Consider the following 128,122-nt stretch of genomic DNA (forward strand, 5'->3'; position numbering starts at 1 on the left):
TTACCCTTTCCCCTGCTCTAGCTGCTGCCGAGTCATGTATGATGACTCACCCTGTGCTGATCCCAACTGTATACTATTCTTCAATAAGCACCGTGCCAGTGCCTGAGCTGTGGCAGCGATTGGCAGATCCAGCAAAAGTGCTTTGTTAAGAAAGATCAGCAGGTGTAGCTTTCAACCTTCAGCGCAAGGCTGCAGTGACAGGGGGCAGTCCTTCCTCGAAAAGCTAAAAGCAGGTGGGGAGGTTAGAGTGAGGGAGGGCTGATGTGTTAGAATGTAAAAGGTCCAATATCACACCATCTGTCATCTGTACATCATGCAAAATAGCGGAGTGAGCTGGTGGGATTTGAGAAAGATCATAACGCAGGGAAATACCACCATCCTTCATGTTCTCAGTGATGCTGGATGCTACCAGTTCTATCACGGCCAGCCCCATGGTGTGGGGCTGCCAAATCTGCCAGGAGGCTCAGCTGACGCACACGTGCTTGTCCCCTTCCGGATCCAGCCTGCTTCCTCCTGCTCTGGGCACTCGTCCTTCAAGGGAGGAGGAAGAATATCAGTGATTGTGTTGCAATGTGATTGATTGTTGTGGGGTTGATTTGTGTTCTGGGATCGGCACCCCAACGGCAGGACCGTTTCTGGGTCTGACTCCGCATCACGCTGGTGCCTGAGTTCTGCCGTGACCTTTGACCAGTTGCCCAATTAGAGGCCAGGGGATGGATTCATCGGGCAATTAATGAAATGAAATGAAATGAAAATCGCTTATTGTCACAAGTAGGCTTCAAATGAAGTTACTGTGAATGGCCCCTAGTCGCCACATTCCGGCGCCTGTTCGGGGAGGCTGGTACGGACCTGGTAAGGACCAATTGGTTCGGGTCTGAGGCCAGTAGGAGACCCTCCAGTAATGACAGATTAGCATTCCCACCATCAGGGTTGGAAGCTGCTGATGTAGATAGCAGAGAAGGAGGGCATCTCAAGATGGACGTCATTTCTAAAGACTTTCTGAAAAAAATATAACTCATTAAAGCTGCCAATTGATTTTGTGTAGAGTCAGTCAAATCTGATCCAGCCAATTACCGTCTCATCTATCTGAAATGAAATGAAATGAAATGAAAATTGCTTATGGTCACGAGTAGACTTCAATGAAGTTACTGTGAAAAGCCCCTAGTCGCCACATTCCGGCGCCTGTTCGGGGAAGCTGGTACGGGAATTGAACCGTGCTGCTGGCCTACTTTCAATCATCAACAAAGTGATAGAAGTTACCGTGGAAAGAGGCCTCAAGTGGCACTTACATGATGATAACCTGCTGACTGAATCTCAATTTGGGTTCTGCCAGGGCCACTTAGCTCCTGACTTCATTGCAACCTTGGTTCAAACATAGACAAAAAGCCAAATTCCAGAGGTGAAGTGAGAGTAACTGCCTTGGCATCAAGGCAGCATTTGACCAAGTATGGCATCAAGGAGCCCGAGCAAAACTGAAATGATTGGGAATCAGGTTGGAAACTCTCCACCAATTGGAGTCAAATCTAGCACAAGGAAAGATGGTTGTGGTTCTTGAAGGCAACCATCTTGGTACCATGACATCACTGCAGGAGCTCCTCAGAGTAGTGTCTTAGGCTCAACTACCATCAGCTGCTTCCCTCCATCATAAGTGAGAAGTGGGGATGTTTGACGATGATTGCAAAACGTTCAGCACCATTTACAATACGTCAGATACTGAAGTAGTCCGAATCCATAGGTACCAAGTCTTATGGCTTGGGCTGATAAGTAGCAAGTGATATTTGCACCATAAAGGGGCAGATGCTAATGATCAAGAGGCAATCTTATCAACTCCCTTGATGTTCAATGACATGACCATCACTGAAACCCCACTATCCACTATGAACATCTTGTGGGTTACCATTGACCAGAAGTTGAACTGGACCAACCATATAAATATTGAGGTCACAAGGGCAGATCAGGGGCTGAGAATTCTGCAGTGGGTAACTCATCTCCTGTCTCCCCTTTTGTCAAGGTGAGTTTGGGTGGGTAATAAATGCTGGCTTTGCCATTAATGCTCGCATGACATGAACACTTTTTAAAAAAGAACATGGTTGTTACCAAGTTCAAAAAAGCTCAAAAGCATCACGTATAAACTGGGTGGTTTATATAACAATTTGATGTCTGCATAATGCTGCTTTTGGACAGAACCATTAAACCTATATGTAACCTACTTTAAACTCAGTGCTCTCAGCTATGAGAGTTTGTCTTATTAGCAGACCTATTTACCATAAATCAGTTCTGAGTTACATGTTAAGGGATTTGGCTCTCTGGCATGCAAATTCTTCATAACTATGGTCCTAATTTCCATTTCATTAACCTAAGTTTCCCCATTGAGGCGGTTCCTATTAGTTCAGTGGCAATTACTAAATGAGTAAATGTGGAGGGATTTAGCCCGAGCTAAACAGGACGCGATGTGCCTCCCTTCAATAATTAATTCTGCCTTGCAGTTAAAAAAAATAATCTCCATTGGCTTCTCTTGAATTAATTTTTCTTTGCTTCTGTCAGCTGTCACAGTGAGGCTCTTGAGGACCATCGCGAAACTCAGGGTGAAAGATTAGATTAGATTTTTATAATAACATAACTCAGGATCACGTAGGCAGGTTCCAGTCAAAGGGGCCACCAGGGACTGTTAAAAAAAAAACTGGACCACTTTTCTGCTGCAGCCGAGAAAGATCAGTATAACACACAACTGAGAATGAGGCCAAGTGTCCTACAGGCATGAATTTTATACTGCCTGTTAATAGAATCAACTAGTTTCAGGAACACAGACACAATGGATGAATATAGAACATGAAAACAGTCAGTGGGTTTTCTTTCACATCTCACCACCATGGTCAGGACGAGCGACTTCGGAGAATGGCCAAACGATTGATCTTTGATGCCCTCCATTGATGGGACTGGGAAAACCCATCAAATATCTTTCTCAATCTTAATATGACACCCCCCCCCCCCCTCCCCATCAATATGGCAAACCATTAAGCCCCTTCAGTGCAGAGCCCTGAAGGAACATCAGCACAAAAATAGCGATTGTGTATTCTGCTGGAAGCACCTCCTCAGAAGAGGAGGAGAGGGCCACAAGAGACCGGAGGCCAGTTTCATGCCGGTAGCATTCCAGAGCGGGACCCATGGACATGGAGGCACAGTGAGAAGGGGTGCGGATCCAACAGAAGCACAGAAAGGAATGATCTGGAGAAGGCACCATTAGGCAGCAGGCAGAGACTACAGGCAGTGCTCCTGATGTCTGAGGTTCAGTGCCACAGAAGGCTCCGCCTCTCCAGGGAGACTGTCACTTTCATAAGCCAGATGATTGGTTCAGTGATCACCTCCGTCAGTGTAGGCAAACCACTCTTTGGCTTGTAAGATGACAGTTGCCCCAAACCTTTACACCTCAGGGTTCTTTCCAGGGATCTGTAGGAGACCAATGTGGTGTCACCCAATTGGCTGCCCACAGCTGTACCAAGCTGGTAACTGACACTCTGGTCTGAAGAATCAGTATCTTCACAGAGCTCTAGACATAGGTTTAGCTGTATTTGCAGGATTTCCCCACATCCAAGATCCAAGGAGCTATCAATTGCGTGCATGTGCCCATAAAAAAACCAGCAGGGGAGCTGGGTGCCTTTGGCAACAGAAAGGGCTTCCATTCCCTCACTGCGCAGATGGTGCATGACTACAATTGTCAGATTGTGCAGGTTTGTGCCAGATATCCTGGCAGCTACCATGATGCCCACATCCTCCGTCACTTCCAGGTGCCATGGCTGTTCATTGTTCCGGCTCACTTGGATGGCTGGCACCTGAAGGACAAATACTGAAAAAGTGGCTGATGACCCCACTGAGAAGCTGAGGAGAGCCTTAGTCACAGTCATGCCTCCACACAGTCAGGAATTGAGAGGACTGTTGGCCTTCTCAAGATGGGTTTTTGTTACCTGGACCGCTCAGGGGGATAACTTCAATATCCTCCCGAGGGTGTTTCCCTTATTGTTGCTGTCTGTTGCATACTGCACAATCTGGCTCTGTCAAAAGGGACCCATTAGAGGACGGGGACAGCGATCCTGCTCCACAAGCCGCTGAGGATGATTCAGGTGTTGGGTCTGAGGAGCAGCTGGAGGAGCCCCTGTGTGAGGAAGCGGAGGCCGGTGTGAGGATTGCTGTGGGAAGCGGGGAGACCTCAAGACAGAGAACTTTCAGCTTTGGCATCCAATTCGAGGAATGAAGCGTTGATTACCTGATGAGGTAATCCTGTCACCCTTACGTCAAGATCTGGCCTCTGAAATAAAGTTTGCATCCCTTCCTCATTGTCACACGTGACTCCCAGCCCTAATCACTTTCCTAAACGTGAAGTGCACCAACACTATTGCACATAATGAGACATTTTTAGAGTGAAGCCACATGTACAAATGAACCAGTGCACATGTGCCAAGGGAACAAAAACCACCCATGACAGTCGCTTCTTTAATACCGGCTTAAAGTTTTATCTGCAAGTGGTGCATCTTCGTGCCCCCCCCCCCCACCCAACAGCCCCCCCCCCCCAACCCCCCGACCCCCCCTCCGCACCCCCCATCGCTGGCAGCTGGATTGGAAGAAGGCTGCTGACTCTGATACGCCATTGGTTTTGATGATTTTGCCGGACATCCTCTGACTGGCAGAGCCTGTGCAGGCCCCGTCTGAGTGGGAGAGTCCGCCAGCATGGCTGGGCACTTCTCAGTCGTCGCGGTCCCATTAGGTGCGGTGGCCACTGTCCAAGGGGCAGAGAAGCTGCTGCCAATATCCAGAGCTCCCTGAGAGGAGATTGCAGATGCTGGCTACATCTCATCCACCAACATGAGGTTGGTTTGAACCTCCCTGCTCACCATCGATGCATGGGCAGATGACAGTTACTAGGTACCCTGTCCATCTCTAGCATTAGCAGTGACCTTCTAAGGTCAATGCCAGTGTGTGGGCTTGCAGGTCTGAATGCAACCAACCCCAGAAAATCTTCAGTGAGTTCCTGGAGATGCCTCTCCAAGACAGTCACCACTCTCCCTATGGAGGAAGCTGTGCTTCAGAGCTCTGGGCCAACCAAGTACTCACATATCTGCATGGCTATCTCTCCAACACTGCGACCATGACATGCAGTCCCTCAGAGATCTCTGCCGGATCTCCCCACACATCTTGCTGGGCTCATGGTATCTGCTGCCTCATGGACCAGTCCAGAGACTCATCATCTGCCTCGAACTCAGCATCAATTCGCCAGCTGACAACGTACTCTGGATTCTCTACCTGCAGCAGCTGCTCGGGTGAATGTGATGTTCCCTTACCACTGTGCAGCACCAGCTGTTCCAATACATTAATGCCCACTGGGGTGCTCCCTGTCCACTTTTACTCCCCATCACCCCCGCCCCTCCCACTAATCTCCTGGAACTGTATTGGACCCGGTGTCAACCCTGATCCCCCTCACCCACTGGCATCACTGAGCCAGTCTCAGTGCATTGCGTGGTGGCCAGCTGTTAATTGCCCAGCCAGTGTGAAATTGGGTCAGGAGCTGTTCGCGTGGGGAAACAGATATCATCCACTTCCGAGTCCGGCAATTTCACACCTGCATAAAGGGTAAAGTCCAGGCCATTAGGTCAGATGAAGGAAAGCTTGGTCATAGAAGTGGAAAGATGCTGGGAGAGAAGTCAAGAACCTGTGTCCTTGGCAGCAGAGGGTCAGCCCCGAATGGGGGAGCAATTAAAATGGAGGAGGCTCAAGAGGCCGGAATTGGAGCAATCCCATTCAGATCACTTTTTTTTTAGACTAACATAGGAACATAGGAGTAGGCCATTCTGCCCATCAACCCTTCTCCACCATTCAACAAGATCTTGGCTGATCATCGCCTCAACTCCATGTTCCCGCACTATCCCCATATCCCCTGATGCCATTAACATCTATAAATCTATCAATCTCTATCTTGAACATGCTCAATGAATGGAGTTCCTTAATCTCTGAGGTAGAGAATTTAAAAGGTTCACCACCCTTTGAGCGATGAAACTCCTCCTCTTCTCATCCTAGAAGGATTGCTCCACATTTTGGGGCTTCGTTCTCTGGTTTTAGACCCCCCAATCAGGGGAAACATCATTTTTGCTTCTACCTGTCACACCTTACAAAAATGTTGTAACTTTCAATGAGATCACCTTTCATTCTTCTAAACTGGAGAGAAAACAGGTCCCGTCTCCTCAATCTCTCCTCATAAGACAATCCCACCAGTCCAGGAATGAGTCTGGTGAACCTCCACACACTTCCACTGTTGCAGACTAATCTTTCTTAATGTAGGGGGATCAAAGCTGTACACAATGCTCCATGTGCAGCCTAACTTTAAAAAAAAAAATTTAGAGTACCCAATTAATTTTTTCCAATAAAGGGGCAATGTAGCATGGCCAATCCACCTAGCCTGCACATCTTTGAGTTGTGGGGGCGAAACCTACGCAAACACAGGGAGAATGTGCAAACTCCACACGGACAGTGACCCAGAGCCAGGATTGAACCTGGGACCTCAGCACCGTGAGGCAGCAGGGCTAACCCATTACGCCACCGTGCTGCCCTATGTGCAGCCTAACTAAGGTCCCATGCAATTGAAGCAAGATATCTTTACTCCTGCACTCAGATCCTCTTGCACTAAAGGCCAACATACTACTTGCCTTCTAAATTGCTTGCTATATCTCCCTGCTACCTTTCACTGACTTATGAACAAGGACACCCTGATTCCTTTGGATAACAACTGTAGTCATGTAAAATGGCCACCTGCAAAGGACCATGGAAATTGTAGTCAATTTGGGACACAGATAGGTACACAGCCTCTGTGTATTGTGCAAAGAAACCAGACTTGGCTGAAACTTGTATCCATTAAGAGTCGATCACCATTTCCCCCAGGACAATAGAGTTTGAATGAAGGAGTTACAACAGTAGCAGACTAACCGGCGCCACCCCCCCTTATTTGGAAAGGCCTACATGCCTGGGACAATGATAGCTGGGACCCACCCAGCTATCGAGGTATCCGCCCCCTAATTGGCTGAGATCAATGAGGGTGATTGAAAACCCTATCGATCCATTGGACCTGAAGTAAGGACCTCCCAAAAGGGCGTGAAAGAGACGAAGGATTAAAAAGCCCTGCGCACTAGAGATCGGTCTCTTTTGGCACCGGTCTGTGCGCGACCAACTGCAGCAGAACAACCAAGTTCAAGGACCCACGACCATTCCTGAAGGATGAGCCCAGCTGAGACAAACCCAACCACTCCGAAACCGACCACGTGGACCCGGATAAAGGCCTCATCTCGCACAGTGCCAGTAACTCAAAGTTAAGTAACGGTCATCTTAGTCGTTAGGTGTAGTTTAGTATGGAACCGCGTGTATTATTGCATAGAGATACAAGTCTTGTGTTATTAATAAACTGTGTTTTTGAGCTAACATACTGGTTGTGTGGTCAGTTGGTCAATATAAGGAACAACTTGTGGTTCACATAAAGGGTAAGAAAAGGCAACAGACCTCCCGATCTCTCGCCATTTATAAAATACTCTGCACCTCTGCTCCTCCTACCAAAGTGGATAACCTCACACGTGTCTACATTATATTCCATCTGCCACGTGCGTGCCCATTCACTAAGCCTGTCCAAGTCTGTTTGAAGCCTGTTTGGATCTTCCTCACAACACACATTCCCATTTAATTTTGGATGAGCAGTAAATTTGGAGATGTGACATTTAGTCCCTGCATCCAAATCATTGACATGGATTGCAAATAGCTGTGGCCCAAGAACTGATCTTTATGGTGCCCCACTAGTCGCAACCCGCCAACCTGAGAATGAACCATTTATTCCTACTCTGTGTTGTCTGTCCGTTGACCAGCTCTCAATCCTGACAGTATACCACCCCCATCCCATGTGCTCAAATTTTGTTCACTAATCTCTTGTGCGGGACCTTATCAAAAGCTTTCTGAAAATCCAAATACACCACACCCACTGAACAAAGAACAAAGAACAATGAAAAGTACAGCACAGGAACAGGCCCTTCGGCCTTCCAAGCCTGCGCTGACCATGCTGCCCGTCTAAACAAAATCATCTACGCTTCCGGGGTCCGTATCCCTCTATTCCCAGCCTGGTTCACTCTTAGCTATTCTACTGCTAACATTGTCAAAACATCCAACAGGTTTGTCAAGCATGATTTCCCTTCCATGTTGTATGATTAGCATCTGCAGCAATCACCAAGCAAGACACTTTCTCTGTGGTTAAATGGAACTCTCTGAGCCCTGCGCTGAATTTTGTCAGGGGGCAGTCTTTAATGAGGCGAGTCATTGATTGGGGAGCACTGCAGCTGCAGTCCAGGCTTCCTGCAAAGGCCCCTCTTGTGCCAATTTGCCACACAAAGGCCTTGGCCAGTGCCGAAATGGTTGAGGAGTGCCCAATGTTGGTGAGGCAGGCTGAAGCTGGGTGGGCGGACCTTGGGGTCTGTGATGAGGAAGTGTTTTTTAATGATGGCGTGCTGGTTCCATTCTTGCTGCCATAGGGCCTCTGCTGTTATTCCTTGGCACAGTGGTTTTAACCATTTAGGCTGGTGTGATTGGACAGGTTGGCGAGCAGCAGGTGGATTGGTAAGGTGCATGTGTAGCGGCAGGCTTTTCCAGGAACTTACTTGTTGCAATCTCCCTCCTTAAGTGAAGGAGTGGGATGTTGCTCAGGTCTGGGAGCCAGGGGAGTCGAGTTGATCGGAGGGTACCTGAGATGATACACATTGTTGTATTGAGCTGTGTATTTACAAGACTGGTGTTTGATGAGTTTCACCATTCTGGTGCACAGTACTCTGCAGTCGACTAGGCGATGGCAAGAACAGAGGTCCTTAAGGTTTGAGAACCTGCATCCACAGAGAGCCAGCAAGTTTCCTGAGGAGGTTGTTTCATGTTTTAACATTTGCTGTTGGCTTACTCAGATGTTTTTTGTATGTCGGAGTTCAATCAAGGGGAACACCAAGATAAATGGGATGGTGTTTGCAATTCAGTCTCTTGCCATTCAAGGAGACGTTGAGATCCCTCTTGGCGTTGGCATTGTGGAGGTGGAATATACTCGAGACAGCTTTGTTGCTGATGGACTGAAGGTGCCATATCTTATCTTAAATCCAAGTTGACTGCCCAATCAGATAATTATTTTCTAATATTTATTATAGATTCTCGTGTTTCCCCTGTTACTGACGTCAGGCTAACAGGTCTTTTGTTCCTCATTTTCTTTCTCACTCTTTCTGAAATGGTGGGGTTACATTTGTCATCTTCCGATCTGCCGGCATCATTCCAGAACCTATGGAATTTTGAAAGACAATCACCAATGCACCCACTATCTCTACAACCACCTCCACCAGCTTGTTTGGAAATATAGGAGGCAATATATTTTGGGAATATAACAACTAGGTTGGCAATGCAGATCTACTAGACGGAATACTTTCAGCTTTAGATTATTTAAATGTGGGCACTTACATGCTTATTTTATCTTATTCATATAACATGATACTTAATTGTTACATTCAGGAGTTCAGAGTTAAACAGCAAGGCAGTTGCGCCTCCCCCTTTCTTTCACCACATTATTATTGGTCATAAGTTAGCCGCCCTACATTATGGAATTCCATCCTTAAACCTCACCTTCTCTCCAACTCTTAACCATCCTTTGGGACCTTCCATAAATCACACCCACCCCACCACATTGACTAAGCTTTTGGTCACCCCCACTTCATACTTTTTCTGCTTTAGCTCGATGCCTGTTTCTCTTTAATTATCCTTCTGTGTCGAACCTCGGGACGAATTCTAAATAAATACACGGTATTATTGTTGAGAGATAAAAAATATAATGGTGAATTTTTCACAGAACAAAAATGTTCTGCATGCCGACAGATTAGAACAAATTGTGAAAAGTGTGGAAGAGATTCGAGAATTAACAACAATGTTGTCCTGATGTTAGATTTGTAAGCCAATGAGAAGACCGGAATGAGTTAAAGCAGAGACGTCTAGTACTTACTGCCACAGAGATAGTGACTTCAATTTCTTCCTACTGCTATTATTGGAAGTACTCCTGGGCATACTCATGTAGATTGATTTGGTGCAGTTTTGAAACAACATCACAGCGGAGCATCTCATAAGGATATAAGAATGATTACGGACAAATACAGGCCATTTTACCCATTGAAGCTCATCCTTCTTCAACATTAACTCTCATAGTCTCGCAGTTTGCTTTGAATTGCCTCTATTCCCTTAGTAGATAATTCCAAATTACGTTTCGTCGATTATTCCAAACATTCATCACTCTCTGAGCAAAGGAGTTTTTGCTTGTACTGCATTCATTCCTAATTCCTAATTTATTTTTCACCAAGTTCCATTTATAGTTCCCTTGGCCCTACTGTCCAGAATTAATCTGACCTTCATTATTCTATAACCTGCAATTAGCTCTTCCCTTTACCACCTTCTTCCCAGAGTTTAAACCTTAACGGCTAAGAATTGGATAGACTGGTTGGGCGCGAGTAGTCGCGATTCACCACCTGCCCATGCTGGTTCAGAATAAGGTGGCCAGCATGTAAACTCACCACGTCTCCATGATTGTATTAATGCCACAAGTAGCTCCCGTGCAGAACCGGTCTCTGTGTCACTACTGGCTCTTCGTACCACAGAGAGACAGAGGGTGTTCTCAACACAGCACGTACACCGAGTAGCCTTCCATTTACAAAGGCACAATCCCTGTAATACAGCAGCAGGAGTCCTGCCGGTCAGACATATCATAGAATCATAGAAGCCTTAGAATGCTTAAAGAGGCCATTTGGCTCATCAAGTCTGCACCAACCCTCTGAAAGAGCACTACACCCAAACCCACTTTGCCTCCCATACCAGTAACCCTTTATCCTAACCAACACATTCGTGGACACTAAGGGGCAAATTAGCATGGTCAATCCACCTAACCTACACATCTTTGGACACCTAAGGGGCAAGTTAGCATGGCCCATCCACCTAACCTGCACATCAAGGTAGTCAAAAAAGCATACAAACTGCTTACCTTCATTGGGGGGGGCATCGAGTATGAAAACTGGCAAGTCATGCTACAGTTGTATAGAACCTTGGTAAGGCCGCACAATTCTAGTCGTCACACTACCAGAAGGATGTGGAGGCTTTGGATAGGGTGCAGAGGAGGTTTACCAGGATGGTGCCTGGTCTGGAGGGTGTTAGCTATGCGGAGAGACTGAATAGACACGGACTGTTTTCATTGGAACGATGGAGGTTGAGGGGTGACCTGATAGAGGTCTCCAAGATGATGATAGTGTGAATGGGCAGGCACTCTTTCCAGGGTGGAGGGCTCAGTCGCCATGGGCATAGGTTTAAGGTCCATGGGGCAAAGTTTAGAAGAGATGTGCGAGGCAGGTTTTTTACACAGAGGGTGGTGAGTGCCTGGAACGCATTGCCAGGGGTGGTTGTGGAAGCAGATACATTAATGGCGTTCAAAAGGCACCTCGACAAACACATGGATAGGCTGGGTATAGAGAGACAGGCTTGGAAGGCCGAAGGGCCTGTTCCTGTGCTGTATTTTTCTTTGTTCTTTGGATTGTGGGATGGAACTGGAGCACCCGGAGAAAACCCATGCAGACACAGGGAGAAAGTACAAACTCCACACAGTCACCCAAGGCTGGAATTGAACCCGGATCCCTGGCGCTGTGAGGCAGCAGTGCTAAACACTGTGCCACAGTGTCGCTCCAATCTACATATATATACGTGGCTTCCCAGTTAACATTGTCTGTGTAATGTTTTGCCTTCAAATAAAGAATCCACATTATTTATTGTTTTACCAATCCTTGTATCATTTGAATGTTGGCAACAATTAGAAGAAAGCAACTTGCATTCTTTCTCCACAGATAACGTCAGACCAGCTGAAGTTGTGTGGCGTTTTCTGTTTTTTTTCAGATTCTAGCATCCGCAGTCATTTGCTTTCATCTTAGTGGGTTTTGAAAATTCGACTGAGAAGTATACAAGCCTCAACCATTTCACACGCAGCAGAAGAGCTGGTGTGGAAGTAAAATGACTGTGAAGTACTCACAGTATGTGAGTGATTCTACATTACTGTAGGAATCCTACACAGTACCTTCATTCAGAGACACTGCACCTCTCTCCAGCCAGCAGCCAGCGGGTCCTGGTAAGGTTGTTCAAATTCAGGAGAGCTTGAGTATAGAAGCATAGAATCCTTACAGCGGAGAAGGAGGCTATTTAGCTCATTGAGTTTGCACCCATCCACTGAAAGAGCATTCTACCTAGTCCCACTCCCCTACCCCATCCCCTTTCCCCGTGGATTGATCATGGTCAATCCACTTTACCTGCACATCTTTGGATTGTGGGAGGAAACCGGAGCACCCGGATGAAAACCAGTCACCCAAGGCTGGAATTGAACACAGGTCCCTGGTGTTGTGAGGCAGCAATGCTAACCACTGTGCCATCGTGCTGGCTTATATCTAAGCCTACCTGCCATGATGTTTATGCAGGAACAGCCATTTAATAGCTGACTCAGTGGTGGGGTGTGGGCGGGGAAAACTATGGGACCAGCAGAACTCCAGAGACAGTTTATGACCTCAGGAGGTCTGGATTGGGCAGTAAACACTTGAGGCCAAGGAAAGGAAGAAGAAAGAAAAGTTGAAGAAGGTTGAAGAGCGGGGAGGAGGGGGGGGGGGGGGGCGGCAGTGGTTGCATTAAACACTTAATTGTAAGAAGTCTTACAACACCAAGTTAAAAACTAACAGGTTTATTTGGAATCACTAGCTTTCGGAGCGTAGTTCCTTCATGACTCACCTGGATTTTTGGATTTGGATTTGGATTTTGTTGTCACGTGTACCAAGGTCCAGTGAAAAATATTTTTCTGTGAGCGTCTCAACAGCTCATTAAGTACATGAAAAGGAAATTTTAAAAAATACGTAAGAGGGCAACACAAGGTACACAATGCAACTACATAACAGCGGCATCGGGTGAAACATACGGGGGTGTATAGTTAATGAGGTCAGTCCATAAGAGGGTCGCTACTCTCTGAAAGCTAGTGATTCCAAATAAACCTGTTGTACTTTAACCTGGTGTTGTAAGACTTCTCACTGCCCACTCCAGTCCAATGGCAGCATTTTCACACCACACTAAATTGTGACATTGAACAAGGAAAGAAAGAAGACTCAATTCAGTCAAAGCCCCTATAGGCTCCCGAACAGCTTGAACATGGCTGTAAACATTTCTCTTTCATTGTTTAATTTATCTTTCAAGGCCTGGAGTCCATTTGCCTGTCAAAATCACTGCCTCGTGGGCAGAGCTTCCTGCAAACCTGAGAAGCAGCAATAGCTCAACAGCGCCACCATTGCAGCAGTGGCCAGTAAAGGTACTGCAAGTCAGGGGACAACGACACCAAAATCCTGCAGAACTGTAAGAAACCTGAATCTAGATAGTCCTTATAATCCTTCTAAAGCCACAGTATAACCACAACATTTCCAACACTCAATTGGAAAGCAGCGGATCTCCTATTTGAGTTTACTTTGTTCTGACAACACGCGGAGCTATGGGGTGGGATTCGCCGACCCCCCGGCGGGTCGGAGAATTGCCCGGGGTGGGCGTAAATCCCGCCCGGCCGCCCTGCGATATTCTTCGGCCCGCCCAAAATCCCGTCGACATGAATCGTGCCGTGAGCCCCGGAGAATATTGAGGACCGGCGCGATGCAACGGGCCCCGGGGCCGCCCCAATTCTCCTGGCAGCAGGAGCATTCTCAAAAGACTTTTTGGACCAATCTGAAGGTAACAGCATCGAGGCACTCCTACAAAGCAGAAAAAAGTAAGAAACCAGTCTACAGGCTATGCATAATTCATCCACCAAAGACACAATAGCCAACACAAGCAAACATTGTAAGTAGTGAAGGTAGTGTAGCCTCATACATGCACCCAGGCATTGTCAAAGGCATGTGACACCAGGGGAAACTGGAAACGCCGATTCCAAAAGCAAAGGCTGGGTTTGACATCACGAGAAGGCACAACGAAACATCAGACAGGCAGGGCCAGAGAAAAAAACTGTGGGATCTGCTGTGAGATTCTCCATTGGCAGGATCCTCTGCCCTGCCAGCAGCGCACCCACGTTCGTGCATTTCCCGACGGCGTGGGTTGGCACACAATGGGAAACGCCACTGGCTGGCTGTGCGAAGGGAGAATGTCACTGCTGGCAGGGGCGTGCCATGCCCAAAAATGGGGCTGGCAGGATGGAGAATCCTACCCTTGGTGCTTCTCCCATTTCCCGGCTCCTTACCTCATCCCCCCTCCCCTCTCTCCCCCCCACCCCACCACAAACCTCCTCCAATCTCCTCAATGCTCGAAAAATCTGCTTCAAATATACTTTGGATAATACTGATGTGGAGATGCTGGCGTTGGACTGGGGTGGGCACAGTAAGACATCTTAAAACACCAGGTTAAAGTCCAACAGGTTTGTTTCGAATCACTCACCTGATGAATGAGCTATACTCCGAAAGCTCGAGATTCCAAGTAATCCTGTTGGACTTTAACCTGGTGTTGTAAGACTTCTTACTTGGGTAATAATGGCAAGAAAAACAGGGTAACTTACTGTTCCACACAAAGCTTGCACCAATATTTTATACTCAGGTGAGTGGAAAGTTTATTGGTGATGACGTTCCTCAGTAACTTCTTCTATCATCATATTTTTTTAAGAATTTCCACCCCTGCCGGCTGCCACCTCCTACCCACCTCTCGGCCCACCCCCTCGGTCACATGACTTGATTTTAAAAATGTACTTCTACTTCATTATTTACAATCTTTGCTGCAGAAAATTGACGGCAAGGCTGACAAAAGAGTGAGAATTCTTAAGCAAGCCCACTGTGTTCATCAGATCTGCTCTACAATGATGGACTAAGTCAGAGCCAATAAGCTATGAGGAAAGATTAAAAAGACTTGTGCTTTACAGTTGAGAATGAAGAGATTAAACGTAATGCCTCATTGAAGTATATAAAATATTCATCAGAGATAAGATGTAACCAGATTGCCACTGCAAGGCATGCTAAGAAAGAAGAAATAGAGGACATAAAATAGAAATTAACTAAAATTAAATCTGAAAAAAACACGAGTTATGTTTTTTTAAGAGTGATAAATGGAACAATCTGTCAAAAATGTTAATATAGATGAAAAAATTTGTGCTTTTTGAAGTAGTGTTAGATTTTCTGATGAGAGAGACAATATACTAGGGGAATGGTAGCTAAAATTAACTATTCTGTCTTGATTTACCTTGGTAGATAAAAACTAGCTAATTGAAAGCCAGGTCCTCGGCCTAATTTAGTACAAATGTGTTAGCATTGTTTTGGTTGCCTTCAAGGGCACAGGCCTGAGGGAAACGCCAAGTCACGTTAAAATAAAACCATGGGAGGGATTTACCGACCACTCCGCCGCACAGAGGAGTGTTTTTCGGCAGGGAAAGCAGCCCTCCATTGTCAACGGGATTTTGCGTTGACAGCACCGCTTCCCACCAGGAAACCCGTGTGCCAGTGTCATAGTCCTCTCGTGTGGACCCCCAGTTTATGATATCATCGACATAAACATGGACACCTGGTAACCCCTCAACTATGTGCTCCATGGGACTTCCGGGTGCGGTGATGACCAGCTAAGCCGCACGTTTCGGCAGCTCCCATTGGAACGGACTTTTGGGCTCTTGATAAGAGCTCCAACGGCAATTTTAAACGGCCAAAATCACTGTGCGGTGAAATAGAAGGGAATCCCCCCGGACGTTGATGGACAAAGGAGAGGATAGCGGCAGGATTGCAGTGGATCCTTCGAAGCAGCGGCAAGGAAGGGAAGCTCGAAGCAAGATGGCGTCAGAAGGTGGCAGTTCGATATGGGGCCCGGAGCAACAAGAGTTCCTGCGGCGCTGTGTGGAAGAGCTGAAGAAGGAGGTGTTGGCCCCGATGCTACAGGCGATTGAAGGGCTAAAGGAGGCGCAGAGGACCCAGGAGCTGGAGCTTCGGGTCGTGAAGGCAAAGGCTGCTGAAAATGAGGATGAAATTCAGGGCCTGGTGGTGAAGACAGAGATGCATGAGGCGCAGCACAAGAGGTGCGTGGAGAGGTTGGAAGCCCTGGAGAATAATTCGAAGAGGAAGAATCTAAGAGTCTTAGGTCTTCCCGAGGGCGCAGAGGGGGCGGACGTCGGGGCATATGTGAGCACGACACATATGTCGTGAGGGGGAAGTATGAGTAACTGTGGGCGCCGGTGGGTAGGAAAGCGGGGCTGAGTGGGAAATGCGGGCCTCGTTCCCGCGCTATGGTAAGTAAGGCGGGAACAGGGACGCAGGAAGGTGGGGGCCTCGCACAGTGAGAGGCCGAGGGCAAACGGGGAAGCCGAGGTCAGCCAGAGTTCGCTGACTTCTGGGAGCAACATGGGGGGTGTAATTACGCTAGAGGGGGATCTAGTGGAGGGGGGGGGGGAGGGAGCTAACTGGGTTGCTGCTGCTAAGGGGAAGGGGGAGCTGTTATGGGGCGGGGTGGTCGAGGCGGGAGGGCACCGTCAGTGGGATATACGGGTACGTGGGAACCGGGTGAGGAGCTGGGGTAAAAAAGGGGATGGCTAGTCGACAAGGGGGAGGGGTAAAGAGCCCCCCAACCCGGTTGATCACGTGGAACGTGAGAGGGCTGAATGGGCCGATTAAAAGGGCGCGGGTACTCGCACACCTAAAGAAATTAAAGGCAGATGTGGTTATGTTGCAGGAGACGCAGCTGAAATTGACAGATCAGGTCAGACTACGTAAAGGATGGGTGGGACAGGTGTTTCATTCGGGTTTGGATGCGAAGAATAGGGGGGTGGCTATTTTAGTGGGGAAATGGGTACTGTTTGAGGCAAAGACCATAGCGGCGGACAGTGGGGGTAGATACGTGATGGTGAGTGGCAGACTGCAAGGGGAGGCGGTGGTCCTGGTGAACGTATACGCCCCGAACTGTGATGATGCAAACTTCATGAGGCGTATGTTGGGGCGTATCCCGGACCTGGAGGCGGGAAAGTTGGTAATGGGGGGAGATTTCAATACAGTGCTTGATCCAGGGCTGGACCGGTCGAGGTCCAGGACCGGGAGGAGGCCGGCAGCAGCCAAGTTGCTTAAGGACTTCGTGGAGCAGATGGGAGGAGTAGATCCTTGGAGATTTATCAGACCGAGGAGTAAGGAGTTCTCATTCTTCTCCCATGTTCACAAGGTATATTCACGGACAGACTTTTTTGTCCTGGGAAGGGCACTGATTCCGAAGGTGACAGGGACAGAGTACACGGCCATAGCCATCTCGGACCACGCTCCACACTGGGTAGATCTGGAGGTAGGAGAGGAAAAGGAACAGCACCCACTCTGGAGAATGGATATGGGCCTGTTGGCGGATGAGGGGATATGTCTAAGGGTGAGGGGATGTATCGAAAGGTACTTGGAGCTTAATGACAATGGAGAGGTTCAGGTGGGAGTGGTCTGGGAGGCGTTGAAGGTGGTGGTCAGAGGGGAACTGATATCCATAAAGGCACATAAAGGGAAGCAAGAGAGTAAAGAAAGGGAGTGATTGCTGAGAGAACTTCTGAGGGTGGACAGGCAATATGCAGAGGCACCGGAGGAGGGACTGTACAGGGAAAGACAAAGGTTACATGTGGAATTTGACCTGCTGACCACAGGTAAGGCAGAGGCACAGTGGAGGAGGGCACAGGGAGTGCAGTATGAGTATGGAGAGAAGGCGAGTCGGTTACTGGCCCAACAATTGAGGAAGAGAGGAGTGGCGAGGGAGATAGGTGGGGTGAGGGATGAGGAGGGAGAGATGGAACGGGGAGCGGAGAGAGTGAATGGGATGTTTAAGACATTCTATGAGAGGTTGTATAAGGCTCAGCCCCCAGAAGGGAAGGAGGGAATGATGCATTTCCTGGATCAGCTGGAATTCCCAAAGGTGGAGGAACAGGAGAGGGCGGGACTGGGAGCACAGATGGATGTGGAGGAGGTGGTAAAGGGGATTGGGAGCATGCAGGCGGGGAAGGCCCCGGGACCGGATGGGTTCCCGGTGGAATTTTATAGGAAATATATAGACCTACTGGCCCCGCTCTTGACGAGAACCTTTAATGAGGCCAGGGAAAGGGGGAAGTTGCCCCCGACTATGTCGGAGGCGACAATATCATTACTTTTGGATAAGGATAAAGACCCGCTGCAGTGTGGGTCCTACAGGCCCATTTACCTTTTGAATGTAGATGCTAAGCTCCTGGCCAAGGTAATGGCGACGAGGATAGAGGATTGTGTCCCGGGGGTGGTCCAGGAGGATCAAACTGGGTTCGTTAAGGGGAGACAGCTGAACACGAACATGCGGAGGCTGCTAGGGGGTGATGATGATGCCCCCACCAGAGGGGGAGGCGGAGACAGTGGTGGCGATGGATGCCGAGAAAGCATTTGACAGGGTGGAGTGGGACTACCTGTGGGAAGTGTTGTGGAGATTTGGTTTTGGTGAAGGGTTCATTGGATGGGTACAGCTGCTATATAGGGCCCCGGTGGCAAGTGTGATCACGAACAGGCAGAGGTCTGACTACTTCCGCCTTTATAGAGGGACGAGGCAGGGGTGTCCCCTGTCTCCGTTATTGTTTGCATTGGTAATTGAGCCCCTGGCCATAGCACTGAGGGGCTCCAGGAAGTGGAGGGGAGTACTCAGGGGAGGAGAAGAACACCGGGTATCATTGTATGCTGATGATTTACTGTTGTATGTTGCGGACCCGGTGGAGGGGATGCCTGAGATAATGCAGACGCTCGGGGAGTTTGGGGAATTCTCGGGGTACAAATTGAACATGGGGAAGAGTGAGTTGTTTGTGGTACATCCGGGGGAGCAGAGCAGGGGAATAGAGGATTTACCGCTGAGGAGGGTAACAAGGGATTTCCGGTACTTGGGGATCCAGATAGCCAGGAGTTGGGGAACCTTACAAAGGCCTAATTTAACACGATTGGTGGAACAGATGGAAGAGGATTTTAAGAGATGGGACATGGTGCCCCTGTCACTGGTGGGGAGGGTGCAGGCGGTCAAAATGGTAGTCCTCCCGACATTCCTTTTTGTGTTTCAGTGCCTCCCGGTGATGGTTACGAAGGCTTTTTTCAAGAAGATCGAGAAAAGCGTCATGAGTTTTGTGTGGGCTGGGAAGACCCCGAGAGTGAGGAGGGGGTTCTTGCAGCGTAGCAGGGAGAGGGGGGGACTGGCACTACCGAGCTTAAGTGAGTACTATTGGGCCGCCAATATTTCAATGGTGTGCAAGTGGATGGGAGAAGGGGAAGGAGTGGCGTGGAAGAAATTGGAGATGGCGTCCTGCAAAGGAACCAGCCTATAAGCACTGGTGACGGCACCGTTGCCGTTCTCCCCGAAGAAATACACCACAAGTCCAGTGGTGGTGGCAACACTGAAAATTTGGGGGCAGTGGAGACGGCATAGGGGAATGACGGGAGCCTCGGTGCGGTCCCCGATAAGAAATAATCATAGGTTTGTCCCGGGGAGAATAGATGGGGGATTTGGTGCATGGCAGAGAGCTGGGATTGTGCAACTGAGGGATCTGTTCCTGGACGGGACGTTTGCGAGTCTGGGAGCGCTGACGGAAAAATATGGGGTGCCCCAAGGGAATGAATTTCGATACATGCAACTGAGGGCTTTTGCGAGGCACAGGTGAGGGAATTCCCGCAGCTCCTGACGCAGGAGATTCAGGATAGAGTGATCTCAGGGACATGGGTGGGGGATGGTAGGGTGTCAGATATATACAGGGAAATGAGAGATGAGGGAGAGAACATGGTGGATGAACTGAAGGGAAAATGGAAGGAAGAGCTGGGGGAAGAGATTGAAGAGGGGCTGTGGGCAGATGCCCTACGTAGGGTAAACTCTTCGTCCTCGTGCACCAGGCTTAGCCTGATACAATTTAAGATTTTGCACAGGGCACATATGACCGGAGCAAGGCTCAGTAAATTTTTCGGAGTAGAGGATAGGTGTGGGAGATGCTCGAGAAGCCCAGCAAACCACACCCACATGTTTTGGTCATGCCCGGCACTGCAGGGGTTCTGGGTGGGGGTGGCGAAGGTGCTTTCAAAGGTGGTGGGGGTCCGGGTCGAGCCAGGCTGGGGGCTGGCTATATTCGGGGTTGCAGAAGAGCCGGGAGTGCAGGAGGCGAGAGAGGCTGATGTTTTGGCCTTTGCGTCCCTAGTAGCCCGGCGAAGGACACTGCTTATGTGGAAGGAAGCCAAGCCTCCGGGCGTGGAGACCTGGATAAACAACATGGCAGGGTTTATAAAACTGGAACGGATAAAGTTTGCACTAAGGGGTTCGGCTCAGGGGTTCACCAGGCGGTGGCAACCGTTCATTAACTACCTCGCAGAACGATAAAGGAAATGGGAAGGTAACAGCAGCAACCCAGGGGGGAAGGGGGGGGGGGGGGCGGGGAGGGCCCAGGTGGGTCCTCAGGGGTGTTTTTGTAAAGATATTGGTACTTGGTTATGTATATTGAATTGCTGATTTTATTATTTGGGAGAGCTATTATTTTTGTTATGGCAGTTGCCATTTAGTTTATATATTATTTATTTATTTGTTAAAATATGGTCACGGTTATTTATATTGCTTTGCTGTTGTAAAAAGGGGAAAAACCTTTGTACTGTTTTGTTTGGCCAAAAAAGTTGAATAAAATATATTATTAAAAAAAACTATGTGCTCCATGGCACGATGGAAGTTTTCAGTTGCTGACATATGCCGAACAGCATTCTCAGGAAGCAGTAGCGCCCAAAGGGTGAGTTAAACGTGCACAGCCTTGTGCTCTCTCTGTCCAGCTTTAGCTGCCAGAAGCCTCGTGTCCAACTTGCTGAAACACGTCGCTCCACCCATCTCGCACGCTATTTTTACCCTCTTCAGAATTGGGTCGTGCCCCCTTTTCATGTTAAGGTTCAGGTCTTTGGGGTCCATGTATATCCTCAGATCACCGCTCCTCTTTTTAACACACACCATGGGGTTTACCCAATCGGTGGGTTCCTCTATGCACCTGATGACTCCTAGAGCCGTCATTCTGTATAGCTCTGCCTTCAGTTTGTCCTTCAGCGGAGAAGGTACCCGTCTCAGCAAGTGCACGACTGGCTTCGCAATTTCCTTCAACTGCATGCGATACAAAAAAGGCAGAGTGCCAAAGTCTTGAAATACCTCCAAAAAGTCCAGTATGATGGATTCTACGGATGCATGTTGGCGAGGTGCCACGCTTTCTGTAGTGCACACTCTCTTAACAAGCCCAAGCTTTTCACACACTTCCACTCCTATGAACGATTCGTGCTCTGCCTCCACTATGGAAAATGTGATCATGTAAGTTCTGTCCTTGATGGTTACTGCAAGCTCACATGCTCCTAATGCTGTGATTTGTTGACCATTACAGTCCTTCAGTAGCACTGTTCTTGGGAAATTTTCTGTTTGATTTTCAGTCGTTTCAACGCTGCCAAAGCGATCAGATTGGCCCTTACTCCCGTGTCGAGCTTGCATCTGATTAGCGTGCCATTAACCATCAATGGAATCATCCATTGGTCTTCGCATCTGCATCACTGTGGCTGCAAAGGGTGAGGAAAAATTTGCCACTTTGGCTGATTGGACTATTCGTGTTATCTGTCAAAATCATGTTCACAGCATGTTTCATTATCCACGCTAATTGGCCCTGTTTGGTCAACTGTTGGATGTGAGGGACATAGCCTGGCAAAGTGACCCGTTCTACCACACTTGTAACAGATCTTTATGAGTGCGGGACATCGTCGTGGCCAATGTCAATTGCCGCATTGCTGGCACAAAATGACGAATCCGGCCAGCCGCTCAAAAGGGCCGCCCACACTGAGACCAACATGGTTCTTTTTCGACTGCATCACAGTGCGCTCAAAATGGATGCTCACGCGTTTTTGTTTTGACCGCGTCATAGTGCTTATAGCGTTGCCGTCTTCTGCCCAATTGGCGGCAAAATGTTGGAGGTTGAGCATACTAATCTGCTGTGCAGTTAGCTCACTTGCATGGAAGACTTTTATAGCATTTCAGAATTTGAGGTCCTCTTCCCTAAATAATCTCTTACGTACTTTGTCATTCGATACACCGAACACTATCTGGTCGCGGATCATCGAAGAGTTTAAAGTAATAAAATTGCATGTCTGTGCCTTCAACCACAAGTCAACAACAAAACAATCAGCAGGTTTGGCTGCTTTTTGGGTATGGGTACGAAATAGACAACGTTCAAATGTTTCATTTTTCTTCGGAGAGCAATGCTGATCAAAGTACTGTATTATTGCATCAAAGCTTTTGCTTTCATCTCCACTGTCGAAGGCGAAGGTATTGAATATTTCTAGTGCTTGAGGACCTGCTACAGTGAGCAGCAATGCAATCTGCCTCTCGTCAGGCTGTGCCTGCAGGCCAAGGGCTGTAACATAGAGTCTGAATTGTTGCTTGAAAACACGGCAGTTTTCATCTACGTTACCCGAGACTTGAAGCTGGTGGGGTGCCTTCAAACCTTCCAACTCTAACTTCACAGTCTTTTGTCACATTGAGTTGCAGATGGCCATAGTTCATCAGGTCGGCAGAAGAATCTTCTCGTTTTGTTCTTCAGCCTATTTTGCTCCGCCTTCTCCGTTGTTATCGTAAAGTGTTCTTCACTCCTGGTACCATGCTATGTTCTGTGACATAACGGTTGTAATGATGTACACAGAATATATAGTTGTTTAACTGTAAAGATGATTTATTAACAAGCACGTGAAAAAGATAACTAATTAACTATAATAATATAAACGATGGCTACTGCATGAATTCAGTGAATTCTCCTGGTGCTACTCTAAGTGCAACTACCTTCTTGTGCGACTTACTACCAACTGGCGGGTGTCTCGAGTCATGTGCTAGATCTCTGATGCCACCTGCTGATCGGAGGTCATACCGATAATTATGTGCTCTGATAGACAACTATATACATTGAGGTGTACATGCATATCACCACAGTTACCATTGTATTAATTGGGACACGTTCATTCAGCATTTTGGAAGTTGCAAGGAAAGCCCATGGCACTTGTTGGGGTTCATAAGGAGGATTCTGAAAAGGGAATGAAAGTGGGGAATACTATTGGGCAGACTGTGGCTCTAGCTGTTGGGGGCAGGTGTGAGGAATGAGGTAGATGGGAGATATGCAGGGCTTTTGTCTAAGAGAAAACCTAAACAATATCATGACACCCTGGGCTAGTGTGCAGTCAATTCCAGCCCCACTTGACCTGGAGGCAAATCACAGGTGAAATTAGATTTTATTTAAAATTTCCGAGGTGATTGGTTAAGCCCAATAAACTACAGTCACCAGGTTTGTAACTTTAAAACGCAAGGAACACTTTATTTTGTGCAGTATTATAATTGAATGCGCAGAAAATTTACCTTACCATCTCCTACCCTTTTCCCAGTCCCACGCTTTCCCTAACTCGCTCCAATCTCTGCAACTGATGTTCCAGATACTCACTGCTTTCAGAATAATAGAGCAGTTATTTTACTTCAGTAAGCTGGATAGAGAGAGAGTGTGTTTCTCTCACTTTCAAGGTGTAAATTCTTCTGCTAAGTCCTTTCAGAAAGCATCACACAGGAAACAATCACTGACCATTGTCAGGCAGAACACTGTCCCTGTCCAATTCACCAGTTGCCAGTCATCAATCAAGCTGACTCCTTCCAAAACCAGTTCCTGGGATCTACCTAGTGCCAAAGAGTCTGGCCTCTTCTCTCCAAACACAAAACCTGGGAACACAGCGTCCTGACAAGCCTTCTTCTGCTTAAAGGCACATCCAGATTATGGGTCCATGGATCAAAATAATAAAATAAAAGAACTGGGAACAAAGGAAATAAACAGGAAGGCCTCTTACAAAATGCATATGGAGATTACGAGATCACTGGTTGCTCCAGAGACCCTGGATTATGGGCGGAATCAAAGTGTCAACCTCCGACTGAAAACTGGTCTTTCGTTGTCCAGCTACGCAAACCAGTTTTCACTACAAATCTTGAGCCACTTGAAAGAAAAAAAATGGGTGGATGTGGTTTACGCCGTCACGTTGGTGGGATCGAGGAGCCATCTTAAAAGGACGACCCGATCAGAATTGAAACTGATTGGCCCCCAGCCCCACCATGGAAGTATCAGGGGCGTCCCCCCACCGGACAAAGATCAGGCACCCCTCGGCGACAATAATCAGGATCCCCCCCCCCCCCACCCACCATCCCCCACCACCATCATCGCAGAAGTATCACCAGCATTCCTGCCCCTCAGTGGCAGCTTGCCCCTCATCTGAACCTGAGGGGCACAAATATCCTGGGGGGGAGATTTGTTAGTGCTCTTTGGGGGGGTTTAAACTAATGCAGCAGGGGCATGGGAACCTGGATTGTAGTTTTAGGGTACGGGAGAATGAGAGTATAAAGGTCAGGAGCACAGATTTGACGTCGCAGGAGGGGGCCAGTGTTCAGGTAGGTGGTTTGAAGTGTGTCTACTTCAATGCCAGGAGTATACGAACTAAGGTAGGGGAACTGGCAGCATGGGTTGGTACCTGGGACTTCGATGTTGTGGCCATTTCGGAGACATGGATAGAGCAGGGACAGGAATGGATGTTGCAGGTTCCGGGGTTTAGGTGTTTTAGTAAGCTCAGAGAAGGAGGCAAAAGAGGGGGAGGTGTGGCGCTGCTAGTCAAGAGCAGTATTACGTTGGCGGAGAGGTTGCTAGATGGGGACTCATCTTCCGAGGTAGTATGGGCTGAGGTTAGAAACAGGAAAGGAGCGGTCACCCTGTTGGGAGTTTTCTATAGGCCTCCAAATAGTTCTAGGGATGTAGAGGAAAGGATGGCGAGGATGATCCGGGATAAGAGCGAAAGTAACAGGGTAGTTATTATGGGAGACTTTAACTTTCCAAATATTGACTGGAAAAGATATAGTTCGAGGACATTAGATGGGTCGTTTTTTGTACAGTGTGTGCAGGAGGGTTTCCTGACACAATATGTTGACAGGCCAACAAGAGGCGAGGCCACGTTGGATTTGGTTTTGGGTAATGAACCAGGCCAGGTGTTGGATTTGGAGGTAGGAGAGCACTTTGGGGACAGTGACCACAATTCGGTGTCGTTTACGTTAATGATGGAAAGGGATAAGTATACACCGCAGGGCAAGAGTTATAGCTGGGGGAAGGGCAATTATGATGCCATTAGACGTGACTTGGGGGGGATAGGTTGGAGAAGTAGGCTGCAAGTGTTGGCCACACTGGATAAGTGGAGCTTGTTCAAGGATCAGCTACTGCGTGTTCTTGATAAGTATGTACCGGTCAGGCAGGGAGGAAGGCGTAGAGCGAGGGAACCGTGGTTTACCAAAGAAGTGGAATCTCTTGTTAAGAGGAAGAAGGAGGCCTATGTGAAGATGAGGTGTGAAGTTTCAGTTGGGGCGATGGATAGTTACAAGGTAGCGAGGAAGGATCTAAAGAGAGAGCTAAGACGAGCAAGGAGGGGACATGAGAAATATTTGGCAGGTAGGATCAAGGAAAACCCAAAAGCTTTCTATAGGTATGTCAGGAATAAGCGAATGACTAGGGTAAGAGTAGGACCAGTCAAGGACAGGGATGGGAAGTTGTGTGTGGAGTCTGAAGAGATAGGCGAGATACTAAAGGAATATGTTTCGTCAGTATTCACTGAGGAAAAAGATAATGTTGTGGAGGAGGCTGCTGAGACCCAGGCTATTAGAATAGATGGCATTGAGGTACGTAGGGAAGAGGTGTTGGCAATTCTGGACAGGCTGAAAATAGATAAGTCCCCGGGGCCTGATGGGATTTATCTTAGGATTCTCTGGGAGGCCAGGGAAGAGATTGCTGGACCTTTGGCTTTGATTTTTATGTCATCATTGGCTACAGGAATAGTGCCAGAGGACTGGAGGATAGCAAATGTGGTCCCTTTGTTCAAAAAGGGGAGCAGAGACAACCCCGGCAACTGTGAGCCTCACGTCTGTAGTGGGTAAAGTCTTGGAGGGGATTATAAGAGACAAGATTTATAATCATCTAGATAGGAATAATATGATCAGGGATAGTCAGTATGGCTTTTGTGAAGGTTAGGTCATGCCTCACAAACCTTATCGAGTTCTTTGAGAAGGTGACTGAACAGGTAGACGAGGGTAGAGCAGTTGATGTGGTGTATATGGATTTTAGTAAAGCGTTTGATAAGGTTCCCCACGGTAGGCTATTGCAGAAAATGCGGAGGCTGGGGATTGAGGGTGATTTAGAGATGTGGATCAAAAATTGGCTAGCTGAAAGAAGACAGAGGGTGGTGGTTGATGGGAAATGTTCAGAATGGAGTTCAGTTACAAGTGGCGTACCACAAGGATCTGTTCTGGGGCCGTTGCTGTTTGTCATTTCTATCAATGACCTAGAGGAAGGCGCAGAAGGGTGGGTGAGTAAATTTGCAGACGACACTAAAGTCAGTGGTGTTGTCGATAGTGTGGAAGGATGTAGCAGGTTACAAAGGGACATAGATAAGCTGCAGAGCTGGGCTGAGAGGTGGCAAATGGAGTTTAATGTAGAGAAGTGTGAGGTGATTCACTTTGGAAGGAATAACAGGAATGCGGAATATTTGGCTAATGGTAAAGTTCTTTGGAAGTGTGGATGAGCAGAGGGATCTAGGTGTCCATGTACATAGATCCCTGAAAGTTGCCATCCAGATTGATAGGGTTGTGAAGAAGGCCTATGGAATGTTGGCCTTTATTGGTAGAGGGATTGAGTTCCGGAGTCAGGAGGTCATGTTGCAGCTGTACAAAACTCTGGTACGGCCGCATTTGGAGTATTGCGTACAGTTCTGGTCACCGCATTATAGGAAGGACGTGGAGGCTTTGGAGCGGGTGCAGAGGAGATTTACCAGGATGTTGCCTGGTATGGAGGGAAAATCTTATGAGGAAAGGCTGATGGACTTGAGGCTGTTTTCGTTGGAGAGAAGAAGGTTAAGAGGAGACTTAATAGAGGCATACAAAATGATCAGAGGGTTAGATAGGGTGGACAGTGAGAGCCTTCTCCCGCAGATGGAAATGGCTGGCACGAGGGGACATAGCTTTAAACTGAGGGGGTAATAGATATAGGACAGAGGTCAGAGGTAGGTTCTTTATGCAAAGAGTAGTGAGGCCGTGGAATGCCCTACCTGCTACAGTAGTGAACTCGCCAACATTGAGGGCATTTAAAAGTTTATTGGATAAGCATATGGATGATAATGGCATATTGTAGGTTAGATGGCTTTTGTTTTGGTGCAACATCGTGGGCCGAAGGGCCTGTACTGCGCTGTATCGTTCTGTGTTCTATGTTCTATGTTCTAGTTCTTCCCTCACTGCCCACTCTTCCCCACATAAATAGAAACCCCCTACCCCTGGGACTCCCAAAAGGGCCCGCTCTTGAATTTGCTGAGTGAAGGTATTTGCTGTTGATATTTGTTGATGATGTTGGCCAAGGAGCCTTTGTGATTGGGAGTCTAAAATGGATGTGCTGTTAGTGACAGGTTCATCCGTATTGGGGCCTGGAAGTCCATATGAATTAAAGTGAGGCCTCGCAATGCAACACGGCGTTGCCTGCCACATCTTTTGATGAAGTTGCTATTCTGACTTTGCATCAATCTGTTTGGATCACTGGCCTCATGGTACCACACAGTCAATGTCTTCAGGCATAGAGGTTCACCAGACTGTGCCATTCCACTTCACTGATGGCACGTGGGTGGCAATGGAAGTGGGCAGAGGCATGATCAGCACATGGAAAACTCAGTGGGCCTTTGTGACGCACTGCAAGTGATGCTACAGCAACTAAGGTTTGCGCACTAAATATCCTTATTATTTGCCCCTTAAAGGACAATTTACACATGGGATCAATCGTCTTGTACTTTTTCAGCCTCCCTTTGAGTTACCCATGTCCTTTTGTCTTCTTTATGTTAACAGCCCATTATCACAGCTTAATTATTTGCCCATGCAAGGTCACTGGGTGGCAATGGGCAATTCTGTGTCATATGTCCTTCCACATATTCGAGGAGCACAAAATGTCCCTTTGTGTTCTAAATCTAATCTAATGAGTGCATTGTAAACTTTATCATGACTTTTGTAATGAATAATCTTCACTTTATCCTCTGTATCCAAACATTGTACTGATCTTTAAACATCGGCTGAACATAAAAATTGATTTCGCTATTGGTTCAGGTTGTCAGTCTTCCTGTACAAATTCAGTCTCATTCATCAGGTAATGCTTTTCTGACCTTTATGCAATACTTTCCATTTGCCAGTGTTAAATGTAAGCTGCTAGATTTCTTCCCAATGGAAACAGAAATTAAAAAAAGAAAGAACTTGCATTTATGTAGCAACTTACCCAACCTCTGGATCTACCAAATTGTTGTTCAACTGGTGAAGCACTTCTTAAGTTGTAGTCCTTGGTGTAGCATAAAGAACTGTGGCAGGCCACTGTGCACAGCAAGCTCTCACATTGAAAATATGAGCAGCTAATTATTTTCCTGTTTGTGGTTGAAATATACTCTTTGGAAGAAATAGCTCCCACATTCCTCTTTGAATGGTGCTGTGGCACCTCTTCTGTCAACCTGAGCGGGCTGCCAGGGCGTTGACTTACCGTTTCAACAAAAATATGGCACCTTTCTTGCTGTAATATGCCTTTAAGGGACAGCAGCATGGCATCAGTAGAAAGGAAGTGTGTCATGGGATTCAGTCTTGTTTCACTTTTGATTTTGAGCAGAGCACATGCGCAGAGCTCTGCTGCCGATGTCTTCTATTTACGTATAAATGTTCTCATGTGCCCAATCTAAATAAATGAACCTTGAATGTAATTTGCCCAATCACTTATGATTCATTGGTGCCTTTATATCATTATTAAAACACAACACGTGACAATGAAGCACTCCCTCAGCACTGCATTGAAATTTTAAACTTTGATTACATGATTCAGTCTAAGGGACTTGAACCCAATCTTCTGTATCAGGGGTGGGAGGGTTATCAACTGAACCAAGAATAACTGATCAAAAATATTTTGGCAAACCTTTTGCTGCGTCCTCAGACTCTACTATTCGGTAGCACAATGGTGAGCACTGCTGCCTCGCAGCGCCAGGGACCTGGGTTCGATTCCAGTCTTGGGTCACTGCTGTGGGGAGTTTGCACATTCTCAAACTGTCTGCATGGGTTTCCTCTGGTTTCCTTCCACAGTCCAAAGATGTGCAGGTTAGGTGGAGGGGCCATGTTAAATTGTCCCTAAATGACCCAAGATGTGCAGGCTAGGTGGGGTTATGGGAATAGGGTGGGCCTGGGTGGGGAGCTCTTCAGAGGGTCAGTGCAGACTCAATGGACGATATGTCTTCCTTCTGCACTGTCGGGTTTCTGTAAATTCCAAGTCTTCGGCCCATCCTTTGTATAGTTCTGGTACCCAGATCATGCATGTAGACAAGTAAAAAAGAGAGGTCGAAGTACTGTGTTTTTTAGCACCCGACTCAACATTTCCTTTCAGGCCTTAACTACAATATTGAGCGGAGGGCTGCTGATTCTGCTAATCCCACGCGTGGTCTACATCTGGGGCGGGATTCTCCCCTACCCGGCGGGGCAGGGGGGTTCCGGAGTAATGGAGTGGCGGGAACCACTCCGGCGTCGGGCCGCCCCAAAGGTGTGGAAGTCTCCGCACCTGTAGGGGCCTAGGCCTCACCTTGAGGGGCTAGGCCCGCGCCAGAGCGGTTTCCGCTCTACCGGCCGGCGGGAAAGGCCTTTGGCGCCACACCAGCCGGGGAAGAAAGGTCTTCGCCGGGAAACACGGGTCGGCGCATGAGCTGGAGCGTCAGCAGCTGCTGACGTCTTCCCCGCGCGTGTGCAGGGGAGGGGGTCTCTTCGGCCTCTGCTATAGTGAAGACCATGGCGAAGGCGGAAGAAAAAGAGTGCCCCCATGGCACAGGCCTGCCCGCGGATCGGTGGGCCCCGATCGCGGGCCAGGCCACTGTGGGGGCACCCCCGGGGCCAGATCGCCCCGCGCCCCTCCCCAGGACCCTGGAGCCTGCCCGCGCCGCCTTGTTCCGCCTTTCAAAAGGTGGTTTAATCCACGCTGGCGGGACAGGCATTCCAGCAGCGGGACTTCGGCCCATCGCCAGCCGGAGAATCGGCGGGGGTGGGCCCGCCGACCGGCGCGGTGCGATTCCCGCCCCCGCCAAATCTCTGGTGGCGGAGACTTCGGGACACGGATGGCGGGGTTCATGCCAGCCCCCGGCAATTCTCCGACCCGGCGGGGGATCGGAGGATCCCACCCTTGTAAGATGCACTGTGGGGGGGATTTTCCTCACCGCCTCTGTGGGTATTGGCTGGCGATGGGATCTTCGGGTCCCGTTACTGTCAATGTAATTTCCCACTGAATCCACTACCGCCATCAGAAACCTGTTGCAGACATTCACCATCAGCGGGACCAGAAGATCCCGCTGGCCAGAATGGCCGGAAAATCCCTCCAATGTTAAACCATTTGAAAAATATTTCCATTTGGGGCCTTATGGCAGAACGTTAGCAGATTACTACATTTCAATAGTGTGGTGGCTCGAGTCAAGACAAACACTGGAGGGTCCAATAGTTACAAAAAGGGTGTTTGATGAAAGGCAAAGGTAGATAAGTATCAGGCACAGAACACAATGCAACAGGTATCAACACTTCATCTACCTGCTCCCAGGGCCCACATAAACTCCATATTGGCCGGGGTCCACACGTTTGCGTGCAATTGGTCCTGAGCTGGTCACATGTTCCATGGACCCCGTCCCTTAAAAGGGTCATGATATCACATCCCTCCCCGCATAAGTCCCTTCTAACAACTACCCCAAAAAAGAATTTACAAACGTTATAAGAGACAACAGGGGAAAGAGAATCCATCAAAAAGTCAAGCGGTCCAGAGACCTCCGGGTCCTCCCGGACCGCCGCAGCCCAGGCACCAGCTCAGCACCCTTCTCGGCAATTGAGTTGTCAACAATCGGTGTCACCTCAGGAGGCACCACCTCAACGACAGGCGAACTGGCCTCACCGACCGTGACAGGTGCAGCTGGTTGAGCAGAACCAGGACTCCCTGGCTCCCCTTGGCCGGACAGAGTAACAAGAGTGTGCACGATGCTGGGGGGATTTGTTGACTCCAAGATGGGGGTCGCCACCTCTCGACTCCTCAAGTCATCAACATATTGTCTGATGGTCATCCCATTACTATTGACCACATAAGACACTGGTGACGAATGGGCCACAGCCCATCCAAGGCCAACCTGAAGCGAAATTATGGATCAATACCGGGTCTCCCACACAGAATGACCTGTCGTCCCTCAGCTCTGACCACTGACTCTTCTGGGAGGTCTCACGTGCCTCGACCATCCCTGGCAAATTTGGAAACTCAAATCTAACCTTGTTCTCACCGAGGGGAAGCCCATGAATGACAAACACTCGGCGCAAGGCATCCACTGTGGCTGTTCAGATAGTGGCCCCCATCTCTTGAACCACGAGCCACTTAGAGTGGCCACCAGCACTAAAAACATAAAAAGGGCCCGCATAGTCAACCAGGACTGCATCCACGGGCAACCGGGCCATTCCCAAGGATTGCTGCATTTAGCAAGGGTGGGACTATTGTATCAGTTTTTCAATGGCTTTGACTCTGCCTGGCCACCAGACGTAGCAGTGTGCCAGAAAATTCATCTTTGTCTGCCCTGGGTAGTCACCATATAGCTCTTGAAGGAGGGGCCCCCTGGCCAGAGGCGGGATGACCACTCATGATGACCACAGAATCACGCCATTTTCACATGTCAACTTGTCCTGATGAGGGAAGTAGGACCTCGCTGTTCAGACTTCTCATAACTCCAACCAGCCTGTATCATTCCCTTAACTTTCAAAAGAATAGCAATAAAATTGCTCGATGTTTATTATAGACCTCCAAATAGCCAGCAGGAAATTGAGGGGAGCAAATATGTGTGCAATTCATGGAGGTGTGTAAAAACTGTCATAATATACACCAGTATATCATGGTGCAGACACACACTGATGGACACACAGTGGGACCAATCAACATACACTACACCACAGCCAATCACCAGTGAGAGTACATGCACTATAAAGACAGGGGGCATCAGAGTTCCCACTCATTCGAGTCACAGCTAGCTGGGAGCACAGAGCTCAAAGCCTGCAACACAGACATTCACCATGTGCTGAGTGCATCAACTGGTTAGGACAAGGCAAAGGTCTTTAGTTAAAGCTAGTATCGTATTTACCCATAGTTCAAGTATGTTTAAATAGTTAACCTTTTAATAAAATAGTGTTGCACTACTTCAAGTGTTGGTGACCTGTATGTGATCCAGAACACCCAACACATCAAAAACAATAACAATAGGGTAATTATATTAGGTAAGTCCAACTTTTCCAACATTAATTGGAATAGTCATAGTATTAAGGGCTCAGATGGAGTGGAGATCTTAAAATGTATACAGGAGAACTTTTCAGGTTAATACATAGAGGGTTCAACAAGGGACGGTGCAGTGCGGGACCTAATTCTGGAGAATGAAGCCGGACAGGTGGTTCAGGTGTCGGTGGGGAAGCAATTTAGTGTTTGCGACCACAACATGGTACAATTTAAGCTTGTTATGGACAAAGAAATAGACAAGTTGCAAAAAGAGGTTTTGGATTGGAATAGAAAGGATTTTAATAAAATAAGGCAGGATCTGGCCAAGGTAGACTTGGAAGAGTTACTTGTGGGGAAATCTACAGAAGAGCAGTGGGGGACATTCAAAAAGGAAATGGGGAGGGTACAGGCCCAACATGTTCCATCTCGGGTGATGGGAAGAAGTAACAAGCCCAGAGAACCATGGATGACCAGAGACATTCAGGGTACGATGAGAAGGAAAACAGAGGCTTTTAGAAAGTACAGGGGGAGCAAATCAACAGAGGCATTAGTGGAGTACAGAAAGTACAGGATGGAGCTTAAGAAAGCAATAAGGAGAGTAAAGAGGGGATATGAGAAAGCTCTGGCTGATAAAAGTAGTGAAAATCCCAATATATTCTATGAATATATCAATGGTAAGAGGATAACCTTGGCAAGAGTAGGGCCCATTAGGGACCAAGGGGGCAATCTGTGGGTGGAGCCAGAAAACATTGGTAGGGTGTTGAACAAATGCTTCACATCTGTCTTCACCCAAGAGAATGATGTAGTTACGGGTCTCAGGGAAAGATACTGGGAGGTTCTTGAGCAAATTGACACAGGGAATGACAAGGTATTGGCAGGCTTAAAAGTGGACAAATCTCCAGCTCTGGATGAATTGTGTCCCAGATTGCTGTGGGAGGCAAGGAAGGTGGTTACAGGGGCTCTGACCCAAATTTTTAATTCCTCTCTGGCCACAGGGGAGATGCCAGAGGGCTGGAGAACAGCGAATGTGGTTCCACTATTTAAGAAGCATTGTAGAGATACGTCAGGGAACTACAGACCAGTGAGTCTCGTGTCAGTGGTAGGGAAAGTATTGGAGAAAATTCTGAAGGAGAGAATCTATCTCCATTTAGAGAGGCAGGGCTAGTGAGCATGGCTTTGTCAGAGGGAGGTCATGCCTAACAAATCTGATTGATTGTTGAGGTGACAGTTGTGTAGATGAGGGTAGTGCAGCTGATGTAGTTTACATGGATTTCAGCAAAGCCTTTGACAAGGTCCCACACAGGAGACTTATAAAGAAGGCAAACACACATGGGTTCAGGGTAATTTGATCAGCTGAATTCAAAATTAGCTTAATTGTAGGAGACAGAGGATGATGACTGTGGTGATATGCCTGTGCACAGTTCTGTATATAGTTAGCAATGCGACCTCCAACCAGCTGGTGGCGATAGAGATCTATTACGTGACTCAAGACACCCACCAACTGGTAGTAAGTTGTACCAGAAAATAGTCGCAATTAGAGTAGCTCCAGGAGAATTTACTGAATTCATTTAGTAGCCATCGTCTGTACTATAGTTCATTAGTTATCTTTCCATGTGTTTGTTAATAACTCATCTTTATAGTTAAACAACTATATGTTCTGTGTACATCATTGCAACCGTTATACCACAGAACAGAACAATGACAGACAATTACTTTAGTGATTAGAAGCCAGTGTCCCGTGGCGTACCACAGGGATCCCTTCTGGGTCCCTTATTATTCATCATTTATGGAAACAACATAGATGACTATGTGGGGGGTCGGATATATAAGTTTGATGTTGAGACTATGTTGGGCAGGTGGTTAACAGTGAGGTTGAGTTTCTTGGTTACACGGAGATATTGACAGCATAGTCAAAGGGGCAGATAAGTGGCAGATGGAATTTAACCCTGACAAGTGTGAGGTGATACATTTTGGAAGGAGTAATTTGACAAGGAAGTATTCAATGAACGGCATGATACTGGGGAGTTCCTACGAGTGTTTATCCATTGATCTCTGAAGGCAGGAGGGCAGGTCAATAGAGTGGTGAAAAAGGCATATGGGACACTTGCCTTTATCAATCGAGGCAGAGATGTCCTCACCTGTGATCTTGTTCATGGTAAAATATAACAGAAGCATTATTTGTACTGACTCAAATCCTCAACCCCTTGGTCAAATGGGTCTAGTTTACCAATGATGAGCATTTCCACTCACGCTTTGAATGATTCTGACTCTTGCTGGAGCTTCTCTACTTTATCAACTGCTTCTTCCATCCCCTCTTAATTGACAATGGCTGTCGGGTGTTATCGAAAACTTTTACCAATGTGATGGCGATCTGCTCCGGGAATTACCAGCAATGGCAACAGATGAAAGTCTGCCCGAGTGTACCACTAAGTGTGGGAAAAGAATTGGAATGGAATGGAATGCTGTATCTAACCATTCAATTGGGTTGATCCCTGCTGACTGTTATTAAGGGGCTGGTTTAGCTCACTGGGCTAAATCGCTGGCTTTTAAAGCAGACCAAGGCAGGCCAGCAGCACGGTTCGATTCCCGTACCAGCCTCCCCGAACAGGTGCCGGAATGTGGCAACTAGGGGCTTTTTACAGTAACCTCATTGAAGCCTACTCGTGACAATAAGCAATTTTCATTTCATTTGTGCGCAATGGTGCTTATATCTGTGATATCACAGTAAAACAGGCAAAGGGTTACAGATTGGACTGGATTCAGTCACCAACACTTGTTTGTATCAAAGACTATACTCGACAGTAAAAAAAATGGTGCAGATTTGACGTTGTTATAAAAATAGTTCAAAATCTCACAACAGGAGCTCTGGGTCCAAGGGTTGGATTTGTATCACTAAGCTGATAACTGGTAGAAACTGTCAGGAACCGAAGGATACAGCTTTAAAATAATTGGCAAAGCAAGCCACAGAGAGAGGAAGTGATTTTTTTTTTAAGCTCGATATGGTTTTATGATCTGTACAGCAGGATAGTCGAAGTAGACGCGGTAATAACTTTAAAAATGAACTTTAATTGCAACACGAAAAAAACATATTTATAGGGCTATGGGAAAGAATGGAATGGGGGAGGGGGTGCGATGGTACTGGTAGCTCTTTCTTCGAGCTGCACAGGCAATATGTGTCAAATAGCCTCCTCCTGTGCTGTAAGACTCTATGGTTCTATCACCAACATAGCTTCTGGCCAAGAACTCTGGATCCATCCGTATTTGCATGCAGAATTGGCATCTGCCCATCATTCTTAATGCACAATGTGATGAGACACGTTGGTGCTGCACAGCAGATCCCTGTGGCTGCGATGCGCAGCATCAGGCCCTCTCTACTTCCCATCTGCGATGCCCCACTGTGATCTGCTCCACACTGGGCAGCTCCAGAATCTGGCAGCACCCTGCAACAGCAGAAAAAGATTAATCCAAGTTCTGTGAATTTACATCCTTCACGTTACCAATGAAGAATAAAATTTAAAAATAAGCCTGTCGGGCTCCGCTGGAGAGATACTTACTTGCTGGCATGAAATGTGGAATAAAGCTCTGAAAAGCTGCAGATAAAAGCAATGTTACTACTGTTGTGTTATGTAATTTGGAATAACACAAGCTGCCACTTGATGCAGTTTTGAGTAAAAGATGCTCCAGACTTTGAAGTGAGTTCAATGTGTTTTATTGAACTAGTAGCATAGTTCTCAATGAGTTCGACTCTCTGCTAATCTAAATGTAGTAACTCAGTCTAACTGAACCAGCCTTGCTCTCAGCCACGTGCTGGGGTGTGATGCTGAGGATACACCCTGTCTCACTCTGTAGATATTGGTCTGTGGAAAGAGGCGGGGTGTGAGTGCCTCATCCCTTTTATAGTGAGATACCACCCCTGAGTGTCCTGACTGCTCATTGGTTGTGTCCTATCCTATGTGTTCATTCGCTGCATATTTGCATATCATGCCAACTATGTTGAAAAACCCAGCACCAGTATCTTTCTCACATTAAAGGGATCCAGCACCTGCATTCTTCCTTGATTAAAGAACCGCACCACTTGCATCCTTCTGCTAGTAAAATGACCCAGAGATGATAGGCTGGATTCTCCGTCAGCGGGTTCCTCCGCTTCGCCGGCAGTGCGCCCATGCCCACAGATTTCCCGACGGCGTGGACGTGCCCACAATGGGAGACCCCATTGGTCAACTGCCGGGATGGAGCATCCCTCTGCCAGTGGGGGCATGCCGCACCGGAAAATGGGTTTAGCGGGACACAGAATCCCACCCGAAAGCCTTCCTGCATTAAGGATAAAGGCAAAACTGAGCTCCTTTATTCTCCAGCCGCCTACCTATAAGAAGAGGCATTTTTAAAAGTAAAAATAGGCCGTGGCATTTATTCCAACAATCCTTTGTTTAAAGTGACTTGCAGCAATGAAATCAGAAGTTTTGTTTATTCATACATTCAAACCTGGGGGTTACAGCTTTGCAAACATACACACACACTCACACACAAGTAAACAATCAGGGAATAGGAAAGTGGGGTTTTACAACTATGAATAAGTTGACAATAAAAAGATCCACATGAATGGATATCAGTTCAAATGTTTTCCAGAGCATAGAATGTCCAAATTTAGAGAGGGCTTACTCACAGAGAAGATCACGTTCAGGTGGATTCCTGGCAATGCAGAACCCCCGTAAAGATGATGGTGACACAGTGAAATGAGTCTGCAAATTAGAGACTTGTTCTGCTGGGCAGGTGGTGGCCAGCGGCTTCCCAATAAACAGGCTTCGAGGCGTGTTTGTTGCACACTACTTGATCATCTTTGATTTCCCCTGTCAGATGCCTGCAGTTTGGGGTTAAATCATCAGACTGCCCTGCTTCTGAGTTCTCAACTGTTTAGAGATTTCAAAATGCCCACTCAAGTCACACGACCTCTGCCCTCCACAGTGATTTAATAAAGAGATGTTTATCTGTTGTCTAGAAGTGACTTTTTTTTGTGATTTAAAATGACTCAGTTATTAGCCTCTGAAAGAGCCATTATCCGTATTGATGATTCTGTTCCAGGCAGATATTATCTTGGTAGAACCTTGGACTCAATTACAGGTTTCTAAGCTTGGAAAGATTAAATTACTTTAATTTCCTTTCAGCAGTTCCATTTTGAAATGGAGCTTGTCCATTTCAGGCTTCAGATCCATGAGCAATATGTCAGGGCATATCTCCAGTGGAATCCATATAATGCCTTAGAGGTCACGTGTAATTCCAGACATCAGGTGACTTGTGGTGGCCATCTTTTGGTGCAGCAAAGTTCATTTCAAATAAGCAAAGGAAGAATAAAGTTTGATTTACATTATTTACAATTTATTCCATATCTGATTGACATATTATTGGTAATACAGTTCCCTCTGAGTTACAACGTTCTGGGCTCAAATCCAACTCCAACCTTCCCACATGCGAACTGACCACAGTTTTATGTGGGTGAGTGAGGTCTAGTGTAGCCTGCCTGCCTTTGTCCCCAATCAAGACCCCTAAGTGGCAATCAAGAGCCACTTCTGCTTCAATTTTGAGCCTGGCAGGAGGATCAGGATGGAAGGCCAGTAGGTCAGCCTGCTCGGGCCTCAGAAAAGAAGAGGCCCATCTATCTCAAGGGTCCCCTTTTCGGTATTGAGCACATTTACCTTCAAGATATTCAACCATATTTACATCTGTCTCCATGACATCACCATTAAAACTCCGAAACCCCTTTCCCAACGACCCCACCCCACCACCACTGGGTATCACCTCCCCTCCCCACCATGAGATTCCCCACAGTTACCTGGTTCGGGACTCAGGGAGCGAGAAGCTGCTTGCAGTCCCAGTTCTGGCCACTGCTGCCACTGGCACTGTTGAGACTACAAAGCAACTGGTCAATCAGATTGACCTAATGGAACAGAGTGACTTAGACTTCACTTCTGGAGCCTTGGTATTTCAGGGTTTCCATGATAAAAAAATTAATGCAATGTGCATCACGCACCTTATCTTAACAGGATTATATTACAGCAAGGCCCCAAACTGATCCAAGTCACTGGTTTGCAAGTGCCAACGGTGGGTGTAAGATTCAGTTTGACAATGCTCCTGTGAAGCCTTTTGGAATGTTTTCCGAGGTTAAGGATGTTGTATAAATGCGACATGTTGTTTCTCAACAAGTAGTCTGGCAGATAAATAGAGCTCATTGTACATGTGCTGAGCTGCTCTCCTGAGAAATCACAGTAATCGTTAGCAATGGATGGAGAGGGAAGCCTTGATTCCTCAGAAGTCTCTGAGAGACTTGTCTTTCTCAGTTAAAGTGGCATAATTGATTGTTGCAATTCAAGGCACTGTGGCAATCAACTGGTCAGTGGGCAAGGCAATTGCATCATCTGCCGATGGCACCATTGTAATGTGTGAGCTAGTTCTCTCGTCTGGTTTCATTGAAACAATTCCAACATACCAGCCAGTACTGAATTGAACTTTTGCTGTGCTCTGTCTATTGAGAACCTCAAAATTGCAATGGGATCTTTCAGGCGATCTCCATCGCCAAACTGCACAATTCAATTGGCCTCTTTATGATTTGGGTGCGAACATCAGTTGCCTGTTTCTAGTCTCACATCACTGGAAAGAGGGCGGTAAAGTCAGCCCACTGTGAGTAATTCAAATAGAGGATGAAAACTAGGCCCCTTCAGAAGCGTGGAATTTTATGACACCTCCTCACGGCATGATTTTGCAGTCTTGCCGAAGTCTATGGACATTTGAACATCTTGCTGCCAAGGTGTAGGGGAGGTGGGGGGTTGTACAATTCCACTCATAGCGCGCGATCCAATGGCCCCGTTAGTTGCGGGTGAAAATCCCGTATTGGGCACAAGATCACAAAAGCGACCGAAAATGGGTATTGCGCAGGCAAGATCTCAGTTTGACATTTTCCCCGTTCTCTGCTGGTGACATAATCAGGTTCATGGCCAAAAGGGTATAAACTTGATTTGCGTACATTTTAATGAATTTGCATCTACTCACTGGGCTTGACACCATAATGTCCGCCCACAATCTCCCCCCCCCCCCCCCCCCCCCCCCCCCCCCCCCCGGCCAGCAGCGCGACATAGCACCGGCACAAATCACTACTGGTTTTCAAAAACGACAACCAGTTCTGATGGCCACGCCAGGGGCGCAGGGGTGCTTGTAGCCACCGGGGGTTGATGGACAACACTGACAGGAGACACTGCCATGGGGAGCTGGCGGGGTGAACTTGCAGGAGACAATGCCTGGGGGGTTATCCTCCACCATTGCGCAGGTTTCCCTTGGTCCATGTGGGAGTGGGGGTCCCCTTACCCATGGTGGGGATGGGGGTGTGAGTGGAGGCGTTCACTTTCTCTGTGTGGGTGTTGGGGGATGTTCCGCTTATCTGCTGGTGGATCCTGATGACTGTGTGGGGAGGGGGAGGGGGGGGGGCATCCTTATGTTTGTTGCGGGGGCCTTAAATATTTAACTTTGAGTTCAGGGCTCCCGTGATGTCATATTCCCAGCAATGCCACTCCATTTACAGCTTCCTCCCTGAACTCAGGGGTTTTCACTTGAGCCACAGGTCTCTGTTATTTCAGAAGCATTATTCAAGTTGATATATATGAAATTGACCACCCTGCTTTACTGACTAGTTGCATCAATGAGCTCATTCACAAAGATCATAAACATCCAGAGCACAATCTATGGTTAACTGTCAGCCATAGTGGTGTGCTACAGTTTTACTTCCAGGCCTTTGGTTCAGAGGCAAGAAAAAAACCAGTGCCTCTGTTCCTGGGCACTATCCAGGTACCAGAATTGGAAACACCTATTGGTAAACAATACTTGGACATAGCACGGGAATTAATTGTTTGTGTTGTCTGATTGTCTCATCCATTCCTGAGCTCCCACCCGGGAGTGGCATTTGACAATCAACACGTGCTGGGAAATACGGGATGTACATTGCATATTTTCCAATCTGTTAAAATACACTTACTGCTCAAAGATGAGCAATATTGACCTATGTGAGGTAGTAGAGATTAGCCAATCACCTGGGGCCACATTCTCGCAACGGGTCTACACCTTTAAGAGAGAAGGGCAACATTGCTGAGAGGCCAACAAATTCAGTCCTACCTTAAAAAGAAAGTCTGCCAAAACATGAGCTTCAATTATTACTTCCTCCGCAATAGATTCTAACATTTCCCACACTACAGCCGTCAATCTTACAGCTGACATTTTCTGTGGTCACATTTCTGGACAATCCTTTTTACACTGAAATAACATTATATATTTCTTGTAATCTTGCGGAGCCTTTACCTCTCCTAAGTTTACAGCACTTCTTAACGTTGGTCTAATTTATGAGTTTGCTTGGAGTCAGGCCAAATGCTCCTGGCGCACTGCAAATGGTGAAAACTCAAGTTTATTGATGACAGTTTTATTGCTAACCCTTGCTCTTTCCTCCCTAGGAAAATTGGATGTTTTAAGACAACGGAGTATTAATGTTATCAAGGCTTTGGCACTGAAACCATTCTGGAAGAAAATGTCTAGATTGATTTTGGATTGAGTAAATAATGGGTTATTGTCTTCAAAGATCATTGGAGCAAAAGTCTAAGGGTCCTAATTGTTGACTTGGCCAAAATCAAGAAGGCGTATTAAATGTGTTATGGCTCAAAGTTGCCTTGAAGGAGAATGTTCTGGACTCCTGCATTTCAAGGGCATCTATTGACAACGAGAAATTAAAAAAAGAAAAAGCATGTGAGATCCTCGGTTTTGTAGATAAAGACGGAGAGCACAAAAGCCAGGAAGTTATACTAAACGTACAGAAAACACAAGTTTAGCCCTGTTATAACCCACACGGGCTATGAATGATTAAATTCCCCGTGGAACTTGCAGAGTACGAACTCCCCGATAAGGGGGCGGCGGCCCTTAACAATACTTGGCTTTGTATAGAGGCGGCCAGTAAGGCACTGACTAGAGAAGACCCAGTAGGGAACTACTGGCGTTGTACGTAATAGAGTAAAATAAAGTAAGTTTTGTTTTGACCAAACTCTGTGTCGACCCTTCGCCGCCCTTACAAAAAAACCCCAGCAGCTACGTTGTGTCTAGTTCAAGGCACCACACTTTAGGAAAGATGGCGAGGGTTTTGGAGAGGGTACAGAAGAAATGGGCTGGAATGATGTCAGAAATGAGCAATTACAGTTACATAGTTACATAGACTTGACTGAATTTTTTGAGGCGGTTCAAAAGGAAGAGGAGGATAGAGCATTCAGTGTAGTCTATACAAATTTTAGTAAGGCTTCTGATAGGGTCCTAAATGTCAGACTGGCAAGAAAAGTGAAAGCCCAGTTGGATTGAAGGAAAAAGGGGTAGCTGGATCATAAATTGGTTTAGTGGAAGGAAGCAAAGGCAAAAGGTCAACAGGAGTTTTTGTAAGAAGGCTGCTTCCAGCATGGCTGTACAGGGTTCAGTACTAAGTCTCTTGATTTTCTTGGTATATAAGTGAATGGTTTAAACTTAAACTTATGCGATATTTAAGAAGCTTGCAGATACTAACACATGAGGGAGAAAGCTAAATATTGTAGGAAGGTGTCAATGGACTGGGCAGGAAAGTGAATCCTGAGAAGTGAGAGGTGATGCATTTGGACCATGCAAACAATACAAGAGAATACACACTGAATGGTAGAGTTCATGTCCATTCTTAATGATGGAATACTTTCTTTGTCCCAGAGTTAGCCTCTTTGAAAGGTATCCCACCGGCCTCTCTGTTCCTGACTCGTCATCGTGTAGTGACAGATCGCTGACGTCCTGGCCGTTTTAAAGGGTTTGGTAAAATCAGCACAGCCAACACTGGTTCGCTTCCCAATATGGCCCTCAATTTCTCAAAATCTATTTGGCATTCTGCGGACCATAATATTTTTATTTGTTTCTGCACTACATTAGTCAAAGGTACTGCTGTGGTACAAAAGCTAGGTACAAATTTTCCATAGAACCCGCACTTGCCTGGGAACCTCACAATCTACCGTTTCATTTCAGGAATGGGAAAATCTAGGAACTCCCTTACATTGGCTGTTCTGGACACCATTAGTCCCTGTCCCACAATAGGCGGGTCACTTGCGTCGGCGAACTCGCTTTTGGCCAAATTGATGACTAAATCGGCAACTGCAGTTGTTTAATTAACTCCTCCAATTGCCCTACATGCTCCTTCCATGTGTCACGTCGCCCAAATGGACTACGCAGTTAGGCACCCTCGCCACTGCTTGATGTATGAGTCGCTGAAATGTAGCTGGAGCATTTCTAAATCCAAACGGCATCACTTTTCACAGATACAATTCCCTTAGAGTCACAAAGGCTCTTTACCCCTGGCCATTGAGGACCTGCCAATACCCTTTTAACAGATCAATTTTTGAAAGACATGAGGCACTGCCTATCCTATCGATACAGACCCCCAACTTGGGAATCGGATACAAGTCCGGTTTGGCGCTGGCATTCACCTTCCAGTAGTCTAGACAGAATTGGTTGCCCCATCCGGCTCAGGTACTAACACGACTGGTGAACTCCGTCTACTCCTTCTCGGCTCAATTAAATGATTCTCCGACATATATTAGATTTCCGCTACAATCTGAGCGTGTTTCTGTGGGTTCAGTCGATATGGATGCTGTTTTATCAGGTTGGACTCACCAATGTCTATGTCATGCTCAGTTAGTGTGGTGCACTCTACTGTGTCGCTACAAATCTTCTCATGCTTTCGCTGTAGCCTTATGTGATCTTTTTGTTGCTCTTCCAAGTTTGCAAACTCAGTATTTAACTGTTGTACTATTACCGTATTTGCTCGTCATGACACAGGGGGGTCGCTCTGTGAACTGTTGACCCCTTCCCCACCTCACTCTTACTATCTCTGTCCTTTTCCACTCCTTCTACCGCCTGACCAGGGCAGCACGGTAGCACAGTGGTTAGCACAATTGCTTCACAGCTCCAGGGTCCCAGGTTCAATTCCCCGCTGGGTCACTGTCTGTGCAGAGTTTGCACGTTCTCCCCGTGTGTGCGTGGGTTTCCTCCGGTTTCCTCCCACAGTCCAAAGATGTGCAGGTTAGGTGGATTGGCCATGCTAAATTGCCCTTAGTGTCCAAAAACTACCCTTAGTGCTGGGTGGGGTTACTGGGTTATGGGGATAGGGTGGAGGTGTGGACTTGGGTAGGGTGCTCTTTCCAAGAGCCGGTGCAGACTCGATGGGCCGAATGGCCTCCTTCTGCACTGTAAATTCTACGTAATCTATGTAATCAATTCCTGAAGGTAGCAGGATAGGTAAATAAGATGTTTAAGAAGGCATCAGCATACTTTCCTTTAGACGAGACAGAGGCAGGGAAGTTATGCTGAAACTGTATAGAATGCTAGTTAGGCCAGAACTAGCATTCTATGTAAGGTTCTGGTCACTGCATAACAGGAAAGGAGTGATTGCACCCGAGAAACTGACAAAGGTGTCACCAGGAATGGAGAATTTTTATGGTGAGCAAAGATTGAATGAGCTGGGTTGTTTTCCTTGTGTTATGGGCCAGGGTTTAGAAAACCCCAAAGTATATCATGAAGTTCATCTGACTTACAATTGTTTATTTATTTTGGTTATGATGAGCACAAGGGCCTGCCATCCAGGTGTTATTCAATAGAGGCCTTAAGCACTTTTAATCAAAAAGAAAGTTTACGCTACAAATTTAGTTAACATTTTGAAAAACACACGCAGTAAGCATTTTTATCAACTACCAACATGAATACCCCACACAGCTACAGTACTCTATGTATAACCCTTAATAAATTCCCCCCTTAAGCTGTTCCAATTTAATAACAAGATCCCATAAACCAGAAAACCCTTTCCAAACGTGTGGCCCAGCACACAGCACTCAAGACCTGGTATGGATGCTCCTGTGTCCTTTTCAAAACAGCAGGTTTGAATTCCTTCCAGAAAACAATTATTTATTTTCAAGTTATCAAGCAGCCTGGAAACAGATTTTAAACTGAAGGTAGAGAGACACTCCAAGATGCTTGTCTGTCTGAATACAGCAGCCAAATGTGAAAACAAAAGCAAAGAACTCAGAGCACCGAAACAAGCCCGAACCAAAACAAAAGTAAAACTCAGAGCCACAGCCCAGCTCCACCCACACAATGACATCACTGAAGCCATGTGATAAGACAAAACATTTCTTAAAGGGACACGCCCATGATACTTGGTACAGAGAAGACTTGAAAAAAAAGGGGATGGCACGGTGGCACAGTGGTTAGCTCTGCTGCCTCACAGCGCCATGGACGCAGGTTCTTTTCTGTAGTTATTACCATTAAGATTATGTAGAAGAGACCTGATGGCTGTTGGTGTAAAAATGGAGCAACAGGGCATGCAAAATCTGAAAAGTGATTACTGACCTATGACATTGCTTGAGTATTGAGACATTGAGACATGGGTTATGGGGCAGCACGGTAGCACAGTGGTTAGCACAGTTGCTTCCCAGCTCCAGGATCCCAGGTTCGATTCCTGGCTTAGGTCACTGTCGTGCGGAGTCTGCACATTCTCCCCATGTCTGCGTGGGTTTCTTCTGTGTACTCCAGTTTATTCCCACAGTCCAAAGATGTGCGGGTTAGGTGAATTGGCCATGGTAATTTGTACAGAATTGGATTTCTAATCATGCAATATTTATTACAATAATTAGAAAAATACATACAAATGCCTGGGGGGGGGGTTGGATCTAGATAAGGTGCTCTTTCAGAGGGTCGGTGCAGCCGTAAAGGGCCGAATGGCCTCCTTCTGCAGTCTAGGGATTCTATGATTCAATGATAGATACCATGGAGAAGGTGGGGTTGTTCAACTTACACCAGAAAAAAAAGCTAGCGGCGGGATTCTCCGCTGGCAGGATTCTGTTGCGCTGGCAGTGCACCCACACCCACAGGTTTCCTGGCAGCGTGGGGTGGCCACAATGGGATATGCCATTGGCAGGTGGTGGGAGTGGAGAATGCTAGCGACGGTGTGATGCCCAGGAAATTGCAGCTGGTGGATTGGAGAATCCCGCCCAAAGAATAGATGTGATGGATTGTTCAACAGCATGAAGGATTTAGGTGGAATAAAGAAAGATAAAGCTCTTTCCAGTAGACGATGAATTGACAAAAGGGCAGAGATTTAATGGTAAAATCAATGTGGCTATGAAGAAAAATATTTGTTTACTCAATAAGTGGGTAGATTTTGAATGCACTGCCTGACGTAGGGGTAGATACGATTACAATGATTGCTTTCAAAACTGATCCAGATGAATACTTAAAGGGAAAAACATTGTCGAGATAATGGAAATAACTTGCTCACTGATGTTCAGGTTGTGTTTTATTCCAGAAAGCCAGCTGGTGAAGGATACAACTGGAACTTAACCTCCACACATGTAATGACTCGAGACATACACTGGACGCTTCCAGTAGTTCACAAAGGGGTTTATTGATGTAAGGTGGAGGCAGTAAAGTAACAGGTACAGGGCACAATACAACAGGTCTTAACACTTCGGCTCCGGGGTCCACATTGCCAGAGGTCCTGCTCCCAGAGCCCCGCGCAAACTCCCTATTGGTCAGGGATTGCACACTCCTGCGTTATTGGCCCCGAGCCAGTTGCGTGGCCTGTGGAGCCCACCCCCTTAAAGGGGCCACGCTACCATATCTCTCCCTCCTTAAATCCCTTATACAACTGCCCCAAAACTATACACCGAAGTTAGAAATGTGAAAAGAGACAACACGGGAAAGAGAGTCCATCAAAACGTCAATAAATCTGGAGACCTCCAGGTCCTCCTCAATGTCCGTAAATCTGCCCCATGCAGCAATTCTTTAATGGCCTTATCTATGCCGGTAACCGGATGTAGCTGCATGCCAGCACCTTCATCTTTGGCTGCCCTGGCTGGGCGCTATGTAGATCTTGTAGGAGGGGCCCCTGGCTGGAGACGGAACAACCCACAATCTCCATAAAATCACGCCATCCTCACATGTCAACTCATCTTGATGGGTAAAGTAGGGCATTAGTTGCTCAGATTTTCATTACGTCCACCAGTCTGTATCATTCCTTTCATCTTTGAGAGTAAGGGATCTCTCTGGGTCCAGTTACGAATGTGGCCGGTGCACACTGGCAGAGTGTCTAGGAAGTTTAAAGCCAGTATGATCTCCTCCAGTACCAATGGCAGTACAGAGGATGGTCTATGATGATCTATGACAGTGTCGATGACTTAATGCATCTGCATTGACAATCTGCGTGTCTGGCCGGTGCTGGAAAGCATAGATGTAAGCCGCCAACAGCCCAACGTTGCGCCCTCGCCGTGACTGTTGGTAGTATTGGCTTATCTTTTCTTAGAAGTCCTAGTAAAGGCAGCGCCGCATACATGACGTGGCCGGCGCCGCATAACTGGCGTCACCTGCGCATGCGCGTGGTTGCCGTCCTCTCCGAGTCCGCCCCGCAAGAAGATGTCAGACGGATCTTGCGGGGCTGCGGAAGAAAGGAGGTCCTCCTTCAGAGAGACCTCCTTGAGGAGTTTTTCATTTACCCTGAAGACAATTTCAGTCAGGGCCATCTTATTCAATTGGACTGCATTCAACCGGTCCATGATGCACTTTTCAGAGCTCTTCTCATTGTGTTCAGTGTGCTGTGGACTGCTACTGCTGTTGTTTTTTTTTGCATTGGCACACTTTGCTTCACACAGCGATGTTCCTGAATGTGTCTCCTTCGGCTGCATCGGAAGCACACAAACTCCCGAACATGACAGGTCTGCAGACTTGGCTTGACGTCCCATCCCTTTTCCTAGTCCTTTGACCCTGGTCCAGTCCCGAGGATGGTGTCTGGTTCTCCATGGTGCCTGCTGATCCTGCTGAAGATCACGCGGACATATCGCTCCAAACGTGGTTCACCGTCCCATCAGCCACACTTGAGCTCAGTGAGACCTTTTTTGGCGCACTCCATTGCCTGAGCTATCTCAATCAATTCCTCCAACATTATAGTGGCTTCAGCCAGGAGCGTCTTCTGGATATTAAGGTTATGGATCCCACAAACGAGTCAATCACTAAACATGGTCCTCAATTCAAAAAGCTCAACAAGCTGGCAAAGGGTGGTGTGAGGGTGAGGATGGGGGTGAGGGTGAGTGTGGTGTGGGGTGGGTGAGGGTGGTGTGGGGGTGGTGTTGGTAGGGGACGGGGGTTGACACATGTGTCATGGGGAACTGCAACTCAGCAAGGTCTAACTTCCTTGCTCGCGACTGACCTCCAAGCCGGCGACCCCCTTTCCTCCGGGCCGCCGTCAATGCCCAAAGCCCTCTGCTCTGCCATGGTGAGAACCTGCAGGTCTGGTGGTCCTCCTCCAGTTGTCTTCCACTTCCAGCGGTTACATGTGGTCTTCTCCAGGAGGGGGTGGGAAATGGACGACAGAAATCAACAGCATTACACAATCCGACGCATTCAGCCCAGGGGGTGAGTAGCTGGTGACTTCTGTGGCCAGGGCACCCAGCCATGGCGGCTGGAATGGTGGCTGTCATGTAGTGCAAGGTGGGGGTCCAGCCGCACTCTGGGTGGGGAGCTTGGGTTACGGGTGTGTGGGAAGGACATTGTTGCCAGGGGCACAGTGCTGCCTACTCACTCTGGCCGCCCTGAGGAGGCTGTGTAGTTTTTTCCGGTACTGCTGGCCGGTCCAGATGGTGTTGCTGGTGGCGCTCATCGGCTCTGTCACCTGCACCCAGGCACGGTGAACAACAGTGGCTGGCAGCCTCCTTCCTGGGCCAGGGCACAGGGTCAACAGGCTCTCTGCCAGGAGGGTCTCCAGCTCAGCATCGTTGAATCTTGGGGCCACGCTCCTCGCTGCCATCTTGTTGGCTGGGAAGGTGTGTGGGGTGTGCAGTGTGTATATGCAGCTGTAACCTGTAAGTCTCCTGAGTGTCAATCTCGGACCTGGCGAATCCCGCACTTTTTCTCATTGGAATCGATTGTGTTCCACATGGTGCCAGTGCAAGCCGCTTAACAGTAGTTGAATTGGTCCAGGTGCGGTGCCAATTTTGCTGTCGTGGAACTCCATAAACACTGTGCCGGTGTCAACACTTAGGGCTGGATTCTTCGATTTTGAGGCTATGTCTGGAGCATATGTCTAGTCTTACGTGGGTCCGTGGCTGCGCATCTGCACGGCGACGACCTACAGCTGTCGCGCTGCAAAACATGGCGCCGGCCATGCGCGGCCCCAGCCTGCCAGATAGTGCCCCCCCCCATAACTCCCCTTGCCACCCCCGGACCACCCCCACAGTCCCCCCAGCCCTCGTCGAAGCCCCCCCCGGCCAGTGGAACGGATCCCCCCCCCTGACTGTGGCGGCACTGGACACAGTCTGCAGCCAACTCGCGAGGTCCCCGAAAAATGCGAACACATGCGCTCCACGCCATTAGCAAGTCGGTCCATCGGGGGCAGAGCATTGGGGGAGAGTCTCAGGTGACGTCCTGAGCCCGTCCCAAAGGCATGCGGCATAGTCAGCGATGGCGCTGTTTTTGAGGGCGCAGAGCATCCGAAAAACAGCACCACCCCCGATTTCGCAGTCAAAATGGATTCTCTGGCCAATCACCGAATGCGAGTTGGGCGTCTACAATCGGAGAATCCAACCCTTAATCACAGGAACGGAGAATCCCGCCGCAAGTCTTCTAAATGGAGAACCCAGCCCAACAGGTCTTAACACTTCGGCTATGGGGTCCACACTGCAAGGGGTCCTGCTCCCAGGGCCCCCTGCAAACTTCCTATTGGCTGGGATTCGCAGGTTTTGGCACGATTGACCGCAAGCTCATCATGTGGTCCGTGAGCCTACCCCCTTAAAGGGGCTGGATTTGGATTTGTTTGTTTATTGTCACGTCTACCGAGGTACAGTGAAAAGCATTTTTCTGTGAGCAACTCAACAGATCATTAAGGAAAGAAAAGGAAATAAAAGAAAATATATAACAGGGCAACACACAGTACATGATGTAATTAGATAACACTGGCATCGGGTGAAGCATACAGGGGTGTAGTGTTAATGATGTCCGCCCATAAGAGAGTCGTTTAGGAGTCTGGTATCAGTGGGGAAGAAGCTGTTCGTGCGTGTTCCCAAACTTTTGTATCTCCTGCCCGATGGAAGAAGTTGGAAGAGTGAGTAAGCCGGGTAGGAGGGGGTCTTTGATTATGCTGCCCGCTTTCCCCAGGCAGCGGGGGGTGTAGATGGAGTCAATGGATGGGAGGCAGGTTCGTGTGATGGACTGGACTGTGTTCACGGCTCTCTGAGGTTTCTTGAGGTCCTGGGCCGAGCAGTTGCCATACCAGGCTGTGATACCAGGGGTATTGTAAAAGTTGGTAAGAGTTAATGTGGACATGCCGAATTTCCTTAGTTTCCTGAGGAAGTATAGGCGCTGTTGTGCTTTCTTGGTGGTAGCGTCGACGTGGGTGGACCAGGGCAGATTTTTGGAGATGTGTACCCCTAGGAATTTGAAGCAGTCAACCATCTCCACCTCGGCCCCATTGATGCTGACAGGGGTGTGTACAGTACTTTGCTTTCTGAAGTCAATGACCAGCTCTTTAGTTTTGCTGGCATTGAGGGATAGATTGTTGTCACTGCACCACTCCACTAGGTTCTCTATCTCCCTCCTGTATTCTGACTCGTCATTATTCGAGATCCGGCCCACTATGGTCGTATCGTCAGCAAACTTGTTGATGGAGTTGGAACCAAATTTTGCCACGCAGTCGTGTGTGTACAGGGAGTATAGTAGGGGGCTAAGTACGCAGCCTTGTGGGGCCACGGTATTGAGTACTATTGTGGAGGAGGTGTTGTTTAATCTTACTGATTGTGGTCTGTGGGTCAGAAAGTCAAAGATCCAGTTGCAGAGTGAGGAGCCAATTCCCAAGTTTTGGAGCTTTGATATGAGCTGGCTAGGATTATGGTGTTGAAGGCGGTGCTGTAGTCAATAAATAGGAGTCTGATGTAGGAGTCCTTGTCGTTGAGATGCTCTAGGGATGAGTGTAGGGCCAGGGAGATGGCCTCTGCTGTGGGCCGGTTGAGGCGGTATGCGAATTGCGGTGGATCAGGGCATTCTGGGAGTATGGAGGCGATGCGCTTCATGACCAACCTCTCGAAGCAAATCATTACGACTGAAGGCAGGGCCACCGAACGGTAGTCATTGAGGCACGTTGCTTGGTTTTTCTTTGGCACCGGTATGGTGGTGGTCTTCTTGAAGCAGGTGGGGACCTTGGAGCGGTGTAGGGACAGGTTAAAGATATCCGCGAACACATCTGCCAGATGTTCCGCGCAGCTCTTAGTGCACGGCCAGGGATCCCGTCTGGTTCCGTCGCCTTCCGAGGGTTCACTTTCAGGTAAGCCGATCTGACTTCGGAAGCTGTGATGCTGAGTATGGGTGTGTTATTGGTGTATGGGGCACTCGACAGCGGAACATTGGTTTCCTGCTTGAACCAAGCATAGAATGCATTGAGTTCATCGGGGAGGGGTGCGCTGCTGCAGGAGATACTTCTCGGCTTCGCTTTGTCGCCCGTTATGTTGTTTGGGCCTGTAACGCTAGTCTGTGACTCTAGCTTGGTCTGATATTCTTTCTTGGCATCTCGGATGTCTTTGCAGAGGTCATACCTGGATTTCTTGTATAGGCCAGGGTCGCCTGACTTGAACGCCTCAGACCTGTCCTTCAGTAACGACCAGAACGCAATCTTTAAATTTCTATTTGCAGAGATACATATTACATGCATGCTCCTCCAAACCCAGTAACTATTGTTTTAGTCTGTTCCTAAATGAAGGAGCGCAAATGAATCCTCAGTTAATGCCTGCCACCTCAATATAGTTAAGTATTTAATTACTATATAATTTACAGTGCAGGAACGGAAGTGACAGGATGTTCCTCAAAAGAGCTGGCACTGACTGGTTGGACTGGATGGCGTCCTTCTATACTGTTCTCTTACATAATTCGAAAAGTAAGAATGCAGGACCATGTGAACTGAGAGGAAAACAAGATAAACATATATTATAAAAATAAGACGGGGTTGGATTCTCCGTTTTGAGGCTATGTCTGGAGGAAGTGTCTAGTTTTACAATGAAAATGGCGGTGCTCCGGCCGGTGGGGGGCTAGCAGACGCGCCAGGTGAAGCCCCTGGCTTTACTCGCAGATACGGCTGGAGAATTGCCGGGTCCGTGGCCATGCATGCGCACGGCAGCGACCTGCGATGGCCACGCTGTACAACATGTCTGGACCCGGCCTGCCAGATAGTGCCCCCCGTAACCCCCCTCACCACTCCCGGGCCACCCCTCATCAGTCCCCCCAGCCCCCGCCGAAGCCCTACCGGCAGTGGAATGGCCATGCCCTGACTGTGGCAGTGCTGGACACAGTCCACAGCCGCCTCGCGAAGTCCCCGAGAACTGTGAGGGCACACAACTGACGCCGTCGAGAAGTCAGTCCATCGGGGGCAGTAATTGGGGATGGCCTCAGGTGACGTCCTGAGGCCGTGCCACTAGCGTGCGGCGTACTCAGCGCTTACGCCTCTGAAAATCGGCACCGCCCCTGATTACGGCGTCAAAACGGATTCTCCGGCCAATCGGCGAACACGATTTCGCCGCCGACAATCGGAGAATCCCGCCCAGGATCTCAAGTGATTTTTCAGGAGCCCACAAAGAGCATTCCAGGAAGAGTCATAATGAGGGATGGCGAACTTATCAGCGATGCCCAAATCCTACGATAAATATTTTTTACAAATAGAAACCGCTTTAAATACCCCCAGAACTGTTCACCCCTCATTCTGTTTTGGGTTTCCTGAATAAGAATGTAGAATGTATTCTGGAAAACCTCTGTATCTAACGTCAATCAAATTATTTTGAGTGTTTAGAATTATTTCAGAATGTCTGTTGGTTCTTCACCTTTCAAGCTCAATAACTCAGGAAACAACACAAAAATACTGTATTAAAAAAAAGGCTATTGTACTCGTTTGCATAACAGTCACTGCACTTCAAAGCACTTAACTGCAGGGGAAGCGCTTTGTGATTTGAGACCCATGATTAGATCTTGATAGCTACAGGCCTTTCTTTCCACCAATTATTTACTTTCTGCCGGACTACAATCATTCTTTTGTACATTTTAACAAGAAGTTATTATAAATTTTAAATCCTCCACTCTTCGGAATGAAAGATTTTTTTTGTGCATTTGACCCATCATCTGAACATGACAGTGGTTCTGAAATCATCAGGGACTCTTACGTTGAACTCATTACAAGCAAAATTGCTGGTCAATAACTTTAATGCTTACATGGCAGGATCATAATATATCTCAGTCCATTCCATTCTTCTCTCACTACTGTCCGTGGTTTGTTAGAGACTCTGCTAGAAAATTGGAGCTTTGCTGCTGTTACGACCAGGACTGGGTAAGGTTCCCCACTTGATCCAGGCGAAATCCCCCGACTTGTCACCATTTGGCTGGGATACCCCCAAACTGTCACAAACCCGAATGAGGAGAGATGTCTGACTCTGTCTTTATTCAACCCATCCTCTGCTGGGTAGCAACAACGGTTTAATCTAACAAGTTTCCCTTTTACTTGGATACCTTTTCCAAACCCAACAGTTATGTTTAAGAAGGACTCCATTTAACCAGGCACTCTTGAGTAAAGACAGAATAAGTTTATTAACTACTAAAAGGTGAGGAGAAATGGTAAGACATTTGGATCTACAGCCATACGGATTAGAGATAAGAAATGGGTCCAATAGTAAGTAAATGTGGAAATAAAAGATACAGAACAGTCCTTGAATTGAGAGGAGTAGATGATGATGTGTCCCTGCAATTCTGCTTGTTTTCAGTACAGTTGGCCTCTGCTGGTGAACAGTTTATTTTCTAATTCAGGTGTCCTCTATTTTGGTAGTTTAGTAGAGATTTCAGTTGTTTTGCAGCTGCGATCCTTCTGCTGACTTATCGACTTTCACAGAAAGAGACAGAATTTCAGGTGTTCCGGCAAAAGCTGGCTATCTTTGCAGGTGCCCTGCCTCAGGTGTCGTATTCCCTTTGGTTTGGCAAACTTTCAGCTACTCAGCACACACACACGCAGAAACACACACACACACGCAAAAACACACACACACACATGCAGATACACACACACATGCCAAAACATGCACACTCATGCAGAAACACACACACACACGTGGAAACACACACACACATGCACACACGCAGAAATACATACACACACACATGCAGAAACACACACATATATGCAGAAACACACACAAAACACACGCACACATGCAGAGACACTCACAGATACACACACACACGCAGAAACACACACACTCAGAAAAAGACACACAGAAACACACACACACACATGCAGAAACATGCACAAGCACACATGCAGAAATACACACACACAGAAACACACATCCACACAGAAACACACACAGAAACACACACACACATACGCACACACACATGTACAGAAACACACGCACACAAACACATGCAGAAACACACGCATACATGCAAAAACACACATGCACAAACACACACACAGAAACACACACACACACACATGCAGAAACACACACAAACACTCAAATGCAGAACCACACGCACATGCAGAAACACACGCACACGCAGAAACACAAACACACATGCAGAACCACACACATGCAAAAACACATACATGTGCAGAAACACACACAGAAACACACACAGCACACACACACATGCAGAAACACACAAACACGCACACATGCAGAAACACACACACGCAGAAATACACACAAACAAACACACACACACACACATGCAGAAACACACACAGAAACACAAACACACACACACACACGCAGAAACACACACAGAAACACACACACACACGCAGAAACACACAAACACACACACAGGCAGAAACACACACACACACACACACACACAGAAACACACACATGCACAAACACACACACAGGCCAAAACACACGCACACGCACACACACACACACACACACACACACACACACAGACTGGCAGAGCAATACAGGCTGGTAGAATGCAGGTTTTTAACCCCCAGATATGTGTATTCCGAGAGGACCGGAATGTACTAGCCCAGGGTTCTACAAAGTGTGGGTCGCGGAAGGGCGTTGGGAGGGTCAAGGAGTGGACTCAGTCATGGCATTCCCATGATTATCCCGATCACAGGGGAGAAGCACCCAGCAGCCACGACCGCCATTTATACTGGGAATGGCAGTTGCTGCCATCTTTTAAATTAGAAGGAAATAAGGCTGTATGCAGTCTTCTGGCCAGAAGTGGCAGCAGTGTGCAGGTCACATGCCCTGCACGTACACTTGACGTCAAGCGCCCTCCATGTATGTGCTTTTGATGCCAAATCACAGGGGAGAGTTTGTTCAATTTTCTAGCTGCTGGCAAGCAGGCAAGGGGACTGTGAAGATGAATCATTTTCTTACAAGTAAGAGCCGGCCAGAGACATAAATAGGAAGTGTATTTACTAGACAGGATCTCATAACTGAATCTGCTGGAGAGAAATTCTCAGGAGAGGCCAGGGCAGAACAGAGCATTGCTGATGTTAGCCCTGTCCATAGCTCCAGGGCCTCTGGTTCACAGTCTACAAAGAAGAAACATAACTTGGGAACAAAGAAGTATCATTTCTTGAGGTATGGTTTGTCAATCGTGCCGATGCAAATAAGGATGCAAAGCCCATGTGTATTATATACAGTGAAGTGCTGACAAATGAGAGGAGAAGTTTCAGATTTTGAAAGAGAAATGGTGGGTGAACAATTTTGTTTGAGTTTGAGAAACTAGAGTCAGTTATTAGCTTACAGCTGACCCCAAATGAAAAGACTATGCTGCTGTATAAAGGGCAGCATGGTGGTACAGTGGTTAAAATTGTTGCCTCACAGCACCAGGGGACCCAGGTTGATTCCGACCTTGGATGACTGTCTGTGCGGAGTTTTCACATTCGACCCGTATCTGAACGGTTTTCCTCCGGGGGCTACAGTTTCCTCTCACATTCCAAAGACATGCAGATTAGGTGGATTGGCTAAGCTAAATTGCCCCTGAGAGCCCAAAGCTTGTCTAAATTGCCCAAAGGTTAGGTGGTGTTATGGGGTTGCAGGGATAGTGTTGCTAACTTTTGGTTGGTTCAATTGGCTCTGTTTTATAACCTTTGCTCTCGAGTTGCCAGGTATCTTTATGATACCGCCACAAGGTTCAAGTTCAAGTAATGATCAATAACTCAATAAACCGATTAGTAAGATTCAAATCAAAGCACATTTATTATACACAGTAATCGCGATTCATGTACAAATTCTACTTCTAAGCTACTTCTACAACTAACAGGCCTATACTTTGCTTCGGACTGGCCCACCAGGTATGGGGAACAAATGGCCTTTCGTACGGGTTCTGAGTCTGCGGGATTCGAAGTTGGTATGGACTGGTAGCTAGGAGCGCCTATCACATAGCGAGCGTTGACTTAAGACTTACTGGATTTCGGCGGCAGCTGCACCGGTCACTGTCAAGGGTTGGTTTGCGTTGCTGTGTGACCCTGTCAAGAAGAACGATTTGAACTTGGGGGCTTAACTTTATTGTCTCCAGGGGCTTCCCGCCTTTCGGGGCGGACCCTGTACCTGGTTCCAAGTGATTGGACTTTTTTCCAATTGCTTGGTTCGATTTCTCCAATACTGGAGTGGTTCCCTGATCGATGGGCGGTCTTGAGGTGTCCGTTAACCTCTTTTGTGTTGGCTCCTGCTGGCGCCGAGGAGTCTGGCTTGGCTTTGTTTATCCCAAATGTTTCGATTGTACCCGGGGATCGCTCATTAGTATGTAGGTGGCTGCTACGTTATTATGCAGATGGCTGCTTGTTTCGATGCTGTCTGGGCTTTTGCAGAGTTTAATACACAGTAAACTTGCACCTGCTAGTTTCTGCCTCTGTTGGCTGAATTTCCCTGCAGCCTTTGCTATTCTCCATTTTACGTCGGGTGTTGGCCAACTCAGGTGGCTGCACACCCTCCTTGTGATCCTAACGCGAAGCGTGAAGGATCACATAACTGCGTTGTTTTTCATTCCCTGACCCGGCAAGCACTCTTCTATGGCCTCTACACTGACCATAACTATGCAAAAAATTTTTAACTGACAATTCTGAGGGGTGCTATGTCAAACAGGGACATGCATTACAAAACAAGAAAATCGGAACCTCTAACTATCCTTAATAAACTACACTCACTCAAACATTTCATCACACTAACTTCCTAAACCATACAAACAAATCATAGCAGTATTGTACACATTTTTCTGGCTTGGCAGTCAAGCTCAGGATTGTACAATTGCTCATGAACATTTCTTTATATACAACAAATCGCAAACGAATGCTCATTATTATAGATCGCAGGGGTCGGGGGTCTGGTCATATCCAAAAATAGGGGATCTTATCCTATATACCGGGGTGCAAGCGCGGTAGGCTCTCCTTCTCCATTTCCTCAGACGAATAGTCTGCACGATGCAGCAGAGTATCGCCAATACTTGTAGGGATTCTATCAAGTAGGACAGGGAGTACCAGGTTATAAACCTGTCACACCAAGATGGTGTGGTGTCGCTTGTGACTGGGCTCTGGGTACTGTGGGGAAGTGAATCATTAACGGCTGGGGGAGTTAAGGTCAGCGGGTTCGCGCGCAACCAAATGTCCATTAGGGTTATGAGCCACGCGGATGATGTCCTCATGGTTCTTTTCTTCTCTCTTTTCTTCTCTTCTCTTCTCTGGTCCTGGAGCTTCTGGAGTTCTGTGTGATCAAGCATAGTGTTTGTTACTATCTTGGTTTAATATCTCGTATGATAGCCTGTCTGTCCTTTAGTGCCAATTACTCCCTTTATAATTGGTCACTCCCTCATTTTTTTTTTTTCAAAAACCGAATTTCAGGACAATTTACAAATACTGAACCAGTGCGAGCCGTCTCGCAGGCTGTGTGATTTACCATCCAAATGTTTGAGGATGTAAATAGCAGAGGGTTGGCAACCGAAGGGTTACCTGAAAACAAAACAAAAGTTTTTGAACAAAACTTGCCGGAATGAGGTGCGTATGGACCGCGACGGGTTAGATTTGGATGAAGTCCCCTGGTAGGACGGCGACCAATGCCGTGTGTGCCCTACCCGAGCGTAGTTGACCAGAGGGGGAGTTCCCAGGCAGGGTGGGTCCCAATGCCGTTTCTCCACTGCCTGAGCAACCAACAAGAACGGGCAAGAAATGTAGTCATCGTGGGGGGTTGCAGTATTGGTTCTACCTTCGAACCAGAAGGTCAGTTATGAACGGGGGTCTGTGTATCTGTCGACAGACGAGTTCCTCTGAACTGGCATCTGGGACATTAACAAGTCTCTGCGGAGAAGTTCTCAGAGGTTTCGGCCGAAAAAACGTGGGGCTGTGGGGAAAAAAATTCAGGTCTAACATACGACATTTAACAGAACAAGTACAAACAACATCAAACATGCTGCAGGTTCCATCAGAAAGGACACCGTTTTCTCCCAAGCGGTTCCTTTTAAACCATTATCTGGACACCTCAGTTATCGGTTGTGAACAGGGTCGCAAAGGGGTTCTCGTTTTGGGAGTCAGACTCAAAGTCGTCATCTTCTCCCGGATGCCAAACACTCGAGTGTATCAGGGCTGATAGGGCTGCATGGTGTGATCTGGGATCGCTCTTGTCGTTCCGGACGAGTCTGTATGAATTATCTCGGTACCAAAAGGTGGTGTCTAGTTCTGTGGGGACGGAATCGGGGTCGTCATTGTAGGCCGGTGGTCGGTGGTGGGGTTTGTTTAGAAAAGTGATCGTGAAGGGATCACTCGAATCATGGTCAGATTCGATGGGTGTTGGTCCTGTTGCATGGGGATAGTAGGAGGCGTGCTGTGGCTATTGTCCGAGTCACAGTCTCTGTCGCTGCTGCTGCTGTCTGTGGGCGTTCTGGGGCGGAGTGTATATTTCGGCGGTGGAGTCGAGGTTGAGTCCGTGGCTGGGCTGGACGTGTTGGGGGAGGGTAGGGTTACGTTGGCTGTGGGCAGGGCATGGTCTGCTGCGTCGAGCATGACGTGATGTATGTGGTTAGACTGTGTTCCATATGCCTTCAGCTGGTTGATATGGAACCACGCAGTCTTTCCATTGGGGTACTTTATTTTGTAGACGGAGGGGCTTACTTTGTCCACAATGGAGTAAAGACCCGAGTACTTTGGTGACAGGAATGTGCTGGGGTTGTATACGGAGAGCATGACTTGCTGTCCTACACTGAACTCAGTCGCATGCACTGTCTTATCGAAACAGGCCTTGCTCTGTTTCTTTCTTGTGCCCAATTTCACTGCGGCTGCTAGCTGAGCCGTTTTTACATTTTCCACTAATTGTTTGACTGCGTTCTCGTGTGTGAGGGCCGTCACTTCGGGGCTGGTCAAATCTAATCCTAATGAAAATTCTGTGCCTTTCATGGGGTGTCCGGTCATGAGAGTGTTGGGGTGTAACCTGTGGATGTTGAAACTGTATTTCGCAAAAACATCAGTGCAAAACAGAGGACTGAGTCCCAAGTGGTGTTGTTTTGCTGGACCACTTTTCTGAGGGTTGATTTTAGGGTCCGATTCATGCGCTCCACGATACCACTTGACTGGGGGTGGTATGCGATGTGGAATTTTTGGGTAATGCCAAATATCACGTTCTTCATGCCACATCCCGTAAAATGGGAACCTTGGTCGGATTCAATGCTGCGGGGGAGTCCCCATCTCGTAAAGATGTGGTGGGTTAGGATCTTGGCTGTGGTCTTTGCCGTGTTCGTTCTGGATGGGAATGCTTCCACCCATTTTGTAAACGTGTCTATCACCACAAGTACATATTTATAACCATTCCTGCAAGGGGGCAATGGTCCTATATAATCAATCTGGAGGTTAGTCCAGGGGCCATTAATGGGTCGGGTGTGACTGAGCTGAGCTATTTTGGCGTATCTGTCCGGGTTGTTCTGGGCGCAGATAAGGCAATTCTCAACGTAGTGGGTTACATCGTCTTTTAAACTCGGCCACCAACAGAGCTGCCTGAGGTGGGCTGTAGTGGGATCGATTCCCTGATGTCCATGACTGTCATGGAATAAACAAATCAGTTGATTCCTGTCCTGTTCAGGAACCACATAAAGGGTGTCCTTTAACACCACACCATCATGTGTGGTCAGTGCATTTCTAAACCTATCATAGGGGGCTGGATAGTTTCCTTTCAAAATCTCCCTGAGATTGCTGTCCTGCTTCTGGGTCTGCACTAAATCCTCGATATTAGTCTGCGAGACCTGAACTACATTCACTGGTGCGCTTTCGGGGGGTGTCCAAAAATATCCGTGCCTGGAATCTGCTTTAGGCAGTGCGTCGGCTTTTACATTTCCAGGAGGGGAGGAACGATGGTGACTTCGAACTTTGACTATTCCAAAAGTCCTGTTCTGTGCTCTGTCTAAAATGTGGCAGAGTAATGGGGCTGAGGGGAGGGGTTTTCCGTCTGCGGAAACAAATCCTCTTGCTTTCCACAGGGGTAGGAATTCCGTAAGGCTGTTGCAGACATAGAGGCTGTCCGAATATATGTCTGCTGGGCTGGGGAAGGAATCTGGGTGTTCCACTATGTTATGCGATGGCCGCAAGTTCTGCTGCCTGCGCACCTAAGTGTCCTGGAAGTTTTATTGCTATTTCTTCTAGGGCGCGTCCCCGCGCGTCCTCGACGTAAATACCGCATCCTGTTATGCGCTTCCCTTCTAATATTGAGGAAGATCCATCCACATATATCCTAATGGGTTTGCACGTGTCTGTGTGCTTGGGGCTCTGGGTTGAACTACCTATCTTTCTGGGGGGTGTTTTTGCAATAAAGGGGCCTGTGTTGTTGTGTGGAGAGATAATTTCACATTCATGGGAGGTTCCGGGGTACTGTAGGTTGTTGGCTAAAAAAGTGTGGGTCTTTGTCCTTTTAACAGTGATGTCCCGTCCCTGCAAAAGAAGGGTCCATCTGGCTGCTCTTATCTGACTAACTGTACAATCCTTGAGTCGTCCATCCAGTAAAAGTTGGGTGGGGTGTGTTCCGTGAGAATTGTGATGGGGTTCAGTCCGGTAATGTAAGAAAAATACTGTACTGCCCAAAAACCTGCGAGCAGGTGCCTTTCACAGGCTGAAAATCCCTGCCCCACAGCATCTAAAACTCTGGAGGCGTAAGCCACGGGTCTTAACTGTTCGTGCCGTTCCTGAAGAAGCACGGCCGAAAGGGTGCGGTCTGTGCTTGCTACCTCTACTGCATAGGGGGAAACGGGTCTGGAACTTGTAGTGCGGGGGGCTGCTATGAATGCTCTTTTCAAAAAGTCCACAACATCCGAATGCTGCGGAAGCCATTCCCAGGGGGCTCCTTTGTTTAGGAGGTCTGAGAGGGGTGCTGCCTTGCTGGCGAAACCGTCAATGTGGTTTCGGCAGTAGCCAACCAGTCCTAAAAATGACTGGAGGGCTGAAACGTTCTGGAGAAGGGGCAATTTAGCAATCGAATCAATCTTTTCATGCTCGATCTCGCGTTTACTGTGCCTGATAATTGTACCCAAATATATCACTCTGTTTTCCAAAATCTGGGCCTTTTAAGGGGTTAACTTTACATCCAATTGCTTGTAGGAGTTCGGACAGAAGCTCGATGTGCTCTTCCTTGGTGTCCGTCTGCAGTAGTAGGTCGTCTACGTACTGGACCAGACATTCGGGGCGAGAAAATCTGGCTAAACCATTTGCCAGCTGTCGGTGGAAAATGGAGGGGGAGTTGTGGAATCCTTGTGGAAGGCATGTCCACGTGTACTGTTGATTTTTAAAGGTGAAGGCAAATTTGTACTGGCACGCCTTTGCCAATGGAATGGACCAGAATCCATTACTGACATCCAAAACCGTGAAGTATCAGGAATTGAGTCCCTGCTTGAGCATGGTCTCGGGACTTGTGGCTACTGTGGGGGCTGCTGCGGGAGTCATTTTGTTGAGTGCCCGGTAATCGATGGTCAGTCGCCATGATCCATCGGGCTTTCTCACTGGCCAAATCGGGGCATTATTAGTGGAGGCTACTGATCTAAGTACGCCCTGCTCTAATAAGCTGTCGATTACTTTTGAGATTTCTCCCTCTGCCTCTTGGGGAAATCCATATTGCTTTTGGGGTCCAGGGTCAGGTCCTGTGATTTGTACGGAGCCAGTCATCCGGCCACAGCCGTGTTTGTGGGTCACGAATGCTGTCCTGTTCTTTTGTAGAACTGCCCTAACCTGCTTGTCCGTGCTAATTGTAGTCGGGTTAAAGCAAAATTCGCCTACTGCACTAACTTTGTTGGCGTATTCACCTATGGTGAGCGTTGCGGGGGCTCTTGCAGATTTTGCCATTTTCCAGACACATTGGTTGACTGGATCAAAGGATAGATTGTGGGAATTCATAAAGTCTATGCCCAAAATGTGCTCTGCTGTGTGGGGTAGATCGACTGAAACTATGGGTTGCTTGGTGGTGATGTTGCCGATTTGAATGGGTACAGGGGCTGTGATGTGTCCCTGCTGTGAGTGGCCTGTAAAGCCGCTGAGGGTGATGGTGGCTGTAGTGGGCCACGTGTCCTTTTGAAACATGGTGGAGGAATTTATTGTGGTACGAGACCCTCCTGTGTCCCAGGGAAACTCAATGGGCTGTCCCCGTATTTTCGCTGCAACTACCGGTCGTCCGGACCTATCCCAAAGGGTGTCGCAGACCCAACTGGGGGAGCCCAAACACCGTCAGTCCGATCCGTTCAGGTCCGTCTGATCTGAACGGACACTCACACTATGTATGGGCTCTGTCTTATTCGTATCCAGGGTGCCTGCCTGCTGTGCTCTCTGTGGCTTTCGTGGGGCATTGCATTCTCTTGCAAAGTGTCCCAAATGCCCACAGTTGTAACACTCCTGTGACTTTTGTGGGGGGCTGTTCTTGCCTTCATTTACCCATGCAGGGTTCTGGTGTGTTTTAACTGCTTGTATGTCTGCTTTTCCTCGGGATTTTTAACTGCGGGTTTGTTTTGTACAGACTGCTCCCAGGCACGGGACAATCTTTTTACGACCCATTTCTCATTATGAGCCTCCTCTGAGGGATCATAATTCGCACAAGCTTTTGTCCTGTTTCTGTGGCATGGGAGATAAGGGTGAGGGTCCATTTGGCCATGTTGTCTGGGGACAAATGGGCGTGGTCTAAGTCTCCGAAAACTGCTGCGAAATGGATCCACAGGCGTCCAGCAAATGCTGTGGGGTGGTTTTATTTTGCCTGCACTTATTGAGGCCATCTACGGGGTCACCCTGGTTATACCCGATCGCATCCAGGATCGCGGTATGCATTTCTGCAAGGGTGCCTCCTACATTCTGTGGGTCGGGAAGGGCTGCTACGACCGAAGTGTCTAGACTCAAAACTGTGAGATTTACGTACTCACGCTCATCCAGGCCGTACATGGTCGCCTGCTACTTTATTCTGGCAAAGAACAGTTTGCTTTTCTCGTACACGTTCCGTAATTGGGTCACTATTAAGGGGGTGGTGTACAGAAATTCCGTATCGTCCAATGTGGTTGTGCGGTGGGTGGTGACTGGATTCATTGGAGCCTGAACTATCTGCTCTGTGGGGGGTTGGGGCGCTTTCCACTTTGGGGGCTTTTCCTGCGCACATGTTCCCTGAACATATCTCTGCGCTGTCTCATTCAACTCTTCCCAATCAGGGCCCTCTTCCTCATCTAATTTTGCTCCAAAGGTTTCCTGGAATCCTTTTTGAACTGAAAGCAGAGATTGCAGCTCTGCAATCTGCTTCCGGCACTTTTCGTGGTCTAGTGAGCTTTGTCTTTGCTCCGTGGTGGCAGCATGGAGTGCTCTTAATGCTGCATTCAGGTCACTACACTGCCTCTGCAATGCCTCTACCTGCTTCTCGGTTTCTTCTCGTACCAGGACTGCACGTTGCGTGTCCTGATAGGCCTTTTCATACTGGAAGCTGGAAGCTGCTTAAGTGCGCCAGACAAGACTGGATGGCCCACTTGGCATCATCCACCTCTCCATTGCCTGCATTGCCATCTTTCTTATCTTTCTTATCTGAATGCTTATTTTAAAATTTGGAACAGGGGTCTAAGGCGGTGCTGTAATTACGGGTACGGCTTTCGCTAATTTCGGAAATACAAACTCCCGACAGTTTTGTTGCAACAAAAAGATCTATCAGTATTAACTTATCGCCCTGTTAGTTACGCATGCATTTAACACACTTCCGAATTATGAGGATTGATCAGAACTGCTTGAACATTTGTGGTTTTCTGTTCCCAATTGGATCTCTAATTCAAATTTTTGGGTTCTCCCGGAGTGGTTAAGCCACTTCTAGTTCGGGTCCTGTGAGGATGTCGCCAGTAATATGTTGCTAACTTTTGGTTGGTTCAATTGGCTTTGTTTTATAACCTTTGCTCTCGAGTCGCCAGGTATTTTTATGATACCGCCACAAGGTTCAATTTCAAGTAATGATCAATAACTCAAAACACCGATTATCAAGATTCAAATCAAATCAATTTATTATGCAAAGTAATCGCGACTCATGCATAAATTCTACTTCTAAGCTACTTCCACAACTAACAGGCCTATACTTAGCTTCGGACTGGCCCACCAGGTCAAGGGAACAAATGGCCTTTCGTTCGGGTTATGAGTCTGCGGGATTCGAAGTTAGTATGGACTGGTAGCTGGGAGCGCCTATCTCGTAGCGAGCATTGACTTCAGACTTACTGGATTTTGGCGGCAGCTGCACCGGTCACTGTCAAGGGTTGGTTCGCGTTGCTGAGTGACTCTGTCAAGAAGAACAATTTGAACTTGGGGGCTTAACTTTATAGTGCCCAGGGGATTCCCGCCTTTCGGGGCGGACCCTGTACCTGGTTCCAAGTGATTGGATTTTGTTCCAATCGCTTGGTTCGATTTCTCCAATACTGGAGCGGTTCCCTGATCGATGGCCGGTCTTGAGGTGTCCGTTAACCTCTTTTGTGTTGGCTCCTGCTGGCGCCGAGGAGTCTGGCTTGGCTTTGTTTATCCCAAATGTTTCGATTGTACCCGGGGATCGCTCATTAGTATGTAGATGGCTGCTACATTATTATGCAGATGGCTGCTTGTATCCATGCTGTCTGAGCTTTTGAGTTTAATACACAGTAAACTTGCACCTGCTAGTTTCTGCCTCTGTTGGCTGAATTTCCCTGCAGCCTTTGCTGTTCTCCATTTTACGTCGGAAGTTGGCCAACCCAGGTGGCTACAATAGGGTGGGGGAATGGGCCTAGGTTGGGTGCTCTTGTAGGGATTCTATGATTGTACCTGACCTGTGACAGCATATAAATAATATGCCAAAAGCCCATGATGCTGTCAAAATTCTGGAGTAGCATCTCTCAGGAATATCCAGTGCTGAGTAAAACAAGCATTTTGTTGCTATTAACTTGACATCGACCTACATGTGCGAGGTTGATTTTCTGTTTTCATAAAGATAAAGACAGCACAAAGGAACTGGCTGAAGCCTGCACCTGATATAAGCATTGCCCTCTCCTCCTTTAACCTGATTGGTGTGAGATTGTGAGGACCAAGCAGGCTCCCCTTTCACAATGAAGGTTAGCGAACATGGCTTGTGTCACAAAGGTCGGCCAACATGTTTCGCAAAGGTTGGACGTCCTATGTTGTGAAGATATATCGCCGTGGGTCACAAAGGTCAACCGATGTGGATCATGAAGGTCAGCCAGCTTGGGTCATGCAGGTCAGCCGCCATGAGTCACTAAGGTCGCCTGGCGTGCATCATGAAGGTCGGCTGGCATGGGTTATGAAGGTTAGCCGGAGTGGGTCATGAAAGCCGACTGGTGTGGGTCATGAAGGTCGGCTGGCATGGGTAGCAAAGATCTGCTGGGTGGCAAAAGTGGGTCCCGGGGAAAAATGTTTGAATAATACTGCACTAGATTATCCAAGCCATTATACCCAGGGTCTTAGAGATGAGAGTGCCAGTATCTGCCTTTATCCTTATCAGAGATGGCAATCAGTCTTTGGGTTGTTTTACAAATACTTTCTCTGGAATCAGAGGGAGGGGTACCATTGTTCCTGAGAGAAACTCCCTGCAGGCATTCTTGTCAGTGGCTAGTTGTACATTCTCAGCCAGCTTCTCTATATTTTTAAAATGTACATCTCAGGTCTTTTTTAAAGTCCAATATTTCCTTGTATAATTTCAGGGTTTTCCTCCATCATCATAACACTGCACACTAACACGGGATCAAATATAGCATTATCATTGTGGCTTTGTCGTCATTTCATCTTCTCCCCCCTCTCATTCCAAGACCTGTGAAAAGTGGGTGAGGATGAGGGCCCCCCTGGCCCACCGGGCATGCTGGACCTTCGCCGCTGACACCTGTCCTCCATCTTCCGGCTGGTCCTGCGTGTCCTCCTTGGGCTCCTCCTCCAGCCCCTTCTGGTCCAGCACCTCCTCGTGCTCCTCCTCGGAGCTGGCTGCATGGTCCTTCTTCTCCACCTCCAGCATGTGGCCCCGCCTCTGTGCCAGCTCATGGAGGGCACAGCAGACCATCACGAAATGGGCGACCCTCTGGGAGGTGTATTGGAGAACACCATCAGAGCAGGCGAGGCATCGGAACCGCATTTTGAGCAGTCCAATGCACCACTCAATGACAGCCCAGGGTGCCCTCATGGGCTTTGTTGTATCAGGTCTTTGCATTGGCCACTGCCTCCGTACTGGCATCAATAGCCAGGTCCTACGCGGGTACCCTTTATCCCCCAAGAGCCAAACGGCCATGATGGGGTGGTCCTCGAAGAGGCTGAGGATCTCTGATTGCCCCAGGATGTAGCTGTCGTGCACACTCCCTGGGAAGCATGCACGCACATACATGATCTTCATGTGGTGGTCGCACACAAGTTGAATGTTCAGGGAGTGGAACTCCATCCTGTTGATGTAGGGCACTACCTGATCCCCCAGTGTGCGCAAGGCAACATGCAGGCCATCTATTACCCCCTGGATCTGGGCTACTCTTTGATGATGGGGAATCCTGCTGCCCGGGCATCTTGTTGGCCCTTGCCCATGTTAAAATTTATATAGTTTGCTGCCCAGGCAAACAGGGCATCTGTGACCTCACGAGTGCACTTGTGGGCTGCAGCTTGTGAGGTGCCACACAAGTCACCATTCGAGCCTGGAAAGATCCTGAGGCATAAAAGTTCAGGGCTGCGATGACCTTGATGGCCACGGAGAGTGGGTATCTTCCTCCTCCAAGTGGAACCAAGTCCGCAAGGACATTGCACAGGTGCTGCACCATCCCCTTGGTGAGGTGGAGGCTTCTGCAGCACACGCTGTCCAGCATCTGTTCGAAAGACCAGCGACGCCTGTACACCTTAGGCCATTGTTTGCCTCCCCCTCTGGGTCTCTCCCTGGCCTGATGTGCAGCCAGGTCCTCTGGGTGTGGGGGGAGCCCTGCACAAGGGCCACCGCCTCGAGCCTCTGTTGATGCTGCAGCCGTTGCCTTCTCCAGTGTCTGGCTGCCTTGCCTGCCAGCAGCACTGTGAGGCAGCCTCCACGGGGTCTAATACATCATCCATCCAGTGTAAATCTGTCAGGAAGTGGAGAAGGTGAGAGACTGACAACCCGCGGTATCTTCCACCCGGGACCCTCCATTCCCCCATTGCTCCCCCCACCTCCCCCAACGCCCCCCCATCCCCACCTCCCCTGCCATCCAACACATCCTGCCCACACACCCTGATCACAGTGGGTGTCCCCAGTCACCGGATCCCAGGCCCTGTACCCCAGGCACGAGCACAGACTGTTACCTGGAACAGGCACTGGTCTGTTCCTTGGTGCACACACCCACCTGCTGGTCGCAGAAATATCCCTGGTGTTGTGGCTCATCCCCTCGGTGTTCGGCCGTTGGCCGCTATGTCCATGGTGTTGCTTCCTGCAGTGTCCAGGCACAGTGTCCAGACATCAAGGCCTTATTGGAATGCTAGGCAATAGCTCCCACATACTACATGGCACACCTACCCATGAGAATCCATTTGGGAGGTGTGAAATGCTCACTCAACTACGGTTGCCAATTCCCTATTAGCAACAGCCTTCAGTCACGCTACCAGAGGCATCCACTGTCAGTGGGAGTTATGGGTGGTCAGTGGGACAGACAGGCAGGGGCTGGCATTGAACCCATTATGGGTACACATGATCCAGGGGTGGCATGGCAGACCTGCGGGCACTGAGACACCTACCCACTCCCAGCCCAGAGGTGACCCCCCACAGATGGCAGCTCACCTAACCCCCCCACCACACCCAAGGCCGCCCCCCACAGGGCTCCACCCCCCCCCGCCCCAAGCATTGGGGCTGCAACCCCTGTGCCCCTGGGCTTATTGCCCGGGAGCGAAGCTGGTTACTCACCTCCTCGGATCCCCACAGCAGCCACTCCACCATCTTTTAAAAAATATGTACAATTGCACGTCGGCGTGACCACTTGCTGGGGAGGCGGTTAGATCACGGGAGACCATTAGATAGGAGGGCATTCCTGTTAATTGTATGGAGATTGGCTTTAAGTGGTGATTATTGGTTTCTCACCCTGCCATGGCAGGATCCTAATTTCAGCAATGGGAGCAGTCCGGTCAGGTTGCAAACCGACCAGCGCCCGGTGCGGTTCCCGATTTTGACCTCTCCCGCAATCTAACGGCCATGTCGCACTTGAGCAAGAGCGCGAGGCGACCGTAAAATCGCGCCCATTGTTTCTTTCTTGTCACTGGGTCAAAACCTTGGCTGTACCTACACCATGTGAACTGCAGCTGATTTGAAAAGGGGCTCCTCGCCACTTCCTTAAGAACAATTAGGGATGGCCAATAAATGATGATATCCTCATCCTGTGAACAACAAATTAAAAAAAACTTTACAAAGCGATCCTCTGAATGTCTTCATTGTTGGAGTGAGAAGTGACTTCTGTGTTAGTTAACAGTCACCTCACTGAGCAAGATATCCAGTTTTAAAGTGAACAATTGACTGGGACGATGTGTCACCTATAGCTGCACTTTCATAAACCGAGACTCCCCTCTCCCCTCCTAGATGTTATATGGAAGAATTACAGTGGAGGAATCCATAGAGTCACGGTAATGATACTGGTAGAATCAGCAGACAGCTGGGTACCTCGGGATCACAAAACGGTGTCTGCAGAAATTGAACAATTAAATGCTGGAAACTCAGCAAGACACTTAATCAATTACTTAACTGTGTAGAACCAGTTCTGAGCCACACTTTTAGATTTTGTGGTTTGCGCAGACTGTAAGCTTTATCCAACAGTAAAGAACCATCTGAATGAGCCATGTAAAGGCATCAATGCACTCTTAATCATTGATATGCATTATCACATTATATTCAATTTTGTAAGTAGTAACATTTAATATCCTCATACTAATAATGCTTATCTGGCTGTAAAATCAAACCTCTGTGAAATATTTCTCAGCATCTTTTTTCCCATTATGTTGTCAGTGGATAACCTTCTTAATGAAGGTAGAAAATGTCATGCAATTCAAAAGACTCTTACAAGGGTTTATTCACAGTCAAATCCTTGTGGATGCCTACTTTTAGGAACCTGTGGACAGGGGTATACCATGGAACAGAAGTACACCATGCAACTGATTGACCCTGTTCCAGCATTCAATTAGATCATGGCTGATCTTAGTTCTACCTACACACATTGGTTCATACCTTTGCCGAACAAAAATGTATCATAGAATCCCTACAGTGCAGAAGGAGCCCATTCAGACCATCGAGTCTGCACCGGCCCTCCAAGAAAGCACCCCACTAGGCCTACGCCCCGCCCCATCCCTGTAAACCTGCTTAATCTTTGGACATCAAGGGACAATTGATCATGGCCAGTCCACCAAGGCTCGAATTGAACCAGGGTCCCTGGCACTGTGAGGCAGCAGTGCTAACCATTGTGCCACCTTGCCACCCCCAATCTCAATTTTGAAATTTCTAATTGATGGAGCTGTTCTGGGGGAAAAGATAGCCACGGTCCTTTTTGTGGAAAAGCTCTTCCAGACATCACCTCTGTCCAGGTTAGCTCTATTTATCAGGCTTTGTCCCCTTTCTCTGGATGCCGAAGCAGAGGAAATGTTTTCTCTCTGTAACTTTAATCACTTTAACCACCTCTTCCAGTGCTTCTTCAAGTCAGAGCAGAACCAGAAGTACTCCTCGTGCACCTTCCATCCATCCATATTTGGAAATTGCAAATTGGGATCCACAAATGATTATGGCTCCATGATTTGCATAATGAAGAAGCTGTCTGCCTGGTTCAGCTCCCATTTCCAGACCCATCTGTGAATTGCATCAGGAGGGCCTGGGGCCACTAAGGGTGGTGGATGTTTGCCTGACATTATCAATTGTTGGGCACCCTGGTAAATAGGTGGTGAAACTTACTCCCTGAATGTTCCGCTCCTTTGTTTTTCTGACTCATATTCCAACTGCTGAGGCAAAAGGTCGGGTTGAATTACTTTTCATTTTAATTTGCCCATGGTGAAATGCAATGGTGGAACTGGAGTCATTCAACTTACATCAATTTGCTTTTCCTCATCCATCAGTTTTCCCACCAGGCCTGCCACTCAAAATAGGCAAGGTTTCAGCCCCCCATAGCACTGTCCGCCCCCCCTCCCCGCACCTGCGCCCCCACCACCCCCCTTCCCCCAACCCCAACCAGCCTCTGTAAAAAATATTACTGCCTCAAATGTTGGCATTGACTTTTTATGACCAAAGCTCATTCAACAGCACTTCCCAAACCCATGGCTGCTACTACCTAGAAGGGAAAGGGCAGTATGGGAATGCCACCATCTGGCAGTTCCCCTTCCAAGCCATGCACCATCCTGACTTGGAAATATATCACCATTGCTTCACTGTCGCTTGGTCAAAATCCCAGAACTCCCTCCCTAACAGCACTAATGATTTATCTACACCACATGGATTGCAGAGGTTCAAGAAGGCGGCTTACCATCACCTTCTTGGGGTAATTAGGAATGGGCAACAAAGTCTGGGCTAGCCAGCGACACCCACATCCCTTGAATAAATGAAGAAATGCATTGATTTTCCAAGTTAACGTAAGATACTGTAGGGGTAGGAGCTATCGGTTACATTGCACCCAAGCACTAGATGCAGGGAGGTCCCACTTCCGGGGTCTACCCAGATTGCCATGCCTCGTGAGATCTAGCACGAACAGCTAGTCTTACTCTATATGCATTCCCGACATCTAACCAAGACCTGGGACCTAACCCCTTCACCTTGGAGACCTCAGATGAGCACCATTCTGTACTGGTCTCCACAAATGGGGACCAGACAAAACGGTACTCGTGGGGATTGGAGACCTCCAGGTGTATGCCCTCAGTGGAGGGTGGTACCCTGCAATGGTCCGACTGCAGAACATCAGAAGAAGCCCATAGTTACCCGCCGAGTCTATCTTGATGCTGTCAGTGGCCTTTCTTCTTCAGCAGCCTATGTTGTTACCCCCCCGTCCTCCTCTTCCCCTAACTCTGCCCATTGTCAGTGAACTGCATGCTAATCATTGGCATTATTGTGCATCAGGCAACACACTGAATGCATTTATTGAGCACAAAGGAAGTTTATTCCATCAGCAGCCTGCTCCAGGTGTAACTAACTCACTGCACAGCCCTGTTACAGAGATGTCATTGGCCGCCTTTGTAACTCACAGCCCATATCCCTCACCAGCCAACCATCTGGGAAAGTTTGGCATTGAAGGAATGGCTCATGATCCATGAATTGCTGGTGTTTGCTGAGAAGCCTGCATACACACATACAATTCAAAGTTAGTATTGGGTAGCCACATATCACTGAAGAAAGACTTCTGTGCCCAATTACATTGCTGGATCAAAGATAACATGAATTCAATTTGAAGATTTCCTGAAGCTACGGGATCATAGATCATAGATCATAGAATTATTAGTGCAGAAGGAGGCCATTCGACCCATCGAGCCTGCACCGGCCCTTACAAAGAGCACCCTACTCAAGCCCACATCTCTACCCTATCCCCGTAACCCAGTAACCCCCACTTAACCTTTTTGGACACTAATATTGGTGTTGCAAGGTAAATTTGCATACCTCTGTCGTGGTCACCCTAACGTGAAGGTGTACCTGAGCTAAAGACCCTCGCTGTTTGAGTGCAGACAAGCATCCAGCAGAGGGCAGTAGAGCGGACCTGCTGATTGGTGTTGCAAGGGAAATTTGCATACCTCCATCGTGGTCACCCTAACTTAAAGATTTACCTGAGCTAAAGACGCTAGCTGTTCGAGTGAAGACAATCATCCAGCAGAGGGCTGTAGAGCAGAGCTGCTGATTGGTGTTGCAAGGAAAATTTGCATACCTCTGGCGTGGTCACCCTAACTTGAAGGTGTACCTGAGCTAAAGACCCTAGCTGTTCGAGTGAAGCCAAGCATCCATCAGAAAGCAGTAGAGCGGAGCTGTTGATTGGTGTTGCAAGGGAAATTTGCATAGCTCTGTCATGGTCACCCTGACTTGAAGATGTACCTGAGCTAAAGACCCTAGCTGTTCGAGAGAAGACAAGCATCCAGCAGAGGGCAGTAGAGCAGAGCTGCTGATTGGTGTTGCAAATGAAATTTGCATACCTCCGTCGTGGTCACCCTAACTTGAAGGTGTACCTGAGCTAAAGACCCTAGCTGTTCAAGTGAAGACACGCATCCAGCAGAGGGCAGTAGAGCGGAGCTGCTGATTGTGCTGTAAGGGAAATTTGCATGCCTCTGTCGTGGTCACCCTAACTTGAAGGTGTACCTGAGCTAAAGACCCTAGCTGTTTGAGTGAAGACAAGCATCCAGCAGAGGGCAGTAGAGCAGAGCTGCTGATTGGTGTTGCAAATGAAATTTGCATACCTCCGTCGTGGTCATCCTAACTTGAAGGTGTACCTGAGCTAAAGACCCTAGCTGTTCGAGTGAAGGCAATCATCCAGCAGAGGGCAGTAGAGCGGAGCTGCTGATTGTGCTGTAAGGGAAATTTGCATGCCTCTGTCGTGGTCACCCTAACTTGAAGGTGTACCTGAGCTAAAGACCCTAGCTGTTTGAGTGAAGACAAGCATCCAGCAGAGTGCAGTAGAGCAGAGCTGCTGATTGGTGTTGCAAATGAAATTTGCATACCTCCGTCGTGGTCACCCTAACTTGAAGGTGTACCTGAGCTAAAGACCCTAGCTGTTCAAGTGAAGACACGCATCCAGCAGAGGGCAGTAGAGCGGAGCTGCTGATTGTGCTGTAAGGGAAATTTGCATGCCTCTGTCGTGGTCACCCTAACTTGAAGGTGTACCTGAGCTAAAGACCCTAGCTGTTTGAGTGAAGACAAGCATCCAGCAGAGGGCAGTAGAGCAGAGCTGCTGATTGGTGTTGCAAATGAAATTTGCATACCTCCGTCGTGGTCATCCTAACTTGAAGGTGTACCTGAGCTAAAGACCCTAGCTGTTCGAGTGAAGGCAATCATCCAGCAGAGGGCAGTAGCGCGGAGCTGCTGATTGGTGTTGCAAGGGAAATTTGCATACCTCCGTTGTGGTCACCCTAACGTGAAGGTGTACCTGAGCTAAAGACCCTAGCTGTTCGAGTGAAGACAAGCATCCAGCAGAGGGCAGTAGAGCGGAGCTGCTGATTGGTGTTGCAAGGGAAATTTGCATACCTCCGTTGTGGTCACCCTAATTTGAAGGTAGTTTGTGGAGGAGCTGTTGGCAAGTGACACTGAAACCCGAAACACTTCATCAGTGTTTCCCTCCCTATCCCCTCCTCTAACCTTAAAAAAAAACAACCGCTGTAAAGATCAAGAGGAAGGCTCGAGGTCAGGAAGAAGTTGAACCGTGATGCCACAGCCTGCAGGTATGGGATTGGCTGGTGACTAGTAAGTAGTTTTTCTTTTATATTCCCTCAGGTGTTATCGTGCAGGGCGCGGATGTTGCGGAGTGAGTGCTTGCTGAGAAGGGGAGTGAATAACAGGTAAGCTCTTTCTTTCTTTTTCTTTTTTATCTAGCGGGGATGGCAGGGAAGGTAGTGCAATGTCACTCCTGCAGAATGTTTGAGGTGAGGGACGCCAACAGTGTCCCTGCTGATTTCATCTGTGGGAAGTGCACCCATCTCCAGCTCCTGAGAAACCGCGTTAGGGAACTGGAGCTGGATGAACTTCGGATCATTCGGGAGGCAGAGGTGGTCATAGATAGAAGCTTCAGGGATGTAGTTACTCCGAAGAATAAAGGTAGATGGGTGACGGTGAGAGGGGCTGGGAGGAAACAGTCAGTACAAGGGATTCCCTGTGGTCGTTCCCCTTAGTATCAAGTATACCGCTTTGGATACTGTTGGGGGGGATGACTTACCAGGGGTAAGCCATGGGGTGCAGGTCTCTGGCACAGAGTCTGTACCTGTTGCTCAGAAGGGAAGGGGGGAGAGGAGTAGAGCATTAGTCATTGGAGACTCCATAGTTAGGGGGATAGATAGGAGATTCTGTGGGAACGAGAGAGACTCGCGGTTGGTGTGTTGCCTCCCAGGTGCCAGGGTGCGTGATGTCTTGGATCGTGTTTTCGGGATCCTTAAGGGGGAGGGGGAGCAGCCCCAAGTCGTGGTCCACATAGGTACCAACGACATAGGTAGGAAAAGGGATAGGGATGTAAGGCAGGAATTCAGGGAGCTAGGATGGAAACTTAGATCTAGCACAAACAGAATTATTATCTCTGGATTGTTACCCGTGCCACGTGATAGCGAGATAAGGAATAGGGAAAGAGAGGAGTTGAACGCGTGGCTACAGGGATGGTGCAGTAGGGAGGGTTTCAGATTTCTGGATAACTGGGGCTCATTCTGGGGTCGGTGGGACCTCTACAAACGGGATGGTCTACACCTGGACCAGAGGGGTACCAATATCCTGGGGGGGGAAATTTGCTAATGCTCTTCGGGAGGGTTTAAACTAGTTCAGCAGGGGCTTGGGAACCTGAATTGTAGCTCCAGTATACAGGAGGTTGAGAGTAGTGAAGTCATGAGTAAGGTTTTAAAGTTGCAGGAGTGTACCGGCAGGCAGGAAGGTGGTTTAAAGTGTGTCTTCTTCAATGCCAGGAGCATCCGGAATAAGGTGGGTGAACTTGCGGCATGGGTTGGTACCTGGGACTTCGATATTGTGGCCATTTCGGAGACATGGATAGAACAGGGACAGGAATGGTTGTTGCAGGTGCTGGGGTTTAGATATTTCAGTAAGCTCAGGGAAGGTGGTAAAAGAGGGGGAGGCGTGGCATTGTTAGTCAAGGACAGTATTACGGTGGCAGAAAGGACGTTTGATGAGGACTCGTCAATTGAGGTAGTATGGGCTGAGGTTAGAAACAGGAAAGGAGAGGTCACCCTATTAGGCATTTTCTATAGGCCTCCTAAAAGTCCAGAGATGTAGAGGAATGGATTGCAAAGATGATTCTGGATAGGAGCGAAAGCAACAGGGTAGTTGTTATGGGGGACTTTAACTTTCCAAATATTGACTGGAAACGCTGTAGTTCGAGTACTTTAGAAGGGTCCGTTTTTGTCCAATGTGTGCAGGAGGGTTTCCTGACACAGTATGTAGATAGGCCAACGAGAGGCAAGGCTGTATTGGAATTGGTACTGGGTAATGAACCAGGACAGGTGTTAGATTTGGAGGTAGGTGAGCATCGATTACGTTTACTTTAGTGATGGAAAGGGATAGGTATATACCGCAGGGCAAGAGTTATATCTGGGGGAAAGGCAATTATGATGCGATAAGGCAAGACTTGGGATGCATCGGATGGAGAGGAAAACTCCAGGGGATGGGCACAATGGAAATGTGGAGCTTGTTCAAGGAACAGCTACTGCGTGTCCTTGATAAGTATGTGCCTGTCAGGCAGGGAGGAAGTGGTCGAGCAAGGGAACCGTGGTTTACTAAGGCAGTCAAAACACTTGTCAAGAGGAAGAAGGAGGCTTATGTAAAGATGAGACATGAAGGTTCAGTAAGGGCGCTCGAGAGTTACAAGTTAGCTAGGAAGGACCTAAAGAGAGAGCTAAGAAGAGCCAGGAGGACACATTAGAAGTCTTTGGCAGGTAGGATCAAGGATAACCCTAAAGCTTTCTATAGATATGTCAGGAATAAAAGAATGACTAGGGTAAGAGTAGGGCCAGTCAAGGACAGTAGTGGGAAGTTGTTCTTGGAGTCCGAGGAGATAGGAGAGGTGCTAAATGAATATTTTTCGTCAGTATTCACACAGGAAAAAGACAATGTTGTTGAGGAGAATACTGAGATTCAGGCTACTAGACTAGAAGGGCTTGAGATTCATAAGGAGGAGGTGTTAACAATCAGGAAAGGGTGAAAATAGATAAGTCCCCTGGGCCGGATGGGATTTATACTAGGATTCTTTGGGAAGCTCGGGAGGAGATTGTTGAGCCTTTGGCTTTGATCTTTAAGTCATCTTTGTCAACAGGAATAGTGCCAGAAGACTGGAGGATAGCAAATGTTGTCCCCTTGTTCAAGAAGGGGAGTAGAGACAACCCCGGTAACTATAGACCAGTGAGCCTTACTTCTGTTGTGGGCAAAATCTTGGAAAGGTTTATAAGAGATAGGGTGTATAATCAGCTGGAAAGGAATAATTTGATTAGACATAGTCAACACGGTTTTGTGAAGGGTAGGTCGTGCCTCACAAACCTTATTAAATTCTTTGAGAAGGTAACCAAACAGGTGGATGAGGGTAAATCTGGTGTATATGGATTTCAGTAAAGCGTTTGATAAGGTTCCCCACGGTAGGCTACTGCAGAAAATGCGGAAGCATGGGATTCAGGGAGATTTAGCAGTTTGGATCAGAAATTGGCTAGCTGGAAGAAGACAAAGGGTGGTGGTTGATGGGAAGTTCAGCCTGGAGTCCAGTTACTAGTGGTGTACCACAAGGATCTGTTTTGGGGCCACTGCTGTTTGTCATTTTTATAAATGACCTGGAGGAGGGCGTAGAAGGATGGGTGAGTAAATTTGAAAATGACACTAAAGTCGGTGGAGTTGTGGACAGTGCGGAAGGATGTTACATGTTACAGAGGGACATAGATAAGCTGCTGCGCTGGGCTGAGAGGTGGCAAATGAAGTTTATTGCAGAAAAGTGTGAGGTGATTCATTTTGGAAGGAATAACAGGAAGATAGAGTACTGGGCTAATGGTAAGATTCTTGGCAGTGTGGATGAGCAGAGAGATCTTGGTGTCCATGTACATAGATCCCTGAAATTTGCCACTCAGGTTGAGAGGGTTGTTAAGAAGGCGTACGGTGTGTTAGCTTTTATTGGTAGAGGGATGGAGTTTCGGAGCCATGAGGTCATGTTGCAGTTGTACAAAACTCTGGTGCGGCCGCATTTAGAGTATTGCGTGCAATTCTGGTCACCGCATTATAGGAAGGATGTGGAAGCATTGGAAAGGGTGCAGAGGAGATTTACCAGAATGTTACCTGGTATGGAGGGAAGATCTTATGAGGAAAGGCTGAGCGACTTGAGGCTGTTTTCGTTAGAGAGAAGAAGGTTAAGAGGTGACTTAATTGAGGCATACAAGATGATCAGAGAATTGGATAGGGTGGACAGTGAGAGCCTTTTTCCTTGGATGGTGATGTCTAGCACGAGGGGACATAGCTTTAAATTGAGGGGAGATAGATATAAGACAGACGTCAAAGGTAGGTTCTTTACTCAGAGAGTAGTAAGGGTATGGAATGCCCTGCCTGCAACAGTAGTGGACTCGCCAACACTAGGGGTGTTCAAATGGTCATTGGATAGACATATGGACGATAAGGGAACAGTGTAAATGGGCTTTAGAGTGGTTGCGCACAGGTCGGCGCAACATCGAGGGCCGAAGGGCCTGTACTGCGCTGTAATTTTCTATGTTCTATAAAGGCAATTTAGCACGGCCAATCCACCTAACCTGCACATCTTTGGACTGTAGGAGGAAACCGGAGCACCCGTAGGAAACCCACGCAGACACGGAGAGAATGTGCTGACTCCGCACAGACAGTGACCCAGCCGGGAATTGAACCTGGGACCCTGGAGCTGGGAAGCAACTGTGGTAACCACTGTGCTACCATGCTGCCACAAATTGGCAAGCTCTGGGACTCAAGGTGATTCTGCGTCACAAAGTTAACGTACTGGTGACCATGGGCAATAAAGCTTCATCAATCACCATTAATAACGCTCTAGCCCTTCATTTAAGGTTGTTCCCTATTAGAGGCCCAAAGTTAGCAACAGCTTTGTGAATTATTACAACATAACTGCTGAAAGGTTGGCAGCATTCATAGAATCACAGAATTTACATTGCAGAAGGAGGCCATTTGGCACATCGAGTCTGCACCGGTCCTTGGAAAGAGAACCCTCCTCAAGCCCACAACTCCACCCTATCCCCGTAACCCAGTAACCCCACTTAACCTTTTTGGACACGAAGTGCAATTTAATATGACCAATCCACCTGACCCGCTCATCTTTGGACTGTGGGAGGAAACCGGAGCACCCAGAGGAAACCCACGCAGACACGGGGAGAAAGTGCAGAATCCACACAGACAGTGACCCAAGCCGGGAATCGAACCTGGGACCCAGGACCTGTGAAGCAACTGTGCTAATCACTGTGCTACCGTGCTGCCCCTAATCACATGTCTCAATGTCTCAATACTCAAGCAATGTCATAGGTCAGTAATCACTTTTCAGATTTTGCATGCACTGTTGCTTCATTTTAACACCAACAGCCAGCAGGTATCTTGCACATAATCTGAATGGTAATAATTATAGCTGTTCCACTCAAGAAAAGTTTGCCACACTATTAAAGATGGTCCTACATTTTAAGTAGCTCATAAAACACATCATAAATTAATTAATGGCCAATGTAATATACTGAGTACAAATCGTGGAAGATGGCAAGGCGAATTGAGAAATTAATTAAGAAGGCATATGGGATTCTGATTGTTATAAATGGAGGCCTAGAATACAAACGCCGTACATTATTACATAGATAAAATTACATAGAATTTACAGTGCAGAAGGAGGCCATTCGGCCCATCGAGTCTGCACCGGCTCTTGGAAAGAGCACCCTACCCAAGTCCACACCTCCACCCTATCCCCATAACCCAGTAACCCCATCCAGCACTAAGGGCAATTTTGGACACTAAGGGCAATTTAGCTTGGCCAATCCACCTAACCTGCACATCTTTGGATTATGAGGAACAATGAGGTTCAATGGAGATTTAATAGAGGTGTTCAAAAACATGAGGGTCCGAAAAGAGTAGCTGGAAATGGATCCATTGGCAGAAGGCTTCAAAACTGCAGGGTGCACATTTAAATTGAATAGCAAAGAGCCAATGGTCGCAACAAGAAAACTTTTTTTTACACAGCGAGACGTTACAATCAGGAATTCATAATCTGAGAGTGTGGTCGTTGCACATTCATTAATATTGTGGCTTTCAAAAGGGAATTGGATCAGCACTCAAGGAATAAAAAATTTGCTTGCCTACAAGGAATGAGGGAATGGAACTAGCTAACTGCTTCTTTGCAGTGGGCTAGGATGGCCACAACAGAAATGGCCTCCTCCTGTGCTGTAACTATTCTATGATTCTGCACTGTTGGGATTCTATGGTTCTGTTCTATGGTTCTATGATTCTCGTAGCGCTGTCAAGGTAGGGCAGGTTTCAGTATTGATGTGATTAACAAGAGGACATTTCCTCGGCATATAACTGCGAATGATTTCCTAAGTTGCCCTCTTTAAAGGATTGCGTGAAATGATGCTGTGGACAGCACACTGTGGCAATCCTTGCCTCATTTTCGTGTGGATAAACAGAAGAACATTATAATAATACCTCGGCCTCAAAATGGGCACATTGTAACATTTAAAAGGAATGATTATTATCCCAGTTGATGAGGTTCGGCACGTCTCTTCTGTTGTATGACGAGCCTGAGTTTGTAAGTTCAAAATTCCAGAGTCTGTCACTGATTGTTACTCTTGTAGAGGTTTCAGAAAATTATCTTAAAAGTATGCCACAAAACACCAAGCTATTCTGTAGATCATTAAATGTTGGGCAAGTTTACTTATGGTAATACTTGACTTTCCATTGCCTCCAAGATATATAATATTTATTTGTAACATATATATAGTACCATTATTTGATGTTCCATGTTGTGCTAGACTATTGCGCTCCAGGACATTAAAACTGTTCCCTATTTACATCAACACCGCTACACAATGCCATTCAAACTTGACAGCATTATCAAACAGGACAGAATGACAGTTAACATTAACATAACTACATGCCACAGGTGCACAGTACTTTTTGTTGGCCTTAAGCAAAGTTATTCAAAGTACACCGAGCAGCACTGCTTCCAAATTAATCAGCGTGTCGCCATTGCAAATGTTAAGGGGGTGGGGGGGGGGGGGGTGGGTGGGGGGGGAGGGGGGGCGGCGGAGGGGGGGGGGGGGGTAGAATTTCTAATCCCTGAAATTTAAATCGTTGGTTCAGTCAATCCCGAAGGAAAGATTCCACCTGGACCACAAGGCTGAGTCCTGAGCTAAGTGCTCCCAGTTGTCAGACAAAAGCTCAGAGTCTCTGACAGTCATGTCATTAATTTAAATTAAGGGGAAGTCAAGGTCTGAAGACCTCAAATTTCCCAATAGGTGCTCGCTGTGAGCATCGCTTTTCATTGGCAATCAGGAAGTGAGTCCTGTGTGCAATGAAACTTTTAAATCTATTCCCTGAAGAACGTGTCTACAGTTTCACGGATACACCAGACAGAGGAAATCTTCCCAAAGGTCAGTACATAAACATTGACTATGAAGAATTACATTTTGTCTGCGAATTTTACATTTATATTACAACTTTATATCTTGAATTGATTTTCAATTGAAGAAACAGACGAGGCCTTTTGGTCCAGCATCAGCTTATTTCAATTGCTGCAAATGTCACAATTTTCCCACATTTTCACAAAATATTTCCAAAAATCATTTTGGGTTGCGTATTAAAAACTCGATGTCATGAAATACGCAAATTAGATTGGTCTGCTTCGACCAAAATGGATGTCATCTGATCTACACATTGTGATGAATTGAGCTTAAAGCAAGCAGCCAGCCTGTTTGGGGCTATCACCTACTGTTAATCATGCCAGGGCTGTGGTGACACAGAACAGAGATTTACCACTGAGTGGCTTCAGACTAAATTTTAAGTTGGTTAGGGACTGAGTTGGAATGTGGATGAAAAATATATTCGATGCTAATCCCTATGTGTGGATTATTTTCTGTATCTGTCCGTACAATTCACTGTTGCTCGGTAGTCTCGAACCTGAATATTGCTGAGAAGAGACACCAAAAGCCTCAACCAACCAGAGTCAACTTGCTAACCAATCAGCAACCTTGTCTCCTGCAGTATGAATTGTGATGGTTTGAAATTTGGTATTCTTTTGTTTGTCCTGATGAGTGGAAGATGGAAAGCTTCAGCAACACGTCCCTCTTTCCGACAATATTCAAATTCAAAAACAATATGACATAATGAAATAACCTTTCCCAACATGTGCCGAAAAATGATTTTTCCTATCACAGCCCCTTCTTTCACGGGTCCATGAACACAGCCCTGATTTTTCTCAGATTATTTATGCTTTGTGTTATTTTTGTATCTGACGAACCTTTAGGCTTCACATATTTATTGAATGGTACATTACTGCACTAACTATTTTAGCCTGTAATCTAATCAACAATTAATATCAACATTGTAAAATGAACTTGACGTTATAGTGTGAAATGACACTCAAAATAAGAAGCAGAATGAAAGACGGTTCACTTCTAATCCCTGCAAGAAAGGCAGATTACAAGAGAAAATGCAGCCTTCTAAACATGAGAGGCAGCATCTACTTACAAGAACTGACATGAAGCTATTGAAAGTGACAATAGTTATATAAAGCCCTAAAATCTAACTGTACAGCTGGTAGAAAAACACCTTATTAGAAAAAAAAGGTTGTTGATTTGATGTAGAATTACTGCACTGTCTGTCTGCTGTTCCATCCTTCTTAAATCATAGGCAAAAATAAAACACTCAAAACACAGAAAATAACATTTGGAATGTAGTACTTTAATAAGAATATTCCAGTGATGGCTAGGCCCAATGTTTGTTGTCCATTCCTAATTGTACTTGAGAGGGCGGCGGTGAGCCACCTTCTTGAACTGTTGCAGTCCAGGTGGAGTAGGTGCATCCACAGTGAGTTCCAGGTTCTGACCTAGTGGCAATGAAGGAACGGCAATATAGTTCAGGTCAGGGCGGTTTGGAAAGGAACTTGCATGTGGTGGTGTTCTCATGTGGCTGCTGCCCCTCTCTTTCATTCATACAAGAGCAGATGCCACACAACCGCCATAATGCCTCAACAGCCTTCTCCTCAATTGTGAGCTCCTTCTCAGGGCAGAGAGAATGGACAGTGAGATGCAGCTGGAAGGAGATGAGACCCTAAGAAAGGGTTTACAGTCATAGGATCAGCTCCCTGGATTTGTCAGAGCACCAGTGCCTCATGAATCTCAGCTGTCAGGATATTGTTGACATCTTGAGCCTCACGGAACATGACCTCCTCCAGTGGGCCAGGTGGGCACAGATTGCCAGGCAGCAATAAGGTGCTCGGTGGGTTACCTGCCCACCATTCTCATATCCACCACCTCTGGGTCCCTGCCTGAAGCGACCATCAATTCACTCGAGACAAGAGTAAAATTAAACCGTGGCTTTAATCAACTTAGAACAGTGCCTGCCTGCGACTGACACAATACTGTGCGCCGCCTACAGGTCGACTGCTCTTTATACCCCCCCTCAAGGGGAGGAGCCATGGGCGGAGCCCATACATGTCCCAACATGTTCCCCTATGGATGATGCCATACAATGGCCCATAGGTGGAGCCCACAAGGGCAACAGCATAGCATAGATGCAAATACAAAGGCAAAGCATGGTACTGATACAATGGTGGATTATTGGTATAATACATTCACCACACTGCCTCCCTGTCAAGTTGTGTAAATTGTACGTTGTCTGCTCCTTCAAGTAGAGGAAGCAAAGAGTTAGGAGCATGAGACATGGATTGTGTGGAGAGGATGGAAGGGCAACATTTGTGAAAGGTGACGTTGAGGCATGGGTGTGAGAGGGAAATAGGATGAGGTTGAGTGTGAAGGTTGGGTGTTTGGATAGAATTTTGAGGAGATGACTGAGGAGAGAGGAATGTGCAACAGTGCAAGCTGTATTGTGCTGAGCAGTGCGCTGAGAATGCCGTGCAAGTCAGAGTGTGGGACTTGGCCCCAGGAAGTGTTATATCATTAACACCCCACCTTCCTGAGCGTCCTGATCCCTTTGGTGGACTATCCCCTGGCCAGGAGGACCACATTCCTGCTCCTGACCTATGGCCACTAGTTTGGAGAGTTTGTCCTTTTTCTTCTGTCCTTGGGGAGAGTTCGCCTCACTGCAACTTCCCAGATCCTGCAGCAGGACCTCCAGAAGAGAGAAAGACCCAGGCGGCAGCGTTCCCAGGTATCCACCCCAGTCCTGTGTTTGCTGCAGCTTCAAAGATTCAATCCGAAATCCCTCCTTTGACAACAAAATAGATGCATCACCCTGGCTTCCCTTTCTAATTAGTGGAGGAACTCAAAAGCATGGCGTGAATGCTATTGCTCGAGGGAAAGGCCTTGGTGAAGCCCAACCAGTAAGAAATCAGTTCTCAACCTGAAAATTGTCCCATCTTTTCTGTAAGATTAAGTGGACAATGCTCCCCCTTTGGTTGTCAATGCTTTCCACCACTACAGTTTCCCACACTTAATGAATGGCCCTGATGTAGATTAATGGATAACAATTGATTAGCCAACAACAGGCACTGCTGTATCACATGACTACCAGGTAGTCTTGAATTGGTCTCTTTCAACTTTCTATGTTCATAGAATCTCTACAGTGCAGAAAGAGGCCATTTGGCCCATCGAGTCTTCAATGACCCTCTGAAAGAGCACCCAACTAGACAAACTCTCCCAATAACCCCTTAATCTAACTTACACATCTCTGGACACTAAGTGGCAATTTATTATGGGCAATCCACCTAACCTGCACATCTTTGGATTGTGGGAGGAAACCAGAGCACCCGGAGGAAATCCAGGCAGACACGGAGAGAACGTGCAAACTCCACATGGACTGTCACCCAAGGCCGTAATTCAATCCGGGCCCCTGCTGCTGTGACGCAGCAGTGCTAACATTTGCTGTGTTCCTGCATTCCATTTTAATTTGTGAAGTATTTAAGATGATTAAATTTAAGGCATTATATATCTGTGCAGAGCATTTAACACGTTCAAAATAACTCCTTTGGAGTCCTAGGGGGAAATAAGTTGTGCAGAGGATTCAAAGGACTTCAAGAGCATTTTAAATTCTGTTTGAATTATATGGAGTGATTTCCAAAAACTAATCTGAAAATTAATACATTTTGCTTCGAGTGTGCAGTAAAATAAGTTTCACATTGGAACGGAGACCTGCTGGGAAACACAAACTGAACATAACTGGTTCTTCACAACCAGGACTCCTATAAATAAAAGCGAAACACTGTGGATGCTGGGAATCAGAAATAAAGACAAGGAATGCTGGATAAACTCAGCAGGTCTGTGGCAGCATCTGTGGAGAGAGAAACAGTTAATGGTCTGAGTCCTTATAGCTCTTCTGCAGGACTGAGGAGGAATAGAAATGTGATGAATTATAGTCGGAGTAGGGTGTGTGTGGAGGAGGTGGGGAAGAATAGAAGGTCAGAGATAGGTTGGGGCTCAGGAGAAATTGACAAAGATGTCATGGACACAAAACACAAGGAGTGTTACCATTCTTACTACGGAGCTTGGTTCCAGATTGGGGAATTCCACCCAGACTCAGTCGGGACAGACAGTAGGGGGCCGAGACCGTTGCCACAAAGAATAAGGCCCCAAAGAAACATCTAAGCAGGGGGAGGGGGTGGGGGTCAATCAACAGAAAGGGGATGGGAAAGGGGTGGGGAAGAACTGCACATCTGTCAATAGATGACAATCATCTTTTGTAAAATATGTGTTCCAATAAAGTATCTTAAAATAATAAAAAGGGGGCTAAGGAGAGGGGTTAGGGGGCCGATTCTAAAGGGCAGCTCTACATTAGAGCCACATATCTTTGTTTATTGTACAATGTATAAAATGAAAAATTTCAAGAAAAACTTTTTTAAAAAATCTCACCTGTTCCTTCCAAATATTTACCATGTCATGTCTGCAATGACTCAGGTACAATATCCTAAAATGCATTTAAAAAAAATATTTTTTACATTTTAATACTAACTGTATCCAATGTTTCCCCAGTGAAGAGTTCCACAGCTTGACCCTTCATTCACTCACTCTTAAATATTTAATGACCTAGATTTTCTAATCCCAATAGAGGTGAATGCTGATCCTATTTACGCTGAAACCCCAGAAGGTGTGGAGTAGCTCAATGGGCTCCAGGACAGTCCATACTAATGATCCTAATATTCTGATTCTTAAGGGGGGGGATGAGTGGGGGGGAGTAAAGGGTAACTGCGGGGGTGGGAAGAGGAGCCAGGGTGCCGGATGGGATGTGCAGGGAGGCACAGGGAGAGCAGGGGGTGAGGCCGCTCCCGCGCCGGTTGGGAGAATCACCTGGCACACCATTTTTCCCCGCGTCGCTGGTCCGACACCCTCCCGCGATGCACCCAAGCGGCAGGAATGGCCCCGTCAAGTTCTGCGCGGCGCAGGCCGGAGAATCGCCCGGGACACCCAAGATGGCGATTCTCCGCTACACCCGCTATTCTCCGGCCTGGATGGGCCAAGCGGCCTGCCCAATCCGACGGCTTCCCGCTGGCGCCATCCACAGCTGTTCGCTGCCGGCGGGAACAGCGCGGGATCGCTGGGGGGACGGCCTGTGGGGGGGCGACGGGGGTTCTTTCAACGGGGGAGGCCTCAAATGGGGTCTGGTCCACGATCGGTGCCCACCGATCGGCGGGCCTGTTTCTCTGAAGGAGGACCTCCTTTCCTCCGTGCCCCACAAGGTCCGTCCGACATCTTCTTGCGGGGCGGCCTCAGGGAGGACGGCAACCACGCATGTGCGGGTTGGCTGCGGCTGGTGCCGGCCAACCCGCCATGCGCGGGTGACACCAGTTACGCGGTGCCGGCCGCGTCATCTACGCGGCGTCAATGCCCGGCGCGCGCTGACGACGCTGCTTTCGTGACACGCCCCTCGAGTTTCTCGCGGCCCCGATCCTAGCCCATTTTCGGGCCCTGAATCGGTCGAGATCGGGGCCGTTTCGCGCTGTCGTGAACCTCAACGACGTTCACGATGGCGTGGGCACTTAGTCGTGGGAGCGGAGAATCGCGCCTGGTGTGGGGGTAGAGGAGAGGAATTAGAGAATACGGGTGGCATTGGTAGGGAATGGAGGGAGGAACCCGGGGGGAGCCAGGGGAGAGGGGTCAGTGGTGTTAGACTCCGGCGGATTGCCAGAGAAGTATTTATAAGTGTTGAAATGTTTTAAATAGTGTCATAACCGTTTTAAACTATTTTAAACCATAATTTTAAAAATCATCTGTAATTGTGGATTTCGCAATAGAATATGTTCAAAAGAACCACGTTCCTTGTAAATAGAATGGACATCATCTGAGCACATTGTGGTAGTCTGTGTAGAGGTATTATGGTACCTGGTAATGCTGGAACACCATTGGTAGATAATGTATGTTTCCTATTGGTCAAGCTGTATGGTAGCTCCGCCCTGCAAGGCGGGGTATAAGAGCCCATACCGCCCCAGCAGCCTTCTTTCTGTACCTGAGCTGCTGGGGGAAACATCAAGCTTATTAAAGCCCTCAGTTGGACTACAGCCTCGCTTTAGTGGTCATTGATCATGCCTCAATTTAATAAGCTAGATTTAAAAGGATAGAGCTCCGAATCAAGCCAGAGTGTCTGCAACTCAGCCCCCACGCGGCGAACTCGGCGGCAACCTTCAAGCACTGGCTGGCATGTTTTAAAGGATATCTCGGAACGGCTGAAAACACACCCACAGGAGAACAGAAATTGCAAGTCCTGCACTCAAGGGTGAACCCGGAAATTTACACCCTCAGCGAGGACGCGGTGACTTCGATGCAGCAATGGAGCTGCTAAAAGGACATTATATTCGCCCGGTAAACCAGGTCTACACCCGACATCTGCTAGCAACGAGGTGCCAAATCCCTGGGGAATCGCTGGAAGAATTCTACCGTGCGCTCCTGGTGTTGGGGAGAAACTGCAGCTGATCGCAAGTTTCGGCGAGCGACCACACAGAACTCTTGATCCGGGACGCTTTCGTGGCAGGTATGTTGTCCTCCCAAATCCGCCAGCGATTTCTGGAAAAAGACACCCTAGGCCTCAAGGAGGCACGGGCCCTTGCAGGCTCCCTGGATGTGGCCTCCTGAAACGCCTGCGCTTACGTTCCCGACCGCGCGGCAGCCCCTTGGGCAGCGTGGAATCCCTCCGCAGCCAATCCCGAGACATCTCCCATCCCCCCACAAGCTTGTGCTGCAAGGTGGCCTGGCAACCCTGGGGGGCCCCGCTGCTACTTTTGCGGGCAGGCCAAGCACCCCCGGCAGCGCTGCCCGACCGGTGCATCCACCTGCAAGGGATGCAGTAAAAAGGGCCACTTCGTGATGGTATGCCAGGCCCGTGTGGTCGCCGCGGTCCCCGTGCGGCCAGCGGGCGCTGCCATCTTCCTCCTCCAGGGCCACCTGTGCCCCCCCGGGCGCCGCCATCTTGTCCCGCGGACGCCACGTTCGATAGATGGACGCCGACATTTTGTGCATCCCCAGCCATGTGCGACCAATGGAAGCCGCCATCTTGGATGGACTCCCAGGACCCCAGCTCGGCTGACCGCACACCGCCCGAAGAGAACACTCAACTGCTGTGATTAGCCTCGGTGACCCTGGACCAGCCCCGGCCTCGAACACTCTCAACTGCTACAACAACAGTACTAATCAACGGGCATGAGACGTCCTGCTCAATCGACTCTGGGAGCATGGAGAGCTTCATACACCCCGACACGGTAAGGCGCTGCTCTCTCCTCGTCCACCCAGTTAATCAAAAAAGTCTCCCTGGCCTCTGGTTCCCACTCAGTAGAGATAAAGGTGTTTTGTGTAGCAAACCTCACGGTCCAGGGAAGGGAGTTTAAAAATTACAGGCTCTACATCCTTCCCCACCTCTGCGCAGCCACACTCCTAGGTTTCGACTTCCAGTGTAATCTCCAAAGTCTAACTTTCAAATTCGGTGGCCCTATACCCCCCCTCCCCCCCCCACCCCTCACTCTCTGCGGCCTTGCAACCCTCAAGGTCGATCCGCCTTCTCTGTTTGCGAACCTCACCCCAGATTGCAAACCCGTCGCCACCAGGAGCAGACGGTACAGTGCCCAGGGTTGGATATTTATTAGGTCAGAGGTCCAAAGGTTACTGAGGGAAGGAGTCATTGAAGCTAGCAACAGTCCCTGGAGAGCTCAAGTAGTGGTGGTAAAGACCGGGGAGAAGCATAGGATGGCCATCGACTACAGTCAGACCATCAACAGGTTTATGCAGCTGGACGCGCACCTCTCCCCCGCATATCCGACCTGGTAAACAGGATCGCGCATTACAAGGTCTTCTCCACGGTGGATCTTAAGTCTGCCGACCACCAGCTCCCCATCCGCACTAGTGACCGCAAGTACACTGCCTCGAGGCAGATGGGCGGCTCTACCACTTCTTCAGTGTCACTAACGGGGTCTCGGTCTTCCAGCGTGAGATGGACTGAATGGTTGACCGGTATGGTTTACGGGCAACATTCCTGTACCTCGATAATGTCACCATCTGCGGCCACGACCAGCAGGACCATGACACCAACCTCCGAAAATTCCTCCAGACCGCAAAGATCCTTAACCTTACGTATAACAAGGATAAATGCGTGTTTAGCACCGACCGCCTACCCATCCTCGGCCATGTAGTGCGAAATGGAGTTATAGGTCCCGACCCTGAACGCATGCGCCCCCTTATGGAGTTCCCCCTCCCTCACTGCTACAAGCCCCTGAAGCGCTGCCGAGGGTTTTTCTCTTACTATGCCCAGTGGGTCCCCAACTATGCAGACAAGGCCCGTCCCCTGATCCAATCCACAGTTTTTCCCCTGTCGATAGAGGCCCGCCAGGTCTTCAGCCGCATCAAAACGGACATTGCAAAGGCCACGATGCACGCCATCGATGAGTCCCTCCCCTTCCAGGTCGAGAGCGACGCGTCTGACGTATATCTGGCAGCCACCCTCAACCAAGCGGGCAGACCCGTGGCCTTCTTCTCTCGTATCCTCCATGCTTCCAAAATCCGCCACTCCTCAGTCGAAAATGAGACCCAGGCCATAGTAGAAGCTGTGCGACATTGGAGGCATTACCTGGCCGGCAGGAGATTCACTCTCCTCACTGACCAAAGGTCGGTTGCTTTCATGTTCGATAATGCACAGCGGGGCAAGATAAAAAACGACAAGCTCTTGCGGTGGAGGATCGAACTCTCCACCTACAACTACGAGATCTTGTATCGTCCTGGGAAGCTAAACGAGCCTCCTGATGCCCTGTCCCGCGGCACATGTGCCAACGCACAAGTGGACCGCCTCCGAGCCCTCCACGAGGACCTCTGCCACCCGGGGTCCACTCGCTTTTTCCATTTTATCCAGACTCGCAACCTGCCCTACTCCATCGAGGAGGTCATGACAGCCACCAGGGACTGCCAAATGTGCGCGGAGTGCAAACTGCACTTCTACCGGCCAGAGAAAGCGCACCTGATAAAGGCTTCCCGTCCCTTTTAACGCCTCAGTATGGACTTCAAAGGCCCCCTCCCCTCCACCGACCGCAACACGTACTTCCTAAACGTGATTGACGAGTACTCCCGGTTCCTATTCGCCATCCCCTGCACCGACATGACCGCAACCACCGTCATCAAGGCCCTCCATAGCATCTTTGCACTGTTCGGGTTCCCCGCTTACATACATAGTGATAGGGGGTCCTCGTTTATGAACGACGAACTGCGTCAATTTCTGCTCAGCAAGGGCATCGCCTTGAGCAGGACGACCAGTTACAACCCCCGGGGTAACGGACAGGTAGAGAGGGAGAACGGAACAGTCTGGAAGACCATCCTACTGGCCCTACTGTCCAGGAATCTCCCAGTCACCCGCTGGCAGGAAGTCCTCCCAGATGCCCTCCACTCCATCTGGTCACTGCTTTGTACCACGACCAACCAAACACCTCATGAACGTCTCCTTGTCTTCCCCAGGAAGTCCTCCACTGGGACCTTGCTCCTGACCTGGCTGGCAGCTCACGGACCAACCCTGCTCCGAAAACACGTGTGGGCGCACAAGTCGGACCCGTTGGTCGAGAGGGTCCATCTGCTCCATGCTAACCCCCAGTACGCCTACGTGGCGTACCCCAACGGCTGACAAGATACGGTCTCCCAACAAGACCTGGCACCCGCCGGATCCCCACGTACACCCCAGCCACCAGTCCCACCCTCCCTCCCACCGGTGCACCTTACTAGAGGATCGGTCCTTCCGCTGGCCCCGTCTCGGCCCCCCCACCCACCGACGCACCCCGCAGACGCTCCCTTCCCAGGTCAACCGTTTTCCCCAGCAGCGCCGTCTAGGGGTGTTGAAGCTGCCACAGAGATCGAGGCCACGGTCCCGGAGTCACAGACGCCCGAGTCTCCACCGGCGTCACCACCAAAGCTTCGACGATCACAGAGGACGACCAGGGCCCCCGATCGACTGATTGTTTCATTTTAAAGTGTATGTAGTTAATTGTGAATCTGCAAATAGTTATAAAACGCTGTACGGAGGTATTACGGTACCTCCGTAACTATAATTTCTACCACGTTACCATGTTGTAATATCAAGCCACCACCCCCGCCGGTCTCTTTTTTAACAGGGGGTGAATGTGGTAGTCTGTGTAGAGGTATTACGGTACCTGGTAATGCTGGAACACCATTGGTAGATATTGTATGTTTCCTATTGGTCAAGCTGTATGGTAGCTCCGCCCCTGCAAGGCGGGGTATAAGAGCCCGTACCACCCCAGCAGCCTTCTTTCTGTACCTGAGCTGCTGGGGGAAACATCTAGCTTATTAAAGCCTTCAGTTGGACTACAACCTCGCTTTAGTGGTCATTGATCGTGCATCACCTCGCATTCATGTTCTCAGCTGTGTTCAGTTGAAGAAATTCCTTGCAATGCTGATATTGACATCAATTGAATGTTGTAAAAGCCATGGGCCAGGATTCTCCCTTCTGGGGACTAAGTCCCCACGGTGGCGGGAAAACCAGCGCCAACCACTCCGGCGTCATCAGCCCTCAAAAGTGTGGAATTCTCTGCATTTTCGGGGGCTAGATGGACGCCGGAGGGGTTGCTGCTGCTCTAGGCGGCGCCGAAGGGATGGCACGAGTTCGCACATGCGCCGAAGGGCTGGCATGATCTCGCGCATGCGTGGAACAGCTGGCATGATTTCGCGCATGCGCAGACCTTCCGGCGTATTTTGGCGCATGCGTGAGGGGGTTCGTTTCTCCACGTCGGCCATGGTGGAGGACGGAAAAAAGGAGTGCCCCCACAGAACAAGCCCGCCCGCATATCAGTGGGCCCCGATCGTGGGCCAGGCCACCGTGGGTCCCCCCGAGGGTCGGATCCCCCGGCACGCCCTCCGAGGACCACCCACGCAGACTCACTTGCCAGGTCCCGCCAGTGCCGGAGGTGAGTGAGTCACGCCGACGGGACTAGCCAGACATGGATGGCCGCTCGGCCCACCGGGGCCCGGAGGATCGCTGCCAACGGCCCCCGAATCCCACCCCCGCCCGAAAAACAGGGTCGGAGAATCCCGCCCATGATGTATTCAATTGAATTTTCATTTAATTCCAACTGCTTTATGGAATCTGCATGCTCATTGGTTTATTTCAATTCTCCCAAGCCTTTGTCCTCCTGCTTTATGTTTTTAAACTATTAATCAGTGACAACCTGAAAGCAGACCATTGTTGCCTAGCGATATCTTGACATTTCTCTCAAGTGACTTTGCATGTTGTGAAGGTACCCCTGTTTCCTGAAATTAAAATAAACACAGCAAATGGGAGATATGAAATGAATGAAATGAAAAAGAAATGAAATGAATGAAAAGCGCTTATTGTCACGAATAGGCTTCAAATGAAATGACTGTGAAAAGCCCCTAGATATGTCCCACAGGCGGAGAGAGAGAGGGGGAATTAACGTTTCAGTGCAATGACCTTTCATCAGAATTGAAAAAAAAGGCAAAGAAATGGGGAAAGGGGAAAACATAAGAGGGAAGGGATTGGGTAGAAGGCAAGAAAAATAAAATGACAAAAGGAATGACGGTGTAAGTCAAAAAAGGCGTAGGCAGTGGGGGCAGGGGAATGAGACCAGTCAAGAAACAAAAGATGGGTCTCGGGCAGTGTATTTCAAATTTGTTTTTCCAGGACCCACTTTTGCCAACTGGCCGACCTTCGCGACCCACGCCAGTCGACCTTTGTGACCCACGCTGGCCAGCCTTCACGACACACGCCCTGTTCACTTACCTTTAATGCAAAAAGGGAGCCCATTTGGTCCTTACGATCTCACTTGAATGAGGTTCAAAGGAGGAGAGGGCAACGCGCATATCCGTTGCAGACTTCAGACAGTTCCGTTGTGCCATCTTTATCGTTTTGAAAACAGAAAATCTAATCTTGCACATGTAGATCGTGGGGAAGGACAATAGCAACAAACTGCTCATTTTACTCAGCGCTGGATACTCTTCGATCTGGTACTTCAGAACGCTGACAGCCTCATAGGCTTTTGGTGCATTTTTAATGCGGCATCACAGGTCAGGTGTAGCAGCGTAGTATTTTCATTCTTCTTTGTGGGTCTATCTCCGCGGTCCAAGTCCACAATGGAGCTCGGTTGCGTCGCTGGAGGCCCCTGCTGTGCACATGCGCAGCCTCTGACCCGGAAGTGTGAGGGCCCGTATCTGCAGAAAAAGTGGCGAGATTCACTCTGGGTACCTGCTAGCCCCCTGCAGAGCTATGAATTCATCTCACTTTCTTCCAGGATTTTCAGGAGTAAAACTCGACCATTCTGACGCCGGGGTGGGGACATAGTCTCAATAATGGAGAATCCAGCCCAACACACAACACATCAACTACATTCCCTTCATCAACACTCTCTGTTTTTTTTAAATCAAAAAACAAATAAGTTAGTCAAACATGCTTTACCATAATATATCCAAGCAGGATCTCCTTGATTTGTCCTAGATCTTCAACTTACTGATAGTTTCCCCCTGATTGTGATTTCTAAATGCTTCCCCACCTCCCCACCATTGACTTTGAATTGATTGACCCTTATATGACAGCTTTATTCTTCTCCCTTTTGAACAAGGGTGTGTTTCTGAAGTCCTGTTTGAAAGGATGATGCAATATTAGGATCAGAGCCCCTGCATTTTCCATCCTTATTAGCTCACCATTATGTTGACATTTATTTTATTGCCCATCCCTAATTGCCCTTTAACGGAGAGCATTTAAAGAGTCAACCACATTGCTGTGGAGTCACATGTAGGCCAGACCAGGATTCAAATTTGGGTCCCGAGACCATTACCCTGAATCTCTGGATTACTACCTGTGACAATACCACTCCATCACCACCTCCCTACTGAGTGATTTACATTTGTTAAGTACTGTCAGCCTTCCCAGTTCCTCCTCTATCTATTTTTATCACATTCAGTAACCTGTTAACTTCATCATTCATCATACATTTGGTAAATTCCTCTTCTTTGGTAAACACCAATGAATAGGACTCATTTGCAACCTCAACCATACCTTACGCTCCATCAAAACATCTGCATTTTGGTCTCAGATCAGCTCCAATACTTTTTTGGTAATTCTTAATTTTTGAAACTCTCTCTATAGTCCAAACAGTGTCACAGGAACTTTAATGTTGACCTGACGAAACCATTTCAAGTAGATAAGGACTGAGTTCAACTTCCTCTCATAATTCAGCCTCTGACAAACAATGAGAGGCATAGGTAGGGTAGATTGTAAGGAGCTGTTTCTCATGGCAGAGGTGTCTATGACCAGAGGGCATAGGTTTAAGGTTAAGGTGAGGAGTAAGTGGTTTAGAGGGGACCTGAGGATATATCTTTTCACACAAAGGGTGGTGGGGATATGGAATGCACTGTCTAAGAAGGTGGTGGAAGCAGGTCGTCTTGCAACATTTAAGAAGCATCTGACAGGCAGCATGGTGGCGCAATGGTTAGCACTGTCCGTGTAGAGTTTGCACTTTCTCCCCGTGTTTGCGTGGGTTTCGCAAAAGATGTGCAGGGTAGGTGGATTGGCCGTGCTAAATTGCCTCTTAATTGGAAAAAATGAATTAGGCACTCTAAATTTTTTTTTTTTTAAAGCATCTGACGAGCACTTAAATTGCCAAGGCATAGGGCGGCACGGTGGAGTAGTGGTTAGCACTGTTGCCTTGTGGCGCAGAGGACCTGGGTCGATCCCGACCCTGAGTCACTGTCCATGTGGTGTTTGCACAGTGTTATAACCTGCCTGCTTACCATTGGCTAGGGACTAATGACAATCCCACAATCCTGTGGGAGTATGAGCTTCCCCAATGAGGGGGGCAGAGAAACCATTAGTAAACTCCAAGTATAAATAAAGCTGGCCAGTTTGGAACCAGCAGGAAGGAGTGTGCAGCAGGGGAAGTTGCTGCTGCTATTATATATATATGTTATTGTAAATAAATGTTATTACTTTGTATCCTTAAAACTTTTGTTGGATTCTTCGTGGCCCTCACAAAACACAGTTTCCCCATGTCTGCGTGGGTCTAACCCCCACAACCCAAAGATGTGCAGGTTAGGTGGATTGGCCATGCTAAATTGCCCCTTAATTGAATAAATTTTTAAAAAGTATGGACCAAAGTGCTGGTAAATGGGATTAGAACAGTTTGGTACTTGATGGTCGGCATAGAGCCAAAGGGCCTGTTTATGTGCTGTATAACTCTATGGGTGCGACTGAACGGCCTCGTCGCGCTCGACTTGGTGACGCGACAGGGCTGTTAAATCTCACGAGGAGCCTCTCACGAGATTTGTGATGCTTGCGATCTCACGAAACGTTGCAATCTGGATCGTGCTCTCATTGGGCGGGGTCCAGATTAACATATTTAAATGAGAAGTTAGGCTCACTTGAATATGCCTGCGCTCGATCCCCCCAAGGCCCGGGAACGAACACCTGCGCCTGTGAGACCTTGTCATGGCGCCGTTTAACACTCGGTTCGGATCCTGCCCTTATGAGGTGGGGTGAGGGGGCGCTCGATACCAAAAGAGACAATCTGGATCTTTTGGGTCACATAATGTTTCTGAGCTATAATTACTTTGTACTTTGTACGTTGCTTAACTCTCTCCAGTTCCCCTGTATTTCTGTTGATGAGATATGTTTGAGAGAATTTATGAGATGGAGGCTGTTTGGCCTCATTATTGTGTAGCTTGGAGCAGAGCAGACTAACGATATGTGTCATGGTTTAGTTTTTAAATAATACTATTGGAATGTGAAGGTTAGGTATGCTGGAGAGAAACAGATTTGGGAAAGAATATGTTAGGATAATCTATCATTAGAGGAAAAAATACTTTGCAGACAAAGAAATTGAGTGTTTATTTGTCCTGCATCAAATGAGATTTCACTGCATCACTAACTTTTCTCGAGCTTCCAGAGGTATCTTAGTTTAGATGGATGGTTTCATTTGCCTGCTTCTTATTACTATGCCCTTCACTCATTAATCCTCACGCTGTACGTCAGATTTGTGTTGTTACTCCAAATAAGCTTATGAGGCACTTTTTATGACTGTAGCAGCTTTATAATTATGGATTCAAAATGAGTTGGAGATGGAGCTATTTTGATGGGTGGGTTTGTGATGTCTTCCGATAAAACTTGGAACTAATCCGTCAGGTACATATTTTAGAATGATGGGCTGGCAATTGGAAACATGATTAGCAGATTTCCTTTCTTCCATTTATAAGATGAACTATTTGGTGATGGAATGCTGTGGTGTTCCATATTTTTGATTTTAATTGCATTACTTATCTAATGTTTTCTGGACTTGTTTCCAGCTTTTTTCAGAGCAATGAAGGAGAGGAAAAGAAAGTTCGAAAAATCGAAACAATACATTCCAAGTTGACGACAGAAAAGCCGCAGCAGCATGTAACCAATAAGAACAGACTCGCTAGGGAGCATTGCATTACAGGAATGCCTAAGACTGCAGAAGTGGATGGTACAGTGGCACAGTGGTCAGCACTGCTGCCTCAAAGTGCCTTTAATTCTGGCCTGAGGTGACTTTGTATAGTTTGCACGTTCTCCCCGTGTTTGTGTTGGTTTCGTCCGGATGCTCAGGTTTCCTCCTTCAGCCCAAAGATGTGCAGGTTAGATGAGGTTACGGGGATAGAGCGAGCAAGTGGGCCGAGGTTGGTTGCTCTTCCAGAGGGTCAGTACAGACTTGATGAGCTGAATGGCCTCCTTCTGCAGTGTGGGAATTCTATGGTTCTATGTTGTGCAGATCCCCCGCTACTGACCGAAGCCCGTGTGTTGAATGGTGGGGGACCTTCAGGGAATTTTCTGGCAGCTTGCAATGATCTACATCACAAATAGAAACGAATGTAAAAGAATCCGGAACAGTTTCGGTATCTGATGTGTCATGTGAGAGTACCTTTAAGCAATGGGTGTTTTTATAGAATAACTGTAGTGGGTGTACCTTTAAGAAATGGGTGTTTTTATAAAATACTGTAGTGGGTGTACCTTTACGAAATGGGTGTTTATTACTGCAGTGATGTCAGAGTGTGGGTGGAGCTGGGCTGTCTGTCAGATTTAGATTCACTTGGAGAAAAGCTTGGGTGTGTCTGTGTTTTTTTTTTGGTTTTGTTTCAGTGTTGGAGCTGCAGTCAGCCACAGAATGTGTAATGTTGTTCTCTCTGCCATGTAAAGACTATCTCTTGGTCATTTGGTGAATTCAGAGTTATAACTGTTATTAAACCTGATTTGCTTCTGTTAAAAGTTTTTTAAAAATCTTTTGGATGTTAAAAGGAAAGTAAGGATTGCTTAGTGTCGTATTCTTTGGGAGTTGTATTTGAATTGATGGTTGCTAAGATGTTCACTGTATGTTTTAAAAAGGTTAACTTGAGTTCATAGAATAAACATTGTTTTGCTTTAAAAAAAATACTTTTCGATTTCTGCTGTACCACTCCTGTAGAGTGGGCCGTGTGCTCCCCATATCACAATCTAGTAAAAGTCGTGGGTCAGGTGAACTCCATGATACACTTTGGGGTTCTCTAAACCCTGCCCCATAACAGATGCTAAATGTATCAAAGCAGCGAGCAAGAAACAGAGAGGACAGTTTTTCGAAGTAATTACAGATAAGGAAGGAAAATCAGCCCATCTTAACTCTTCCAATCAGAGGGATGCTAACATCCTCCCATTGCAGCATCTAATTGTTCCTTAATGAAATCAAGTTATCGGGAGTTCCTACCCCCAATCCCCTACATCTGAATGTTTATTCGGCATGTCAATCACTCCTCCAGTGAAGAATATCTTTTCTGTTTTCAGTCCTAAATTTAACTTTCCTGAGTCTGAAACTAGATTGAAATGTAAATGACAGTCCAGGGTAACTTCTTAATTTCCCGTACCAATTTCATATACCTCGATATGGTCAGTTGCTTTCCAATTTGTAATGGCCAAGTCCAGCTCTTGTAACTCAGGATTTTTATACTGGAGATTGGGCTTTTGGCTTTTTGCTGAACTGTCCCCAGCACTTGAACAATTCCCTTGTTTCTTGCGGCAAGACGTGCTTGGAATAGACCACTATGCAGTTTAATCCTCCTCTGACTTGTATATTATCCTTTCTCCACATGGTTCGCATCCTGTTGAATTTACTGACTGATGCTCTGCATTGGTTAGGCCTATTTAACCTTGAGAACTTCATTCTTTGTACATTAAAAACCGATCATGGAACATGCATGTTGTCCAATGTTACTGGCCACATGGAGCATTTTCCAATTATCTATATTACATTTCTTGTCCTTTCTTGGGCGGCATGGTAGAACAGTGGTTCGCACTGTTGCTTCACAGCACCAGGGTCCCAGGTACGATTCCCGGTCTGTGTGGAGTCTGCACGTTCCCCCTGTGTCTGTGCGGATTTCCTCCGGGTGCTCCAATTTCCTCCCACAAGTCCTGAAAAACGCGCTGTTAGGTAATTTGGACATTCTGAATTCTCCCTCAGTTTACCCGAACAGGCGCCGATATGTAGTGACTCGGGGCTTTTCACAGTAACTTCATTGCAGTGTTAATTAAAGCTAACTTGTGACAATCATAAAGGTTATTACTATTAATTGCATATTTCGCCAACTCTATAATTTCTGTGCTGCCTCTTTCCATTTTTCGTCCTAATTTAGTCTCATTTACATATTTCACTGCTTTAAATTCCTTAATCCAGATAATTTATGTAAATTAGAAAACGTGATGGTGCAAACACCGAATGCTGAGGTCACTCACTCAGCACTTCCTCCCACTCCACTATCCTCCTCTTTGTACCATGTGCTAAGAGGGTGTTGGCAACCGGACTTCCATGAAACTGGTAAAATACTGCAATGGTTTGCCATTGCCTTTGGCAGAGTGACTGACTAGGAAACTCTCCTGTTCTTAATATATGGCATAAAGGATTTACAAGCTGGTAATCAACTTGTTTGAAACTAGAAGCAGGTGTAGACCATTCGGTCTTTCAAGCCTGCTCTGCCACTCAATATGATCAAGGCTGATCCTCTATCTCAACGCCATATTCCCACGCTCTTCCCATTCCCCTTGACACCTTTACAGTCCAGAAATGTATCTATTTCCTTCTTAAGTATATTAAGTGACTTGGCCTCTGCAGCATTCTGTGGTAGAGATTTCCACAGGTTCACCATCCTCATGAGTGAAGAAGATTCTCTTCATCTTAGTCCTAAATATATTCACAATATATATTAATGATTTGGATAAGAGGACAAAATGTAACATCTCAAAGTTTGCAGATGATACCAAATTAGGTGGGAGTGTGAATTGTGACGAGGATGCAGGGATCCTACAGCAAGATCTGGACAGGTTGGGCGAGTGGGCAAATCAATGGCTGATGCAGTATAATTTGAATAAGTGTGAGGTTATTCATTTTGGAAGCAAAAACAGGAAGACAGATTACTACCTGAAGGTTGTAAATTGGGAGAGGGGAGTGTGCAGCGGGACCTGGGTGTCCTTGTGCACCAGTCGCTGAAGGTAAGCATGCAGGTGCAGCAGGCGGTAAAGAAGGCTAATGGTATGTTGCTATTCATTGCGAGAGGTTTCGAGTATAGAAGCAGGGATGTGTTGCTGCAATTGTACAGGGCCTTGGTGAGGCCACACTTGGAGTATTGTGCGCAGTTTTGGTCTCCTTCTCTGAGGAAGGATGTTCTTGCTCTCGACGGAGTGCAGCGAAGGTTTACCAGACTGATTCCAGGGATGGTGGGACTGTCATATGAGGAGAGATTGACTAGGTTGGGATTGTTCTCGCTGGAGTTCAGAAGAATGAGGGGGCATCTCATAGAGACTTATCGGGGGCGATTCTCCAAAATGGAGATCAAGTGTTTGCGCTGTCGTGAACGCCGTCGCGTTTCACGACGGCGCGAAACGGGCACGGGGACGACCGATTCTATCCCCCACAGGTGGCCAGCACGGCGCTGGAGCGGCTCACGTCGCTCCAGCCTCCCTTCCCGGCACCAAATGGGCGCCGCGCCAACCCGCGCATGTGTGGGGGACTTCTTCAGCGCGCCGGCCCCGACTCAACATGGCATCGGGGTTCAGGGGCCGGCCGCGTTACAAGTTAGGCCTTGGGGGGGGGGGGGGAGGCCGGCCTGCCAATCGGTGGGCCTCGATCGCGGGCCAGACCTCATTGGAGGCCCCCCCAGTGAAGGAGTGCTTTTCCCCACCCTATAGGCCGCCCCCGCCCGACCATTCGCGCAGAGTTCCCGCCGGCAACGAACAGGGGTGAACTGCGCTGGCGGGACTCTGTCATATCCATGCGGCCGCTCGGCCCATCCGGGCCGGAGAATCGGCGGCCCCGCCAATTCCAGCGGCCCGTGGCCAGTGCCGCGCCAAACGCGCCAGCGCAAGTGGCGCTGATTCTCCGCACTTTGGAGACTCGCGCACCGGCGTCGGACGTCGTGGCGCGGTTGTGGCGATTCTCCGACCCGGCGCAGGGCTCGGAGAATCGCCCCCATACAATTCTAACAGGACTAGACAGGGTAGATGCAGGGAAGATGTTACCAATGATGGGTGTGTCCAGAACCAGGGGTCACAGCCTGAGGATTCAGGAAAAACCATTTCGGACAGAGATGAGGAGATATTTCTTCACACAATGAGTGGTGAGCTTGTGGAATTCATTACCACAGGAAATAGTTGATGCTAAAACTTTGAATATAATCAAGAGGCGGCTGGATATAGCACTTGGGGAGAATGCGATCAAAGGCTATGGGGAGAAAGCAGGATTAGGCTATTGAGTTGGATAATCAGCCATGATCGTGATGAGAGAGGCTTCTAAGAGAAACATGCTATCAAATATGTCACGCTAGTGAGCTTGCAGCAAAGCAGATCAGCACATTGAATCTCTGGCATTTTGGCGCCAAGGTAGAAGAGGCGACCAAATCCATTAATGTGCTGACGCACTCGAAACAAAAATGTGATCCCGGTGCAGGTGGCCATTTTGAGTGGCCAACCCAATCCACCATGTCATGCCAGCGATGTGGCAATCGCCATTTGTCATGACAATGTCCATCGTTTGGAAAGTATGCTCCAAATGTGAAAGAACAAATCATTATGCTAGGCAGTGTTTTTCTCGTCATAAAGAGGAACAAATGAAAGCCATTAACACAGTTGATGAAGTGTGCCTTGAAGATAATGGGGCGGGATTCTCCATTCGCCAACGGCAAAATCAGGAAAGGTGATTAGACGGGGGTGGGGGGGGTTCTGCCAGGGCTGGGGGGAATAGTAGAGGGTGGCCAGGAGTTGGGCTGTGGGGTCAGGGTGGATGGGCACGGAAGACCATTGCCACAGCCAGCAAGGCAGCCATGTAGCTGCGCACACCGCTAACAGCCCACTTTGAACCTAGTGCCAAGTGTTGTATAGGTGTCCTACCAGGGCACCCCCCTGGGAGCACTCTGACCCCAGCCGACCCTTGAATTGTATGGGCACACTCCAGTGCAACCAGCCCCATCTTGTTGGCTGGGATGAGTGTGTGTAGGGATAGTAATGTGTATGTGCGGCTGCAGCTTGTCAGCCTCCTATATGTCAATCACAGACCCGGTCAATCCTGCATCATTTTTCATTGGAATCGATTGTCCATGCTAGCCCCTCAACAGTAGCTGAATCGATCCAGGTGCGGCGCCGGTTTTTCTGTCATAAAAGTCCACAGATTCTGCATTGGCATTAATACTTAGTCTCAGAAACAGAGAATCCCGCCCATGTTCCTTGTCGGCATGATCTCTAGCGGGGACAAGTATAGTCATTACATGTTAAATGACAATGTTGCAATGACAATTTGTAGCAACAGTGCAGTTAATGCAGATACTCTAAAAGATAAATGAACAGTGCCATTAATGATAAATTCACAGTAATAACATTCAAACTCGACACAGGTGTGAGGGCCAACCTCATCAATTTCTCCAATGTCAAAAAGCTGCAAATTAAACCGCAAGTTGTTAACAGATTACAATGTTCAGAGATTACAAAGGAAATAAAATCATGACGTTAGGAGCATGCGAACTTGATGTCAATGTGAAAATGTAATGTTGAAATTTTCCCTTGTGTTAGCAGAACGCGAATCTCTGATAGGAGTAGAGGCATGTGAGGAGCTTCAGCTAGTTCAGTGGGTTTACAGTGCAGACAGCACTGCAACCAAGGAGAACACAAAGCCATTAATACACATTCCGAGATGTGTACCAGCCACATTAAAAGACAAATTGAAGGTTGAGCTAGACGAGGAAGACCATGAAAGCTCCTGGACATTAATTTTTTTAAAATAAATTTAGAGTACCCAATTCATTTTTTCCAATTAAGGGCAATTTAGCATGTTCAATCTACCTACCTTGCACATCCTTGGGTTGTGGGGGCGAAAGCCATGCAAACACGGGGAGAATGTGCAAACTCCACACGGACAGTGACCCAGAGCCAGGATCAAACCTGGGACCTCAGCGTCGTGAGACTGCAGTGCTACCACTGCGCCACCGTGCTGCCCCTCATTGGACATTCATGAAGAGGTGATAATGAGTAGCACCGAATCTGTGCAGGAGAAAGATGATTGTGAAAGCTCTAAGATGGAGTGTGCAGTGACTGAAAGTGAGATTGCAACAAAAGCCAATTTAAGTGAGAACAAATCAGCTGAGAACAACCAGCTGGAAATTGAAGAAATAATCCCCATTTTGGAGGACATTGACCAGTCCAAGGTACAGGAACATGAAGGTTTGCAGATCATTCCTGAACTCACAAACTTGCCTTCAACTTCAAAGATGTCCAAGCATCCGCTGATATTAGATGCCTCACCAGTTCATGGGCACACAGTACAGTTCTCGAATGCAAGCTCCTTGGATCAACCAAACCTCTTCAATCCAGCTAAATCTCCAGAAACAGCTAACAGCCGAGACCAGAAGCAAGGAGGATGCCAAAGATTCACAGGCGGATGTGAAGCGTGGACCTTACCAAATTGAAGGATGCCGCCACTAAAACTAAGGAAAAAAGGTAAAAGAAAGAACTGGGGTTGGATTCTCCCCCCTCCGACGGTGCGCAGAATCTATTTTTGCACGCAAAATCGCGACCAGCACTGGTTTCGCAATTCCCCAACCCCCCCCGAAAATCGGCGTACTCATTGGTATGCCGCGCCGAGTATCCACTGCCTCAGGCTGTTGCCCCGCGATGCTCCGTTGCTGACCGGCTGAATTCCCGACGGCTTGGTTCTAACATGATCCCACCATCCGTGATCTTCGCGTGGCGGCTGCGGACTCAGTCCAGGGGTCACCACAGTTAGAGGAGAGCCGATCAGTGGGCGGGGGGGGGGCTTCAATTGGGGCTGGGGGCTATGTATGCGGGCGGTCCGGGGTGCGTGAGCGGCCGATGCGGGGCATGATATCGGCTGTCCAGGTCCGTCGGCTGAGACCGCCATAGAGCATGGTGCGGCCGCTGGAGGCCGCTGCCATGCGCATGCGCGGCCTCTGACCCTGAAGTGCAAGGGGCTGTTTCGGCAGCTTGAGCTGCGAGCTCCATGACAGCTGTCTGCTAGCCCCTTGCAAGGTTGTGAATCTGTTGCCTTTTAACGCCATTTATCCTGGGGAGCGTGGGGACGTAGTCCCAAAAATGGAGAATCCAGCCCCTGATCTTTCAAAAAAGAGGGAAGTGCAAGAGAAGAGCCGTGGACACAGTCTATTGGCCGGTCACCAGCTGTGACATTGAAGCAATGGTAAAAGCCTGCACAACGTGTAGAGTCAGTTCCTCGAAGACCAGAGAGGAAACTAGGGCAGGATTCTCCGACCCACCGCTGGGCCAATGAATCGCCGGGGGGGGGGGCGGCGTGAATCCCGCTTCCGCCGGCTGTTGAATTTTCTGGCGGCAGGGTTTTGACAGGGGCGAGAATCGCGCCGCGTTGGTCGGTGGCCGCTGGCAGTGGCACCCCCCCCCCGGCGATTGTCCGGCCCGTGATGGGCTGAGTGGCCGCCATTTTAGGCCGGTCCTACCGACGTAAATTAGATCTGGTACTTACCGGCGGGACCTGGCTCAGTGGGTGGCCTCCAGGGTCCTTGGGGAGGCACAGGAGGATCTGGCCCCAGGGGTCCCCCCACGGTGGCCTGGTCCGCGATCGGGGCCCACCGATCCGCAGGCGGGCCTGTGCCTTGGGGGCACTCTTTCCCTCCACACCGGCTGCTGTGGACCTCCGCTATGGCCGGTGCGGAGACGAACCCTCCTGCGCATGCGCTGGGATGACTCCAGCACACGCTGCCGCTCCCGCGCATGCGCCAACTCGTGCCGTCGGCGGAGGCCCTTCGGTGCCGGTTGCCATTGTGCCAAGCCCCTTCCACGCTGGTTGGCGCGGCACCAACCCCGCCGCCGCTGGCCTAGCCTCTGAAGGTGCGGAGGGTTCCGCACCTTCCGGGTGGCCTGACATCGGAGTGGTTCACTCCACTCCTCGGCGCCGGGACCACCCACCCCGCCGAGTGGGGGAGAATCCCGCCCCTGATCTTTCCAAAAAAATGAAACCCAGCCACAAATTCAGCCGCCACTCAGAAGATCAACAAGGCTACGACATAAACCTCTGAGACTGAATTTGTGCTGTACTGTACAGAGATAAATGTTTTAAATTTATTTTGCATATCATATTGAATTGTCAAAATGAGCTAATCAATGTAAATAACTATATTTTCCAAAGGAAAGGGGATGTGATGGTATGCATAAACCAATTTGATATATAATATTGTACACGACCTCTGAACAACAGGTGGCAGTGTGAGTCTACCTTGCGGCTCTGTGCCTTGAGGAGTTGGCAGTAAGTTGTGTTGGTGGAGTATTTTGCAGTAGGTCTATAATATTTAGTTAGTATTTGTAGTTTGTTATTTATTTATTCCACTTTTATCTTTACCATGCAGTTGTTTCATAATAAATTATTTAAAGTAGATGTTCTGTAGTGCATCATTCATATTGGCTAGTCTGCAGAATATGACAGTGTGCGCCATCATTCTCGGTGGGTAACAGAGTCTACAAATGAATATTGGTACAATATGTGAGGGAACCAAGAATTCAGTGATAACTGGTTTATATTTGTTAGAGTCTCTCTCTAATAAGCAAGGAATGAAAAAGAGCATGGCGGGGGATTGTAAAGAATTTTTGCCAAGGTGGCACAGTGAACTGGACTTGTATGCTGTGCCCAGGACTGATGAGCCTTATATTTATTATTCTATTTGATAACGGATAAGCTACGAAATTCAGCTTTGTTTATTATTTGTTGTTATTATTAATTTGTCATTCTGCATATCACAGATTAATTAAAAGGAGCTGACAAAGGACACACAGTTTTACTGTGGTGGAAACAGTCACATTTAAAGGTCAGGTTAGCTCAGTGGTAGCACACATACCTCTGAGTCAGAATGTCGTGGGCTCAAGTTTCATTCAAGACCCTTGAAGACAAAAGCCAGGCTGATACCCCAATGCAACACCGAGGATGCGTTGTGCTGTTGGAGATCTGTTTATATGAGATGGAGGCCTCCTTTCAGGTGGGTGTAAAATTCTCCTTCAAGGTGCTTTTTAGAGTTTGGTAGAGGGCTTGGTGCTGCGCTCTTTACAGCTTCTGGTTAATTTCCCGATTCTGCTGTAGATCCACAAGCACTGCTAACTGCTGCCCTGCGACTCATTGGATCCTCTGTGCGGACAGGTCACCTACTCCTGTACTACCCTCCCCGTGAGGATGTAGCAACATAATGTGGCAATTTCAGGAAATCACGACAACTCCTCCACTTGGGACGGCTTCCAAACATTATGCAATCAAAAAATGTTCTTCAAAATGACTTGGCCTGAAATTTAGATGCCTGACCTTTTTAAGGAATACAAGAGCAGGGCCCACAAAGAGGCTCCATGCTTGATCTTTACAGGGTGTCAGGAGTAGCATTGCCCAAATTTATATCAGCATAGCATTGTTCCTTTAATGGTGGGCGTTGCATGGGGACACTCGCATAGGTGCCATTTTAATGTAAGAACATAAGAAATAGGAGCAGGAGTAGGCCATTCATCCCCTCATGCCTGGTCTGCCATTTAGAGAGCTGGATTTCCACCCAAAGTCAATGGTCTTTTGCTGGTCCAAGAAATGTTCCAACGCGCCCGCAACAGTTGCCACGGCACTCAGCACTGCAAACTTTAGGCCAATAAAAACATGGCCAATTGGATCATGGCTTCAACTCCACTCTCCTGCCCGCTTCCCATAACCCTTGACTGTCTTCTCAACCAATAAACCTGTCCAACTTACTCTTGACTATATTCAATGACCCAACCTGCATTGTGCTCTGTGGGAAAAAACTCCAAAGATTAATAAGCCTCTGAGAGAAGAAATTCCTCATTATCTTTGTAGGGAGAACCCTTATTCTGAAACGGTGCCCCCCCCCCCCCCAGTTCTAGAAAAGCTTGAAGACATGAGCAGCAGAGCTGTGTCAAAGTTCAGTAAAGACGAGATTGCATGACACATTTCCCCTCTCGTGATGTAATGCTGCTATACCTTAAATGTTTATTACAACAGATACTGGCCCAAGATTATTATAATAGGGAGAGCGAACAAGAGAGGAATCACTTCACAATATGAGTATGTAACATGACTAAGATCTCACATCATATATCTATTTTAATATGTTTATTGAACATTTTTCATTATAAACAAAATAATATAGAACAACTAATTCAAGTTACAATGACAAGGATCACAACAAACAATCAAAAGCACGAGTTAACTTAACCCCCCCCCCAAACTAAACAAAACCCCTTAACAACTGACGCTGTCTGGTTCTTTAAAATGGAAGTGAATGGCTGCCATCTTAGGTCGAACCCTTCTACTGACCCCCTAATGGTGTACTTGACCTTCTCCAAATGTAAGAACGACATGAGGTCATGCAACCAAACCGAGACACTGTGTGCAGTAGGAGGCCTTTTCAGCAGAACTGGTATCCAGGCTATTAATCCGCCTTCCCCCCCATCTGGAGCACAGGCGAGTTTGATACCCCGAAAATGGTCACCAGCTGACCTGGCTCCAGATCGATATTAAGTATCTCTTACATAGTGTTGAAGAAAGGGAGACCAACTTTGGACAAGACCAGAACATATGAGTGTGGTTAGCTGGCACCCGAGGATAACGCTCATACCTGTCCTCCACTCATTCTTGCCTTGATCAGATGAGCCTTGTGCACAACTTTGAATTGGATCAGACTAAGCTGAGCACATGATGAAGTGGAGCTGACCCTGTGAAGGGACCCAATTCACCCTCACATTTCACCTTTACCTCATTCAATGGAGCTGGCTCCACTGATAGGATGTCCGTATATGCATGAAATAGTTGCGTCACCAGATCCAGCCAAAGACAAAATCCTCTTCAACAGGGTGGATGATGGTGCCAAAGGGAAAAAGGGAAAAGCCTTATGTGAAAAAATGGCGAATCTGTAAGTATCTGAACAGATTGGAACGAGGAGGTTGAAATTTCTCCGACAGCTCATTATAGCAGGCAAACCTTCCCTACACAAACAGGTCCTCAAATCTCTCCAACCCATTCCCTTCCCATGACCTAAGCATCGAGTCCAAGCCCGCTGGAAAAAATAGATGAATATTGCAGGTAGCAGCCAACAAAGACACAGAACTAAGTTTCAAATGCTGTCAGAACTGCTTCCACATGCTCAGGGTGGATACCAGTACTGTATTTGAGGATACTCTTGTCGGAGAGAACAGCAACAATGCTGTGACAAATGCACCCAGCCTAGAACCCATACAGGAACTCGCCTCCATTTGTCCCCATGTGGAACCCGGATCACTGAACCACCTCAGTACCTTCTGAATATTGGTTGCCCAATAGTAAAATAATAAACAGGGTAAAGCAGGCCTTCTGACTGCCTATCTCTCTGGAGGAGTGCCCCACAGATCCTTGGGGTCCTATCTGCCCAAATAAATGAGGACACTAATTTATCAATTTTGACAAAGAAAGACTTGGGGAGAAAAATGAGGAGACATTGAAAAATAAATAAAAATCTCGGGGGCACATTCATCTTATAATAATAATCTTTATTATTATTATTGCTTACATTAACACTGCAATGAAGTTACTGTGAAAATCCCCTAGTCGCCACACTCCAGCGCCTGTCCGGGTACACTGAGCGAGAATTCAGAATGTCCAATTCACCTAACAGCACATCTTTCGGGACTTGTGGGAGGAAACCGGAGCACCCACAGGAAGCCCACGCAGACAAGGAGAGAACGTGCAGACTCTGTCTCCGCACAGCCAGTGACATAAGCTAGGAATGGAACCTGGGACCCTGGCGCGTCCCTGCTGGCCAAGAATAGTGGGAGGTTATCCAACTTCTGTAAGTCAGATTTGGCCCCATCAATCAGACTAGAATAAATTAATTTGTGAAGCGAGGTCCAATCATGGGTCACCGGATTCCCAGATAATGAAAGCTAAATCTGGCAAGGCGAAAAGTAATATCCCCAGATAGCGCCCCTCCCCGGGGTGGGGGAGGGGAGGGGTGTATGGGAGAGGGAGTTAACCCGGAAGTATTCACTCTTGTCTAAATTCAATCTCTCCCCAGAGAAGTACAAAGCTCCCAAGCAGCTTCATTATCTCACCCATAGTGGAAACTGGGAACATTATAATTTTTATTTTATATATATATCCTCATGGCCAATTTCTATTAATTTAAAAACTGGACCAACGCCTGTTAAAATGACTGAAGCTATGTCTGTCTGTGACCCTAAAGAAAAAGAGCTTTTTGTCAGTATTGACGAAATTAGCACTTTGTTATCTCTGAAGGTTCCTTAATGACTCCATTGAGCAGCAGAGATCAAATTTAAAGAGAACTATACAAAGGCCACCTGCATTTCAGAACCCAAGATGGTCAACTGGGGTCTACTAGTCTGCTCGGACAAAGATCCATGCAACATTCCCCAAATCTTAATGGATGGCTGGGACATTCGGAAACCCAGACCAGGAATCTAGGTCTTTTGTCAAAACTACGGTGGAGAAATGGGAGTCATGTGACATAGACATCTGACTGGGAGAACCAGTTATACTGCCTTGCTGCACTGCAGAGCTCAGTCTACTATCTCCCAATCAGCAGCACAGAAAAGTGGCTATGCCCAGGTTTGAATGCCGACCTTCCATCTACACTGTTTCTACTGGATATTCTGTATGATCGCTTACAAGACTGACTCATCTCTTCGTGCACATCTTATTTTAGAAATCAACTCTATTAAAAAAGTGAATTACCCAGCACTAGTTCAGTCTGCCAATCTCTGTGAAGGAAACACCATTGGGCTTTGAATCTGGAGTCTGGATTGATGTGAAACAATAATTGTTCTCTCTGTGGCTTTTGCTCCACAAATCTTTCTTTCTCTATCCTTCCTTTACTGTATGAGTGAAAAGGACACAATGTTGGCACTCTGCTCCCATATTTGAGTGTGTGCAAAATAAACTAAACATAGAACATAAAACAGTGCAGCACAGTGCAGCAGTGCAGCACAGTACAGGCCCTTCCACCCGCGATGTTGTGCCAACCATTTATCCTAATTTAAGATCAACCTAACCTACACCCCTTCAATTTACTGCCGTCCATATGCCTGTTCAAGAGTCGCTTAAATGTTCCTAATGATTCTGACTCCACCACCTCTGCTGGCATTGCATTCCACGCACCAACTACTCTCTGTGTAAAGAAGAGTACACATCTGACATCTCCCCCATACCTTCCTCCAATCACCTTAAAATTATGTCCCCTCAAGACAGCCATTTCTGCCCTGGGGAAATGTCTCTGGCTATCCACTTTATCCATGCCTCTCATCACCTTGTAAACCTCTATCAAGTCACCTCTCTTCCTTCTTCGGTCCAGTGAGAAAAGCACCTAGCTCCCTCAACCTTTCTTCATAAGCCATGCCCTCCAGTCCAGGCAGCATCCTGGTAAATCTCCCCTGCACCCTCTCCAAAACATCCACATCCTTCCTATAATGAGGCAACCAGAACTGGACACAATATTCCAAGTGTGGTCTAACCAGGGTTTTATAAAGCTGCAGCAAAACCTCGCGGCTCTTAAACTCAATCCCCCTGTTAATGAAAGCCAACACACCATATGCCTTTTTAACAACTCTATCAACCTGGGTGGCAACTTTGAGGGATCTATATACGTGGACCCCAAGATCCCTCTGTTCCTCCACACTCCTAAACCTCTGAGTTCATCCTATCTGAAGTTTGCTGTGGAGTTATTAATAGAAATTGGAATCACACCAAAACCAAGGGGCTGGAAAGAAGCACTTATAAAGGGGGGGAGTAGATCAAAACACCTTTCTGTTTACAGACTGGTAGTGAAAGGATAAAATCAGGACTGTTTAAATTAACCCCTCCCCCCTCCTATCTGTAACACATTGAATAGCGATTGTTGACAGCTCCGATTTAGGCTATTGTGGAGAGGTGTTGCTTTGAAATCTATGTGAAATTCCTAACATGGCAGAAACATTTTAAAACTGGAGAATCCGGACACTATGGAATAGAAGGAGGCCATTTGAACCACTGAGCCTGTACCAGCTCCTTTGAGGGGCAATCCAGTTATTCCCACTCCCCTGTGTTTTCTCCACACCCTTGTTATTTTATTTTCTCCTTCAACTCTTTTCTGGAAGCCATGAATAAAACAGCCAACTCAGTTTAGGGAAGACATAGCTGAAGAACTAACACTTTTATTTTTTATTTAAAATACAGACCGACCCCAAAACATTCATATTACAAATACAATCATTGCTTTAGTACAAAATTCCAAACTTCTGTCATAAAGGATAATACACGGATTGGCTTCTAAAAGTGTTAGTGCACAGAAATGTCACACAAGCCAAATAATTCTCACATGAAAATGCAGACAAAGTTACAGTTTCCAAGAACTAAATCGACTATGACAGAAATGCGAGTTAAAAGGGGAGGTTGAAACAGGGATTTTTAAAAAATGTACAATTTACGAATTGGGAAATACTTCTCACGCTCAGACAGAATCTCCCCGCTTTCTTTATTGGGACAGACAGAATCATCTAAACCAGAGAGACCACTCTGTGGACTGAAAATCTGTGGTATCAATAGAATCACCGTCAGTATTTAGCAAACATATCTTGTTGGAACAAGGCAATCTTGAAGCCTTTCCCAAGACCAGTGGCTGAAATAGGTCTGGATGCATGATTCCCATTGTGAACTGAGGGTCTTCTCAACAAATATGGGGTCCAACTGTACCACAGTGAAGAATAAAGGATTCTGAAAATCTGAGATACAGGCTGAGAACAATGAACTGATTTATTCCTTCATACTCCTCTTAAAAGATGTCGTTGGAAGTAATAGTTATGTGGATAGGTAGAGATGGAGAACTCCACCCTTGTAATAGTAAAGGCTAATTTGTTCTTATTTCTGAAACCAGATAATCTTACACATAAATATCCACATATCTATAAATCATTACATCAAAGTTGGCATGTGAAAAGTCATTCTAAATACCACTCATACGAGTTACTTCTGCCTTTGGTGCTCTTGTTGGCCTACACGATGTTAGAAACGCCACGGTTGATTTTAACCCTCGCCAACTGGTTATGTTGGCATGTTGGATTTAGTAGGAAAATAAGGTGCCCACCTAAATCAGACCCCAGAAAGAAGTTCACAACCTTTCCTGTCCCGGATTCCTACCCTGCCTCCTGAAACCCATTGGGCTGGATGCTCCGCACCCCAACACCGAAATCGCGGCCGGCGCAGGGACGGAGAATCCAGTTCCCCGCACGGAATCAGGACAGGCGGCGGTTCCCCGATTCTGCGGGCCCCGAAAAGCGGTGTACTCAGAGAGTACGCAGCGCCACCTAGCACCTACCTGAGGCCATTGCTAGAGGCCCGCAGCACCATTCTCCACCCCCGACCGTCCAAGTCCCGATGGTGTGGATCTAGTGTGGTCCTGCTGGTCCGCGTCCGCCCTGGTCGCGGGCCGGCCGATTGGAGGGCAGGGGGTCCTTATACGCGGCCGGGCAATGTTTGAGCGGGCGGTCAGGGTCGGGTGCCTGACCGATCCGTGGAGTCTATTTTCAGTGTCCAGCTCCGCGGTCCGAGTCCGCCATGGAGCACGATGCGGCCGCTGGAGCCGCCGCCGCATGCATGCGCAGCCTCCGACCTGGAAGTGCGGGGGCCCGTATCTGCAGCAAAAGCTGCTAGATTCATGCCAGGTCCCTGCTAGCCCCCTTCAGGGCTAGGAATATGTGGCCCTTTCACGACAGTTTATCTGCCATGAAAGTCCACTGTTTTGATGCTGGCGTTGGGACATAGTCACAAAAACAGAGAATCCAGCCCATTGTCCATATCAAATTTGGATGCTGGTGGGAAACTAAGCGATGCTAATCTTCAGCTCCTGGCAGATGTTCTGGTCTCTTTTGCCTCCTGTTCCAAATGGGCAGTAAACCTGGGAATCCAAGTATCCCAGGCCTGCAAATTAGGCCATGTGCATATTGGAAACATAGAAAAAATTAGCAGGAGTAGGCCCTTTGATCCCGCTCCATCATTCAACGTATCATGGCTGATCCGCTATCTCAACACCATACTCCAATGCTCACCCCATACCTCTTGAAACTTTCAGAGTCTAGAAATCTATCTATTTCCTCCTTAAATATGTTCAGCGATTTTTCCTCCGCACCCTTCTGTGGTAGAGAATTCCACAGGTTCATCATCCTCTGAGTGAAGAGGTTTCTCCTCATCTCTGTCCTAAATGGCCTAACCCGTAACCTGAGATTGTGACCCCTTGTTCTAGACTCCCAGCCAGAGGAAATTATATTCCTGTACCCAGTCTGTCCAGCCCTGTCAGAATTTTCTACCCCCATTCGTCTAAATTCCAGTGAATACAGTCCCAGTCGACCTAATCTTTCTCATACAACAATCCTGCCTTCCCAGGAATCAGTCTGGTCAACCTTCACTGCAATCCCTCTATGGTAAGTATATCGGGCAGCACGGTAGCATGGTGGTTAGCACAATTGCTTCACAGCTCCAGGGTCCCAGGTTCGATTCCGGCTTGGGTCACTGTCTGTGCGGAGTCTGCACATCCTCCCCGTGTGTGCGTGGGTTTCCTCCGGGTGCTCCGGTTTCCTCCCACAGTCCAAAGATGTGCAGGTTAGGTGGATTGGCCATGCTAAAATTGCCCATAGTGTCCAAAATTGCCCTTAGTGTTGGGTGGGATTACTGGGTTATGGGGATAGGGTGGAGGTGTTGACCTTGGGTAGGGTGCTCTTTCCAAGAGCCGGTGCAGACTCGATGGGCCGAATGGCCTCCTTCTGCACTGTAAATTCTATGAAATCTATGAAATCCTTTCTTAAATAATGAGATGTTGTGCACTCGTCCGCCTATGCTGGGTTGAAATTGACACCCCAACAGTTACAATTGTCCAGTGATATTCCATCGGTCTGTGATTGGAAAGTCTGGCCTCCTGGCTTCCTATAAATAACTCAATATGCTTTCTGATTATTTTTGTTCCACCAATATTTATCCTCTCAGAATCTGAAATTTCTAATGGCCAAAATAGGTGTTTGAACAAATAGAATTTCTCAAAATTACACATTTCACAATAATATGATTAATTTATTCATTCAAATACATGTTCCTTCAATTATTAAAGGCCTCAAAGTCCCTCAAAAATGAAAATGTGATCCATTAATTTTGTTTAATTAATATGTTTGCCATTTAATTAGCAGAACTATGATTGATGCCTGATTGGTCTTATTAAATTTTCGTTTATCCAGCTGGAATAGAACATAGATAAATTAGTGATGCCAACTTAATCTATTTACAGATGGACTTAAATCCAGGCAAGGGAGTGGGAGACACAATTTAAGTGATAGACTTTGTGCCAGATTTACACACCATTGGCTTGGAAGTTTGACACATAGGGCGCAATTATCCCAAATAATTTTGAAGTGTGGTCTCTGGTGGGAAACACTGCAATCCCCATCGGGTGGGTTGGTAAGATCCAGATCGCAATCCACCTGTACTTAGAAATTGTTTTGGAGGGAGAAGCACGGTCACTGAGAGGGGAGCCTGAACACGCCTGGCAGGTCAGGCTTCACAGAGATTGGGGCAGCAGTTTAAAAAGCACCCGAATCTCAAAGTGACAGTATTACCTGCACCGGTGCAGAATTGGTATAAAATGTCTAAAAGCTTTCGGTCAGGTACAAATGAAATGGCATCGTATTGAATTTGATGGTTGGGTTACCAACAAATGTTAATTTAAAAATGACTAAATCATCCAAATCCCTTGCAACATTCTGCTCTTTGTAGGCCACCATCTACAGGTAGGATGGGTTAAATTATCCAAGACATGAACAAAACCTCCAACATTAATTCTGCTTCAGGATCTGCAGACTGAAGGTGTTTAAAAGATTATTTGAGTGAACAAAATACACACTGATCCTTCAGTGTGCAAATTACTAATACAAAGTTTAACTTGGTTATTTTCCATCCATCTGTGTTCAGAATATAAAAGTTCAACTCTATACAATTAGTCTTCTCTATCGTTTCTTGCTGCTTAATCCGGTTGATAGTCTTCTAAATCTGCAGATTTTATCTTTTTTTAATTTCACACATTTTGAACGGATCCTACTCAATTCAAATCTGTAAAGGCTGCACACAAAAAACACTTGTTTTGGCATTTTTATGAATAGAGGTCCAGAATACAAAAGCAGGGACGGAATGCTAAACTTTCATAAACCACTGGTGAAGCCTCAGATATTTATTGACAAAGATCTCTGGCCTCCCCGCGGCGTGGTGCTCGCCATTGGCCGTCGTCGGGGTCTCCTGGTCCCGCTGCAGTAAATAGGATTTTCCATCGAATCCACCCCATGCAGTCGGGAGGGGTGCCGTCGATGGAACGGGAAATCCCGCCGGCGTGAACAACTGGAAGATCTCGCCCATTGTGTCCGATTCTTGCATCACAGCTCCTGAGGGACGGCAAGGCCTCAGGAAGGCTCCAGGGGAGATTTACTCAAATGGTACAAGGGGGCGAGGGAGTTCCCCTCAGTGGAGAGATTAAAGAAGTTCAGACTTCTCGGACGGGATTCTCCGGTCCTCCAGCTACATCGTTCCCGGCGCCGCGCCATTCGCTGACGGTGGGATGCTCTCTTTCCACCCCTTATCAATGGGATTTCCCATTGAAGCCACCCCATGCCGCCGGTCATTGCACAGACGGGGGGTGCGCTGCCAGCGGGAAAAGAAAATCCCAATGGCTGGGGAACACTGGCCCTATTCTTAGAGTAGAGAATGTTAAGAGGAAATTTAATAGAGGTGTTCAGAATTATGAAAGGTTTAGATTTGTGCGACAAAGAAAAACTAAGTTGAGTGGCAGAGAGGCGATAATCGGTGAACATATTTAAAGAGCCTGAAGGATTTTTCTTTATGAAGGTGGTTGGCATGATCTGGAATGGATCATCTGAAAGTGTAGTTGAAGCAAATTTGTTATTGACTTTCAAAGGTGGCTTGAATATAAACTTGAAAAAATAAACCTCTGTAAAACTATGGGGAAAGATTAGGGGTGAGGAGTTAATTGGAAACTCTTTCAAAGAATTGGTACGAACACAATGAGTCAAATGGCCAATGTCTGTGCTGGAGTATTGTATCATCTGCAATGAAGGCTTTGCCCCATTTCAGGATGATATATTCGTTGAGCTATGGACAGGAGTAGTGAGTTAAAGCATGAAGCCTTGCTGACCTCTGTAACACCCCCCCAATCCATGGCCTTCCACTTAGTAGCCAATGAAAAAACATCTTGAGCGACCAGGCTAGCCAGCATCAATACAATTTACATCTGCAAGAAGGCAAAAGGACTAAAGGTTGGCCTGCCTCATTTTTCTGGAATAGAGATTGTGATTCGCAACCTCCCTGTGCCAGTTCCCGTGGAAGTAGGCAGCGCGTAAATGTAGTATTCCTGCCTCATTTACCTGACAGTAGCACATGACCAAGTGGCTCCCACACAATGGGCTGCATCTGCTTGGTGGAGACTCCCTTTTGCAATCTTGTGCTGTTAGCAAGTAGAGCAGCCGGTTTTCTGTTCTTAAAGACAGCCTGTCCCTCAGTAAAAAGGAAATGGGGATAGGTGGCAAGGAAGTCAAATCCTCATCTTTGCATCTGAGAACCTGGCAGAAGGTCCACCAGGCATTTAATGACTTTACACAGGTTGTCAAAGCTCGAGAATGTAATCTTCACATGTCATCTCTTCACCACCACACTGGCAACTTCTCAGACTGCCGAATGCATGGCTCACCCATCATCATCTATCAGCAGTCGCTAGCAATGAGGACTTAGTCTGATCATTCAGATGCTCTACTTCATCCTCACACAACTTCCAATGCTGCTGGCTTCATACCTATCGTCTCTGTCTCCACATACATCCAGATGTTTAGTTTTGGCATACATACCCATCTATGACGCAATCATTGACAATCTTACTTCTGTCCTGTAGGATGAAGTGGCACAAAATAGAAGGGAACAAAGCAGTTGGGTTGGTGGATAAATACCCCTGCACTTCCTGAGCCCCATGTGTTTAGCTAGTTCAGTGCTTGTGGAATCCGACATCACTGAGACATCCATGATGGCATTTTCTTTCCTTATCAACTTCCAGCTCACCTTCATCCAGAAATTTGGCAAGGTGCACAAGCCGCAGATTGTCTTACCATGGACTTCTTACGTTCCACCCCGCCAACCGCTCATACCCCCACTCTCCTCGTCACTCCAACCTTCCCCTTGCTGATTTTCTACTTTCAAACATTCGAGAATTGCTGCTGACTCAGCCACAACAGGAGGGGGAACGAGCGAGTACCATCACTGTATTGATGAAGAGACTGTATGTTCCTTAAAGGCTAGTGTAATTAGAAATGAGTTTTGCAACAGAGGATTCAATGAGGACAACGATGGAGTGGAGTGGCATCTGTCAGAGCATTAATGAGCATGCACGTTGAGAGGTTGTGTGTATTAAGTGGCTTTCCACTGTCAAGGAGAATGCAGGATTCTGGCTTCAACTTAGCAAATAACATCTCGCTGCGATATTGCAGATCCGGAGGCACTACAACTGCAGCCTTCATGACTGTTGCAACCTCCTTGTCATCAGGTCACTTCACTCTCTGTCCTCCTTGTGGGTGAGGATGCAGAAACACATCTTACCACAGTGATGCACAATCAATACTCTCGAGACAAAGAGGAGTCATATCTAATTGGCTTTAATCAGCTAGAACTGTACCCAGCAGCGGTGTTACAGAAAGTGAAGGCTGCTGGGACGGCATCGGTTCTTATACCCCGCCTCTCAGGGCGGGGCTATGTACATTATCCAATGGTAGACCCCTCGGTCTAGCCAATGGTCATTCACCTCTCAGGTACTGCAATACCTGGTATTACCACACACAGCACCTCCAGAAACACTCCACAGGACTGACAGACACTTAAAGATGGGTGCCTGTCATTTACATAAAATTGGTGAGGGGTCCCTTTTGCAGCTAAAGCCTTGGTTTGTGAAGCATGAATTTGTTGAAACAAATGAGAACCAAATGGGATCCACATTTGCCGAAAGTGCTGTATGACATTTGAGGAGCTCTGGTTCAGCTGCTTCCAGCTTCCGGCATGTTCCTGTGAGGAAGAAAGATAAATACGGCAATTTTCGGGAACCTTGGATGACGAGTGATATTGTAGGCCTCGTCAAAAAGAAAAAGGAGGCATTTGTCAGGGCTAAAAGGCTGGGAACAGACGAAGCCTGCGTGGAATATAAGGAAAGTAGGAAGGAACTTAAGCAAGGAGTCAGGAGGGCTAGAAGGGGTCACGAAGAGTCATTGGCAAATAGGGTTAAGGAAAATCCCAAGGCTTTTTACACGTACATAAAAATCAAGAGGGTAGCCAGAGAAAGGGTTGGCCCACTGAAGGATAGGCAAGGGAATCTATGTGTGGAGCCAGAGGAAATGGACGAGGTACTAAATGAATACTTTGCATCAGTATTCACCAAAGAGAAGGAATTGGTAGATGTTGAGTCTGGAGAAGGGGGTGTAGATAGCCTGGGTCACATTGTGATCCAAAAAGACGAGGTGTTGGGTGTCTTAAAAAATATTAAGGTAGATAAGTCCCCAGGGCCTGATGGGATCTACCCCAGAATACTGAAGGAGGCTGGAGAGGAAATTGCTGAGGCCTTGACAGAAATCTTTGGATCCTCGCTGTCTTCAGGGGATGTCCCGGACGACTGGAGAATAGCCAATGTTGTTCCTCTGTTAAAGAAGGGTAGCAAGGATAATCCCGGGAACTACAGGCCGGTGAGCCTTACTTCAGTGGTAGGGAAATTACTGGAGAGAATTCTTCGAGACAGGATCTACTCCCATTTGGAAGCAAATGGACGTATTAGTGAGAGGCAGCACGGTTTTGTGAAGGGGAGGTCGTGTCTCACTAACTTGATAGAGTTTTTCGAGGAGGTCACTAAGATGATTGATGCAGGTAGGGCAGTAGATGTTGTCTATATGGACTTCAGTAAGGCCTTTGACAAGGTCCCTCATGGTAGACTAGTACAAAAGGTGAAGTCACACGGGATCAGGGGTGAGCTGGCAAGGTGGATACAGAACTGGCTAGGCCATAGAAGGCAGAGAGTAGCAATGGAGGGATGCTTTTCTAATTGGAGGGCTGTGACCAGTGGTGTTCCACAGGGATCAGTGCTGGGACCTTTGCTCTTTGTAGTATATATAAATGATTTGGAGGAAAATGTAACTGGTCTGATTAGTAAGTTTGCAGACGACACAAAGGTTGGTGGAATTGCGGATAGCGATGAGGACTGTCGGAGGATACAGCAGGATTTAGATTGTCTGGAGACTTGGGCGGAGAGATGGCAGATGGAGTTTAATCCGGACAAATGTGAGGTAATGCATTTTGGAAGGTCTAATGCAGGTAGGGAATATACAGTGAATCGTAGAACCCTCAAGAGTATTGAAAGTCAAAGAGATCTAGGAGTACAGGTCCACAGGTCATTGAAAGGGGCAACACAGGTGGAGAAGGTAGTCAAGAAGGCATACGGCATGCTTGCCTTCATTGGCCGGGGCATTGAGTATAAGAATTGGCAAGTCATGTTGCAGCTGTATAGAACCTTAGTTAGGCCACACTTGGAGTATAGTGTTCAATTCTGGTCACCACACTACCAGAAGGATGTGGAGGCTTTAGAGAGGGTGCAGAAGAGATTTACCAGAATGTTGCCTGGTATGGAGGGCATTAGCTATGAGGAGCGATTGAATAAACTCGGTTTGTTCTCACTGGAACGAAGGAGGTTGAGGGGAGACCTGATAGAGGTATATAAAATTATGAGGGGCATAGGCAGAGTGGATACTCAGAGGCTTTTCCCCAGGGTAGAGGGGTCAATTACTAGGGGGCATAGGTTTAAGGTGAGAGGGGCAAGGTTTAGAGTAGATGTACGAGGCAAGTTTTTTACGCAGAGGGTAGTGGGTGCCTGGAACTCGCTACCGGAGGAGGTAGTGGATGCAGGGACGATAGGGACATTTAAGGGGCATCTTGACAAATATATGAATAGGATGGGAATAGAAGGATACGGACCCAAGAAGTGTAGAAGATTGTAGTTTAGTCGGGCAGCATGTTCGGCACGGGCTTGGAGGGCTGAAGGGCCTGTTCCTGTGCTGTACATTTCTTTGTTCTTTGTTTGTTTATCACCCCCCCTGCCCTCGACAGTGACCCTCTGACAATGCCAACACAGATCCTGGGAGGGTGCAAGGCGGGAGTGGGGGTGGGTAAGGTATTGATATCAGAACAAGCCACGTCCTACGTGAAGCGGGCGAGTATGAAGGCCTCCCTGGATTTTCCTCTCCCAATCACGTTGAGCAGTTTGGTGAAGGGAGCGTAAAATATCCCAAACAATATCGGGAACCACGTTAGAATCCATTTGCAAGTTACTATTGGGCCCATACACCAGAATCATACCACCCCCCCCCACCCCCCCCCCCCCCACCCACCCCCCTGTCATGATATGCAGATACACACATAATGATATACAGACAAGCAGTTAATGGACACAGAGAACAGGACATGACCAATAAGCAGGCAGGACACTCAGGGGTGGGACCTGATTATAAAAGACACGAGGCACTCACACTCCGCCTCTTTCCACTGATGAACATCTAGAGAGTCAGTCAAAGGTGTTGTTACAATCTCACACCTCCACCACGTGGCTAAGAGCTAGTCTGGTTCAGTCAGACAGAGTAACCACACTTAGATTAGCAGAGAGTCGAACTCACAGAGAACTGTGCTATGTGTGCTATTAGTTCAATAAACCTGATTGAACTAACTTCAAGGTCTGGAGTATCTTTCTGATCTAAGCTGCATCCAGTTGCAGCCAGTGTTAGACCAGTGTACTTAACATGACATGATACCAGGAGATAACTAATTGAAGGTGGCTTACCTCAGTCTGTTCCATGACGACCAGCAAACGTATCCCGGCACCATGGAGAAGATTCAGGCTCCTCACCAGCTCAGGACCTCCGGCAATCTCAGTGTCAACTGGTGGACATTCAAGCAAAGGTTTCTGTTGCACATCGCAGCCTCATACCTCGAGGATGCGTCTGATGCAAGAAAGATCGCGCTTCCCCTCTCAACAGCGGGTGATCAAGCCATCAAACTCTTCAACTCGTTTAACTTCATCGAAGGCCAGGAGAAGACAAAGTTTCAGACCATCCTGGACAAGTTCGATAGTCACTGTGAAATCGACACCAATTAAATCTTCGAGCGCTACATATTCAAACAACGTCTTCAAGGTAAAGATGAATCTTTCAATGCCTTCTTAACTAGCCTTCGCCTGCTAGCGCTGTCCTGCAACTTTGGTGATATTGCTGACTCCATGATCAGAGACCAAATCGTGTTTGGAGTTCACTCTGATCCTCTTAGAGAGCAACTCTTAAAAATCAAGCATATGATACCAGTCGCGATTGAAACATGTACAGTGCATGAGCACGCAAAAAAATCGGTATTCCCAATACAAATAGGCTGAAAATGAGAAACGTGCCTCCCATGAGGCAGTGAGTGTGCAGGCCATCTCCTGGATGCAGCGCCTCAGCATTGAAGACAACGGCCATCTCATGCACTTTTCCCGGAGCCCCACGCATGCGCGATGCGAACGGGATAACAAAGCGGCCGACACCCACACTGCGCAGGTGCAGACATCTGCCGACCGCAGTACGCATGTGCGACGACGTACACCGCGTAACGGCGCCAACGTCATGACGTGCCCGAACTGTGGCAACGCCCACTTAAAGGGACACTGCCCTGCAAGAGGCAGGCAATGTTTAAACTGCGGGAAGCCTGGACACTATGCAGCCTTGTGCAGGTCTGCACCACCAGTCAGGCTTCAATCCCGCCCATCAAGGCGCTGTCGCCCCCGCCACCATCTCTCCGGTGGTTGACCAGGATCAGACACAAGCCACAGAGACAGAACGTATAAACATTTGTTCTGTTTGCTATGTTCTGTGTTCTCGCATTAGACAGCTGTTTTCGCATGTACATATGTTCACATCCACTGCATGTATATATGTTAATATTGGCCTATTCTTGTAAGTACGTTCACATATGTCATCCAAACATAAAAAAAAGGGAAGATGTCATGATATGCAGCCACACACATAATGATATACAGACAAGCAGAACTAACTTCAAGGTCTGGAGTATCTTTCTGATCTAAACTGCATCCAGTTGCAGCCAGTGGTAGACCAGTGTACCTAACACGACACCCCCAACCCCAACTCACTGTCAAAATCCAATCATAGAGGCATGGTGTCAGAATGGCATGAAGCACGACTGGCTTCAAAGGTTGTCGGCTTATCAAAGGCAGGAGCAGAGCCATCAAGAGGAAATGGTGGCAGGTCCTATTCCGCACGCAGAGGATGAACCATAGAGAGTTTTTGTTTAGAGGCATCTCACTGGACTGGGCCTACAGATGGATTCTCACAAACATGCAGATGTCAGAGAACCAACGTCTCCAAAGGCTAAGTATGTCTAGGGAACAGGTTGTCACATCTTCCACCTGCTGCTGGATTTGGTGCCATGGAGACCTGGAGGGCAACCACTGCCAGCATCGCTGAAAGTTACTGCGCCATTCAATTGTTATGCCATGGCTCCTTCAAGAGCTCCACAGGTGACCTCTATGTGATTTCACAAACCTCTGCACATAAATGAGTTCAGGACAAAATGGACAGAATCTTTGTGAGGGCACGCAACTTCATTCATTTTGACCTGGCTCAGGCAAGCCAGGAAGCAAGTGCAGTGGGGTTTACGTAGATCTCTGGTTTTCCGCGGGTGCAGGATGCTATCGATTGCACTCATGTGGCACTCAGAGCTCCACGGTGTCAAGCAGTGAACTATATGAACCGCAAGGGCTTCCACTCGCAGAATGTTCAGCTGATCTCCGACCACACCAAACACATCCTGCAGGTGGGTGATCTGTTCCCAGGGAGTGTGCATGGCCCCTGCATTCCCAGATGCTTTCAGATCCCTAACATCTTTCAAGATCCACAGAGGTTACAGGATTGGCTCCTCAAGGACAAGGCTTAGCCACTGAGCAGGTGGCTGATGATGTCTGCGTTTAGGCATGCAGCAGAGACAAGTTACAACGAGTCTCATGCTGCACTTTGGTTGAGTAAACCATAGACATGCTATAGGTATGGTTCCGGTGCCTGGACCGGTGTGGTGGAGCCCTGCAATACAATCCGCAGAGGGTGTCATGCACCTTGGTTGTCTGCTCCACCCTGCAGCAATGGAGGAGGAACTGCCCAAGGAGGAGATGGAGAACCTTGATTTTAAAAAAATTCACTTACGGGATGTGGGTGTCACTGGTTAGGCCAGCATTTATTGCCCATCCCTAGTTGCCATTCAGAAGATGGTGGTGAGTTGCTTTCTTGAACCACTGCAGTCTTTGAGGCGTAGGTACATCGACTGTGCTGTTAGGGAGGGAGTTCCAAGTTGTTGACCCAGTGACAGTGAAGGAGCGGCGATATATTTCCAAGTCAGGGTGGTGGGATTTCCAGGTATCTGCTGCTCTTGTCCTTCTAGATGGTAGTGGTTTTGGGTTTGGAAGGTGTTGTCTAAGGAATCTTGGTGAGTTACTGCAGTGCATCTTGTAGGTGGTACACATGGCTGCCACTGTTCATTGGTGGTGGAGGGTTTGAATGTTTGTGGAAGGGGAGGCAAACAATGAGCTGCTTTGTCCTGGATGGTGTCGAGTTTCTTGAGTGTTGTTGGAACTGCACACATCCAGGCAAGTGGAGAGTATTCCATTACACTCCTGATTTGTGCCTTGTAGATGGTGGACAGGCTTTGTGGGGTCAGGAGGTGAATTACTTGCCATAGGATTCCTAGACTTTGAACTGCCCTGGTAGCCACAGTACCGGCACGGTAACACAGTGGTTAGCACAGTTGCTTCACAGCTCCAAGGTCCCAGGTTCGATTCCCGGCTTGGGTCGCTGTCTGTGTGGAGTCTGCACATTCTCCCCGTGTTTGCGTGGGTTTCCTCTGGGTGCTCCGGTTTCCTCCCACAGTCCAAAGATGTGCAGGCTAGGTGGATTGGCTATGCTAAATTGCCTTTAGTGCCTAAAAAAAAGGTTAGGTGGGGTTGCTGGGTTACGGGGATAGGGTGGAGGTGTGGGCTTAGGGAGAGTGCTCTTTCCAAAGGCTTGTGCAGGCTCGATGGGCTGAATGACGTCCTTCTGCACTGTAAATTCTATGAACTCTATGAACACTATGTGGCTAGTAAAGTTCAGTTTCTGATCAATGGTAACCCCCAGAATGTTGATTGTGCGACATTCAGCAATGTTAATGCCATTAAATGTCAAGTGGTTAGATCCTCTCTTGTAGGAGATGCTCATTGCCTGGCACTTGTATGGCACAAATGTAACTTGCCATTTGTCAGCCCAAGCCTGGATATTGTCCAGGTCTGTCTACATTTGGACATGGACTGCTTCATTATCTGAGGAGTCACGAGTGGTGCTGAACATTTTGCAGTCATCCAAAAACATCCCCACTTCTGAACTTATGATGGAAAGGAGGTCATTGATGAAGCAGCTGAAGATGGCTGGGCCTAGGGAACTACCCTGAGGAACTCCTGCAGTGATGTCCTGGAGTTGAGATGATTGACCTCCAACGACCACAACCATCTTCCTTTGTGCCAGGTATGACTCCAACCAGTGGAGAGTTTTCTCCCTGATTCCCATTGACTCTAGTTTAGCTAGGGATCCTTGATGCCACACTCAGTCAAATGCTGCCTTGATGTTAAGGGCAGTCACTCTCATCTCACCTCTAGCATTCAGTTCTTTTGTCCATGTTTGAACCAAGGCTGTAATAAGGCCAGGAGCTGAGTGACCGTGGCAGAACCCAAATTGTGCACCAATGAGCAGGTTATTGTTCAGTAAGTGCTGCTTGATAGCACTACTGATGACTCCTTCCATTACTTTGCTGATGATGGAGCATGGACTGATAGGGCGATAATTGGCTGGGTTGGATTTGACCTGTTTCTTATACACAGGACACATTTGGGCAATTTTCAACATTGCCGGGTTGATGCCAGTGTTGTAGCTGTTCTGGAACAGTTTGGCTAGAGGTGTGGCAAGTTCTGGAGCACAAGTCTTCAGTACTATTGCCAGAATATTGTCAGGGCCCATAGCCTTTGCCGTATCGAGTGCCTTCAGCCATTTCTTGATATCACATGGAGTGAATCGTATAGGCTGAAGACTGACATCTGTGATGCTGGGGACCTCTGGAGGAGACCGAGATGGATCATCCACTCGGCACTTCTGGCTGAAGATTGTTGCGAATGCCTCAGCTTTGCTTTTTGCATATATGTGCTGGGCACCTCCATCATTGAGGATGGGGATATTTGTGCAGCCTCCTCCTCCAGTGAATTGTTTAATTGTCCACCACCATTCATGGCTGGATGTAGCAGGACTGTAGAGCTTAGATCTGATGCGTTTATTGTGGAATCGCTTAGCTGTCTATTACTTGCTGATTATGCTGTTTGGCACACAGGTACTCCTATGTTGAAGCTTCACCAGGTTTATACCTCATTTTTCAGTATGCCTGATGTTGCCCCAGGCATGCTCGTCTGCACTCTTTGTTGAATCAGGGTTGATCTTCTGGCTTGATAGAAATGGTAGAGTGGGGGATATACCGGGCCATGAGGTTGCAGATTGTGGTTGAATACAATTCTGCTACTGCTGATAGCCCACAGCGCCTCATGGATGCCCAGTCTTGAGTTGCTAGATCTGTTTGAAGTCAATCCCATTTAGCACGGTGGTAGTGCCACACAATGTGATGGAGGGTATCCTCAATGTTAAGACGGGACTTTGTCTCCACAAGGACTGTGCAGTGGTCACTTCTGCTCACATGGACAGATGCATCTGTAGCAGGCAGATTGGTGAGGATGAGGTCAAGTATGTTTTTCCCTCTTGTTGGTTCCCTCACTACCTGCTGCAGTCCCAGTCCAGCAGCTATATCCTTTTGTACTCGGCCAGCTCGGTCTCTGGTGGTACTGTGGAGCCACTCTTGGTGATGGACATTGAAGTCCCCCATACAGAGCATATTCTGCACCCTTGCCACCCTCAGTGCTTCCTCCAAGTGGTGTTCAACATGGAAGAGTACTGATTCATCAGCTGATGGTGCAGGTACAAGGTAATCAGCAGGAGGTTTCCTTGCCCATGTTTAACATCCAGAGTCGATGTTGAGGACCCCTAGGGCAGCTCCCTCCTCAATGTATACCACTGTGCCGCCACCTCTGCTGGGTCTGTCCTGCCTGTGAGCATGACTATGTCAGGCTGTTTAACTAGTCAGTGAGACAGCTCTCCCAACTTTGGCACAAGCCCCAGATGTTAGTAAGGAGGACTTTGCAGGGCCGGCAAGGCTGGGTTTGCCATTGTCGTTTCCGGTGCCTGGTTTGATGCTGGATGGTCTGTCCAGTTTTGCTCTTTTTTTTGTGTTTTCGTAACGGCTGAATCTTACTGAGTAGCTTGCTAGGCCATTTCAGAGGGCATTTCAGAGTTTACCACATTGCTGAGAGTCTGGAGCCACATGCAGGCCAGACCAGGTTAGAATGGCAGATTTCCTTCGCTGAAAGACATTAGTGAACCAGATGGATTTTTACATCAATCGACAATGGTTTCGTGGTCATCATTTGACTTTTAATTCCAGATATTTTAGTGAGTTTAAATTCCATTCCGTGATGGGATTCGAACCCGGGTCCCAAAATCATTATCCTGGGTCTCTGGATTATTACCAGTCCAGTGACAATACCACTATCCCACCACCTCCCCTTGAGGGAGGAAATGCCAGCCATGAAGCCATGGCGATGTCCAAACGAGGCAGACGAGCTTGGAAAGTGTTCATTGCCGCTAGAGTTGCGGAAAGTGATGAGGACATCCAGTGAGGACACCCCATGATCTTCACAAGGCGTCTTTGAGCATTACATTGGCATCTGACTGAGGCAGTACACACCTTCTGTGATAAGGCTCCTGGCATGGAGATGCAGTGGACATCCTTCCAGGAGGATGGTGATAACTTGCAGTGAGAGCAGTGCATAGATCCTCACAGATCTTCGGTGACTGTCTGACTTCTGTCTGACTGATGGCTGCTCACTTAGCTCTCAATGACCAGGATCATTTCATGGCGAGGCACCATGAAGGTTTAATGTCTCCTGATCATACAGCATCCTTCATGAGCGTCACTCTTGAGGATCAGTGTCAATGGAGGCTGAGGCAGATAGGATAAGGGGCTATCTGCAGCTCAAAGGTGCAGAGAGCATGTTGACAATGTCTGGAATGAGTGACGCTAACCCTCTACATTTTGGAAGACATCCTCATCCCCTATGAGATACAGGAATGACTGATGTTTTCAGTCACTGTAAAGGAACTCCACCAATGTGCTGGGAAAGTTGAATAAAGCACATGGAGGAAGCCCTGGATTGAGAATCCTCCCTTTATTTTGTGCAGGAATCAGGTTTAAACTTCAGACTGACAGGAACACAGCTCATCAGACCAAGGAGCTATAGAAAGGGTGTCATCAGTGGGAGTTTATTTACAGAGCTAAACATTTTGTACAAGTGCTTAATACCTGTGACCACACAGTGCAACTAGAACTACTTAACCTTTCTAACCCTGCCGCTACATCTTAGTGCATCCCCAACTTCCACAGCGGAGGTAGAAGTCGCCTGCTTACTGCTACGCCCTGTTGTCTGTGATGACCTTAGTGGGTGTCCTCTGGAGGACCAAGACCTGGGAGGCCCGGCCTGCTTTATGTGTCCTGCTGTGAGGCAGTGCCCCCCTCCCTCACCCCTCGGCCTGTGGACCTGGAGCTCAGGCGGTCAGAGGAAGAAGGGAGTCGGGTGTGTGGGACACTCCCGAGGTCACTTGGGTGAATGGTCTTGGAGTGAGCACCAACTGATCCTCCTCCTTATGGGTGCTCAAGAGCTACTGCCTTCCTCCTTGAGATAGAGGGGCAGCTAGAGTGAACTCGAAGAGGCCGGCTGTCCTCTGGTGTTATCACTGATGGATGCCAGAAAGTGCCTGTACCACGGAATGCAGTTCCTGCGACAGTGCAGGACAGAAGCCTTGGATCAAGGTCTCCACAACGGCCACCACCCTAGTTGTGTTGAACTCATTGCATTGGAGTGTCAGCACAATCACCTCAGACATAAGGTGGATGGACTCCTCCAGCAATCCGCGGAATGTATCAGGCATCCCTGCTTGTTTTTCAGATTTTGCCTTTAGAGTTCCAGCAATTGAGGCATGACTGAGTCTAGAAACTGGTCATCTGGCTGGGATTCAGCAGATTCCTGGCATCCAATAATCTTCTGAGTGCCGGCACCCTGGGACGTCCCTGTCTCCATCAGCTATGGATCTGACAGTGTGATGTGATCACCAGATTGTGACCGCGGGGTTGCTCTAAAACTAGATCCCGAGTTGTGTGCCTCTGCGCTGGCCGAGTGTGTGGGCTAGTGCTCGTATGGGCCTTCCACTTTTGAGTTCGTGAAATTATCCTCTGAGCTGCTCATAGGCTTGGAGTCAAGCTGACTAGTGGACTCCCTCAGCTGCTTCCCAGATATGCCTGCGAAAGAAAGGAGGGGTCATTAGTGCATGGTGTGGTGATATGCATCACTGTATATACACAAGGGGTTAATGTAAATACACTACAACTGAGTAAACACTAGAGGGGGCCCCGGAGATGTCATGATATGCAGGCATACAGCTAATGAACACACAGAATAGGACACGACCAATGGGCTGTCAAAACACTCAGAAGTGACACTACCACAAGGGGGCATTACACAACCCATATATAAGGACAGGGCACACATGCTCTGTCTCTTTCCGCAGGCAACACTTAGAGAGAAGGACAAGGGCAGATCAGAAGCATCACACCCACCACATGGCTTAGAACAGATTAGTTAGTTAGACTGAGTTACTATAGCAAGATTAGCAGGAGAGTCAAACTCATAGAGAACTGTGCTAATGGTTCAATAAATCACATTGAACTTACTTCAAAGTCTGGAATATCTTTTGGTCAAAGCTGCATCGAGTTGCAGTCTGTGTTATCTCAGAGTACATAACACATCATGGTACCAGTAGTGCCTATTGAATCTATATAGTTCAACTCAGCAAGATCCGTGACTACCAGCAACAGCACCCAGGCAAGATGATCGAGATTCTGGTTCCTCAGCAGCTCAGATAGCATGGCAATCCAACTGGCGTGCATTCAAGCAGAGATTTGAGATTTTCATCCGACCTAGATGGCGTGGCC

The 128,122-nt window shown here is 47.7% G+C and overlaps 1 long non-coding RNA gene across 2 annotated transcripts; it reads left to right on the plus strand.

Moving 5' to 3' along the window:
• Window positions 1-80,004: 80,004 nt before the first annotated feature.
• Window positions 80,005-108,562, plus strand: LOC140393922 (uncharacterized). Of its 2 annotated transcripts, XR_011935773.1 has the most exons (3): window positions 80,005-80,276; window positions 104,587-104,819; window positions 108,101-108,562. It is a non-coding gene; the product is annotated as an uncharacterized lncRNA (long non-coding RNA). The 2 variants fall into 2 exon arrangements; XR_011935772.1 differs by lacking the exons at window positions 104,587-104,819; window positions 108,101-108,562 and adding an exon at window positions 95,625-96,686.
• The last annotated feature ends 19,560 nt before the right edge of the window (window positions 108,563-128,122 follow it).

The sequence above is a fragment of the Scyliorhinus torazame genome, chromosome 17, assembly GCF_047496885.1.
Source record: "Scyliorhinus torazame isolate Kashiwa2021f chromosome 17, sScyTor2.1, whole genome shotgun sequence".
Taxonomy (NCBI): Eukaryota; Metazoa; Chordata; class Chondrichthyes; order Carcharhiniformes; family Scyliorhinidae; genus Scyliorhinus; species Scyliorhinus torazame.